The 144,179-nt window shown below is 34.5% G+C and overlaps 2 protein-coding genes across 2 annotated transcripts; one reads left to right on the top strand and one right to left on the bottom strand.

The window, feature by feature from the left end:
• The first annotated feature begins 59,376 nt into the window (after positions 1–59,376).
• Positions 59,377–90,013, top strand: LOC129222790 (malate dehydrogenase, mitochondrial-like). The gene is made up of 8 exons (XM_054857337.1): positions 59,377–59,536; positions 60,501–60,695; positions 72,338–72,505; positions 79,938–80,063; positions 80,857–81,033; positions 87,410–87,460; positions 87,545–87,646; positions 89,752–90,013. Exons 1-8 carry the CDS (start codon positions 59,465–59,467, stop codon positions 89,875–89,877), a joined length of 1,017 nt encoding a protein of 338 aa, XP_054713312.1. The 5' UTR covers positions 59,377–59,464; the 3' UTR covers positions 89,878–90,013.
• Positions 90,014–90,188: 175 nt separating this feature from the next.
• Positions 90,189–123,376, bottom strand: LOC129222789 (serine/threonine-protein kinase NLK-like). Its single transcript, XM_054857336.1, has 10 exons — positions 122,949–123,376; positions 115,044–115,173; positions 113,326–113,381; positions 108,705–108,811; positions 104,511–104,596; positions 104,219–104,428; positions 102,022–102,210; positions 98,160–98,358; positions 96,242–96,338; positions 90,189–94,172 (listed from the first exon to the last, which is right to left on the bottom strand). Exons 1-10 carry the CDS (start codon positions 123,119–123,121, stop codon positions 94,118–94,120), a joined length of 1,302 nt encoding a protein of 433 aa, XP_054713311.1. The 5' UTR covers positions 123,122–123,376; the 3' UTR covers positions 90,189–94,117.
• Positions 123,377–144,179: the final 20,803 nt, after the last annotated feature.

Below are 144,179 nucleotides of genomic sequence, written 5' to 3'. Positions count from 1 at the left end.
CTGACACCGACTCTGACTCCTGTTCCCGACAATTAATCGGACTCCGACTCCCCGACTTCGACTCTAACTTCGTAGCTTTGGCAAACATTTATACACGGAGGACAAATTACTGACTCCGATTCTCGGATATTCGACTCCGACTCTTTTATCCCAAAATGAGATTGACTCCGACTCCGACTCCGCTGCTGTGGTTTTAACTGTGAAATAATTATTGTTGATATGATTTGTTTTTATTTTCACGCTAAAGTTTTAATTTAGGTATTTAGTTTTCGGTGAATAAACTCGAAAAATATGCGCAGACGATTTTTTTTTTTTTTTGACAATGAAAATTATTTCTTTAAGTTGACATTTTATTGTTTTTTTTTTTATTTCGGTAAGTGCATTAATTCGTTTAAAAAATTATTTTTGGCAACAGGGGAAAAAGAAACGATTTTTTTTATATGATGTATTTATTTTAATGAACTTATTATTATTTAAAAAAAATATGTTTGAAAAAATTTGCGATTTTAGCTATTTTTGAGAATATTGATCAGGTACTAGAAAGTAGTATGGGTATACGGGAAAGTAGGCTCGTCTAGTTCTAGACGGAACTTCTTGTTATTTCCCTCAATATGAAGCGTAGAAGGACTTTCAAACCACTCTTGACATTACTGTCTGCGGCCTAAGAAGATTTTGTACGTGGAGTCTTTTGGGCTTCAGGAACATCGGGTGCGGAGACGTTTGGAACCTAGGAAATCCATATTCGATTGGAACATGCGGTTAAATCCGAGACCACCGTTGACAAACCAAGTGCATTCTGATAGAGTTACTAGTTAGCCGATCGTATATGAAAACATTCTATGAACGCTCACCACTCTTACATAATCAAACATCATGAAATAAACCGCCCGGATTCACTAGAGTCCCTAATTACCGCGTCCTCTATTCAAACACGAAATGGGAAGATTGGGCGCCGGGAACTTTTGGCGCCGAGCATTTTGGGCGCTGGGAACTTTAAGCGGCGAGCATTTTGGGCGCCGGGAACGTTGGGCGCCGAGCATTTTGGGCGCCGGGAACTTTGGGCGCCGAGCACTTTGGGCGCCGGGAACTTTGGGCGCCGAGCATATTGTGCCCAGTATTCCCGGGGCCTAAAATGCTCGGCGCCCAATGTTCCCGGCGGCGAATTTTGAAACGCTCTCAATGCTTACGTTACGGTAGCTACCGGTTAGTTAACCACGTGACAGCTAATGATCACGTGCTCCAATCAACTGCTTAGAACGGTAACCGGTTGATCATAGAAAGCTGGGGTTAGTAACCGGTCAACCGGTAAGGTTCGTCGAACGCAAGGAATGCTTGCATTCGCCGAGCTCAACTGGTAGCTACCGGTTAATCGATCATGTGACATCTAATGATCACGCAGCGGTTAGCAACTGGTTACTTAGTAGTTGACCGGTTAGGATCGCCGAACAAAACCAATTACAGTACATTAGCGAAATGAGAAATAAAAATGAGCGCGTTCAATTAAACAGCATGGTGACCTGGATACATTAAAGCAACCCCGAGTAAAATGTAAACAGAGCCGCCCCTTTAAATTGTGAGTTAGAAATTGCAATGCGAAATATTGCTGTTTAAAGTTTTAGTTTGTTTTAATTTCACGATTTACTGTTTTTTGTGTTGTGAAATATTTCCGTTTTCGTAGGGTTTCTTCTGAATTTTAATTTACGTCTGTATTGTTGTTATGTTTGGAACCCTTTCCCCCGACTACCAATCACTTCTGAACTGCTCCAAATTCAGAGTTAATTACAATACAATATGAATAGCAACCCCTTCTGCTAGTTTTCCGGATTTTTCGCATGCCATCCCAGCTAGCACACGAACATTCGGCCAACGTTAGCTTATTACGTTAGACTTATGTCGGCCTCTTACGTTAGAACATACGTTAAAGTGCACCGTCGGAAAACGGTTATCCAACGATTGGTTTCCAACGTTATCTCAACATTTTTCCAGCGCTGTTCCTACGTAAAATGCAACGGTGAACCAACCAATTCCAAACGTTATTCCAATGTAAATTACAACAGTTAAACAACACTTCTTAACATATTATCCCAATATAAATTTCGACGCTTATCCAACAATTTTCCAACGTTAGCTGCAACGTTAGACTGATTATTTTCCGACGCTATTTTGATGAAAAATCAACATTTAAGTAACTATTTCCCAATGTTATTGAAATTTAATATGCGCAACCTTAATAGTGTACTACCTCAGATTGCTTTCCAGCCTATTTCATTTGAATTTTTTATTATTTTCCCTCATCAAATCAATATACTTTACCAAATATATATCAAATCATTATTATTTTACAAGCGTAGAAATAGAAATACTAAAAATTAAAAAAATATGCTGAAGCATGGAAATTCTTATATGCTAAAATAAATTAAAATATAGTAGAGAAATAGTTGCATCATGTATAGTATCTATAATTTATGTGACTTTTTGCCCTTTGTGACATCATAACCTTTATTGCTACCTCTGATTGCTCTCAAACCTGTTTCATTTAAAGTTTTTACTATTTTCACTCATTACATCAATATATTGTTTCAAAGAGTAAAAATGCTAAAAAAAAAAAATGCATTTTATCATTTCCCTATCATTTACAAACGTTTCAATAAAATATGAACAAAAATTAAGATATTTATAATTCTTACCTTTTATTTTTCTGAATAATTACTCGAAAATTATCTTCATAAGCATACATTAGTTTCTTTTTTCTTTTTCAGGAAATATTAATTACCAGCAAGGTTATTCTTAAGACAGAATAAAATCTTTGACTTTAAAATTCTGCCATGAAAAATAACCTAGCTTGTTTGAAGGTTCAATTTTGCTTTGACCTGAAATAAGAATTAAAAAAAATAAATAAATAAAAATAAAAAATAAAAAAAACATACGCATACACATTCAGTTAGAATCTTCATAACAATTAAAATGACGTGGGTTAAACTTGAATATCATGAAAACTACTTATTTTATTGTTTTGTCGAACTATTATACTCTCCCATTTCATTAAAAAATTCATGTTCATTGACTTTTTTTTCTTTTTTCATTTTAGTATTAGGGGAGGAATTTTAATGTATTTTATCCATCAACGAGAAAAGTTCATGCAAAGACACAATTTTATTTCTATGGTAAATTGCACATGTATTGTGCGTTTAAAATTACCAAAGCTAAACAAAGGAACAACATGAAATTCTAAAACGAATTCAAAGCATTCACAAAATTCTCTTAAAAAAAACTAGTTAAAGCATCTATCAAAAAAAGAAAATCAGTTCGAATGAGCAAAAATTTCAAGAATTTCGATTCATCGGAGACCCCTCCCTCCCCCCCCCCAAAAAAAAGATAAAATTCCCCTTGAAACAACCTCTTCCTAAAACCTCCTGCCAAAATGAATTTATAGGAAAAATTCTAGCAGTTTGAAACAAGAAAAATCTGGGCCTGCACAGCCACAATCATTTGTCGTGTTTGGAAAACAAATAAAAGTAGAATGCATTTAATAATCAAACACACACATACCAAAAAAAAAAACAATGTTTTATCTTAGTTTTAAATTTATTGAAAGAAAGAAAAATAGTTGGAAAAATGAATTGAATTACTTTGGAAGACTTTAGTACTTGTGAGATTGAACGACACTCGCCGTGAGCAAGTACGACACGTGTGAATGTGTATGTGACCCTGGAATGAAAAAGAAAATGGCTATGCCCCTGGCGCACTCACTCTCCTCCCTCACCCCTTTTTCAAGTCATGGGTCTCAACAAGACTGCAGAGGCGGGGGGGGGGGGGGGGCTTATGGGACGCATTACGCACGCTTCGCAGAACGCGCAAATCAGCAACCAGCCTACAATAAACCCTACTAGCAAAATTTCTTGCATCAACCTTGACAGATCTTGATATTATACTGACGGCGTCAATATTGACGTGTTTCATACTGCATAAAGCTTGCATAAAGATTAAAAAGCAATATTACAATAACAACACGTATGCAACATTGCATTCATCTTAAAATATCAATATTGATATTACCTTAAGATAACAACATTGCATACATGTTGACGCCGTCAAGATAATATTGATTTTATGCTGTCGCCGTCAAGGTAATTAGTACACAATAGAACAGGTGGACCTTCGTTGATACTTGCGCATGCGCACAGCTCTTTCTACCAAGCGTCCCTCGCACTGCTAGCACATTGATTCAGTCGGTTCAGAGGAGTTGCACGTGGCGTTGCATTTTTTAGGCTTCGTTAAGTTGGTTGTTTAGTTATTAGTGTGGAATAGTATTGTTTTAGGAATAACTTATGAATAACTGATATTTGCATTTGTTTATTAATATAGTACTAAACAAGTCATATCGCAGACGATGTGCGATCAATGTTAGAAATGGTCGAAAATAACAAAGGACATGAAGCCCAGAATTTCGTATTATCACTTCAATCTCACGAGTAAGATTAATTTTATTCAATGGTTATTTATGTTATTCTTTGAGATAAATTCATATGTTTTGTCCATGGGATATTTTCAATGCTGACATTCATTTGAAAATGTACTTTATTGCATTTATTTATTTATTTATTATTTTGCTACCTTTACTCTTAAATGTGCTATAAAAACTTCCGCAATTATTCCTAAATAGGCATTTTATGTCTTTATAATACAATTAGAAGCATGAATTTAAAAAATAAGTCAAGTATTACGCAAAACGAAGAAACTTTCATTTTTTTAATTAAATTGCGAGTACTATTTATATCTTTATATGAATTCCGATCAGATGTCAGCTTTAAGAAAATATTCTTAGACTAGAAAACTATCTTGAAGAATAACAGAAATAATTAAAGAATGAAATTTAATTCTCGAGTTTGAAGTGAAAATAATACAAATAAATAAATGGCTAAAACACCTTGCAAACGTGCTGATTTTATACTGTCATGTCAATGTATCCTGACATTTTCCTGTCATATCAATACGTATGCAATATTACAAAAGCAAGATCATCTTGCCTAGACCTTGATCTCATGCTGTCATGACAACATCTTGATATTATCCTGTCATATCAATACGTATGCAAGATTACAAAAGCAAGATCATCTTGCCTAGACCTTGATTTCATGCTGTCATGACAACATCTTGATATTATCCTGTCATATCAATACGTATGCAATGTTACAAAAGCAGCCTACCTTGATATTTTCCTGATATTATGCTACATACACCTTGTCCGTCAATATTGTGGCAGCCTGCTGACAACATAAAGGGAGTAACATAACAACATTGAGGCAGTATTAATGCAAGATGATTTTTCTTGCATGTCAACCTTTATGCAATACTGAGGCAAGATATTTTGCTTACTGGGAATGGGCGTAAATGTGAAACAGGTTTGAAGGTTAGAAATAAGTTGGGAATACGTTTAGTCGGATATAGGTTGGTTTTAAACCATCCTCCGATGCTTCAAATGATCGGATGAGCGTATGAAAAAACCAATATCTAACCAAAACATATTTCCAACCATTACGATGCATTTTCAACCTTTCACCAACGTAAATCCGATGGTTTGTGCTACCTGGGATGAATGTATGGAAAAAAACGGAAACGAACAAGTTCAAAGGGTGCAAGAATGCACTAGCCAAGGGCACTCACTTTGGCTCCCCTCCCCCCCCTCTAACTTAACTATCACAGGTGCTATGAATTCAAAATCAATTATACAGTATTTGCTGTAAACTTCTTTGATAGGGAACATTTTAATATAATTAAGGTTTTGGTGCAATCTGCAAATTGTTATCAATTATTCAATTCATTCAGGCAAAATTAACAAGGCCAAAAAAAAAAAAAAAAAATTTTTTTTAGAGCTCTGAATATATTATTATCATTAGCATACAAATGAACTCACACCTATTAGATTATAATGATTTAGTGCAGTTAAGGAGTGACACAAGCTCGGAGCATAAAACAATCGAAATGGAAAAGCTTACAGTTCCTGGGGACAATGACTACTGATTGCGAGTAGTTGGTGGTAGCCAAATGTGTCATTTTAATTTTTTCTAAGAAATGGGGGGGGGGGGAGTGTGCAAAGGCTAACACTGGTCGCTCAAATTCTCACGAGCCCCACAGAGCATAGGAGCAGTGACTCAACATCTTCCCACCCATCCTTTCCCCTTTTTATTTTCTTTTTATAAAACTAAAAACTGAGACAGATGAAGGTGAAATTAAATTAAATGAAAAGGATTATATTCTTCCCTGTGATAAAATGTATTTCTTAGATCATTAAATGGTAGTATTTTTTACAGATTTTCTCATGACATTTTTATTGTTAAAAAACTTTATGAAATATCCAAAATCTTCAACATATTGTTCAGAGAAAACCAATAAATTAAAACATCAACAACATAAGAGGAGCGCACTCAGATTGTATTTCAGTTACTATTCTCAAGAATATAAAAAAAAAATCAACAGTCAAAGAAACTCATTTTGAAACAACATGTATTATCTACCATGTTAAAATATGTTCTGCGTCTCTTTCAATGTGAGTTTATTGCGAATGTTTACAGCAAGCAGAATTTTCCAAACATAACAACAATACAGACGTAAATTAAGATTCAGAAGAAACCCTACGAAAACGGAAATATTTCACAACACAAAAAACAGTAAATCGTGAAATTAAAACGAACTAAAACTTTAAACAGCAATATTTCGCATTGCAATTTCTACCTCACAATTTAAAGGGGCGGCTCTGTTTACATTTTACTCGGGGTTGCGGTAATGTATCCAGGTCACCATGCTGTTTAATAGAACGCGCTCGTTTTTATTTCTCATTTCGCCAGTGTACTGTAATTGGTTTTGTTCGGCGATCCTAACCGGTCGACCACTGAGTAACCGGTTGCTAACCACTGCGTTCTATCATCAACCGGTTACCGTATTAATATGAAGCACGTGATCATTAGATGTCACGTGATCGATTAACCGGTAGCTACCAGTTGAGCTCGGCGAACGCAAGCATTCCTTGCGTTCGACGAACCTCACCGGTCTACCGGTTACTAACCCCAGCGTTCTATGATCAACCGGTTACCATTCTAAGCAGTTGATTGGAGCATGTGATCATTAGCTGTCACGTGGTTAACTAACCGGTAGCTACCGTAACGTAAGCATTGAGAGCGTTTCAAAATTCGCCGCCGGGAACATTGGGCGCCGAGCATTTTGGACGCTGGAAACATTGGGCGCCGAGCATTTTAGGCCCCAGGAATACTGGGCACAATATGCTCGGCGCCCAAAATGCTCGGCACCCAAAGTTAACGGCGCCCAAAATGCTCGGCGCCCAAAGTTCCCGGCGCCCAATAGTCGGCGCCCAATCTTCCTAGACCGATTCAAACATACCCACAGTAAAAAAAAGGGCCTCCACCAACCACGGGCTATGTTTTTTTTTTTTTCCAACCACGGTCAAACGTCTTCGCTTCCCTGCTGTGTATGCTTTTTAACAGGAGGAAGCTTTGAAGACATGTTTTTTAGGTTCGAAATCTTGAGCCATGCTCTGAGGATACTGAAAAGGGGCGAACGGGCCCACCGGACCACCCGTCTGTGCGCCCTCTGCTCGTCTTTTTATTTATTTACGAGGCGTATCCGGAAAGTAAGTACCGTTTTGAAAAAAAAGCTATAAAAATTTTTTTTTAAAGATTATTTACTGTTTACATGAAAGATCATACCTTAAATTATTTTTCAACATAGTTTCCACCATTGTTGAGGCACTTGTCGTATCGGCTCACCAGCTTATTTATACCTGCCTCAAAGAAACTTGCCGCCAATGAAAAGAGCCATAAATTTACAGCGTTTTTTGCGTCGTCATCACAAGCAAAGCGCCTCCCTCCAAGTTCTCGTTTCATGTGCAGGAACAAGTGGAAATCAGACGGTGCCGAGTCTGGGCTGTACGGCGGGTGATTAAACTACTCCCAACCGAACTGTTCAATTAGTCTTTGAGTGTCACGAGCAGTATGGGGCCGAGCATTGTCATGCAGCAACACAATTCCGTCACTGAGCATTCCTCTACGTTTGCATTCAAAAACCGGATCACAGAACGAATTTCACAGTCGGCGGGATCATCGATTTTTTTTTAAACATTATATACGGCCATAATTAACGCAAAACACAAAACAAATCAACCGTAATGGCGCCGATGTTTGTAGCCGATGAACAGAGGAAACAAGTACGCATGCACTGAGCGCCGACAGCAGCGCTGCAGCGGCATTAGAACGAAACGGTACTTACTTTCCGGATACGCCTCGTACTTATTTATTTCATTAATTTATTTATTTACTATTTTTATTTATTTTTTTTTTTGCTTCCTCCAACCTGTGTGACTTTGTGTTTTTCTTCCTTTCATTCTGTTTGCGCCCTCCTTTTTTTTGAGCAATCACGATTGCTAATTGTTTTCATTTGACCGTCCTTGATGTTTGGTTCCTTTTTCAACCTCACCGTCCTCTGCAGGCGCGACTCCTCCCGGTAACCGCTGCTCCTGGTCGATGGCGTTCTTGTCCTACACACACGCACGCTCATACACACTCACACACATCCACACACGCGCCTTTACACACACACACACATGCCAACGTGTGCATACACACAGGTCTACGCACACACACTAGCCTACACATACACAACTATGCACACGTAACCGCCCAAGAGGAGTGACAGGAACCGTTTCTAGAAGAAACAAGCGAGTGGTCTAGTAACCAATGTGTAGGGTCCTGACGCAACTCGTGATTGCGAAAAACATAATTTGAATTCAAAATTTCAGAATTCAAACTAATTTTGAAAATTCGAAAGGTTTTTTGAGGAATCACGTTTGCTTATTGCTTTCGTTTGACTGTTTTCATGTGCAATCATTTTATTTTCCCGCCAGCACCTTCTGCAGCATCACCGTCGATCGGCTCCTCACGATGCTGCTCCTATAGCGAAAGCCATCTCCAGGTTGCGTCAATATCTTATACTTACACGCATACATACACGCACGTTCAAACAAACACATACACACATACAACACCTCCACACATACACAAACACATACACACACGCAAAAATACCCCCGCATTCATGCCTGTACACAGACACAAACACATATGCCTACGCACACATACACATACCTCGCCCCCACGCACACAAACACTCATACACACAACTACCAACACTCATGCCTGCACACAGACACAAACACACATGCCAACACACAAACATACCCCCTACACACAAACACACATACCCCCCACACGCACAAACACACACGCCTACATATACACACATACTCGTGATCTCGAGAAACATAATTTGAATTCAAGATGACAAAATTCAAATTATTATTATTATTATTATTTTTTTTTTTTTGAGCAATCACGATTGCTAATTGTTTTCACTTGATCGTTCTTGATGTTTGGTTCCTTTTTCAACCCTACCGTCCTCTGCAGGCGCGACTCCTCCCGCATGCCGCTTCTCCTGGTCGGTGGCGCCCATGTCCTACACACACGCATGCTCATACACATACGCACTCACACACATACACACACACACGCCTTTACACAAATACACACACGCCAACGTACATACACACAAGCCTACACATACACAACTGTACACACGTAACTAACCACGAGGAGGGACAGGAGTCATTTCTAGAAACAAGTGAGTAGAGTAGTAACCAATAAGTAAAGTTCTGTTGCAACTCGTGATTGCGAAAAACATAATTTGAATTCAAAATTTCAGAATTCAAATTAATTATAAACATAAAAAGTTGTTTTTTTTTTTTTTTTTTTTTTTTTGCGCCTTTGATCCTAAGCGCTCGAAATTTTTTGTTTTCATTAGCTTTATTTGTGCCATCGAATGTATGCGCAAGGCTTCACTCGATGCGCGTCTTATCAGGCTCAGTCATTTCTCAAAAGATCAAAGGCGCCGACTTGCCCGCAAGAGTGCGCTGTAGTATAACCGGGCGATCCTTTGTTTACATTAGTTAACGTATTATTTCTGCTGTTAAAAGGGATGTTTTTTCTATCTTTAACGTAAAATTTCATTGATATGGTTAACCGATGAGTAGTACAGGGCGAATTAATGTCGGAACGGCTTATAAGTTCTGTTTTTCAGGGGAATTTTCTTTTTCTTTTCAGGTAAAGCTGATCCCAGCTCACACACACAATATTCAACTATTTCTCATTGGCTTTCGCTTCTGGCAAAATATACGGATTCATCCCTGAAGCTTATTTCTTATTTTAAATTAAATAAAGACTATTTGCATTTTTTGAGATTATGCAGGGCCTGATTACTGCACAGGCATCCTAGGCCTGGGGCACCCTCTTCCTTAAGGGCCCAAATGTTTTTAAAAACTTGTGCACCGCAATGAAAAATTATGTATTTTTGTGAAAATAATCAAATTCCTCTTTTAGATAAATGTTAAACATTATTTTAACATTACTTCGCTTTAACTGAAAGTGATGAATACAAGGGCGCCTTCGAAGCATTGTGAGATGTGGGCCTCACGTTTAGTTAATCGAGTCCTGGGATTACATCTAACATTTTTGAGACATTTAATGTGACTTAATAACAAGAACGGTTTAAACATTACTCTTCTAGGAAGGAATCCTTGCTGTTCATAAATTATATTGTATTTTACTGCATATTTAAAAGAGGTATTTAATAGCCCAATCGCCAAGATTTTGACAATAATCATTTTATTTCACAATATCGGTATGAGTGCAATGCATATTTTCTCTTTGGATATTATTTCGTTATAGGCACGTCACTTGACTTGGTGAGTTTTCTCTCTACCTTGGCGAAAACTGAAAAAAATTACACTTACATCATCGTCGGCGAAAATTAAAAAGTAAAGCTTGCATCGTCATTCCCATGTTATGATTGCTCCTTTTTCTAATTTTAAAAATTTACACACTTTCAATTTCTATTTATGACTCGGTTAACTTATTCAGCTGATTATGTCACATAATGATGGAGAACTTAAATTGATTTGGCGAAATATTTTAACGTGATTTCTTATGCTATTTTAAAAGCTCGTTTTTTTTTTGTTTTTTTTTTTTTCCTTGGCGAATTATTTTACTTTGTTTTGATTAAAAATCAAGAAAAAGACAAAATAGCATATTGTTTCGACAAATAAATAAATTAAATCATCGAAAAGCATTCAAAGTTTTATTACATAATCCTCTCATTAAATGAAACGAGACACGAAACGACATTAAAAGTAACGACATTTCAGTACAATCTTACTACTATTATATATGCGAAAGTTTGTCTGTATGGATGTATGGATGTTTGTTACTCTTTCACGTAAAAACTATTGAATGGATTTTGATGAAACTTTACAATAATATAGCTTATGCATCAGAATAACACATAGGGTAGTTTTCGTCCCATTATGGGGGGCAAAACCCCCTTAGGGGGCAATAAAACACAATTTTCGTATAAATTCTCTAATATGGGGATGAAAAAATTCTTGCACATATTAACATTATATGTCCATCGAAAGTTCTGATTTTTCTGCTGAAGATGGCAACTGTTTGAAATTTCTAAGTAGAATAAAAAACGAGTTATGAGCTTTTTAGTTCCATGTTCGAAGGCTTTCCTTAACTCAATACAATATTTAGTGTATCATCTCAACTCCCTGACGATAACGACTATTGTTGTATTGTTGACTATCTTTGCTTTTCGTGACTGTTCAAGGCTTTTCTCAAGTCAAATCTTAAAGTAAGATTTTTGCACAAGATTGGCAAATAATACATGGATATGGCTGATTTTTTTCCATTTTAATGCAACTTTGAGGCAATTAATGTTTGTTTTTTATTTATTTGTATCGACTGAGTATTTAATCGATCAGCTGGAATCTAGCCAAACTTTTTTTGTGGGATCATTTCAATAGCTAAGGCATTTGGCATTTTTTTTAACTGTCGCTGTTTTTGAAGCTAAAGACTACACAATACTGTTTCTCGGTTTTCACCATGTAACCAAATATCGCCATTTCTTTAATATTTCTTTCTTTAAATTTGTTAACACGTAAAATAATTCGCCAACTAATTCGCAAATTCATAAACAGCGCAAAAACTTCTATTACTTTGTCTTTGCACACAATTTCAAACAATTGCCAAATTTTTACTGTTTATTGGAAACATTTCGGGTAGCATCATTGTTGACCCTATTTTGGGACTATTTCTACGGTAAGAAGTTACACATTATACAATAATTTAGATTGCCGGTGTAGCGCTGGATATTATGTATTTGATGGAGATCGGGATTATAAGGGAACTGTTTAACTTTATTTAAGAATAGTTGACCTCACTCGAATTGGATTTTTTGGGAATTACCCAAACTGACTTCTTTACAACTCCTGAACGTTTTCGTGATTTATTTTTTGTGATTTTTGGGTTTCTTCTCAGTTTTACCAACATTTCATTTACTCCCTTTCCCCCTAATTTTCAGTTTTAATCATACCTTTTGATACATTTAAGGGGGCAGGCAATTTGAAATATCGGCGAAACTAGAGACAAACGATGTTTTGGTAACTATTTGACCTCTGCTTGTAATGACCATTAACTTGAATCAATTGAAAAAAAAAAAAAAAAAAAAAAACTACATCAACGTAAGCGAAGCCGCGGGCAAAGGCTAGTGTAGAATAATCCGCTAAACAAACTATGTTTGACAATAAAAAAAGCTTCATTTTATTGAAACCAAAAAACCAAATACGGGGGCAACAAATAAAATGAAAAATAATCGCCAAGATTTGAAATGCATCGTGACGCACATATACGTATGTAATCCTGTGGCGTCACAAAATTTGACAGCATTATATTTCTTGCCATTTAATATTCACATTAAAATCATGGGGGAATTATCTCCTCACGGAACATGTGAAATAGGGAAGTTGCAACCTATTAAATGTTCATATTTTGGCTATTGGATATTGTTAATTGACCCTCAAAACTAAAAAATTCACCATCGCCGAATTTTAAAACACCGTGGTTGATTTTTAATGAATTTTTAAAAATCCACGCGCTAAAGTGCGCGCTTCTGAAGCGTCACTAGCCTACGTCACAGGGCGCGAACGGCAGCCTTCCGCCGAAGATCCCTTGTTTTCGCTAGGAATATTTTGAGCGCGCTGATATTTATATTTTTTAGAAATTCAATAATCCTTTTGAACACACTATGGAGACCGGATTCGTTAAAGCACAATCTAAATAATCTTCCTCATGTAACATCAATGAGGATATTCGAATATTTCCGAGAGGATGAGAGGTTTAATGTTCCAGAAACGCGAGGAGTCGAATGCGTGACCTTCGGCTTCTGCCCTACCGGAAGGCGCATAACGTCACTTCCTATGCCATCTGACGTCACAGGCGCTTGAACTTTAAAAATTAATTAAAAAAAAAAACTACTTATCGTATCGCAAAAATTTTTTCACCTATGATGTTCATACATGTTACTCTATCACATAAAAATAAAATTGAAAAATCGAATACTTCCCTATTGGCGAAAACTTTTTCTATTGCTAAAATTGCTGCCGCCAATGTTTGTTCTTCTGATACTATGATGGAACTTTTACTGTTTTTTAATTAATTGATACATTTATGTATTTGGCGAATCATTTTGCACTTTAATTGATCTTTGTCTGGATTACAGAAACGTTGTTGCTTCCTAATAATGTTTAGTTTTGATTTGCGAATTACTAAATATCTTAATTTAATTTTCCAATAAATATTTTTTTTCCATTCTAATATCATTTTTTATGCTACTTAATGGCTTTTTTATTTTTAAATTTGATCTTTAACAAATAATTTAAAAGTTTGTGGAACTTTTCATGATTTTTTGGGGTATAATTAATTTTTGTGGCGAAGTTTCTCCCCTTTATATTTCCTCACAATGCGTAAAAATTTGAATACTGTTTACCTTTTTAACAGGTTTGTTTTTATTTTTTAACTGTTATTATTATTTTTATTTATTTATTTTTTCAACAAGCAAAAGTTTTGTTCTAAAAAAAAACTAGAATAAATTTTTATTATTATTTTTTAAAGTATGGAATGTAGGTTTACAAAAATCTTTGAATGAAAAGCTGCCATTTTTTCCTTTTTTGAAATTTTTATTGGCATGTTTTCCTGGTGAACTAATTCATTATTGTTTCAATGTACTTTTGAATGATTTAAATTTTTTGTTCTTTAACATACAACGTACTCTTTAGTGATATAAATTGTAATGTATAATGATCGATACTAACGATCAGTTTCATGGCAAAATTTTTATTTGATATTGTTTACTACATACTTTTCTTTAAAATAATTGTATCTCTATGCATTTTTTGTGCATTTTATTAGTTCTTATTGTGAAAAACAATAAAGATATCAAATTTAGCTATTCACCATTTTTAGAATATGTTTGAAAAATAACTAATTTTGAATTACTTTAAAGTAAGAAAAAAAATTACTAAAAGCTTTTTGAATGTTTCCATGAATATATTTATCAACCAAATAAAATATCTGGCGTTTGCCTGGTTCAGTAATAATTATGAGAAAAAAACGCTACTTTCATTTGTTTTCTGTTTTAACTGATAAATATATTTATCAGTTGTGCTTGATGAAGCATATGTAATTAACTTTTGCATGATAAAACTAATAAAATATTTTTTTCTTGATACAAATTATTGAGCACAGTTCATTTTTTTTAATAGACAGTATGGTTTCGTCCATAAGATGCAATGTTTAATTTTATAATACAACACATAATTTCATTCAGAACCAAATTTCCAATATTTGTTTTTTATTAATTAGAAGCAGAAATCACGCCCCCCCCCCCACAAAAAAAAAGTTTTTCCAAAACATTTTATCCACATACGTTTTCAAATAGAAAACTTCTTTTTAAGCTCGTTTGAAATTGTTATTTAATGTAGAAATGGCAATAAATGCCAACTCCTATTTATATTTATTGAAGGTTTGCAGTTACATTACTCAAATAATTTTGAAAATGCTTCATTTCGAAAAGTTGGAATAATTTATCACAAAATTTTTTCATACACGGAATTTATATTGATTTAACTAGATGAACGTCCTCCTCAGCTTCTATTCACGTGATTTTGTTTCATAAATTAATTTTTCTTGAAAACAAAGTTTCATATTTTTTCACTTTTAACCTAAAATATCCTTCCAATCACTTTTCTTCGGGAAGAAAAAATCCGCTTCTAATTAACTCAAATCTTTTGAACTCAAATTTTGAATACCTATTTTGTTTAAAAAATAAACTTATCTGATGTTTAAACGTTAAAAGTTGCCACAAAATCTAACAGATGTCGCTGGAGTCTGACCGGGTTTTTTGTTTGATTGATTGATTATTATACTACAACTATTATTGAAATGACTGAGCATGATAAGACGCGTATCAAGTGAAGCCTTGGTATGCGACTTCGTTATTTTATTTTATTTTATTTTGCGCCCTGGAACCTGGGCGCCTTTGTTTATTTTTGCGTCCTGAAACCTGCGAGCTTTAGTTTTTTTCCGCCCTCTAGCAACTTTTTTCGACCCTTGACTTTCTTTCCCTTGCTCTAGAGCCTCTTTTTTTAAATTCTATTTTATTTTACATTATAAGCGTCTTCGAACGTGTGTGTTTCCTGAACTTGGGAACGCCACTGACACAATTTCTTTGAAGTTACTTTTTTCTCTGTGTTTCTGCAGTGACGTCATCTACTGTTGCGTTCGAATAGTAGAATCGGTGGATTCTTGATTTGGTTATTGCGCTGTTGTCATTTTTGTTGAATTCATTGTGCGAATGTTAATTGATTTTCTTTTTAATTTGAAAGTCGCTTGGCGAATTTGGCGACAAACAATGGAGTTGTGGATAATTTGTTTGTTTCGCATATGCTAATGCATTTGAACAAAATTCCTCTACAGAACAGGGAAATTTACTTTATTTATTGCATAAAATACAATTGAAATTTCACAAGCAATAGTTTTTTTTAAAAGAATTACAAGGTGCCTTCCTTCAGTCTCTTTCGTACTAGAGCTCCACGCCAATAGGCCTGAATGATGACAGTAGCGGCTTTTTCTTTTATTCTCTGTTCCTTTTCTCGTACTTCCTTCACTATTGAGTCATGGACATCATTTATTTTCGCATAATGCCGACACAACTGCCTTGCTTCCTCCATTTCATGTGAAAATTTAGCCCAGAGATCGGCGAAAGTTTCCTTGGAAAAATTAGGAACGTTTATTATAATAGCTTATTATTTATAAAACGAAACACAATGGGGTCGTTTCCAAAATTTTTAAAGTATTTTTTTCTGAAAGAACATGCTTAAAAACATAGGATCTAACCATTGTTTAAATAATTTATTTAAGTTTAATATTTTTGAAAAATTACTTAAATCGTTGCGCTTTCAATGTTTACATTTCTTGCAGATGACATCACAAATGATGAAATACCATTCTGTGTTGCCATTCACAGAGCAAAATATTTAACTCGCATCTTTACTCACGTGTATTGGCAACGATATGGTTGATAGCAAGCGTAGAGCGCAATTTGAATTCGCTTCTTGATTGTCATAACGTGGAAACGCGGTACAAAATGCGCCAAAGAGCATCATTTGTGACGTCATCAAGACCACGCCTTATTTCTAAAATCGGACATTTAAAAAAATTAATTAAAAAATAACTGTTGAGAAAATGAAAGAATTTTCTGGGTCCATGTTATTTCTTTTGCTTATTCTATCAATTTCAGTGACTAAAACTACTACTTTTGACTGAAGTATGAAGATTGTGTACAGATACAGACATTAGGATTTTGCTGAGTAGGTTGTTGTGACTGGAGCTACTTCCCAATAAATGTGTTCTGAAGGGGGAAATTTCAGTTCGCTTTTTCTATTAATTTTACCCGACTTTTGGTGGGGGAGGGGGGGGGGGGCAATTGCCTCCATTGAATCTCTAGTATCCAGAGCCAGTGCCAGCTCTAGCAGTTTCGTCATCCTGGGGGAAAAAAAACACAAAAATATCGCCCCCACCCCCTCAAATAAGAATTGTCATATATTTTTTGACCTAACAGGGATGTTTACAAGGATCATTCTGCTGTTTAACCAATCTAATAATATTTCTCGAAAACAGAAAGTGCGTCGGAAATTCACTGTATTACTGGTAACAACAAAAAGTTCTGTCCTGAACTAAACGATCCTACTTTCCCGTATACCCTCATTGACTTCCTAGTATCTAACCAATGTTTTCTTAATTAGACGGCAAATTATGTCAAACATACCTTTTTAACATTTTAAATTCGTTTCTAGGTACTAAATATGCCTTACTCATCAGATGACATACTAGATACGTAAAAAATAAATAAACAAACAAATAAGAAAGTAGCAGCTTTTAATGAATGCACCGAATATAATTTTTTACATAAAAAAATAAAAATTAAAAAAAAAAAACATAAATTGCATTTAGAAGGAAAATAAGAATAAAAAATAAGAAACCCATCATAATAAGTACAATTAGTCAAAGAAAAAAAATCGTTTGATAAGCTCTTTCATCCGTGGTAAAAATTAAGTACCTCGAGTTTAATTTTTCCCGTTGACAAAAATTAAAACAAATAAACATAAAAATAAATATACTTCAGAAAATACATTAAAAAAATAATGACATATCCATTTCATCATCATCAAAAAAAAAAAAAATCGTCTGCACAACTCTCTCTGTTACAAAAACACATAAAGGACTACAATTTCTTTTTATTTCCCCTTGCCAAAATTAGAATAAATAAATTAAAACTTTAGAGTGAGAATAAATGCAAATCATATCAAGAATATTTTTTTCCCAGGAAAAACCAGAGCTACGGAGTCGGAGTCGGAAGCAGAAAGTCTAAAATTCCAAGAGTTAGAGTCAAAGTCGGTCATTTTTCCTCACAGCCCGCAACTCTGCCACTGCTTGCGGAGTAGGAGTTAGGAATCTGGTTTCGAAGTAAAACAGTCGGAGTCGGGAGTAGAAGGCTTTAAAATTCCAATGTCGTTTTCCCTCCTAGTCTTAGACCAGTAGTTGGGAAGTGAAAAAAGGTCGAATACGAAAGTAATTGGTGGAAAACTGGAAATTGCTTTAATCTATGCCGTATGAGTCTGGGATGACCATACTAAGTTTTTCCCCTTCTACTAAGTGAGCTTTAGCCGTTATGGGCAAATTAGTGACAAAAAACACCTGTTTTTTTCATTAATATAACAATAGGATCAATAACTCATTTTAGTTCTTAAATGAAGCGCAAAAATACTGATATGTTGATTTCAAGTAGAACTGTCCAGAGAAAATGACTGGTTTGAGTGACATAATTTGAATTAGAAAATCAGTACTATGTTCAGGGTAAAAAAAAGTTTTCCAGTTCACTTTTCTTGAAGTAAATCATTTTTTTTTGACTTTAAACAATTTAAATATTTCATCTATAATAATAATTTTGCTGTGAAGCATGGTATTATATGATATGCGGTTTAGGAAATCAACATAAAATATTACAAATTTAAAGTTTTAAAGAAATGCGCATTTAAAACAATAGATTAGTATTTTTAAAAATGTATTATTACAACAAGAATTTAAAGTACAAATAGCAATCATCTGGACTTCAAAAAAGTTGGTATTTTCCTAGTAACGGAGTAAAACACCATATATTAAAACTAAAAGCAAAAAGTTAATATATGCAGCAACTTTAAGTAGTGTTCGAGACATATCAGAACAGCTTTAAAAATTTAGACACATACACTCTTAATTCAAAAGAACGAAAAAATAACTCTTAAAAAGAGTGAAATCTGTTGCGGGTGCATTCATTCTTTCTGAGTGCTAGCTTTATCGAAAAAAGACGCTTTACGAAAAAACCAAGACTAAAACTTTTCTTAATTGGCGTGAAATTCGGAAACACTCCTTTTGATGAGCGAAAAATAAAAACATTCTTTAAAAGAAGGACTCAAAAACATTTTCATTCGTTCGATTCTGTCACGTGATTTTGTTTAGGGAGAGTGAATGTCACTAGCTAAATGTCTTCCTTTAATGCATTAAAACAATATTTGTTTCCCAATGAGGTTTCTGAAGGAAATGCACAAAAACTGCATGGTAAGTGCGAAGAATTTTCTTTTTTATTAAAACTTGTAACTGTTAATGTTTCTTGAACTGCTCGTATATCGTTACAAATCACCCACGTGCAATGTTACGGCGAACTTTTTGTAACTTTTTCTTCCAAATTAATGAAACTTTCATCAAGAATTTTGTTTCGGTCATCGAATCAGAAATATGACATTTGAAACAGTCGTTACCATCTTTGGTGTGTGTGTGTACTATATATATATATTTTAGGCAGGTGTTACAGACCCGACCATGCGCAAATCTATAGGTCGGATACCAAATCCGCTCCAGATGGTCGGAGCTCCAACCACTGCGTATATTTTAAATTAATCAAATATTGTTTTTGTGTATAATAAACTTTAAAGAGTATCATAAACTTTGTATCATACACTCATTCATATGTGTAACGGGCCCTTCATTAATTAAGTAAGGGTCCTGAGGGGGAGGGGGTGGAAAATTTTGTATTAGAAATCCGTGGTCAAGTGGTTTGGCAAATATATATTTCATTTGCTTCAGGAAGGTAAATGTATGCATTATAGGATGAGCTGTGTTTTACTTGTGTTTCGAAGAATGAAACGTGTAAAATATAATAAAAGAATCGCATTGTGTTTTGCATGTCTTATTTTTAATTATTATCGCATCATATACAAAAATTATTTGTCGAAAAAACATTCGGTCTAGATTCCTTGCAGTAAACATTTCTTTACTCAAAAATGTTTAAAAAAAATAAAAAAATAATAATGATAGTTAATTTAAGAACAATCCCTGTGATGTAATATTTGTTATTTTTATTATTGTAAAGAAAAAAAAAGAATCTTACGTAAGATGGGGTGGGTTGGGGGGGGGGGGAGTCTTACATACCCTTACATAGGGGGAAGGGAATGTCAAAAATTGCTAAAATTCTCCTTACTTAATTAATGAATGGCCCCGAAGAAACAAAATTGAATTCAAACGTATCTTGTCACAATTTATAAGTGACTTTTCAAATTAATTTGGACTGATGTAACTTTTAAAACATTGTTAATGTTAAAAGGCACACCGAGAATATCAATATAGAGTTTCAAAATTTTAAATCTATTTATTTGGAACAGTTTGGGTTTTTTAATTTTATTTCAATCTTTAGATTCGGAAACGTACGTAATATTGCACGTGGGTGATTTGTAACGATATACGTGTAGTTCAAGAAATATTACCAGTTAAAGTTTTAATAAAAAAGAAAATTCTTCGTACTTACCATAGTTTTTGTGCATCCTCTTCGGAAACACTAAAAACAGTTTTTTTTTTCATTTTTTTACCTTAAAAACTTTTTTTTTTCAAATGAAATAACAGTTTAAAAAACAGTTTTAAATTCAAATACACAGCATAAACACATGAAAACACGTTTAAAAAACAATTTCATCAAATGAGAGTGAAATGATTTTAGCTATTTTATTCTAAAAAAGAGTGAAATAGCGGCTTTCCAAAACGGAAAGCAGCCACTCATTTAGGATATTAATTTAGTCTTAAAGAAGAGTGAAAAACACTTATCAAAAGGGAGTGAAATTAGCTTATCCAAAAGGAGTGAAAATAACCGCTCCGCAAAAGGAATGAAATTCACTCCTATAAGGAAAGTGCGTTTTCAATACTGGAAAGGACTGAAAATTTACTCAGTCTGAGTTAAAATCGCTGGAAATTTTTAAGAGAGTATAAACCGTAAACGAAAGAATTTGCAAAAATTACTATAAAAAATTAATTTAGAAATGTTCAAAAAACGTTTTTAATAGCATGTATAGTGAAATTACATTCGATTCCTATTTAAGGTATTGTTTGCTGGATCAACAGCAATTCATTAAAAAATATTCATCTTTTTAACAAACGACAGACGATAAATAAAAATTCACACCTATTTTCTCAACTTTTGCATTTCATCAGTGCGTAATTTCTTCAACACATACAGTTAAGAGTACATAATTAGAAAAGTATTAGGCATGTGATTATAGAGAAAATGTTTTATTACTATAACTTGAAGCACAAATTGCATAATAGAGAAAGACATCAGGCATAAAAAGGTACAAACACTATATTATATACACGTGGAGACGTGGATCACCTAAAATAATACGCTAAGCATGGCTAAAACATTTGAAAACATGCGAAAGTTTAACAGCTCGTGGGATGGTGATAGATAACAATATAAATTTCCTCGCTTAATTTGACATGATAGTATTTTATGGCTGCTTTCAGCAAAGTTTTGAATTCCACGTTCTTTGACTTCAATCAAGTCACCTTCCTTATATAATTTACCCCAAATCACACACAAGTCAGTCATGTGTTTTCCAAATAGTTCACTCATGTAATCACTGATTGAGCTATATAGTGTTATTTCTCTCACAGCAAAACATTTGATATTATTAATTAAGTTTTCTTCAAGCTGTGGTAAATTTAAAAAAATGATTTTCTTCAGGAAAAGTGAACTGCAATACTTTTTTAACCTGAACATTGTAGTACTGATTTTCTAATTTAAATTATGTCACTCAAATCAGTCATTTTCTCTGGATTACTCAATTTGAAATTAACCTATCAGTATTTTTGCGCTTCCTTTTAAGAACTAAAATGAGTTCTGTGTGAAGATAGGATCCTTTTTTATTTCTTTGTTACATTGTAATGAAATGAATTGTTTTCAGCAACATCAAAGTCAACTTGATGAATACTACCTATGTAGCTGCTTTCGAAGGTAGAAAAGCACCGTCGCCTGTTTGTTTTGGTGTTTTCCGCGTTCTATTCCAGGGGGTCTCGGGGAGGGCGGTGGGAGTGGGAAAGGTACGTTCTGGCTTGAAGCGCTTGATTATTGATTTTAGCCAAACTTTGAAATTAAGTTGTGCGCAGGGCCGGATCAAGGAGTCGGAGGCCCTTAGGCATTAGAAGTGATGGGGCCCCCTAGAGCCATCGCGAGGTCAGAAACAGGGGCAGGGGTCTGTAACGTCTAAATTTTTCACACCCAACTCGCAACACATATATTTTTATTGAATACAAACAAGGAAGGAGCACCCCCTCCCCTTTTTTTGAAGAAAATATAACTTTTTTTTTGTATTTGCAGCTTTGATATTTCTTCGGGGCCCCTAGGCTCCTGCCTACATTGCCTATTTGGTAATCCGGCCCTAGTTGTGCGCTTAGTATTTAAAAAAGATATACATTGTAGATACTCATTTTGTTTAGAATTTTAATCTTTACAAGTAATCTGCATATATGTATGGCCATTGGAAGCGTAATTTTTGAGCTATTGTGGTATTAATGAAAAAAAGGTGCTTTTTGTCACTAATTTACCCTTAACAGCTAAAGCGCACTTAGTAGAAGGGGGGTATGGTCATCCCAGATCCATACGGCATAGATTAAAGCAATTTCCAGCTTTCCACCAATTACTTCCGTATTCAACTACCCAACCACTGGGCTATCTGCATTTCTGCCAATGCTGCGAGAAAACAGTTAGGAGTCTGGGATTGGTCATTTCTTCCCCGACTCCGCTGCCCTAGTAAAATATGTGAGCTTTGAATTAATTTCACCTTGATTTAGAATTAAAAAGATCTTTTCTATTCAGGTTCATCATTGTGAGATTTTTCCAAAAAAATTTAATTGAAGCAAATTTGCATTTTAGTTCGGGATTGCTATCTGCTTAAATGTTCCCCGTACGTAGGTGCGAGTGTTAAGTTCTTTTTTTTTTGAGATGCTCACCGAAAATAATTTTTGTTCGAATTGGACTATTCACTCAAAAGTTATTAGGATGGGGAGGGCGGGGGGGGGGGGGGGCAGACCAACAGACACATTTTCCTCATCTCAAAACCCTACTTTCCAGTTTTTAGTTTTCAAATACTTATTTACTTACTCGTCAAGGTATGACGGATGAAAATTGCTTCTACATTTGAACGAAGACGTTGCCTGTTTGGTGATAGTCTGATAGTTAAAATTGTAACCCTGTCTTACCGAATCGAGTTCAATCTAGTCACAATAAAGTCTTTCCCTGCATGTCAAACATTACCAAAACATATCATCAAATTATCATGCCGTGGCGCGAGTTTTATTGTTGAAGCACGCGGGTTACTCGATCATCTGCTATTATGTAGTTATGGATGTAGGCAAAAAATGAAGTTATGAAAAGACATTTTATAAAAGATTGTTGTTGCTTGTCGCGGAACGTCCTAACAAGAAACATGAGAATTGAACTCTTTTTAGCGTTGAATTTCATCTGGTATTGAGCAGAACTATGTTAACTACATCATTACATCGTTAAAGAACACTTTTTTTTTAAAAAGGCAGATGTACATACCTTCAATTTTTCAACCTTGTAATGGTTTTCCTTCATTAACCACTCTATAAATTCCATGGTTTTTAATGTTTCCTGCAAAATTGACAGAGTAAAATACGTTAGAGTGGAATTTCATTCAGTAATAGTATTGCTCCGATTCAGAAGTGTGCGCTGAAATTTTGGGGCCCGCGACAATGACTTTTACGGGTTTCCCTTCATATTGCTTACCTCTTGGTCCCTGCATATATTTCAGACCTCACTTGAAAATTTCGGGCTCCCTTCAGGCTCGGATCCGGGCCAACAAGTGTCCCTTCACTCCCCCCCCCCCCCGCGTATGCTCCTGCTCCGACAATGTAAAGCGCGATCTTTATCTTATCGTAGATCACAGTATCAGAATAGGTTGACGTGGCCTCTGGTCGACCCTATTTTTGGCCTGGATTAAAAAAAAAAGAACATTTGTAGGTGATCCTCTGGTGTTTTTCATGTGGGCTACGAACGAACAGCCAAGTGAAATTTAATCTATATCATTTTTATAGTTGTAATGAAACTTATTAAGGGAAACTTTTCGATTCACCCTGTTTCTACTAATATAATTGTTACAGTCTGACCACTGATAATACGCTAAGGCAAACATCCGATTTATAGGCGGAAATAGGCGCATTTACTTGTTTACAAGAGGGGTGGTAGTTTGTTCGTTGCAGAAGTGCGCTTTTGCCTCTATTATTTAGACGCAGTTTTGTAAAATGACAATTTGTTCACGGTAATAATTTTTCAAATCTAAAGTATATTCGATCTATATTCTCACTCAAATTTTAATTGATATATTGTTTGCAACATAATTTTGAGCTTACCATTTTGCTTTTACATTTCCGGACGAAATGAAAATATTTTATTATATTTTTGTTGTTTAAATAGAAACTATGTTTGTTTCCCCTTATTTTCAACTTAGAGAATGCAATAAATTAATAAGGCACTTAGTGACATTATAAAACGCGTGCATCAATATCCCATCGCTATTTTCTCTTCTCCCCCACTAGATTCATTCAGATTGAATCGTCTCAACTTGGCCAATTGCCAATTCCATATATTTTGTGGTCAGACATTTAAAATATTTTTTCTATCGTATATGGTCCGTTTAGGATTCGAAAGGGTACCAAAAGTGGTCCTCAGTGTTGAAGTGGTTAAGAACCCCTGTTCCTATCGTCAAGAAAGTAGTTTTTTTACTTAACTCTTACCAAAAATAGTGACAAAAAAAAGGAAAAATATGCTTAAAGATAATATTTAAAGTCGAGCTCCGAGGTGCACATAGTCGGCAAAAATTGCGTCTGTATACCTTAAGTTCATATTTCTAGATCTTACTCTTAGTCCCGGGAAGCGCGACACACACACACACAATCAAACAAACATCTTACTTTATTACATGTATAGATTAATCTACCGCGGAGATTTAGTTTTAAAAAAAATCTATGTAGTTTATTTCCTATTTTAACACTACGTACTATTATCTATTATGTTTTAATTTATGCGGCACTTCCGTGGAATGTAACCCTCGCGTAAAACGCGGGGGTCTGCTGTATGTCTTTTTAAATAAAGTGAAGCACATTTTCTGAAAGTTACATTTTGAAAATTTGCCCTTGTTCCGACCTTCCAACCCTCCATTTGTCCTCTGTGTTTGAGAAACCCGATTGATTTTCAAAACCCTGCGCCATTGCGTGTATGAGTTCTGTAAATGTTATTTCTCTGTCAATGCAGTGTCAATACAAGGGAAACAACTTGCGCTTGCTACAATGGGGAGCATGTAGAGTTCCGCCGCATTTATTTAATTTTTCGAAGTCTCGATGTTAATATAGCATTTAATGAGCATGCACAATTGTGGGAGGAAACCCAAAAGCTCTCTCGTCATATATCAAGGGCGTATATAAGAGAGGGGCTGAGGGGGCCCGGGCCCCCTCCAAAATCTGGATGGATTTTTTTTTTTTTTTTTTGCTAAGGGTAATTAGTTATTTTTGGTTTTAGTTGCTCACAAAGAATTTCCAAACTTTTAGCTACAAAATAAATAAATAAATAAATAAATGAAATAAATAAATAACTGATAGTGATAGTAAAAATTATAAAAAGTTAGATCAGAGATTTCCAAACTGGGTGCTGCAGGAGGAGGTGAGTTGTGCCGCGAAGAGACTATAGGATGCTGTGAGAAAAAGGGTGCCGTGCGAATCATTAAAGTTTGGGAACCTTGCGTTAGCTGGGCTGGTAGTAAGCAATGGTGTTCAAAAGGGGTCAGGGGATCTGTACCCCTTACTCAAGAAAAGAAAGTGTCTTGGGAAAGCGAGGTTATTTCAACAAAAAGAAAAGCAAATTATGTTGAGAAAAAGATCTCAATTCTTCCAAAAATATATCTTTGAATTAAATTTTTTTAAACAGATGCAGCTTATTGCTTAGCAAATTAAGTTCCCCTCTCCCCCCCACCTCTTTATTTCCCTTCCTTGTCTGTCTGAAAAGAAGGGTCTTCAAAATGTTTCTCTCTTTAACTCGCGTCTCCTGCAAGACATTTAAAATAATTTTCAGTTGCTCGGTTGGAGTAATGATAGAAATTGACGTCGTAAAGACGCATTTATTTGGGCGTTTTTCAGACATCAATTTCAAAACATTTCCGGTGGAGGGTCCCCGAACAAACACCCCTTCACTAAGGTTACTTGCAAAAAATAATTTGAAATTGTGCCTTTAAGATTTCAATTTTGAAAAGCTTCGGAGGAAGATCCCTGAAACCTCTTCTTTCGTCTAAACGTCTAAAAAGATGACCTGAAATTTCGTTTTACCTTTCAGAGGAGGATTCTTGAATTCTTCCTTTCCAAAAATGCCTAATGTTAGGGAAAAAGTTTGAATTGCTTTTGAAAAGAACCTTAAAATAAAAATAATTAAAAGTTACTGAATATTTATCAGTTTATTTCGTCCAAAACCTGATATTTCTTCACCCCCCCCCCCCCTCGCCCCATTTTTATTTATTTTTTCTTTTTCCTAATCGGTCTAAAAAAGGAAAGTCTTCAAAATGTTACATTTTGCAAGACCCCTCCATCCACTAAAACCATTAAAGAGCTTCTCAAACCTCGTTTTCAGGACTTCAGTGTCAAAAGTTTTTCATGTGACAATACCGAACTCTTTGCCTTCTGAAAGCATCGAAAGTCATTAAAGATTGCTTTAATAGAGCTTCAGTTTCGAAAAATGGCCGAACCTCTATAACGTTACCAAATATGGTCCACAAGTGCGGTTTTAAGACTTCAATTACGAAAAAAAGGGTCCGACTGCTCCCGTATGATATCTGAAAGCGAAAGAAACTAGTTTCGAAAAATTTAAGGTGAAGAGCGTTTAAATCCCTCCATCCAGTATCATTGACTATCTCTTTAATACCACGTTTTTTAAAACTTAAATTTCAAAATAGTTTTTGGGGAAAGCCCCAGAACCGTCCTGCCCGTAACATCAATGAAGATATTCCGAAACTGCGTTTTTAGAACTTCAATTTCGAAAAGTTGAGCGGAAGGGTGGTGGATTTCGCTCTAGTTTAAAAAGAAATCAATTGAGGGCAACTTCAAAAAGCCCCATTCCTTTCATTACACTAACGTCAAAAAATATAGCCTATAATGGTGTTTTAAAGATTTCAATTTCTAAACGTTTTCGCAGAAGGCCGCCCCCCCCCCGACTTTTTCCTCCCGGTACCATTTTCAAAAACCGTCTAAAACTGCGTTCTTAGGACTATAATTCCAAAACAATTTTCGGGGGAGAACACCCGGACTTCCCTCCACTCCCTCCCATGAAAGCGAGAATTTTTTAAGAGTGCCCTCTAACACTATTTTATGGTTGCATCAATAGGTGACAGTATGAAGTCCTTGCTCACCTCGATAAAAAGATCAAGGCAATTTTGCTCCCCCCCCCCTCTTCAAAAAAATGATATTACAAAAAAAGTGGGGGGGGGGGGGAGCTAATCTTGGTTATATGGGTCCCCTCCAAAATAAAAATATATATACGCCACTGTCATATATGAGGTACTAGCTGCGTCGCCCGGCTTTGCATGGTTCACCTCGAAAGTAAAAGTTATGTCAAGTGACGCAAGTTCAACACTCAGACTTGAACCAAAAAAAAAAAAAAAAAAACTCAGTGAAATTTTGCGGCAGATTGCGTAAAACCCCCCAAAAGTAAACATTTTAAATCCCCTGATTACAGGAAAAGCCTCAAAACAAAAACAAGAATTTTACCTGTTTATATTTGAGGAAAAAAATGGCAACATCATCATCTTTCATCTCAATGATTTTCTTCACCCGCTGTACATTTTAATAAAAGCAATGTTGCAGAAAGTTGAGATGAAGCACTGAATAATAGTTTCAATGGGGGAAAGCCTTTGAAAAATAGGGATTTTATGTCGAAATTTAAGTGCCATAATTAATAGTTTTTAATTGATATCTCCGCTAATTATTATCGGAGGATTATGTTAAATAGCCAAACATGAAGACGAGAAGATTACGAATCCATCGATACCTGGTTCGATGGTCAGTTCACTGTCGTTCGAGAGAAGAAGCTTGGACATACATAGATACATAGGTACATACGCTCAGTTTTTAATTATATAAGATAGATTGCTTTTTCTTCGAAAATCGTTTTGTTGTATTTCAAATATTTCGGTTGCAGAAAGTTTATGCAGAATTAGTATTAAATTGAAAAAAAAAAAGAAAAAGAACGTGAGGGCACAGATCACACCTCATATTAGCACGAACATCTTGAGCATACGTAATTTTAAATGAATTATTTTTAAAAAAATCAACCAGCATTGGAAAGTACGGAAAAAGAAAGATGGCCGCAAAAACTTAGTTTTGCTAGTTGCAAAATCGGAATCAAGAAAGAAAATTGGAAATTGTTTTAAAAACTTTGCTTACGTTCTAAAATAAAAAGTATTTTAGTTGCTAACTAATAGAAAAAAAGCAACCTATAAAAATTGAACATATTACCAATTGCCAGCCCGTAATGAAGTTGTTGCTAGGTCACTGAGGTTACTGTGACCTTCCAAAAATGTGCTTATTCGGTAAATTGTGTCTGAAGATTCGGCAAACTTTTAGCTAGTATTGCAGTATTGTATTAAAAAAATAATAATAAATCTTAAAATCTTAATAATACCTATAAAATAAAGATGCCTAATGTCTCTTCTTATTCAACGTAGATATTGAGCATGCTCGTGTTTCGTCATTCGGTTAAATTCGGAGTTTCACTCGGTAGATTGAGAATTTCCCTCCTCTCCAAAATTAATATTTTATGCCTTGATTGTATGTTAAACGAGAGAGTCTTGGAATTTTATTAAACACTAGCAGTACAGTAAAACCTGTGAAGTTGACCATCCTTGTAAGTTGACCACCTGTCTAAGTTGACCGCTTTTTTCAGGCACGGAATTAGCCCTTATCATATAAATCAATCTCTCTAAGTTGACCACCTGTTTAAGTTGACCACTAAAGTAGTGCACCGCGAGTGGTCAACTTACACAGGTTTCACTGTACCCGCATAGCGATGCCCGTGCTAAAAATTTAATGGAAGTCCGTTGAATTAAAAAAAAATTGACGCCCTCTCCCTCTCTGATGTGAAATGATCTTTTTTTTTTTTTTTTTTTGATATAAAATGCGTACACATTTTTTCAAAAAAAAAAAAAAAAACTATTAAAGTTTTTTTGGAATTTAAAACTTTTCGTCAAATCATTAAATTAGATTCTACACTTGCTTTAAAACTCCATTTAGCGAGTGAAGCGGTTTTTACTGCAATTTAAAATATTTCGCCAAATAAACAACAAAAAAAAAAAGACATCAAATAATATCCTTTAAATGTAAAAATAGTTCCGCAACTCTATTGTTTATCGGCAAACTCGCCAAGCAACCACGCTCATAACACATCCATCTAACGAAAAAAAAAAAAAACATCCTGTGGAACATTCAAAAATTATCGTCAGAAATAAAGAAGAAAATCGTACATTTCTCTCGGATAAAAAGTAATCAAAAGTTTCTTTTCTTTCAAAACAAATTGCCAAAACAATGAATTACATTTACGGTTGCCTTAAAACAATAATCCTAGACTGAACCTGCTCAGCGCCTAATGCGCCAAGCGACCACGCTACCAGAACCCAGCCCTTTTGCGAGTGAAGTGGATGTTTTTTCTTCGGAAATAATAAATGTCTCGCCAAACAAACAAAAAAATATAAAACCACATTAACAGTAGCTTTCAAATCTTTAAATATTAAGAGCTGCCCCGGCTTTTCCCGGTCTACACTAAGAATAAAAATTGTGTCAAGTGACATACATTCAACAATCAGGCTTAAATAAAAGAAAAAAAACCACCATGCAAAATTACCCTTCCGAACAATGACGACAGATATTAAAATACTTTTAAGGAATTGAAATGCGAAAGATGAATTTTAAAAGCGTAACCATGGAAACACGAAATAAAATAAGTTTAAGAAACTAGATGTAAAATAAGGAAAGAAAAACAATGGATTCAAAAAGCGTAACCGTGGAAACGCGAAAATAAAATGGTTGACAACCTGAATCAAAATGACATTTTTGGAATTTGATTTAAAAACGCTTGTAACTTTTTTTTTCCTTTGAAGATAGAAGCTAAGTTTTTCGACCATAGGTCAAGAGCAATCTGGAGTAAAAAATGTCGTTTTTTTCAATGGTGTTAAAAAGAAAACTGTTCGACAATGGGGTCGTTTCCAAAAATTTAAAAGTTTTTTTTTTCTGAAAAAGCATGCTCAAAAACATAGGATCTGACTATTTTTTAAATAATTTGACTAAGTTTAATATTTTTAAAAAATTACTTATATCGGTGCGCTTTTATTGTTTACGCTTCTGCCGATGACATCACAAATGATGAAACGCCATTCACTGACGCCAAAGCGTAAAGCAAAATATTTAATTCACATCTTTACTCACGTGTACTGGCAACGATATGGTTGACAGCAAGCGTAGACGGCAATATTTTATTCGCTTCTTGATTATCATAACGTGGAATGGCAGCAGACAGATGCCGAAGTACATCATTTGTGACGTCATAAAGACCACGCCTTGGATTAAAAACCGGCCATTTTAAAAAATTAATTTAAAAAAACCTGTTGGGGGAAAATAAAAGTGTTTTCTGGGTCCATGTTATTATTATTATTATTATTTTTTTTTTTTGCTTATTCTATCAATTTCAGTGACTAAAAGTAGTACCTTTGATTAAAGGAAACAACCCCATTTCTTCACTTTTCATTGATAGATTTGATGAAGAAAGTAGTGCCTAAATTTCAGCTAAGCCCAAACAAGTTCGAGCTAAAATCTAAAAACGCAAATTACTCCCGCCGTAATTAAGTTTGAGCATTGAAACAAATTGTTTAGAACGCGGAAAATTCTACCCTTTTCAACGATATATAATATCAATATGTGGAAGTAATTTTTCATTCCCATATTCGGCAATTTATGTGAAATTTCAGCTTAAATTGGAATAAAAAAAGAACTATTTAATGGATTTTTTGGAATTATAGCCTATGCCACTCAGTAAGAAAGCACCTTTCATATTAGTGAAGGAATTTTTCAAATAGGTGCATTGGTTCCGGAGATTACCTCGAACATATAAACACACAAAAATTCGTTCTCTCTCTTTTATTAGTATAGATTTTCTACGGAAAGTTGACACTCTAGTACTGTATAACTTGGAAGTTCCAAATAAATTTCATCATACACAGAAAATTTCTTTTTTTTTTTTTTTTCGATCGGTACCAATATTTTAACTGTGCCAGTTTTCCAGACCAAAATTGCAAAAGAATATTCGATTTTTAATCTTCAGTAATTAAATTTCCACAAAGATGAGATCGGGCTTAAAGTAAAAAATAATTGGAAAACCTCCAATTTTTTAATGCTTTGTTTGGTACCTGTGGGCCGTAGGTTGGGCACCAGCGACTAAGAACATTCTCTATCATGTCACCTTCAAAACAATTATAATGGATACACGGTTTATTTTCGTTAGCTCCACATAACATGTAGGCCATTGGTTTGGCAAACCTAGCCAAAAGAACGCTCTCGATCAAGTTACCTTTGAAAAAATCAAAATCAGTTCATCTGTTTAAAAGTAACGGTGACTAACATATAGATGCACAGATACTACCCGCAGGGCCGTCAAGAGCTAAGGCGGGTCACTTGTCAGTTTGGTCGCTCAACCCCTCTCTTCCATAAAACTTGTAAAACTTATATTACTCCGATCAGGCCCGGACTGGCCATAGACTTGACCGGGACATTTCCCGGTGCGCCCTCTCGAAAGGCGCCCTTCTGTTGTTTTCTTATTTTCCAAAACAATGTTTTAGCATTATGGAAATAAATTATGTAGAATCAAGAAGTGATTTTGCATGTGAATATTTTCAGATGCAAAAGCAATGTTCTTCTTCTTTATATAAACGTTCCCTTTTATTACCCTCATAAAGGCAATTAGTCCCCCCTCGTTTCCTAAACGGTCTGCTCCCGTTTGTGGCTTATCTTTTGCTCCAAGGTTCAGTTCTGGGGACAAAAGCGGACCCATGGTGTTTCCTCAATAAAAAAGGGATGTGAGGGTGAAAGTGACAGCACACATATCACACATATCTATGGTCAAGAATGGTTTGATTTATTGACCGTACTTAAGTTGCTGTCAGAGCGGATAGCTGGCTGATAACGATCATGAGTGCAATAGAAGCAAGTAAGATTACAAATAATGTTAATTTTTGAAATCGGCGCATTAAAAATAGTGTTACGTCGAAATAAGTCGCATAAAATCAATATTTTAATGGACGGATGAACACAATGACAGATGTCGCATTTTAAGTCGCTTCAAAAAAAAAAAAAAAAGAGGGTACTGTACGGTGATTCCTAGACTTTTTGAGTCAAGGCGCCCTTTTCGGAACTTGGATTTTTGCATGGCGCCCTTCCCAAAATAAAAGTGTGACTCGTAACTGACAGACAAAAATAAATATGAGTCTTTTATCTGCATTGAATAGCCCTTATTTATCCTGCAGAGGATCTGCAAAAAATGGAAAAAAGTTTCATAAATAATAAAGTCTAAATTAGTTGAGAAAAAAATAGTAAAATTTCGAAGTGGTCCTAGGAGGATTGCAGGGCTTCCCGGAGCACATTTGGGGAATTTCTGGACTAAACACAATAAAGATGCTGAAAAGTTTTAAAGATAAAACATTTTTCGATTTTAAACTAAGTTTTGTCAATTAAAATCATAACAAAAGTTAAAGTTCTTTGCCGTCGGCAAGCTTTGTGTTCAAAACGTATTCCAGTTTTTGTAACTAAATTTAATCCCTTCACTGTATTAGTCTTTTTAGCCAGAGGTGTGCACAAAAAAGGGGGGTCATGGCATAACCTTTGGCATTGAAATTTTTAGGGGATCACATAGGATTTTTTAAATATCATGTTAAAGGTTACATTTTCGGGGGAGGGGGGCGCGCTGCGTAGCATTTGGAGGGAGTTCTATATTTGAATTTCTGCATAAAATCGTTATATTATTGCATTTTATGCTGCCTTCCTTTAGCTATATCATTTTGGGAAGTTTTTTAATCTGTGTTATGGAATTAATACTATTATACTCAGAATTAGGTTCATATTGTCAATACTAAGGCATAATAGTGACCTCTTATACCACCAAACTGAAAACCCATTATCTTTCCCTGTGTATGCGATACGTTTAAAGTAATTACGGGGCCAACAATTTCATATAGAAACCCTTACTTTTTAGACCACTCGACGCCCACACGCGTCTGGGGCAAGTTACATAAAAAGCAGTTATAGTTTTCTTTTTCTTTTTTTTCTGTATATTATCCCACTAAAAACACTTTGTTTTTCACAAATGCAGTTGTTTCTGAAGATTTTCATATTTACATAGAATCTAAACTTTTTTTTTTCCTTTTAAAGGGGGGGGGGGGGTGATATGACAAATTACCGCTACGAGTGTCACCCATGCTAGGTACGCTACTGGTATTACAAATATTAATAAGGGTCACTAAAAACTATATTAGAAATCTAATGCGAGAAATATCGAAAACTTTATTCGTTTTCTATCTGCACAGTTAGTTATACACATATTAGGAGAGTATATTGCCTCCCCCTCCCTCCTTAGAAATGAAAACTTCCTTGCTTTTAGTGCTTTTTTCTTTGCAAAAATGTATAAAAATTTCTTTTCCAGCCATTAGTGAATTCGTTATTAAAAATGTCAAATTTTAATATCTCTAATCTAAACTGAAATCGGTTTCCGTGGGGAAAAATATTCTGCTAAACCATGGGGAAGAGCCCCCCCCCCCTCCCTTAAAATTTTGCATATGGGCGCCTTTGATTGCTTAAAAAATAAAGACAATTTTCACGGAAAAAAAGCTTAAGATTCTAACCATTAAAGCGTTTTATGAGGGTCTTTCGCATCATTCTTGTACAAGAGCTTTTAACAAACTATCTTAATGATAAGTAGAAAAAAGGGAGCATACATGTAGACCACACATGTTGACTTTAATGGTTTTATGGCTTTAAATGACGCCTTTTAAGATGCGTTTTATGGATAAGGATTTGCGATGCTTGGGGATTTGTGGCAACGGATTTCTGCTGGACAAGGAAGGACAACTATCATAAATTTTATCCAGTTAGACGACAGAGGTCCGATTGCTGTTATGAATCGACGAGTCATTTGGATCAGATTTTAGCGTTAGTAAACATGTGATTTTGAAGCTGCAACAAAATTGGCCTCTCGTTGACATGGCCTCTCGTTGACGCAAGATACTTGGATAAAACTTATAACCCCCTTCATTTTTGCAAGAGTTAAATAGAAAAGAGCTTTTAGTTAGTATACCATGGATCAAATATCAAATCATGCTATGGCGAAAAGAAGTTGATCAACATTTCTTTTAATCACGCTTGTGTTATATAGCACGATTATCATTCATAAAGGACTTTGGAAATTTTTAATTTTTCATCGAGTTTCACTGCAAGAATAGTATTAGAACTTAATTTCCCCCTCCCCCTCCTGCTCCAATCGCTACTGACGATTATTAATGGTAATTGGTGATAAGGAGAATATACTGAACAATTCATAGAAGAATCTTACTAACATCAATGATTTTTGCTTTCTCTACGCGAAGGGTTTTCTCAACAGTTTCGAGGTCTCTTTTTGTCTTTTCTTCCTTTTGGTGCAACAAATCCAAACTTTTATCTTTAAATTTTGCCATTCTCATCAAATGTTCATTGGTATTTGCTCTAAGTAAATAAAAATATAAACTTTCATTAGATAATACAGCCGTATACATTTACTGATTCATTAAGAATCCTTATTAATGGCAATTTTATATTTTTGTCAATGATTGGGGAAAACTTATGGGAATGTTAGGATGCAGGATTATTATATATATATTTTTTTCATTCTAAAGATTATTTATATAAGCTTGGTTTGCACTAAAAAGTGAATTAAAACTAAAGATTTGTTGATTACAACACTTAAAAATTGCAGCTAATCTTAATATCTTTATATTTAGGTTAATTCTAGAATTTGAATTAAAAATTGAGAGAAAAAATTTGCTGTTTTCAGCTTTGTACGAATATAGCGTTTCTTCCTCCCTCAATTATTAATTCAAATTTTATTGGTACCTTTAGAATTGACCTAAACGTTTCTATATTAAAACTAGAAAGTCGCCCGTCAAGGTATGACGGGTAAAAATTGCTTCTACTCTTCTACATTTGAACGAAGCAATTGCCTGTGTGGTGACATTTTGATATTTGAAATTTTAACCCTAACTGCAGTGGATTAACCCTAAACTCCAGTAGGTAGCGTTCATTATTGACTATTTTTTTCGTTTCTTCATTCCCCTGAAATGAAATAGTCTTAACCAGTAAAGCAGTTAAGTTACCGGATCGAGTTCAGCCTTGTCACAATAAAGCCTTTCCCTGCATATTAAACATTGCCGTAACATATTATCAAATTATCACACTGTGGCGCGAGTTTCATTGTTGAAACACGCGGGTTACTCGATCAGCGGCTATTATTTATTTGAGGATTATTTATATAAGCATTAACTGTAGTTTTTGAGTGTTGTAATCAAGAAATCATTCTTATTTTAGCATTTCGTACTCTTTAGTGCTAACAAAGCTTATAGAAATAGTCTTATAAACAGTTCATTTTAAAGTTTTTTAGCTTCCTAATTAATTTGAGTTAAAAAATTTTAATTTTAAAACATAGTTTACCTGTTACCTCTTTGGTCGTGCGAAGCGCAAAAGTCGTATCTACAGCCGAGTCCAAAATGAGAAACTATCGTTTAAAGTTTTGCGTCTTCATACATTTGATTCAAATGCAGACTTTTTTCAGAATTTTTTAAAAAGTATTTCCATTGGCAAATGAAAATAAAACATTGTATTTAGGTGACATATGGGGCAAGACAAAGAACCACCTGGTGACCATAACTCAATTTTGACAAAAACTGCAGATACGACTTTTGTGCTTAGCACGGCAGTATATTGCCCTGCGGAAAGAAACTTTCTTCAAATATACCTTCACTAGCAAAAATACCCGGCGTTGCCTGGGTCAGTAATAATTATGAGAAAAAATCGTTATTTGCTTTTTTTTTCTGGTTTAAGTGAAAGAATTTAAAACACATCTTTTTGACATGATTAAAAGTAGAGTTTCTTCCTTACCCATAAAAGTAAAATAGATTTGACTTGAGAAAAGCCTTGAATAGTCACGAAAAGCAAAGATAGTCAACAATACAACAATAGTCGCTGTCGACAGGAAGTTGAGATGATACACTAAATACTGTATTGAGTTTAGGAAAGCCTTCGAACATGGAACTAAAAAGCTCATAACTCGTTTTTTATTCTACTTAGAAATTTCGAATAAGTGCCATCTTCAGCAGAAAAATCAGAGCTTTCGATGGACATATAATGTAAATATGTGCAAGTATTTTTTCATCCCTATATTAGAGAATTTATACGAAAATTGTATTTTATTGCTCCCCATAACGGGACGAAAACTACCCTATGTGTTATTCTGATGCATAAGCTATATTATTGTAAAGTTTTATCAAAATCCGTTCAGTAGTTTTTGCGTGAAAGAGTAACAAACATCCATACATCCATACATCCAAACATCCATACATCCATACAGACAAACTTTCGCATATATAATAGTAGTAAGATTTATTGTGTGTCAATAATACAGTAAATGATACAAATAAGCTTTTTTAAGGCACAAAACTGAAATATTATTACATAAAATCATAACATATAATTTTCCCACTTTATTGAACTTTAAAAAAAAAAAAAAAAAAACTTCTGGTTATATTATTTTTATCTTTCGTACGAAATTAAACATTTTTTTTTTTTTTGAAAATTGCTTAGATGGACTTCAAAAATTACGTCATTTCTGAAGAATATTATTATAAAAAATGATGGAAATATGTGTTAAAGAGTTAATAATTTTATTTCTTAAAATGGAGAATTGAATTAACCCTTTCAAGGGCAGCGTCCCCGCCTTGAGAACGCATATTTGACAATTTTTTTCCAAATATATATAGCTCTCTGCAAAAAAACTATCGATTTGTTAAAGAACCCTTATAGTTGCTTTTTCACTCAATAGATGTCAGCACCATTGAAGTCTTTTTTCCTTCTCTGAGAGAGGTTTGAAATGTGCGGATTTTTAGGGTCAGAGGATTTTTTTTTTTTTCAGTAGTAAGACCCAGAGTTAAAAAATATTAGTCATAAATTTTATTTTTATAGGCTCCTAAGACTTCACAAATGTCTTTACCAAATTTTAATAGTGCAAAAACATTGAGAAATATACATTTATTTTATACGTCCTCACTGTGAAGACTTTGCCCCGGTTCAGTATGTCATTTCTCATCAGTCAATAGATGGCAGCACTAGTTCCCTTAGATTTCTCTTTAGCTTTATAATTATAAATATTGCATATAGATACATGCATATTATTCTGCTTTTAACTTTATCTTCACTGATTGCGTGCAATTTTATTTATATATGCGATCTATTACAACCGTATTATATTCAAGTATCTGTTTATAATATTATATATATATATATATATATATATATATATATGTATGTATGTATGTATGTATATATATATATATATATATATATATATATATATATATAGTACATTTATATTTATATATAAATATATTTATATGTATATATTTATTTATACATTTATACTACTTAAAATGGAACCAAATTATAAGAATACAATTGTTTTCGAAAATGCTAAATTATTTTTGCGTTTGTATTTATGTATATATCAATTATTTCCATCGTATTGCATTAGAATATGTGTTTATCATAAGATTAAAAGTCAATAAATCAGTAAAAATGTAAATATCATAGTTGAATTAGTGCCTGTAAGAGCGCTTTTCCTATGCACAGCGTTTTGTGCTTTCTCTGTTCCAGACGGGCAGCGTCCTCGTCTTGAGAACGTATGGTTCCAATATTAAAAAAAAATTCTAATTTTTTTTTCCAATGAAAATCAGTTCAATGATGCTAAAACATTATGAAAAGTGAGTTTTTTTGTAGATTTTAATTTTTTTTCAAGTACTGCCCCTCAAAGGGTTAAAGTTGTTTTAGTAAGTTATCAAACTACGTATTTCTTTTTGAAGAAGAAATTTCAAATGCATGCTTTTTTATTTACTAACTAGAAAGTCGCCCGTCAAGGTATGACGGGTGAAAATTGCTTCTACATTTGAACGAAACCATTGCCTGTTTGGTGATACATGGTTGAAATTGTAACCCTAACTCCAGTGGATTAACCCTTAACTCCGGTAGATAGCGTTCATTGTTGACTATTTTTTCGCTTCTTCATTCCCCTGATGTTGTTAAATATCTCGTACTATGACGCTTCTTGAGCTAGCTCTAAAATTCACATAGAATATTACTGCGCCTATCTTTTTAAAAACTATTCTGTATTAAAATAATTTCGTTGCCAACTCAAAATTTTTACCATCCAGAAAAAACGGAAAAAACCAAGTATTTAACAACAAACAAAAACGGTTTTTACCTGCAAAAGTTTTTGTTCAATTTAATATTTTCGCGGAGTATTTACCTTCAACAATCAAATATAATTATTTTCAAATGTTATTTATCGTCTGTTATCAAAAGAAAAAGAAAAAATCTTTAAAAGGTTTTAATTGTCCGCAATTGAAAATATCCCACCATATGATGCATTCTTCCACCCGCGACAGTGACAACATTTCGCAGCCTTCCTAGATGTTGGAACCGCAGAAGCAGCCTGTTTTTGATGTATTAGGCATGCTTTGATTAACAATATCCGGTAATGTCAGCTTTCTTATAATACAGAGATATCAGCTTTGCAAAAAAAATCTTTTTTTTTTTTTTGAGCAATCACGATTGCTTATTGTTCTGACTTGACTGTTTTTGGCGTCATATGATTTTATTTTCCTCCCGCCTCCCTCTGCAGCGCCACCGTTGACCGGCCTCACGATGCTGCCCCTCTAGCGAAAACCTTCTCCAGATTGCGTCCATATCCTACACACACATACACACACATACACACATATATACACACATACACACGTACCCACACACACACACACACATACACGCACACAGACACAAACCCACACCCCTACACACATACACAAATACCCCCACACACACATACACACACATGCCCACATACACACACATGCCTGCACACAGACACAAACACACATACCCACACACAAGCACACATGCCTACACACAGACATAAGCACACATACCCACACACACACACATGCCTGCACATACGCAAAAAAACACGTGATTGCGAAAAACATAATTTTAATTCTAGATGTCTAAATTCAAACTAACTTTTTTCTTTTTTTAAGGTCTTGACAACTTGACAATTTATCGGTCGTCTTTAATGATTTAGATACCGATATGAACGTCTGCCAGTGTTATTTTTCAATGACTACTTCAACGAATCAAAAAACAACTTTGCTAAAATACCGTAAAAATTGTCATCCATTTTTTTTTTTTTTTTTTTGCTAAATTACCACAAGATACCGATCTTCGGTTCTTAGACCACATAATGAATCACAATGTCAACAAGAGAAATTATTAAAATTTTGAATATCTGAACTCACATTAAAAGGAATGGGTGCTGCATTTTGAAGTCGTCAGATGGCTTTTCCTTTTTCTTCAATTTCTGAAAATCTCGCTCTGGCATCTTTAAAAAGAAAGGAGGTTCATTTGGCAGGACACACCATTAGAAGAAGAGGAAGAGATTTTTTTTTCTAAAATGGTTAATTTCTCTTTTCAAATGAAGTTAGCTCATACAGTCAAACATTAAAAAATACACTGGTGTGCAAAAATTAAGGACGAAGTCGAAAAATTAGCATATCAGCTGAACGAAGAGGCAGAGCGGACAGAAAGACCAATCAGCAGATTAAGTAAGGTGATGTACGGTAGCACATGCGCAGATATGCAGGCAGACGTGTCGGGGGAGTGTCTGAGTAGTATAAAGCATGTTGTCGGTGTAAGATCAGTATTTCTGGCAAAGAGATTGCACGCCGTATAGCAGTTGAAATCACACCGAGTTACTGCCAGCGAGAAATGGCGAATAATCAATCTGTTGGACGACATCTGGATGCTTTTACGCGAGGTCGAATCATTGGGAAGTTAGAGGAAGGCCGCAGTGTGACAAGTGTGGCTGCAGAGTTCGGAGTTGCTCACAGCCTCGTTTCACGACTTTGGAGACAATTTCAAACTACATGAACAGCTATCCGGGGGTTCAGTTGTGGTCGTCCACGAGGAACCACACCGCAGATGACCGGTATATTGTCTTACAGGCCAGAAGAAACAGGCGGCAGACAGCGGGAGAAATCGCTAGACACACGACATTAGGCGACTGGACGACCGATATCGCGTTTTACCGTGGCCAGAAGACTGCACGGTGGTGGTTGGTCTGTTTGCACGACGCCCTATACTGTGTGTACCTCTAACGCCTGCCCATCGGAGAAGGCGTTCTCTGTGGTGCCGGGAACACCGGAATTGGAGAGACAATGAATGGGGACGCGTACTCTTTATAGATGAGAGCAGATTCAGTCTGAGTAGCGATTCTCATCGCATACTCATCTGGAGAGAGCGGGGAAGCCGCAATCATCCCTCGAACACCATTGATAGGGACAGGTATGGAGGTCGCGGTGTTCTCGTTTGGGGAGGCATCATGCTTGGTAGTCGTACAAACCTTCACATCTTCGACGCAGGTTCAGTCAACGGGACCCGTTATTGTAACGAGATTCTTCTTCCATATGTGCGTCTTTTTAGAGGCGCTATGGGTCCGCAGTTCCTTTTCATGGACGACAATGCACCATGTCATCGCACAGTAGCTGCCGAACAGCTCTTAGAGAGTGAGGATATTGAATGTATATATGCTCGTACCTTACCACCAGTAACGATTCGGGAGCTTCGATTGGCGCTGCAAGACGAATGGGCAGCAATGCCTCAACAACTCATTGACACCCTCATTCTGAGCATGGACAGACGTTGTGAAACCTGCCCAGCAGTCGGGGGAGATCATATCCCCTACTGAAGACCGGATGTTTCTTGCTGGACACCCATCACAGGGATGTTTCGGCCTTCAGTCGCATTGCGCTCCATGCTACTTTTTCAATAAAGCTTCTTTTTATCCCTCTGATTTCTCTTTTAGTAAGTGTTGCTTACATTACACATGTCCTTACGTATTGGGGATCTTACGGTATTAAATGTATTGATTTGGAAAGCTTTTGTACAAAGTTATATTGAAAAAACCGTCTCGTCCTTAATTTTTGCACACCAGTTTATCTTAGGGACATTTGTCCTCATGGCTTGATTCAGCTATTTACAAAATTGATTTTTAATTTTTATACTTGAATGCAGTAAGTAGTCATTATGCATCTTAATATAAAGCAGGGATGCCCACCAAGAGGGCGGGGGGAGTCATTGCGCAAATTGCGCCATTGAAAATTTTGAGGGGGAGAGGGTGGTTTAAAGGTACGTTTTCATTTGAGGGGCTAGGATTTTGATAGGGGGTGCACCATCGTTCTCGGAGAAATGGTCCGTGGGCATGTATAAAGCATCAACTTTTCAAAAAAAAAAAAAAAAAAAAAGAAAGAAAAAGAAAAGAAAAATGTGGTTAAAAAAAATTATAATCTGTGCATGTTACGGGTATGATGAGAAAGTAAATATACATAAACATAAGCATTTTGAAATGACTCTTTGGGAATTCTTTTGCGCTGCGAAGTTTACTTATTAATTACACTTGAAACAGAGCATTCAGTTTTCAACCGAATGGTCCCGGGTAGAGCCTCTGTTCGAGAGGTCTGCCGTTATAGCATTTTTATAAAATACATTTTTGCCTATAAGATCTTAAGCCTTAAAATTAATGCAGCAGAAAGTCATCATTGCAAAGTTAGTGTGTAAATAATTGTTACTTACAGCGGGGCTATATATTTTGAGCACGAATGCTTCGCACTGGTCAATTAGTAAAGATAAAAATGTCTAACATTGAAATGGTTACGATTAAGATCGCAGTAACGCAATTGCAAACTATGTAGGACAAAGTTGTTAAATAGGTGCATTCCAAGCTACTAGCTAAAATAACTGACTTGGTTTATATGATGAAATATCGCAACTTTTTACAGTGGAAGCGAGGTTTGCATTTTTTTGCAGTTTATGTTTTGGATGGAATGTCATTTCTTTTTGCTGGCATTGCTTCCTAATGCAGTGGATATCAGTTGGAAATGAAACAGATAAGAGGATAATCCAACCATTGGGATTATGTCGCGATCGCTAAATTTTAGACAATTATCGTTTTAATCTCAATAAAACCGATAAATACTCTGGCGTCAAAAAAAAAAAAAAAAGAAGAAGAAGAAGAAGCAGGGTTGCGCGCAGTCGGAGGGGAAAGGACGGACTATTGCTCCGGCTCCTTTAATTTTAGTCTTCGATTCTCGACTCTTTTCCCCAAAATCAGTCCGACTCCGACTCTGACTCTGTAGCTCTGGCAGAGTAGAAGACTTGGAGATGAAATAGACGTCCCCGACTCTTTAAATACAAAAGCTTTCGACTCCGGCCGGTTCCTTTATCCCAACATCAGTCCGACTTTACAACTCCGACTTCGCAAAATTAAATTTATAAATATAACAATATATTTTTTGTACAACCTTCACTTCTATCGTATGTCGTAATGACACACAATTTTTTTATAGTAATTTACGACTATAATAACTCAAATACATTTCCATTTTCTATTCAAAAAATTATTTTCATTCGCACATGGCTTGGTCCCCCTGGATCCTGCGCAAAGATTATTAGTGATGCCACTCCCTTTTACGGATGAAATACAAATTCACAATTGAAGTGTTTATATTTTTCAAAAGCTCATAAACCCAATTTAAGTGCCACCCCCCCTCCCCAAGGGTGTCCTCCTGGGGCGCTACCCCCTCCAACCCTCATTGTGATGCTACTGCGTTTTAAACATAAATTAAAGCACTAAGGAAATTTTTCAGAATTGAAGTTCTTATATTTTTCATAAATTCGCAAATTTATTTTGGGTGTCATACCCCAGATGCTGACATCCAGGATGGACTTCAACCTCCCTCCCCCCCTCACTCCCCGTAGTGACTCTACTGTTCACACTACATAGCATCATTTTATTTACATTTATTCCGATCGCTATGTGGCAACAAACTTAAAAATTCGTCTTACATTCCAAATACCAATTCCAGATATTTTGCTCCAATGCCAATTAATTTTTTTCGATCCATTTGCGCACTAGATGACAAAAGGATTTTGATAACGAGAATAATTTAAGAATAGATTAAAAATTAATTTTGTCAAAAATTTATGTCAAAACGACAAAAAAAAAAAAAAAAAAAAAGATATTGCTTTCCTTTTAATCCCAATACTTTCTGAACTTTTAAAATGTTAACTTGTTAAAATCAAAACAAATAATTGGACTGGTAAGTACCCATCATTACCTCTTTCTTGAACTTGGCTTTCTCTATAGAATCTTCTAGTCTTTCACACTCTGCATCTAATTTAGAGCATTCGTTCTCGAAGATTTGTTCATCCTTTTCAATTTTCTTCCATTTATGAAGTGGTATCGATAAATTTTTCTCGAAGAGTTTCTTTAGCTCTTGGAAATTGCGATAAAATTCTGAGAAGAGCATAGCAATTATAAAAATGCAGAAGTCAGAAATTGTAACGTTGAAGAGAATGTGTATGACACTTGCTTTTAAGCTATAACACGAATATGTAAGTGACTAGTTCAGTGTAGGAAAAATATTAAAATGACTTCTTATCAATAAACAGAAAGAAAAGGTAATTTATTGGAAAGGGGTGAAATAACTGCATTATCATCTGTTGGGAAATTGTCACATTTTTTAATGGCATAGTTTATTTAGTCTTGTTCACCGACTTATTTTATTTTAAAATTTTGCATGGAATTACATCATTCAGCAATATTGATTTTGTTACCGTTTGTTAAATAAATAAGCGCTTAATTTTGACTAGATTAGAGAAAACATTTTTAAAGGCGTCAATTGTCCGACATTGGGACAACTGTCCCCAGATTCAACTAAGTTTTGGCGTTAAAGTTTCAATATTAAATATCTAAAGTGGGGTTACACCTGTATAGAAATCCAAGAACTGTACGCCCTGTTTGTTCAGGCTTCTTTTTTCATTAAAGAATGAACATGGCAGTTGCGATGTTTCTCACTTTCTCAGTTACCTACCTGCCAAAGTATTAGATGCAGACAAATGCCAAAATACCAAAAACCTTTATAACCAAAAGCTTTTGTTGTTTAGAATCAAATCAGCAACGGTTACATGAGCGTTCTCGTGATTTTCCCAATTGTCGCCAATTTTTTTAACGCTAAAGACACTAATTGAATTTCGTTCTTGATAGTATTTTCAAAATAAAAGCAATTTTTACCCAAACAATAGGTGATCGAGCCAAACTTCCAACAACTGAAGTATCCTCATCAACCACTTGCCAATTTTAAAATAGCATCAGAAATTTTGGGGATATTTCGATAATTGGGAATCTGGCGATTTTTCTTCCTTGGCATCAATTTTTGGCTCCAGTGCCTGCGCGAGAGATCATTTTCGCTGCGAATCCAAACAAAGAGAACCGAAACATCTATTCACATAGGGTTACTCTAAATCAGCAGGGTTACCAAAATAAAGTTATTTACGCCAAAAATGAAACGATCGCGCCAGATTCCCAATTATCGAAATGTCCCCAAAATTTTTATTACTGATGGAGCCCCGATGGTTAGTATAAAAGTAGATTTACCTGAGATTGGAGTTTTCATGTTCAACATATGTTCTTCAACAGTCACTTCTCGAATGCATTCAAAAAATATTAGGATATTTTCCTCAGTAGCACATTCGTTCAGAGCTGAATATTTCTCTATCGCATTTTTCAAATTCGGTGGAAGATCCTTAGCGTTGTATTCATCTTTTGCAACTGAAATATATAATAGTTTTTGCATTTCCTGTAATGCTGCATCAAGTGCAATGTTCAAACCCTTTTCTATAAATGATTTGTATGAGTTTTGAGTTTCTCTATTATTCATAATCCAAAGGTTTTTTTTTTTTTTTTTTTTGAGGTGATAAAATTACTCCTGTTTGCAATGAAGCAAAATACATCTAACAAAATGTATGGACAGTATTCACCTGACGTCACTGCGGGTAAAAACCCCTCACTGCAGTGCATTGTGGGAACTGTAGCAGACGAAAATCCGGCACTAGAGCGGATAATAACACTTGCTTTTGTGTGGCTTATAAACTCTTCTTTCTATTTAAAAATGGCAGGTTTTTTACGTTTTTAACTAAGAAACGTTGTAAAAGAATGATGAACGATTCATTTGATACGAAATACTCTCTTTATTATCGTATTTTCATGGGTTTAAGCCTCTTTGGTTCCCCTACTAGCAAAATTTCTTGCATCAACCTTGACAGATCTTGATATTATACTGACGGCGTCAATATTGACGTGTTTCATACTGCATAAAGCTTGCATAAAGATTAAAAAGCAATATTACAATAACAACACGTATGCAACATTGCATTCATCTTAAAATATCAATATTGATATTACCTTACAATAACAGCATTGCATCATGTTGACGCCATCAAGATGTATTGATTTCATGCTGTCGCCGTCAAGGTAATTAGTACACAATAGAACAGGTGGAGCTTCGTTGATACTTGCGCATGCGCACAGTTCTTTCTACCCAGCGTCCCTCGCATTGCTGGTACATCTTCCTGCTTCGACCTTTGATTCAGTCGGTTCAGAGGAGTTGCACGTGGCGTTGCATTCTTTTAGGCTTCGTTAAGTTGGTTGCTTAGTTATTAGTGTAGAATCGTATTGTTTAGGAATAACTTATGAATGATAACTGCATTTGTTTATTAATATAGTACTAAACAAGTCATATCGCAGACGATGTGCGATCAATGTTAAAAATGGCCGAAAATAACTTTTTTCACCCCTAGACTTTGAAACAAAGGACATGAAGCCCAGAATTTCGTATTATCACTTCAATCTCATGAGTAAGATTAATTTTATTCAATGGTTATTTATGTTATTCTTTAAGATAAATTCATGTGTTTTGTCAATGGGATATTTTCAATGCTGACATCCATTTGGAAATGTATTTTATTGTATTTATTTACTTATTTATTATTTTGCTTTCTTTACTCCTAAATGTGTTATAAAAACTTCCGCAATTATTCCTAACTAGGCATTTTATGTCTTTATAATACAATTAGAAGCATGAGTTTAAAAAATAAGTCAAGTAATACGCAAAACGAAGAAACTTTCATTTTTTTAATTGAATTGCGAGTACTATTAATACCTTTATATGAATTTCCGATCAGATGTCAGCTTTAAGAAAATATTCTTAGGCTAGAAAACAATCTTGAAGAATAACAGAAATAATTAAAGGATGAAATTTAATTCTCGAGTTTAAAGTGAAAATAATACAAATAAATAAATAGATAAAACACCTTGCAAACGTGCTGATTTCATACTGTCATGTCAATGTATCCTGACATTTTCCTGTCATATCAATACGTATGCAATATTACAAAAGCAAGATCATCTTACCTAGACCTTGATTTCATGCTGTCATCAAAGACCATATAGCTTCGCATAAGACTGGACACTCCGGTAGAAATCAATGCTTTCGCGTTTTCTCCCACTTCAATGAAAGTCGTTGAGCACATAAAAAAAACTTCACAGGCGTGTTGGCGATTGAATTTTGGAGGAAAAAATGTTTTATACTGTGTGCAGCGATTAATCGCCAAGTTCAGCCACTGTGCGTCGTGCGCCGTGTGCCGTGTTTGAATCAGTTCTTCTCCCCTCCCTCTGGCGAAGGGTGGTAATTATATGGGCATTTAAGCCTCAGAGAGGGTCATTAAGAAAAAATGAAAGCAAATAAATAAGCAAAAGGAACACAGAAGTGTGTTGTATCAATAACAGACTGTTTACGAAGATGCAAAGATCTTTCTCATTTCTTTTTTTGCTGTTTTATTTACTTTTATTTTCCTTTTTTACTGCCTATTTATTTTTATTTAATTCATTGACTTTGTATTTATTTACTTTGTGAAGCGAATGCAGAGATGTATTTTCATTTTTGTCACAATTTTTTAACTTATAAATTTTATAATTTCTCTATTCACATTATAATTTTTATTTTTTTCATGTCAACAAATCTTGTATTACATTACAATTAAGTTCAAGATGTCAAACTAGCAGAAAGAAAAAGATGAAAATATAATGTATTTAAGTTAAGGAAAAAGTGTTTGAACACAACGTGGGCTTATAATCTGCGGACGGTTAGAAAAGGGTTATGATCCCCATGACTCTCCCCTCGTATCCCCCTGTTTAATACCGAATATTGATCGCGTCAGGGCCGGATTTAGAAGAGGGAAGGCGGGGCAACTGCCCCGGGGCCTCCACAGCAAAGGGGCCCCCACAATAAAATTTTTACAAAATATCCTCTTTTTTTTGGTATTTCTACAAAGAATGATTGCACAAGATAATATTATTATGGATATATCAGAAAGGGGGGGGGGGGGCTCCACTCCTTCGTTGTCCCGGGGCCTCCACACTTCCAAATCCGGCCCTGGATCGCGTGAATAACAAATAATTTAAAAATAGAATGGCTAAGTATTTTGTATTCAGTTCAGATAAAATTATCGACGAAACTAAAGTATTATTAATGGATATTTTTTATTTTTTCGCTAATATTTTAGGTATTTTTGATGCATATTTGTTAGAATATGTTAATGATTTTTTTAATGCATATAACACGACTTACTTCGTAAGATTCTTCTGCTTACTATTAAGAAATCGTGTTCTATTGCGTGCTTTATCTTTCCAACAGGTTTCTAAGTACAACTGGAAAAAACAATGTTTTATATAATAATTATTTTTGAAATCCGCAGTTACATATGGTTCTTTATTTTCCTTCTATTTATGTTTAATTTCTTACATTCAGTCGAATCGGATCTTTAATCGACAACCAATTGATTTTTTTTCTTATTCCTCCTTTCATGGCATAGAATTCAAGGATACCTTCATTATAAAGTTAAGTAACTTAATTTCGTTTTTTCATGTTATGTCCTATGACTTGACGAAGGTTTTTCAAAAAATAAATAAAAAGTGAAACAAAATACTAATAATAATCATTAAAATTATCAAACTGCTGTTGTTATAAATCTCATTAAATTAGGATACATAAAGCAATAGAAATAGATTTTTTTCTCATTCTCCATCCATCCCAGCGCCCAAGCGTTGGTATCTGAGCCGTAGAAATGTTGCATTCTACTGTAACAGTAAACGTAGATATAATTCCTCCCTTTATTTAGCATACCTTTCATGAGTTATTTTTATTTGCAACTGTACAGTTAAGAAACTTTGTTCATCGGCTCTTTGGGACAAATGCAACACTTATACTGCTGAAAAGTATGAAACGAATCTCACAGGAATGCGTTTTTAACGAACTAATCTTGTTACAACAGGTATTTCAGCATTTTAATATTTGAATTAATTTCGAAGGAAAAAATTTCATTTTGAGGATAAAATGATAAAAAACAAAATAATAAATAAATAAAGCATATGTTATAGGAATAAATGATTCAAAAAGAACGTGAGCGAGTACTTAAATGTTTCAATTTTTTATATTATACAAAGATAAATTATTTAAAACGGTGACTACTGCTTATTCAAGGGGACTATAAATTCTATATTTACCGGATTATCAGTATTCAAATGTGTTATTCCGAACTTTATGTATTTCGCTCACTCCTAAAAGAATTTGACCATCAACCCCCCCCCCCCCCTCTAGAAATCCGGAACGTTTTGTAGCGTAAAACAGAAGAAAGTTTTTCTTTTTTATTAATTTCTCATGTCAGTAAAGGAAAAGAAACAATTTTTTTTAATTCTGAATTTTGAAACTATGAAACGAGTGAAAATTTGAAGAAACACAGAAAAAGCAATTCTAGTTCTCATTAACTACAAAGCATATTTGAAATTTAGACCCTTAAATAGGACTTTCTGCTATCTTTCCAAATTCAATTTTGGGTCGTCCAGGGTCAAGGCAGGTAGGTCCCTTATCAGTTTGGTAGACTTTCCCTCCTCCAGGAGCGTGCACAGAAATTTTGGGGCCCGTCACAAATGACTTTTTCGGGCCCCTCTCCATATTGTTTACCCGTATTTTCACCCCTAGTCATAAAAATATTGGGCCCTCTTCAGGCTCGGACCAACAGGTGTTCCTTCTCCCCCCTGTGAACGCCCCTGCCTCCCCCCCCCAAACTCTTATAAAACTTACACTGCACCGATTTCGAGCCGGGGCCTCTCCAAGGACCGGGCCCCAAGTTTCTGATTAGGCTATTATCTGGTTACCAAGATGTGCCAAATTCAGCTCCTTGATACATTCTGAGTAAAAAATGTAAAAAACATGATTCTCGCGTTTTTGCAGCACATTTTTCCAAGATGATTTTTTGTGACTGATGTGTTGCTATTTTTTAATATCGGATTCAGTAGTTTGGAAGTTCCTCTGCTATTCCACCACATGGGATTTCAATTCGACACAGGCTCTTAACTTGACAATGTTCTTATGAGATGAGAACACCTAAGAAGTTTTTTTGTGAAGGAAGTAAATTAGTGCGGTCGACGATAAGAGTTTATAGATTCTTTTGTGTGAAGCCCAGGGTAGGAAAAACTCTTCTGCCCCTGCTTCTGCGCTGTCTTCGGCTGCGAAGGAGAAAGAACAATAATAGGAGATAACAAAGAAAAATTGGTGACAATGAGGCAGATAAGCAAAGCTGTGGACAAACGCGGGAAGATTTCACGCAAACGGCTACTGCACTTTGAAATACTGATTTACACCCTGAAGATGAACTCAATCCTTTGAAATTTGAATGCAAGGCAGTTCGGTATGGAGTTAATGTTAGCAAGCGTAAGTATAGAATTATGAAAATAGTTTTGAAAGTCTTGTGATTAAAAAGAAAAAAAAAAAAAGTAGGTTTCATCCACAATTACGGGGTTGCGTGACATGAAATTTTTCAAAATGTTAACTGAAATTTTAAACTTAAAAATATGTTTTTCCAAATTAGATTTATCAACAAATTAATTAACATTTACGCAATTCATGTACATACGTGTGCGTGTGTTTTCCTTTCAAATTTCACGAAATCGTAATTCTAAGCGAAGGAAATTTTTCAAATTGAAGTCGTAAAGTGCGAAAAATGCCAAAGCAAGCCATCTTTTGTAACAAAGTATAGAAATTCGAAACACTCTTCCTGGCATTCATTTGAATTTTGAGGTCTTGAATTCAAATTACGGCCGCGATAAAAACCATTAGTAGAAACAAGAAATCCAATGAGCAGGGTCTCAAACTAACCCCCACACTCCCTTAGTTCTATTTTTACTATTTTTTCTAAAAAAAAGTCTATGAAATAGTTTTAAAAAATCAAAATTTTTTTGGGAATAACGTTTTGAAATTTCCATCCCGTTCGCTGTTGCGCCCCTGGAGAGAGTTACTCCGGCCAATCCCTATTTACGCCACTGTTTACAAAGATTACTTTCACAAATTTCTCAAATGTAAACTATATTATTATACACAGGTATACCATTATTATATCAGGAAACCCATAATTTATGGAGCCGTCTCATATTTTGGCGCCCGGGATGATCCCCCCGCTTGCTCTCTTCGCTGCACTATTTTGCAGAAGTTGATAAGGTTTAAAAAACTTCTCAGTCATCGACTACATTACTTAAAATTTTTTATCTCGCAAGATTTCCCTTCAATTTTCACTGTGAAGTGGGCGACAAATTCGTTAGATTGAATGAATTTACAATTATTTTTTAAATTCTTACTCCTGTTAATTTTGTACTAGGGGGCTCCACTCCCTGCTCGTTTTGTTCGCCAACCTCCGCTCGCCACTTGTGGCGCGTAACGATTGGTAATTTTAATGCTTACTCCTTGGTGTCCTCGGGACATACAGGGTTCATGATATTCTCAAGACTGGATGTTGAAAGCCCAAAGCGGAATGGCTTTCTCTGGATGTTCGATATCCAACGAGACCAGTTTCGACCTGAGACATTCCTAATCCAGAGGAGATTGGGTTAAAAGACACACAGACAAATGCGTGTTTACCTAAAAATTTATTTCTCGTTAAAAAAAAAATGTCTACAAAACTGATTCATTTTAAATCTTAATGTAACTTTCTTGAATTTTTAGATCTCTTCTATTTCAATTTATTTTTCTTTTACTTTGTATATTAATTGGGTTAAAAAAAACGAACTATAAGTCAAATAAATACTTATGTGCAAAAAGTAAAATGAGAAATAACAACGCCAAATAGCACACTTTGCAGATTACTGCAGATACGTGTTTCGGCGTTACAAATGAATGTCCTTTTCAATGCAAAAGAAATGAGCTTATGTTTGAAAAAACATCGGAGAAATGGTTAGGTTTCTTTTGTCGGGTGTCTTTTCAACCAAAAGCTCATTTCTTTTGCATTGAGAAAGCCGTCCATTGTAACGCCGAAACACGAGTCTGCAGTAATCTGCAATTCAGTCTGTTTGACGTGGTTATTTAATTTTCACAAACAAATGGGGTGGTTTCCTTCAGTCAAAAGTAGTACTTGTAGTCACTGAAATCGATAGAATAAGCAAAAACTATAACTTGGACCCAGAAAATACTTTCATTTTCCCAACACTTATTTTTTAATTATTTTTTTTAAATGTCCGATTTTTCAAACAAGGCGTGGTTTTAATGGCGTCACAAATGATGCAGTTTGCCGCATCTTTCACAACGTTTCCACGTTGTGATAATCAAGAAGCAAATTAAAATTGCGCTCTATGCTTGCCATCAACCATATCGTTGCCAATACACGTGAGTAAAGATTTTTGTTTAAAATATATTTTGATATTTGATCTATTACTGCATCTTTTTTTTTGGCACAGTTTGATTTGATCAAGAAGAAAAAATTTGAACTTAAAATTAAAAAATTCTTAGTAGTTCACAACATCATTTTTTTTTCTTTTTTTTTTGTTTGTTCGCAAAAACTTAAAGCATTAATAAGAAAAAGCGTTGGAATTAAAGGGGCGTGTAGAAAAATTATTTTGTTTAGTTTTAGTTTTTGACAGCCCACTCCAAACGTATTTGTACTTTAGACTTTCTATGGCATTATGAAGAACACATCGCCGCTTAATCAGCGTCCCGTTAAATTGATTTTCAAAAGAATGGGAAGAGGATGTAAATTGAGTTTCAAGATTCCGTAGGAAATCTGGAATCAATTAGGTTTTGTTATCATTGTCGCGGGAACTGAAACCGGTGGTTAGTATCGCCGTCCTTTCTCCCCACTTTTTCTAAGAATTCTTAGTGTTGTAACCTTTGCGCCAATTCCAAGAATCTCCAGTTCAACTTGGCGGCTATAGCTCTGAATGTCAGTTTTTTTCAAGCACCAGTTTTCATTCTACTTACGCTTGTTTTCCTTGCCATGCGTAAAAACCGGTCGTCGAGTGTCCAATCTTCACTAGTTCTATTATCTTTGCTGTCATGACAACATCTTGATATTATCCTGTCATATCAATACGTATGCAAGATTACAAAAGTAAGATCATCTTGCCTAGACCTTGATTTCATGCTGTCATGACAACATCTTGATATTATCCTGTCATATCAATACGTATGCAATATTACAAAAGCAGCCTACCTTGATGTTTTCCTGATATTATGCTGCATACACCTTGTCAGTCAATATTGTGGCAACCTGCTGACAGCTTAAATGGAGTAACATAACAACATTGAGGCAGCATTAATGCAAGATGATTTTTCTTACATGTCAACCTTTATGCAATACTGAGGCAAGATATTTTGCTTACTGGGTCCTTATCAGAAACATGGTGAAAATTCGAATTCTATTTTTATTTTCCCCGTTTCTCGCCATTTTTCATGCATTCGTAAGTCTTTTTAAGCCCTAAACATGTTCATTATGCGCATGAAGTTCAGTAATCCTTAAATAAAACGAGTTTCTTTAGCACTACTGACACTACGCAATTGGTCAAAATACCCGCAGACGGACAGCTGATGGGAGCGTTGCCAAACCGTGAATAAGGTCCATTGGCACCGTCCATAACTAGAAAACATTTTTCTCCTAATAAGGCTGCGTAAAAAGGCTCTGCCCTTTACACACCTGGTACTATTTACCGAAAGGACCTGCAGTCTTACGCTATAGTGCCTAAAAAGAGTAGTGTGCCGACCGGCGCTTTTTTCCCTGCGATTCTTGAAGACGAATTGTATGAAAACCGCTAGATGGCAGTGCAGTCGAGGTGTACGTTCAATTTCGCGGTGTTTACATTAGTAGACGCGGGATTTTGTTACAATTTAGTTCCGCGTTTCTCTTTTTTACCTTTATTTCGTGAATATTTCATGAAACAGCGTTTAAGGCTTTTAATGGAGGCATCAAAGTTGAAAGTGGGTACAAAACATGTAAGGAAAAAGTTACGCTTTTTAAAGCTCCAGCAGATGAAGAAAAACTTAAGTGGAACTCGTTAATTCCCAGGTTAGATAAAGTTTTTGATAAATATTGCTCAATTTGTGCTCTGTATTTCGAAAAACATTTTATTGAAATGCATTTTAAGCATATTATAAATGGTGAGGAAGTTTTGATTCCTCGGGGAAAAACTTTTTTGAAAGATGAGGGAATTCCGACAATTTTGCCAAATCTGCCAACATACTTTACTAAAAAATTACCAAAGAAAAGGTCCATCAGGAATTATGCAGTTAAAAAAGACGTTAGTTCCCTGTTTGAAAAAAATAAAACTTGATCTTTCCGCAGATGAAACTGAAATAACCACGTATAAATCTATAATAAATGAAATTGTTCATATTAATTTGCCTAACGAATATTGGGTTTGTATGAAATTTTAAAAATCTCCAAATATTGTAGTTTTGTATATAATGTAAATTATGTGGAAAATAATATTAACGATAAAAAGATCACTATTGAAGCAGACACAAAAACAAAGATGTTTTCAAAACAAAATTTTGCACAATTGACTGAAAATTTGATACTTATATTTTAAGGCAAATGTATTATCAGTCGAGATGGCTAAGGGCGCAGTTTGTTGTTGTTTTTAACGCCACTTGGGAGTCTCAAGCCCCATTCATGTAGCCAGCATGAGTTTAAAGCAGAAAGGAGCGACTCCTGAGTCAATGAGGCCCCTAAATGAGAAAGTACTCGACTTGGGCACGGTATATGGTAGCACCACCTCTACAGTTTATACGTCTGAAGAATAGGTTGGAAATCTCCAGCAACGCTACGCCTGGTAACTGTTAGCGACCGACCATAAGATTTTCGGACAAACGGAATCAACGAGCACGTAAGTTATATTTAAAATTTTTTTTTTTTTTTTTTTTGAATTTCAGTCTTTTAAAATCCGAATTTCTCGCCAATTGGCTATGTTCATTCGCTCCTCCCATGTTACGGTTCCATGTCATGATAATTTTGTAATTAACTCGTCCATCTTATGATAATTTTGCTCCGGAAACTGTCCTTAAAATTGAAATAAAAAAAAACAAAATTGAATTTTCGAAAAATCGCTTCGAGGTGCACACCCCCGAGCTACAAACTAACTTTATCAAATTTCATGAAAATCGGCCGAACGGTCTAGGTGCTGTCCGCGTCGCAGTTATTGAATACTTAGGGGGCATTCATTAATTACGTAAGGATGATTTCGGCAATTTTTGATCCCCCTCCCCCCATGCAAGGGTACGTAAGATTTTTCACCCCCCCCCCCCTCCTATTCTTACGTAAGATTCCATTTTGTTTTTCAAAATGATAAACTAACAAATCTTGGAATCGTTACATCACTGTAATCGTTATTAAATTCACATTATTAAATTAAACCTTTTGCGTAAAGAAATAGTTACTGAAAAGTTAGAATCTAAACTAAATGTTTTTTCAACATTTTGTTTTTGTTTTGATGCAATATTAATTAAAAATAAAACATGCCATACACAAAGCGACTCTTTTATTATATTTTACACTATTCATTCTTTGTAAAACAAATAAAAAATATCTTATCCTAACACGTTTCTTACCTTCCAGACGCAAATGGAATATAATCTCTGCCAAATCACTTGTTGACCACGCAATTTCTATTGTGAAATACCGACTTGGAAAATATTACGTAAGAATGAGTTTGATCCCCCACCCCCCTAGGTACGTAAAGGCTTTCCCAACCCTCCTCCCCCTCGGGACCCTAATGTATTTAATGAATGGCCCCTTATATTCTACTATTTTCATTGAAGATAAATTAGCATAAGGTAATTTTATATTCTTCAAAAAATAAATGAACACCCATGTAACAAATAGCACTTATTACAGAATTTGTCCTTTGCAGAGAAATTTGTTCAATCCGAAAAACGGGGCTTTTAAACTGCTAAATCAGCATGCAATCGCTGATTTAAAACGAGTCTGATTGCGGAGCATAACGTACTCCTCGAGCGCAGCGCCACCTGGTTTTTCATCAGATCTGACCTCACTTTTTCCCCGTCAATCGGCACACTACTCTTTCTAGGCACTGTACTTACGCATACTACCATCTCATTTAGACGTTGATGTCAACGTCACATAGAAGTTTGATGTCTAGTTTCTCTCCAGATGATGAGCACCTGGGCTCTCGCAATGCGAAAATTTTCTAGGAATTTAATTTGACTGAGAATGAATGCCTGAGAAAATGTTTCAACCTTTAAAAATCATCTTGGAATCGTTGCCTCTGCTTACTAATTTATTTTCCACAATATTTAACTATAAAGAAAAGTTAACGTTCATACCACATCTTTATGCGACGTGTGAAAGATTCCTTGGATGTTTATTGGCACGCTGAGACACTTGAAAATAAATTCGTACAGCAGTTTCACTACGTAGAAGTTCATATGCCTCCATCTAGGAGTGTGAGAGCAAAATTTATCTAGAAATCAATTATCTTTAAAAATAAAATAACAGCAGCTAATTCACAAATAGTGCTCTAGAACTTATGTTTGGATTTATTTTATAGCTCTTTCTCAGGGATTTATTATAAGAAGTTTGTAGATGTTGTTTACATTGATTTTCAAAAAGCTTTCTATAAGGTACCGCATGTTGCTCTACTTAGCAAATTAGCTGATATAGGAATAGGAGGGAAAACTTTCATTTGGGTAAAAAACTGGCTGACCGGAAGGAAACAAAGGGTTGTTGTAAGGGGAAATTACTCTAATTGGAGTGAGGTTTTAAGCGGGGTTCCTCAAGGATCAGTGTTAGGGCCTGTTTTGTTCATTGTTTTTATGAACGATATTCACAAAAATATTTCTGGGAACATGAATTGTTTTGCTGATGATGTCAAAGTTATGGGGACTGTAGATGATGAAGAACAAGCAAAACAGCTGCAAGAGGATCTAGATCATATTACGGAGTGGGCTGATAAATGGGGTATGGCTGTTAATGTTGGGAAATGTCAAGTGCTACATTTAGGGCATGGAAATAAGTGTACAAATTATTATTTGCAAGGTTCAGTCATTAGTCAGGCAGAACTGATCTGGGGGTCTTAATAAGTCAGGATTTAAAGTTTAGCCAACAGTGCAGCATTGCTAGTAACAAGGCCAATAAGATGCTTGGGTTTATCAATAGATCTATTTCAAACAAATTTAAAGAAGTTCTTCTGCCCTTATATAGAAGTTTGGTAAGACCTCATTTGGAGTATGCTGTTCAGTTTTTGTCTCCTTATCTTAACAAAGACATTAATGTATTGGAAAGGGTTCAAAGGCGAGCTACAAGGCTAATAAATGGACTTTCTCACATAGACTATGATTCCAGGCTTAGAAGGCTAAAAATGTACAGTCTTGAGCAAAGAAGAGACCGAGGGGACATGATTCAGTTGTTTAAATTTATTAAAATGAAAGATGTTACGGGGCTGAAGTTTAGCACTGAAAACAGGACAAGGGGTCATTGTTTTAAGCTATTTAAATCTCAGGCTAACATGGATGTTAGGAAAAATTATTATTTTAGCAGGGTAGTGAAACCTTGGAACAGTTTACCTGGAGAGGTGGTAATGAGCAAGGGAGTAGATAGTTTTAAGAGGGCCATTGATCTTCACTGGGGATTGTAAATTGACTAGGACCAGTCTAGCTGGGCCCAGAGCCTGTTGCTGGTCGTCGCTTTTGTATTTGTATTTGTATTACTGAATAGACCTACTAGGCCATGGCATGGTTTTCTAGGGCTCCTGCTTTTTAGGGGCACCCAAATGGCTAAAATTACTTTAGTCAATGACTAAAATTGCAAGATTTGACTACACGTGACTTCTCGAAAAGATAAAATAAAGCCTTGATATAAAATAAAGCACCAATAAATTTATTAAAACGATAGTAATGAAACATAGAGGTTGGAAATTAACATATACGCGTTTTTTGCTTGCATTATTCAGTACAGGAGACGTGAACTGGGTGAAAGAATATCGGTAATGAAAATATTTTGTTGGATATTGATCCAACAAAAAATGTGCTCTGGTGTTGCAAGCAGGCTCGTCATTTAAAATTTTTACGTGGGGAAAGAGGGTAGACATACTTCATATGCTCCATGCCTATTATATCAAAAACAGAAAAATCGTTCACACATGGGAATAAATACACTAATTTCTTGCTGAGAGGGGAAGGGGGGATTGCCCCCCCCCCCCAATTCTCCAAAATGTCGAGGCTAGTTTCGTTGCAGCCAGGTGGCTGAACCACAGTGCCGGATCTAGGAGGTAGCAAGACGAGGCCCTTAATCCCTGCAAAAACTTCTAGAGTCAGCAAATCCACAAAGCTCCTGGGATTTTTTAAAAACCTGCAGCAGTATTATTTTGAAAGTCATGATATTTAAAACACTTTGTAAAGAAATCGTTACCAAATTTATTATCCTACCTGCGTTTGATAGAACCATAGACTAATAATAAGAGTAGACCGAGCTTTCTCATTCTTGCTGATGAAGAAAATTGGTTCATAGATGTATCATGTGACTGGTGGAAGGGCTTGGCGAAGACTTTGGCAGCATGGTTGCTAGATGTAAACATTATCTATAGTTTGGCACTCGACATGTATTTTAAGACGTAATGTGTTTTCATTATAATTTTTTTCCAGGTGCTGAAATTGAACTGTTTTTCTTTTAGTTATGCATTATTTTGACATTAGTAATTAGTTTTTGATCACAGTTTTCAGTAACTTTTATTTCATTCGGAACTGCTACGTCAGCGTTGGCGTAAACGTAATGGCGTAAACGTTTTGCGTCAAGGCAAAAATGTACTAATCGGTATCTTAAATTGAAATTGTAGGTAAAAATCTTACCGTTTGCCGATTCTTTTTGGGCGCTTGCATCTTTAATTGCTTAGAGAGTTATTGAAATTGAATAAAGAAAATGCACAGTACTATATCTAAACGAAAAACTCACTACATTGACAAAATTTTTACAGCTTAAATAGAATAACAAATTTACAAATCGGACTCCATAAAAGATCATTCTTCCGTGTTCCATCAAGTAAATTTATTTTATTTATTGTTGATCGTCTGCTATGATCAACGCCCGCTGTTGCTAGGATATCCACCAGTCACATGGTTTGGTTTATGAGCAGCAAAAGGGTTGCCATAGCTCGGTCTATTCTTATTATTAGTCTATGGATAGAACTGTAAGATCGTGCCCGCTTTGCATCCTTTAATGTTTATAAGTATTAGAAGATCAATCTTAAAAGTATTAAGTTTATTGTTGTTGTGGTAAAACTGGCGATAAGACAACTTTACCACAAACACCGAGACTACACGTTTTCAGAAAAAAGGGAAAATAGTATAAATGTTAAGCATAAATTTATTGTAAAACAATTTTCCACGTTTATTACAATTACAATTTCATCTTTGCGAAGGAAGGTTTTCCAGTGTTCGCCTGTAGAAATTTCTGAAATTGAAATTGTAAGCCACTTTGGTGGTGTTAGATGGCTCTTCCTTCCTCAGTTTCTTTTTTTGTAATTGAAGTTTAAAAACCTCAATTTTAGGCTCCCTTTAAAATAAGTGTGGAAGGATCTAGGGATTTCTCTCTGAATCTTTCCGAAATTTAAATCTTTAAGACGTGATTTCATCTAAAAATATAGCGTTTTACTTTTCTTTAAAATAAAAACCGCATTGGAAAATGTATTCCTTCTAAACATTTGTTTCTGTTATATACAGATATTTGTAAGAAGAACGATGATCTCACGAGAAATTAATTGTTCATTCTCTGTTAATTATATCCGAACCCTGTTTCATAGTCCTGTAGTGACGTCATATGAGTGAAGTCATTTGATACGAGCCACAACTCTTATAAGAGTTTAGTACTTCATGTGAAGTGGCAACATACATTTGTCCTCTTCTCTCCTTGTGCAGTTCGGTTGTCTGCAGTTGGTATTTAAATCTAAGAAATTGTTGATTAACTTGATCAAAATGTTTTCCACGATGTCGAAAACCCTCTCCACTGGAGGCTTAATATGTAGAAACTTCTCATCGTCTACGAAAGTAAGTAGCTTGATAACGATTTTAGTGTATTTAAATATTTTGGGCTTTCGCCGGCATCACACGATAGTGTAAATGCTTGAGTTTAATTGTTAATTAAAATGTGATTTTTTTTCCATTCAAAGTGTGTGGTAATTTTTTTTTTTTTTTTTTTTTTGCAACATTGACGTTTTTAATTATGTATTTTGTTGAAATATGTTTTCATGCTCAATATCCTAAGTGAAAACATTAACTTTGATCATCCAAGCTGTAAGATAATTTAATTTTAAGTAAAGTAATTTAAGTATTTTACTACTTTCTGTAGAATTATATCAGCAATATTAAGTTTGCTACATTTCCACAGAATTACATCAGCAAATTATTTTGTATGTTTAAATTAAAATTTTAGTAAATTTGATTTTAATCTGTGAATGTACTTCGTAATTGCACGTTTCTAAATTTTTATACCTAAAGAAAGTAAAATAACTTGTTTAAAGTCTCACGCAAGAAACTAATTTCTTCCAAAAAGAAAAAAAGGATTTTAGCAGTTTAGAAATCACACCCTACTCAAAATTACAGAAGGATAATTAGTTATACTTATTTGGATACTTTTTGGTGTTTTGAACTTGGAAATCTACTGGCATTTGGAAAACATTTTGTTTTTTTTAGTAGTAAAAGTTTTGTTTACATTTATAAAAAGGAAAAATAATATAGACTATTTATTTAAATATTTAGTACTTTTTAAACTTTATGAGAAAATATGAATATTAAACTGCACATTTAAATTGGTAAAAAATCATTTTTTCCTTTTTTTTTCTTATTTTTCCAGGAAGAAAACTAGTTTTATTCAATAGCTTCAAAATTTCTGAAAATTTTAAATCTCTATAATTTATGTGAAATATTGCATAGAATATTCATTAAAACCCATTGTATGTTATTTATCAATATTTTATGATATTTATGTTATTCATTTCATATTTGTTTTCAGCGACAAGCAAAAGTTGCTGTTTTGGGGGCCAGCGGAGGAATTGGACAACCTATGTCTTTACTAATCAAACAAAATCCTCTTGTATCCCATCTATCTTTGTACGATATAGCTCATACTCCTGGAGTAGCGGCTGATTTAAGCCATATCAATTCTGCTGCAAAAGTAACTGGTCATATGGGTCCAGACCAATTAAGTGTATGTATCTATTTTCTTTCTTGATTCAATTGATTATTTTTGAAGCAGTAGGAGCATTGCAAGCTATTTGTGACATAGGGGTGTCCTCAATAAGTTACCACCCTTTAGTCAGGGCTAAGGCAGAAATACATGAAATACACTGCCAGCTCAGTTAATTCTAGCCGAGGACTGCAGTTTCGTGCTTATTAGAACTTGTGATATCGTGATGAAAGATTATTTTAGCTGTGACTAAGACCACATCACACTTTATACATTTTTTACACTACAAAATATGGATTTTTTCTGTGAGCTGTGTAGCACAGCTTGCTACCCTACCGTCACTCACAGTTCTCCGCTCTGCCCCCCCCCAAAAAAAAAAAAAAAAAACAAGAAAACTCTTTCTTTCACCAAAGACAAAGATCTCATCAATCTCTGTCTTGGTGAGACGAACCTCAAATCATCATTAATTTACACACCACTGACAGTTAATCTGCCATAAACTAAATCAGTTTCTGTTTCCCATACTGAAGAGTCAAGGTCAAGAGGGGGAAAATAGGATACATTACAGCTTCCTTCCCCCTAAAAAATTTTCATTGGGATCCATTTGAAAATTTAGATGTGGGACGGATGCAAAGTCCCTCCCTCATATCGCATCCAAAATGAGAGGTTCGGCAACTTACGCGCTGTGCATGCATATAACCCAAAATCAAACCAAACGCTACTGTCAACTTGGGTCGTCAAGTTTCATGACAGCATACGTACCCAGTTCTGAACCAGCATCTGTATCAGTTTTCACTTCAATGAATTTAAACCCAAAGAATTTTTTTTTTTTGAAAACTTCAAAATGGAAAATACATTTCCTTTTTCTCTACTAAATATTTAAACTATTTCATAACAAACACACAAAAACACGATACTAATACATCTAGAAATAAAACTATTCATAATAATATTTGACATTTATGAGTTTTTTTTTTTTTTTTCTAGACGAACGAGGCAGAAAATCCTATTCAGCTCTACTCAGTCCATCTACGTTTCCATGCAATTTTCCCGGTCTATGTTCAACAGTAAAATTATATTGCATCAAGCATAAAGCCCACCTAGTCAGTCTCGTGTTCGTTCCCATCATTTTCTTTAAGAATGTTAATGGATTGTGATCTGTTTGAATTATGAACCTCTGTCCATCCAAATAATGATTCAACTTCTTAAGTCCATATACGATTGCTGCTAATTCCCGTTCTATGGCACTATAATTTTGTTCCGCTCGCGAAAATTTCTTACTGAGGAACAAAATGGGATGCTAAGATAAATAAATACCTTTGTGCTGAACAGTAAAGTAAGACAAAACAACGTTAGAAGAAGCACAGATTTGTAAATTACAGCAGACATGTGTTTCGGCGTTACAGGGAACGCCTTTTTCCAATGCAAAAAATAATGAGCTTATGGATGAAAAGACATCTGACAAAAGCCAAGAGCAGATAAGCATGCAGCTTAAAGGATAAAAACAGCGGATTAGCCAAACACCAATGACAAAGTTATAAACCGATCACGAATCAATAGGAATGCAAGCAAAGGCCAAGAGCTTTCTCTTAGGTACGAACCCAGAAAGAATGAATTCAATTGGACAAAGATTAAGCCGAAGCTTAAACAAAAAAAAAAGAAATTTTCGGTAACCGTGAACCGCAAGAAAAGAAAAGCTGAGTGGAAAACCATGAAATAAAATAAACAGAAACAAAAAATATTCGAAAAAAAGGAAAAATAAAGATAAATAAAAGAAAATTGGGGGGGGGGGGGGGCAGTGTCAATCAAGACAAAAAGGTAAATAGAAGAAAATTGGGGGGGGGGGGGCAGTGTCAATCAAGACAAAAAGGTAAATAGAAGAAAATTGGGGGGGGGGGGGCGGTGTCAATCAAGACAAAAAGGTAAAAATGCCCCAATTCATCAGATCTTGACTTTTGGGAATCCTTTCATATTTTGAGGAACAGTTCTAACTTAGTTAACGATCTTAGTGCAGTTCCATATTTTTCTAACATTTGGCTCCCATAATTTTAATACTGTCCTTTCCCCATCCCCCCCCCTTTTTTTTCCATTCATTTTTATCGATCTTCCTTTGTTTATTTTTACCTTTTTGTCTTGATTGACACCGCTCCCTCCCCCCTCCAATTTTCTTCTATTTATCTTTATTTTTCCTTTTTTCGAATATTTTTTGTTTCTGCTTATTTTATTTCATGGTTTTCCATTCAGCTTTTCCTTTCTTGCGGTTCACGGTTACTGACAATTTCTTTTCTTTTTGTTTAAGCTTCGGCTTAATCTTTGTCCAATTGAATTCTTTCTTTCTGGGTTCGTACCTAAGAGAAAGCTCTTGGCCTTTGCTTGCATTCCTATTGGTTCGTGTTGGTTTATAACTTTGTCATTGGTGTTTGGCTAATCCGCTGTTTTTATCTTTTAAGCTGCATGCTTATCTGCTCTTGGCTTTTGTCGGATGTCTTTTAATCCATAAGCTCATTATTTTTTGCATTGGAAAAAGGCGTTCCCTGTAACGCCGGAACACGTGTCTGCTGTAATTTACAAATTTATGCTTCTTCTAACGTTGTTTTGTCTTACTTTACCTTTAAAATGGGATGCTCCCCATCTTCCCACATCTGCGAAAGAACAATGCCCGCCCCATGCAGACTAGCATCCGTTTGCACAATGAACTCTTTAGTGAAATCTGGAGCATTCAAGACTGGACTGTGACTAAGCTGACGTTTTAATTCCTTGAAAGCTTTATCGCAACTCTCATTCCACTCGATTTTTTCCTTCTTAACTTTGCCTTTCAGCGTATTTGTTAATGGGACAGCTATAACTGCATAATCCTTTATATTTCCTTGAATAATATCCCGTCATACCCAAAAACGACCGTACTTGTTTTAGTGTTTGGTATCTGAAATTCCTGTATTGCCTTTACTTTTACCTCACTAGGGGACCTTTTCCCCCGAACCAACTTCATGCCCAAGGAATTTGACATTGTCTTGTACAAATTTGCATTTAAATGATTTTACAGTTAGGGCCCGCCTTTCCTAGGCGTTTTAACACCTCAGTTAAATCCTTCATATGGGTCTCCCATGATTGCGAAAACACTGCGATATCGTCTATGTATGGTAGAGCATATTTTTCTAGGCCTCCCAAAACAATTGCTATCAATTTACAGAAATAAAAGGGTGTGTTGACAAGTCCAAACATCATAACCTTTGGTAGAAATACCCCAAACGGCGTCACAATAGCAGCATACATTTGAGCCCCTCTTGTCAGAGGTATTTGGAAATAACCCTTAGTTAAGTCTATTACTGTTATATAAGTCGCTGAACTCACTTTTTCCACGATTTCCTCAATGTTGGGGAGGGGAAAAAACTCGGTACGTGTCTTAACATTGAGTTTACGGTAGTCCATACAAGGTCTAGGATCTTTCCCAGGGCTTTCCACCAAAATCATGGGGGACGTAAAATCTGACTGTCCGACCTCAATGACAGATAAGTCTAACAGTCTCCTAATTTCTTCCCTCAAAATTTCTGTTTGCCTTGGCGACATCCTATATGACTTGGACCTGATCGGAGTCTCATCCATCAACTCAATGTCCATCTCAAGTAAATGTGTTCTTGCTGGATCCGAAGAAAACACTTCAGCATTTTCCACTATGACATATCTGAACCCACACAGTTGACTCGTTGTCGCACTTTTTTGTAAATCATTACTGTTTACAATATCTACAAAGTCGAACTGAGTTGGATTTGACAAGGGGTATGGAATTTCTGCATCCTCTTCTACCTCTTCAGCGTCAATTTCAACTACCAAATTTACAAATTCAGGGCGTTTCTGATAAGCTTTCATGAGATTAACATGATGTATAGTTGCTTTATTTCGCTTTTCTGGCAGATCAATGGTGTAGTTTGTATCCGAAATTACTCCAGTAACAGTTCCTGGTCCTATTCAATTTACTGCCATTTTATGGGTTTTGGCCGTAGCCAGAACTAAGACCTGGTCCCCTACTTTAAACTTTCTCGAGACTGCATTACGATCATACCACACTTTCCTTTTCTCCTGACACTCTGCCACACGCTTAACCGCTAAATCCTGACATCTTTTAAGCCTGTTAATTAAATTCAATACATAGTCAACCACATTCTGATCTACACTTTCTTGTTCCAACCAATTCTCGTACACCAATGTATGAGGCATGCGCAAATACTTTCCATGTACTAATTCTGATGGACTAAACCCAGTACTATCGCGAGTTATGGTCCTAAAGGCAAACAAGGCCATTGGCAAGACTTCTTCCCAGTCACGACCTGACTCCAAACAAAGAGTTTTAATCACCCTCTTTAAAGTAGAGTGCAGCCTTTCACACTATTGAGCTTCAACACTATTGGACTCTGGATGGGATACCGAACTATGAGTCACCTTAATTGCAAATTTATTGAAAAACTCTGACGTCAATTCACTCGTAAATGACCTTCCTAGATCACTTTGTTCTTCTCTTGGATACCCTGCCCTAGAAAATATCTGAAGCAATGCATCAATAACTGAAGTAGAAGTAATGTCTTCCACAGGTATATATAGTATCGGGATACTTTGATGCAAGACAGATTGACGTAATTAAGTACTTGTTGTTTTTATGACTAACCTTTAATGGGCTAACCGCATCTAAATTAATTTTAGTAAAAAATTCTGAAATTATGGGAACCAACTTTAGAGGGGCCTTATGCTTGTCTTTGTTACTCCCAACGTTTTGACACAGATCACAAATCCTGACAAAATTTTCAATTTCCTTATAATAGTTCGGCCAAAAGTAACAACGTAATACCCTTTCTTTGGTTTTTGTTGAACCCTGGTGCCTGGACACCTGCTCATGGCATAATGCCAAAATCCTCGAAGGATAACGTTCCGGCACACACAGCTGCAACTTTTCATCTCCTCTCTTTGATTGCGACACTCTCACAAGCTTTCCTTCTCGTATATTGAATTCCTTTTCATTTGGTAAACTTGCCCGTTCCCATAACTGTTTCAACGATGAACATCTTCTTTGTTCTTCTAAAAACTCCTTCGCTGTTACCTTATGTAACCCTTCTTCTTCCTGGGATCTTTTCGGAATTTCTATTCCTACCTCTTCTTCACTTTTACTCAACTGACTTTTTTTTTCTCCGTTCTCTAACAAAGACGCATTCACCACTAATTCTAGGGATTTATCTACCACCTCAAGGTTGTCTTTTTTGGCTGCGAGTGACTTTCATATTAATGAGCTCAGGCTTACATTTACCTTTTTCAATTAATTCTGCTGTTTTTATTACCAAGCAAGTAGTACCCGAGAGAATTTAAACGTAATGAGTCTGTTTTTGAAGAGGATTATATTTGCACTAAATGTGCTGAACTCTCAGACTTAAGACTTAAGATGCTAGTTTTGGAAGCCCAGTTAGCATTAGGGTGTAAGCCAGTTGTAGAGGGTATAAATGTTCCAGAGATTCAGGGGGAAGTTTCAAATGAGGAGTTAGATTGGGAAACTAAGGGTGTAATTTTGGGGGACTCTATGGTAAGGGAGGTGGGTAACACAGTTGGGAGAGTAAAGCGTAAGGTGGCTAGGTGTTGTTTACCAGGGGCTCGGGTAAAAGACGTTAATATGGTTGCTGAAAAGAAGGGAGTATTGAATAAGGAGGACATGGTTACTTTGTGGGTGGGAACAAATGATGTAGGCCACAGTAAAAATGAGGAGTTTTCTAGGGAATGGGAATCCCTGTTGGATAAAGCAACCAGCTTTTCGACGAATGTCCAAGTGGTTGGTTTGCTTCCCAGGTATGGAGTGCATAGGAGCTGGCTAAATCAACGTGCGAGGTGTATGAACTTGCTACTGAAGTCAATTTGCGAAAAGCGCAGTATCAGGTTCATTGATGTATGGAGTCACTGTAAACGGGATTGGATTGCTAGGGATGGCCTGCATCTGAGCTCTACAGGGGTCAAAATGGTTAGTGGATTGATTTTAAGGGCTTTGGAGTCAAAAAACTAAGTTGGAATGGGGGGCATGGTTCAAGCACCAGGTATCGAGAGAATGTAATGTTTTTGGGTATTGCTAGAAATGGAAATAAGGTGACAAACAAGAGTAGTAATGTTAACAATTGTAATTTAGGAAATTTCAGGGTGTTAAATAAAAGCAACTTAGGCATGCTTAAAGTTTTCTATACCAATGCTCGCAGTATTAGGAACAAGATGGATGAATTGAAAAGCATAGTTATGGATGAGAAGTTGGATGTTATCGGAATTACAGAGACATGGGCTACCGAATCTGATGCAGAGTTATTACATATTGCTGGGTATAATTTGTTCAGACAGGATAGAGTAGGTAAAAGAGGTGGTGGGGTTTTATTTTATGTTAGAGACAATTTTATTTGCAATGAATTGGTCATAAATGATAAGCCTACTGATATTGATATGGTTTGGCTGGAGTTGATGAGCAGTAAGGGCATAAAGCTACGCTTTGGAAACATTTATAGGCCACCTAATTCAAACCAGGGACAAGATGAACAGATGTACCGTATTATTAGTGACATGTCTAGTAAGGGATCCGTTATCATAATGGGGGATTTCAATTTTCCGGGTATTGATTGGAATAATTTTTATCCTGGTAATGGCAAAGAAGAGGAATTTTTAAAAGTAATTGGTGACTGTTTCTTAGATCAAGTTGTAACTCAGGGAACTCGAGAGGAGGCCATTTTGGATCTAGTTTTTTGTGACATAGGTAGTTTTGTTCAGGGGTTGAGTGTAGGGGAGCATATTGGAGATAGTGATCATAACAGCATTAGGTTCCGGGTTAAATTTGAAGTGTGCAAAGATGATAATTTTAGGTTTGTGCCCAATTTCAGAAACACCGATTTTGTTGCACTTAGGCAGAGCTTGAAAGAGGTTTTTTCGTCAGGGTTGGAAAATAGCGACGTAGATCAGCAGTGGACGGAATTTAAGGATAAACTTGCTAAAACCGTTGGGGACTATGTTCCATTTAGGAGAAAAGGTGTTAGTACCAAAATTTGGCCCATGTGGTTCTCCAGGGAGACTAAAGAAGCTCTTAATTATAAGCAAGCCACTTTTCGTAAGTTTAAAGAAACTGGTCAGAGTGCGGAGAGGCTCCAGTATGGTAAGGCAAGGCGAAATTTTAAGTATTTGGTACGGATTCAGAAAAGGGAATTGGAGCAAAGGCTGGCAGATGACATTGATGGGAACCCTAAGAGGTTTTTTGCTTACGCTAATTCCGGGAAAGCTCGAAACAGTCAAATTGGGCCTTTGGTTGATGAGCATGGAAATTTAATCCAAAACGATAGGGATATTGCAAATGTTCTAAATAACTTTTTTTCCAGTGTGTTTAACGATAACTGTATCTCAACAGTTGACACTAACAAGACACAAGCTATTATACAGCTTGAGGATTTTGTATTTTCCAGGGAGGAGGTTTTATTTCATTTGAAAAAGATTAAAGCAACTAAAGCTCCGGGACCAGATAATATTTATCCAAAAATTTTAGTTGAATGTGCAGAGGAATTAGTGGATGTTATTTTGAATATTTTCAATGCTTCTTATAACTCGGGGACGGTGCCAGAGGACTGGAAGCTGGCTAACATAACGCCACTCTTCAAGAAGGGGTCTAAAGGTATTGCTGGGAATTATAGACCTGTAAGTTTGACTTCGGTGATTTGTAAGATTTTCGAAACTTTGATCAAAATTAAGATCATGATGTTCTTAGAGACTAATAGTCTGTTGACTAGTTTGCAGTATGGTTTCAGGAAAGGTAAATCCTGTACTACTAATTTATTGCATTTCTACGACAAGGTTACCTCAGCTTTAGATAACAAAAAATGTGTGGATGTTGTTTATATTGATTTTCAAAAAGCTTTTGACAAGGTACCGCATGTTGCTCTTCTCAGCAAGTTAGCTGACATTGGAATAGGAGGAAAAACTTTACTTTGGGTTAGAAATTGGCTTACTGGTAGGAAGCAAAGAGTAGTTGTGAGAGGAAATCATTCTAATTGGAGTGATGTTTTAAGTGGGGTTCCTCAGGGACCAGTTTTAGGGCCTCTCTTGTTTATTATATTTATGAATGACATCAATGAAAATATTTCTGGAAGCATGAATTGTTTTGCTGATGATGTAAAAGTTATGGGGATTGTCGAAAATGAAGAACAAGTAAAACAGCTGCAAGAGGATTTAGATCATATTACTAAGTGGGCAGATAAATGGGGTATGGCAGTTAATGTAGGGAAATGTCAAGTGCTACACTTAGGTCTTGGAAATAAGCGTATGAGATATCGTTTACAGGGTTCAGTCATAAATCAGGCAGATAATGTTATGGATCTGGGTGTCTTTATAAATCAGGACTTCAAGTTTAGTCAACAGTGCAGTATTGCTAGTAACAAAGCCAACAAAATGCTTGGGTTCATCAATAGATCTATTTCAAACAAATCTAAGAAAGTTCTTCTGCCTTTATATAGGAGTTTAGTAAGACCTCATTTGGAGTATGCTGTTCAGTTTTGGTCGCCTTATCTGAAGAAAGATATTTTTGTATTGGAAAGGGTTCAAAGAAGGGTAACTAAATTAGTAAGGGGACTCTCAGATTTAGATTATGATACCAGACTTAATAGGCTTAACATGTATAGCCTGGAGCAAAGGAGAGTCAGAGGGGACATGATTCAGTTATTTAAATTTATCAAAATGAAAGATGTAAACGGATTAAATTTTTGCGGGGAAAGCAGGACAAGGGGTCATTGTTTTAAGCTATTTAAATCTCAGGCTAACTTGGAAATCAGGAAAAACTACTACTTTAGCAGGGTCGTGGGCACTTGGAATAGCTTACCGGAAGAGGCGGTAATGAGCAAGGGAGTGGATAGCTTTAAGAGGGCCATTGATCTTCATTGGGGACTAATTAATTGACTAGGACCAGCCTAGCTGGGCCCAGTGCCTGTTGCTGGTCGTCACATTTGTATTTGTATTTGTATTTGTTTTGAACAGGACAGAGCCTATTAGGGGAGTGTCCTTTATAGGATGGACCCCCCCCCTCTCCAAAAGTGTCCAAAGCTATTTTTTGAGGTGCTACATTTTGTGAGCATTTCAAAAACAGAACAAAATGTGTTAAAGTTGTGATTTTTTTGACAAATTAGTGTATTTATTCAACGTGAACATTCGAGTATAAACATATATGAGAAGCAAAGAGGCAGTGAGAAGCAAAGGGATGTAAGTGGACATTTTCAAGCTTTGAGTAAAACTCGTTTAAAGACAACATCCTAGGTATGCTTTCATTGATGTTTTTTCCCAAAGCATGCTGTATAGTAACTAATAACAACTGCCAGGGCTACTAGTACCATCTCGTGCCCCAAGACAGAGTACTGGTTATCTGCAAATTTTTAATTATGCCACTTACATCCCTTTGCTTCTCACTGCCTCATATGTTATGTTAACTTATTTATAAAGCTGATTTTAATCTAGTTTCCTAGAAATTAAATTCTTCATTTAAAATTTCAATTTGTATGCATGAGTTTTTTTTTCTTCTTCCAAAAAGCAAATTTTTCAATGAGAAGCCTGTTGATGTTTACATTGATTTTCAAAAAGCTTTTGATAAGGTACCACATGTTGCTCTACTTAGCAAATTAGCTGATATAGGAATAGGAGGGAAAATTTTCATTTGAGTAAAAAAACTGGCTGACCGGAAGGAAATAAAGGGTAGTTGTAAGGGGAAATTATCAAAAAACCTAAATGGAGTGAGATTTTAAGAGGGGTTCCTCAGGGATCTGTGTTAGGGCCTGTTTTATTCATTATTTTTATGAACGATATTCATAAAAATATTTCTGGGAACATGAATTGTTTTGCTGATGTCAAAGTTATGGGGATGGTAGGGTGTTAATGTTGAGAAATGTCAAGTGCTACTTTTAGGGCATGGAAATAAGTGTACCAGTTAATATTTGCAAGGTTCAGTCATTAGTCGGGCAGAAAAAGTTACTGATCTGGGCGTCTTAATAAGTCGGGATTTAAAGTTTAGTCTACCGTGCAGCATAGCTAGTAACAAAGCCAATAAGATGCTTGGATTTATCAATAGATCTATTTCAAACAAATCTAAAGAAGTTCTTCTGCCCTTATATAGAAGTTTGGTTAGACCTCATTTGGAGTATGCTGTTCAGTTTTGGTCTCCTTATCTTAAGATATTAATGTATTGGAAAGGGTTCGAAGGTGGGCTACAAGGCTAATAAATGGGCTTTCTCAGTTAGACTACGATTCCAGGCTTAGAATGCTAAAAATGTACAGTCTTGAGCAAAAAAGAAGCCGAGGGGACATGATTCAGTTGTTTAAATTTATTAAAATGAAAGATGATCTGGGGCTAAAGTTTAGCACTGAAAGCAGGACAAGGGGTCATTGTTTTAAGCTATTTAAATCTCAGTCTAATATGAATATTAGGAAAAATTATTATTTTAGCAGGGTAGTGGAACCTTGGAACAGCTTACCGGAAGAGGTGGTAATGAGTAAGGGAGTAGATAGTTTTAAGAGGGCCATTGATCTTCACTGGGGATTCTGGCTAGGACCAGCCCAGCTGGGCCCAGAGCCTGTTGCTGGTCGTCACATTTGTATTGTATAAATTTTAATTGTTCTAGAGGCCTCAAAAATAATTAGACAAGTCTTTGAATCTCCTTATCAAAGTGTGATTCAATTTTTATTTGTTATCAAGTGTATCAATTATGTATTGTCGAAATGGGAAGTATGTTATTCTCTCGTTACTTTTTTTCTAAATCTGTACTACATTTCTTTTAAAGCATTTTTACTATTGATAATTTTATATCTAATTTATTGGTGTATTTGTTGTTGTGTTGGAGAGGTAGGGGAAAGAGACAACCCAGGTAAAAGTTCATCTGAAACGTTTAAATTCTCGCAAAATTGAAAAGAAGTGCTGGAGCTCAGTTCCCATGCAGGTTTAAGCCCTGATTGAAATATATAATTTAAAATCTGTTTCATAAAAAGGTTAACGTGACACAAAACTGAATATGATATAAAATGAAAATATAAATTCTTAAGTCACCAGTGACAAGTGTAAAAGTTTCATTTGTTGCCTTTTTTTTTTTTTTTTTTGTAACGGTGGTAAATATTTTGAATTTTTTTTTTTTTTTTTTTTTTGAAATTTCATCCTATATGCATTGTTTCTCACTCATTTTGAAGAAATTAGCTCATAAAACCCGACTCTAAGATTAAGTGGAAAAGATTTCATCAATTACTTAACACTTTTTGTACCTCAAGGTCTTTAACTCATTTTTTGATTTTTAAAAGGAAGATTGAGTTTTGTGTATGTGATTCTGCAATCATTTTTATTTAGTGGCTGATGTCAATCACTAATTTGGCCCTTTAAAAGGATAACTTCCTTTCTGTGCTTCAAAAGGCTGTATATTGTTATGCATTACTATTTGTATGAACAAAATGAAAGTACCTTCTATGTGTTGAGTTATATGCTTCCTTACTGATTATATGTGTAAAAATTATCGGGGGATAGGAGGCACAAGTTGATCGTCTGCAATATACATTAAAAACATTTTGTTTGAAAATTCAATTTTGAATGATTTCTTTTCTCATATGAATGAATATTTGTTTTCTAATTTTACACATGATTCTTATAGGCTTGTTTGGACAAATGTGACATTGTTGTCATCCCTGCTGGTGTCCCACGTAAACCTGGTATGACTAGAGATGATTTATTCAACACAAATGCATCAATTGTACGAGACTTAACTGATGCTTGTGCAAGAGTCTGTCCTCAAGCTATGATTTGCATTATAGCTAACCCTGTAAGATATCTTTTCTTTTTTTTTTGAGCTTAAACGTATTTTCTTCAACTTTTACCCGAATTCTAAAGCTCTGAACAAGCTTATAAATAATAAACCTTGATCAGGGGTCTGTCCAGGATTTTTCACAGGGTCCGTTTTTTGAGAAAAATCAAATAATTTTGTGAAAAATGAATTAATTTTGTGAAAAATCAAAAAATTTTGCAAAAAAAAAACAAATTTTTTTTTTGTTAAAACGAAATTTTAGAATTTAGAGATGGCACAAACTGCATCAATTAAACTTAAAGTTGAGTGTTTTCCTCTTCTATGTCGAGAAAATCATTCTGGATTTTTTTCTGATATTTGGCGGGGGGGGGGGGACATCGCTCTTTCAAGTATCAATATTTATTTACCATTCTACATTATGTTAAATTATACTAGATATATTTCTGTACAGTACTTAAAATAATTGTAACAAAAATATAAATAAATAAAATAAAATTCAGAATAGGGTTCAGCATTCAACTTTTTGACCCAAGACAGTCTTAAAAAGCACAGAATTTCGTTTAAAACTTATAAATTCTGTGATTTTAACAAAAATAAAAAAATATTTCAATTGTTTACCTCTTAACAAAGCGTAATAATTATTAAAAATTCAAAAAATCGGATTCCCATAGCGGATGCAAAGAGATCGCAATTCTCAAAGTGAAGGCATCAAAAGTATAAAAATGGCTTGTAAAAGAAATATTTTTGATAAAATTATTTTAAAATTGCATTTTAGAGTCCTATGATAAACATATCATTAATATCTGTGGACACAGTTGACCCAAAAAATAAAATAAAATAAACCATCTATTTAGCATTTTAATTTTTGACTCATAGCAGAAAATGGAATTTTGCTTTAAAAACTTGAAATGAGAGTTCTAACAGAAATAAAGAGACTTTTCATTTATTTGAATCCTAATAAAGCGAAGTTAGCTTGAAAAAAGAACAAAATATGATTCTCGTATCGGATGTTAAAAGATTGCATTTTTCAAAATGTAGACATCTAAAGAAAAAAAAATGGTAATTAAAAGAGTTTATTTAAAGTTAATCATCCTTGTTAGCATCGAAAAATCAAAACCCATATAATTTTCTCCCAAAATAACAATTAAACATCGCACCCGCACCCGCACAGTAAAAACGCAAATATTGACAAGCTAGCAAAATGATGAGAATATTTTCTAATCAAGTCATTATAAAGGTTCAGCACCAGACGCTAAGTGGTGATAATTTTGAAGTTGGTAACACTATCTGAAGCGATCATATTTTTCCACACCCTTACTATCCCTTTGCAGTTCTTAGTTCATTTCGCAGATATATATTATTATTGTTTATTAAATCATGAGTGGAGAAAAGTGCTTACCAATGCCTTTTCAGAAAAGTTTACAAAAACACTGCTGCTAATTAGCTGTGATATAACAAACAACCATTATATTTATTTGGCAGTAGCAATTATTTATCGCTTGCAGGAGCATCCCGAGAGTGCCGATTTTTTTTTCTCTCCAAAATTAGCCGATTTTGTATAAGCTGATCCCTCCCTCTAATTTGACTTTAAAAAAGGTTCCAAAAATTATCGGTTTATACACAGAAATATGCGTTATTTTGCTTTCCGATTTGCTCTTTCAATAAACAGTTTGACAGATCCGATCTTGTTTAACAGAATTTTGTGAAGGGTCCGTTTTGTTTGATCGGGATTTTGTGAAAGGTCCGTTTTGGTTGATCGGATTTTTGTGAAGGGTCCGTTAACGGACCCAAATTTCCTCTGGCCAGACCCCTGTTGATTTATTTTTACTTAATTTGTTAAATATTTATTATATATGCAGTTTATTCTTTATTTGTATGGAAAACTGGATAACAAGAAAAAGTGATAAAATATTTAAACATGGGCAAAAACTTTTCCAGTATGGTCATTGCCAGATCTTGTTCCCCCCCTCCCAAACTCACAGCCTAAATCCGCATATGCTTTAAATTACATGAATTGTTGCATTTGAAGAGGGAGGGACGTAACTTATGTAATTTATTGCATGCATGTTTATGAGAAGTGGTCGATATTTTGTGTGGAGGTTAAAATCAGTAGCCACCATGAATGTTATTGTAAAAAAGTTTGTTTTAGGTAAGCAAGAAAACAAAAGCAATAATGATGTAAATCTTGCAGCATTTTCCGTTTTCTCTGTATCAAAAGCAGTTGAGTTTTTAAATTTTTCTACGTAACAGCCAGGGGGCATATCCATTTAGGAGGGTGGAGGGATTTTTGGGAATATATCCTCCCCCCCCCCCCCCAATTCCTTTGAAACTTGGAAATTTTCCTTTTCTTTCGTGACTAAAGGAAAGGGGTAAACTAAGGGTATCTCCTTCCATTATTATCTTTTTTTTTTGCTGTGCTACTGGTTATCAATTAGGACATAAGACTTGTAAATCTTCAGGGTTGTCGCAACACACAGAAAATACAAGGAATTTAAAAATAACCTAAAAAGTAGGGCATAGGCAGCTGGTGAACAAAAAAGTGGGAGGTTAAAAAAAGAATTTTTATGGGTTGTGGCCCCCCTGAAGCTGTTTTTTTTTTTTTTTTTTTTTTTGTAGAATTGGGTTGTATTTAAAGGCTTTTAATGTTTATGATTCTATCAAAAATATGGAATAAGGCCTCAAAAATTGGAATATATGGCCACTGCAGACTCTATCCTGCAGACTCCCAGTTCAAAGTTCCATTTTTATGCATGGATGTAGGAATAGCAGGATGGAGCACAGGGGGAATTTCTAGAAGCGATAACCGTAACCGGCCGCCATGTTGCGTGTATCGAGAAACTGTGTCTGCAATGTTTAAGATACGGAAATGGTCGTACTTTTTTTTATCGAATTTCAAACGGATTTCAACTTATGGCGTCTTATGTAGCCTTCAATTGCACTAATAATGCGCGTAGGAAGGAGATTCCTTGCTAATTCTGCATAAATGGATAATTAATTTCTTACATGATTCAATAACAGATAATGATGTTAACATTGTGTCATAAATAATTCTGCATTTATTTTATACTTACAAATACAAATCCGAGTTGCTTAAAATATGATTACAAATTAAAATTATTGATGTAATTTTCTGCTACACTCTTCGGTTACTTATAAAAAATTCTATCAATAAAGCTGAAATGAAATCCGAAACATTGTCAGATGCTTTCATTTTTGTTATTAAGTGCAAATTAAACTTTGATTACAAAAATTAGTTTTAAATGTTTTTTTTTAAAAATCAATATTCATTATTTCATCTGGAGTAAAAATTAGAAATTAAAATGCTACAAAATTTAAAATCCAAACGCTTTTCTTTAAAAAAAATTTTAGCTGGATATTTTATGCATGGAGGTTACTATATCTGTGATTCTATGTAAAAAAAATTAGCACTTAATGTTAACAAGTAATAAATTAATGTTTCATATTTATTACTAATTAACATTATGGATTTTTTCTGGTTATTGTGTCATATTTGTTTATAATTGTAAAGGTAATAATGTAATGTGTCAGAAGATTTAATAAACATTGAAAAGCAAGAAAATTTAAATTTAAGGTCTGAGCGTTTTTTCAAACATTAAAATTAATTTAGATGTGATAAAATTAATAAGTAAAGAATTTTACTTAATATTGTGGCATGGTTCAATTATACTGATATACTTTCATTCATTGCATAAAAAAATGTTTCTTTGGGAATTTTTGAAGTTTTAAATTTGTTTACTATTCGGTTGCCGAATATTGAATTACTCTGCCAAACCAAATATTCGGTTTGTCTGCCGATATGCAGTATGCCGAATACCAATCAAGTATTCCGTGCATCTCTAAAAGAATAAATAAAGAAAGGAAGAATCATCAAAATTCAAAGAACTGGATATGTAGGTTTTCAAGAAGTTGTTTAGACTTTTATGTTATTTAACATTTATTTATATGGGACTCCTTTCTAAAAAACTATCTAAATTTTGTTAGTTTTATTTTAGCTTTATCCTCATTCTGGCAACTTTATCAAAATTAGTTTTTTATTTATGTTATTCCTTTATTTATGTTTGTGGATTTCTAGGCGCTTTTTTTCATTGTGCCGTATACAAATTTTATAATCTGGACATAGGCTGCAAAGTTTTGATAATTCTGTAGGTAAAGTCAGTGTGTTTTATTATTAAAAATAGTATTTTAAAACCAGTTGATCATTCATTTGTCACTAAACTAATTTTAATTAACTGAAGACAACAGTGGCGTACCAAGACAGATGGGGGCCTGGGGCGCTACTCGAAATGGGGGCATACCTGGTATTAAAACTGAAGTTTCTCAAACTATGTGTACGTACCATATATTACAATAATTATTTTAAGTGGTACATTTTTACATATTTCTGTAGTGTTGGTTTGATTTCGGACACTGTTGTAAATACCACGGCAAAACACATGGTTTTAAGTAAAATTAAGTAAATACTATATTTTTAATAAAATTGTGCTTAGTCAGAAAATATCAAAAACAGAAAAAAGTCCTAAAATTATATTGTATTTTAAAAATTTATTGCATCTGAACATCCAAGTACAGTGAACAGAAACGTTTAGGCATTCCAGATTTAATTAATTTTAGGATAAAAATTTTCTTTTACAGAAAAAAACCCCTTTACTATTCCTTTGAGTAAGACACACCAGTTAACTATTTACCTGATAACATCACCTAATCTCAGAGAAAAATATTTTTAAAACATGCTTACCTAAATAAGGATGAAATTCACACGTTCACAGTCTAAATAAAATTTTTCTGCTAGGTCTCACTCACAAAAAAAAAAAAAAACGCTCTTTATGTTCTTCAGACAAAAAAACTCTGGTGTGACCCTGTACTTGCCTGGTGCGTTTGATTGAAGTGGAGAAAACGCTCCGCGCGGCTTTGCTGGTAGAATTAAAAATATTTAATGTTCGACAGAAATTAAGACAAAAAAAATTTGCGTATGCGTGGGTTTAACTAACTAATCCGATTTCTAAAGCGAAGAGCGTAATTTCCCCCGATTAGTAGTGTATGAATTAAGACTAGACCATCGTAGTCTTAATACACAAAACAAAACATAAAACAGATATTTTAGCTGTATACTGTAATTATCAAAAATTATATAAACGTGCATCTGTTATGCATTAGTTTTTTTTTTTTTTTATAAATTGTTTGAAAAAAAAAATGCATAAAACTTTGCTGAAAGCACTTAACAAAATAAAAGCAAATGATTTTTATAGGTTTAGTTAATTTAAAAATAAATTTGGGGCCCCCATTAAATTCGTGGCCCAAGCGCTCATGTACCTTTGTACACTAGGACGAGTCACTGAAAAAAAGTCATATTTAACAAAATTTATGATATATACTCGCATATATAGGTAACTGATTAATATTTCTAATCATGATGTATATGACAGATCTACTGGAAAAAATAAGATACAATTTCAGGGCTTATGTCAAAGCGGGGCCAGTGGGACATAATTTGCCCTCTCTTTGTTTAGGCAAGAGTCACTGAGAAAATATTCATTCTACATAAAAAGTCAACTTTTTATTTATCTAAACCATGACATAAGGCACGTCTGGCGAAAAAGAAAACGAATTAAAATTTTGGGGCCTATGTCAAAGCGGAGCCTGGGTATCATAAACCCTCCATTGATCCCGAAGAGGTATTGATTGTATCCCTGAACAAATATTTGGTCTTTAAAAAAATTATGATTTATTAAGCCAACTTGTTTAAGCATTCAAACCAAGATATGCGACAATATTGGTGAAAACCAAAAATTGAAATTTGGGGGCCTATGTCAAAGCGGGGCCTGGGGCGGACCGCCCCCTCCGCCCCCCCTTTGGTACGCCACTGGAAGACAATAATTATGCAATTAGTTGATTCTTTGAAAATTTAAAGCTTTAAATATAATTATGTTTTGCATTATTTTTTTATTTCTTAGGTAGGCAAAAAATACTTTCATTATAAATTTGAGCGAGAAAAGTAAAACCCGCAAAATTTTCGCCTAGGTAATATACGAGTCTTTTTCCCCTTTCTCACCACCCAACATGGCCGTTACTCTCTCACAGTTACTTCAAACGCGACTATGGGAGTAGATACGGCATGTTCCCTCCTGTACTCCTACCTCCATGTTTTTATGAAATAAGATGAAAAAAGTTCATTTATTTGGAATTTTTAGTTGTTACTTTGTAAAAAATCATTTTTCAATTGATTATTAGTTCTTAACCCTGAAAAGTGAGGGGACAAGACCTCCTTACTTTCGAAAGTGAGGGAGCGGTTGCCCTCCTGTACAAGCTACCTATGAAGTAGGGTAAAGCTGAAGGAATTTTTTTTCTTTTCCTTAAAAACCTGTAAAGCGCTGGGAACTTTGTCTTTATTTGATTTTTCATTCAAAACTGCCATTCTCAGAGATCACCGCTCTGATAAAAGACAAAACTCCAAAAGCAAGACAACGTCGCTCACAGCTGTTAAATAATGGATGCTTATTTATTTTTTACTCAGACATGTAAAATTTTAGTTACAGATGCTTTCGAAAATTTCATAGAAAGAACAGCTTCATTCCTTTCAAAGAAATTAATTTTAATGATATTTGTTATGATGTTTGAAAGTCCTAAAAATGTCCAGGTCTTAGGAAGCTGTCAGAATGGTATACTTAATCCTCACAACCGGAATGCAGCTGTGAACATTTGATTTAGCCTAAATAGGTACAATCTCAAAGATGCTTTTTTGATTAGCCTGAAAATAGATAGGATACTATGCACTTTAGGGAGGAATCCTAAATGGTCCAATTCCAAAAGATTTACTTCAATTAACTAAACAAGCACATGTGTGGCTTCACAAAGCTTTAGAATGTTAGAAGCAGAAAATGTGTTAGAAAGAAAAGACAGTCAAAAAATATCAATGCAACATTGCTAATTAACTAATTGCAAGAGAAAAATTTATACTTATGACTGAGAAGTCAGCATTAGTTGCAGGTATTGATGCTCAAGTGCTTGAATGAGAAAAATATTGTTAATTTTACCTTAAGTTACCATTGTTTTCTTTTTTTTTGGGGGGGGGGGGTGCGGAATGGATGATTAAACTGGTATTCATAAAAATCAAATATTACCTTATGTGTTATTTGAACAGTAATCAAGTTCAATGCAAATTTAATATTGTTTATTCTCCTTAATTTTTTTCTGTGAGATCTTGGCTTGTCTTTTCTGCATCTTGTTACAGGAGAAACCCCCAACATTTTTTTTCCCCAGAGATATGAGTGGCAACTCTGATAATGTTGTGTAAAATTTTGTGAATATATCATGTATACAGGATATTTTATTTTATAACATTGAATATTTACTTTCATTTGTTACTGAACCAATTTACCAGAAAAGAAATTAATAAAAATAATAAAATGTTTTGACTTCGTATTTCTTGTAGGTTAATTCTACAGTACCAATTACTGCTGAAGTTTTTAAAAAGCATAATGCTTTTGATCCTAAGCGAATATTTGGTGTTACTACGCTTGATGTTGTCAGAGCAAATGCATTTATTGCTGAAGCAAAGGTAATGAATGTTAGATTATGTAACTATGTAACATCTTTTCTCTTCCCTAAACCAGCACCTATGCTGAGTAAAAATAATTATATGTATTCATTTTAGTTCATTTGCTTTAAAATATTGCTTTTTACAGACAAAATCCAGTTACATTGGTTATTCAATTGATGCAGAAACATAAATAAAATAATAGGTTTTTCGAAAAAACACTCAAAAACGGGAGCATTTTTCATATTTTAGTCGAATCCTTTTAAGCAAATGCAAAACAAGTAAATAGTCACACACTCTGTTTTAATTTTACATGATCTGACTGTGAAATAAAGACTAAATAATTACAATAAAAGACAGACTATATGCGAGAATTGCCGTATTCACGAATTTTCTTGATAGTTGATCAAGTAAAAATGTCATTTAAAAATAATGAATGTAAAATGGCTACAGAGCAAAACTTTTTTTATTAATTCGAAATAAAAGCACAAATTAACAAAAATTGTAACCATTAAAACAAACCCTTTACAAAAATCCCAATTGTAGAAGTTAGCCCCTTTTTGTTCCAAAAATATGAAAATCATAAATCTTCCATCATAAGAATGTTCAGTCATTTCATTTTCTTTCTCTTGCAAATCTTTTTTCTCAAAGTAGAGGCTCGACTTATAAGCAGGTTTTAAGTCTCCCCCCCCCCCGATTTTCCACCTAGAATGGGGAAAGGGGGGTTGACTCATATGCAAGTATATACAGTATTTCTGTAATTAAATACAGAGATTTTTTTTTGCATACATAACTTTTGTTGATCCATTTTTAGGGATTAGATGCCGCTGAAGTGAGTTGCCCTGTTGTGGGAGGCCATGCTGGCATAACTATTGTGCCTTTAATTTCTCAGTGTAAGCCTGCAGTTTCATTTGATGCTGATAAGTTAGATGCAATGACGAAGCGAATTCAAGATGCAGGGACCGAAGTTGTGAAAGCTAAAGCTGGTGCTGTGAGTATTTTTTCATGAAATAATTTGGCTGACATACTTATTACATGCTTTCTCGAAAGTTATTAAAGAAATTTTCAATAATTAAAAGTTTTTACAGCTGCATTGATTACAGTGGACAGCGGTTAACTGAATCAATCACTTTAGTGAATCAAATCAACAAAAACAGAACAAAACCCAGCTTTTATTGAATTTGCCACTCTGTGATTCCATAATTTTATAATGATTGATGTGATAATCTCTCTTAGTAAGAAGTGATTTTTTTTTCTGAATTTTATTCTTTTTTATCTGTTTGTCCCACATGAAGACAAATATAGTCTAGCTTGTTTAAATGATTATTCTTTAGCAGATTAAGACCAACAATCCCTTATTTCGGACACTACCTGCTATGCTTATCTTTTTAAATTTAAAGTTTGTGATATGTTGTTTAAATATTTACATTCTTTAATATTTTTTTATGGGATTGGTTGTTGGAAAAAATATTCATTTAAAAATTTCTCCCTTGTTCATATTATATAAACTAATGTATAGAATCTTGCCAAGATTATCATTTGAGGGGCAGGATGCCGTCGTGCTGAACTATAACAGGTTTTGGACACGAAAAGTTTCGAAACTGCTTGGGTGTCGGTAAAAAGCACCAAATTGTAATGGAAGAAGTTGCCTCATAAGACATAGAGATTACTAATTAATTTCATAGGAATGAAATGAAGCAGTATTTCAAATATTTACCCTTAAAAAAATTACTACATTGAAAAGATATTTCAGTCGCCTATATTTTATTCATGCACTATTGGAGTGCAATGTGAATGGATAAAATTTTTGACTGTTTGGGGGGGGGGGGGCATGACTGCCTTGCATCCACCAATGAGTCTTGCAACAGGTTTCATAGTTTCCATAAAAGTACTCTTCTCCAATAACTCCCTGTGTTTTAGTATGAAGTCTTGGTATTATCATCAGCATTTTTTGCATGAGATTATCCCAAACTCCCTAATCTGGAATTTTCATCAAAGCATTGGGATTTCCTAAAAAGGGATTTTTTAGTTATTAGAATTTTGAAGAAAATACAAATACAAAACCTTTTCTTACACTAATATGAAAAAGTATGTGTTGGATTATTTTTGAACGGTGTTAACTCCAATAGCCTTCTTTCTTTTTTTTAATTCCTACTTCTGGACTATTCTCCAAACAATGTCCTGTGCGTAACGCTAAGTTTTTTATTTTTTCCGGCTAACCAATGCCTTAAAAAATAATGCTGTTGGAATATTACATGCTGTAATGTATTGTGAGAGAATAACAGTTAATCCAATATTTAATTAATAGTTACGTGAATAAAATAAAAAACTTAGCGTCGGGATATTTTTCCGAGAATCGCCCTTCTCATAAAATGAGGTAAAACATTCCTGATTTTTCTCTGAACTTCCTATATTTTTACCTCCTGCAAGGAATGTTTATGATCACTCATAGGAGAAACAAAATAATGCCTATTAAATAAAAAGAATAATTCCAAACCTAAAAGTTGTGATTTTTTTTAATTAAAAAAAAAGCAATCTCAATTTCGGAATTTTGGGTCCTATGCAGACCTAATACTAGAAATGCATTCTTGTATATTAATGATCCCTGTTACACTCGAATTTTTGTCCTTAAATTTATTCATGCAAAGCATCACTTATTTTATTTAAAAGTTTCCTAGTTTTAAACTTACAACATTATAAGCTATGAGAGGAATTTTTAAGGATGGAAGTTTCATAAAGAAAAAGCAGTGAAATGTTAATTTCTGCATAACTGAGAAATACTTACGAAAAGTAGTTGCTTTAATACCCTCTAATATGAAAAATAGTTGCAAGATGCAAAAAATAATTTCTAAAATGAGCGCCAACAGAGTTTGAAAGCAGTTTTTTCTTCTGGATTGGACAATAGCGATGTGAATCTTCAGTGGGCAGAGGTTAAGGAAAAGCTAGCGAAAACGGTTGGGGATCATGTTTCTTTTAGGAGAAAGGGTGTCAACACTAAAATTTGGCCAATGTGGTTCTCCAGGGAAACTAAAGTCGCTCTAAATTACAAGCAAGCTGCTTTTCATAGGTTTAGAGAAACTGGTCACAGTGCAGATAGGCTCCAATATTGTAAGGCAAGGCGTAAATTTAAGTATTTGGTACGGATTCAGAAAAGAGAGTTGGAGCAAAGACTAGCAGATAACACAAACAGGAATCCCAAGAGGTTTTTTGCATACGCTAATTCGGGGAAAGTTCGAAATAGTCATATTGGGTCACTGGTTGATGAGCACGGAATTTTAATTCAGGACGATAGTGATATTGCTAATGTTCTTAATAACTTTTTTCGAGTGTTTTTAATGATAACTGTATCTCAACAGTTGACACCAACAAGACACAAGCTATAGTACAGCTCGAGGACTTTGTATTTTCCAGGGGTGACGTTTTACTTCAATTGAAAACAGGGTTGGCTTTCTGCCGGCAGAAACTAGTTTTTGCCGTGCCAGTGGCGGAAACTGGTTATAACCGGTTAAAACCGGCAGAAACTGGCAAAAACTTAAAATCATCTTAAAAAACTAAAGTAATTACTAAATGATATTTGTTTAGATAAACAAAAAAATTTAACTTCATTTAAAAAATAAAATGTTATGCTAATGCCCTTGATTTAGTTCAGAAAGCGAACTTTTCAACTGCTGATGCTCGTAATATTTGGATTAATCCAACAAAGGACGAAAATCCTAGGGTTCTTAGGATAGAGGAGTGATATAAAAAATGAAACTGGCATTACTGTTTGTAATTTGCTCGACTGTTTGTAATTTGCTCACAAATAAGCTTCTTCTAAATTGCTTGTGATTGAAATTATCATGTGCTTCCAGAAGAAAGTGTCAAATTTTACTTGCGAAATATTATTCTAGATTTTGTACCTAATGTCACAGCTTTGCAAAACAAATTGGCCCCACTTCTCGCAACTCATTTTTCCAGTCGAATTTTTACCACTACCCTAGTTACTACATGATGGACCAGTTTAAAAAATTTATACAATTTGAATGTTTTATGAATATTGCTTGTTCCTTGATACAATAGATACTTGATAATTTAGAATATTCTTGCAACAAAAGAGCCTGCTAGCTCTTTTGTTGCAAGAATATTCTAAAGTTTCTCATTCGTGCATATTAAATTGAGAAACTATTTAGATTTTTGGAACCACCTTTTCCATGAAGCAACTGAAGAGTCCAAACAATGTACCATTTGATTCTGAATTGTGATAATATTGTGAATTAAACTGTGCTTGGTTAACAATTAATTATTTTTTCTATGCATTTTCTACTGTCTGTCAATAGTTTTTTTTTTGTCATTTTGAGAGTTTTTGCCGAAAATGTGGCAGAAAGTGGTTTTTGCCATGCCGGTTTTAACCGGTTTGTACCAGTGGTTTTAACCACACCGGCAGAAACTTGCCAGCCCTGATTGAAAAAAATTAAAGAGACTAAGTCTCTGGAACCTGATAATATTTATTCAAAAATTTTAGTTGAATGTGCAGAGGAATTAGCAAATGTAATCGTAAATATTTTCAATGCTGCTTATAACTCGGGGACAGTGCCAGAGGACTGGAAGCTGGCTAACATTACACCGCTCTTCAAGAAAGGGTCTAAAGGGAGAAATTATAGACCTGTGAGTCGAACTTCGGTGGTTTGCAACATTTTTGAAACATTGATAAAAATTAAGATAGTAAATTTTCTAGAGACTAATAACTTATTGACTAGTTTTCAGTACGGTTTCAGGAAAGGTAAATCTTGTGCAACTAATTTATTACATTTCTATGACAAAGTTACCATGGCTTTGGACAATAAGAAGCCTGTAGATGTTGTTTACATTGATTTTCAAAAAGCTTTTGATAAGGTACCGCATGTTGCTCTACTTAGCAAATTAGCTGATATAGGAATAGGAGGGAAAACTTTCATTTGTGTAAAAAAATGATTGACCAGAAGGAAACAAAGAGTAGTTGTAAGGGGAAATTATTCTAATTGGAGTGAGGTTTTAAGCGGGGTTCCTCAAGGATCAGTGTTAGGGCCTGTTTTGTTCATTGTTTTTATGAACGATATTCACAAAAATATTTCTGGGAACATGAATTGTTTTGCTGATGATGTCAAAGTTATGGGGACTGTAGAAAATGAAGATTAAGCAAAACAGCTGCAAGAGGATCTAGATCATATTACGGAGTGGGCTGATAAATGGGGTATGGCTGTTAATGTTGGGAAATGTCAAGTGCTACATTTAGGGCATGGAAATAAGTGTACAAGTTATTATTTGCAAGGTTCAGTCATTAGTCAGGCAGACAAAGTTACTGATCTGGGGGTCTTAATAAGTCAGGATTTAAAGTTTAGCCAACAGTGCAGCATTGCTAGTAACAAGGCCAATAAGATGCTTGGGTTTATCAATAGATCTATTTCAAACAAATCTAAAGAAGTTCTTTTGCCCTTATATAGAAGTTTGGTAAGACCTCACTTGGAGTATGCTGTTCAGTTTTGGTCTCCTTATCTTAAGAAAGACATTAATGTATTGGGAAGGGTTCAAAAGCGGGCTACAAGGCTAATAAGTGGACTTTCCCACTTAGATTATGATTCCAGGCTTAGAAGGCTAAAAATGTACAGTCTTGAGCGAAGAAGAGACCGAGGGGACATGATTCAGCTGTTTAAATTTATTAAAACGAAAGATGTTACGGGGCTAAAGTTTAGTACTGAAAACAGGACAAGGGGTCATTGTTTTAAGCTATTTAAATCTCAGGCTAACATGGATATTAGGAAAAATTATTATTTTAGCAGGGTAGTGGAACCTTGGAACAGTTTACCGGAAGAGGTGGTAAGGAGCAAGGGAGTAGGATAGTTTTAAGAGGGCCATTGATCTTCACTGGGGATTGTAAATTGACTAGGACTAGTCTAGCTGGGCCCAGAGCCTGTTGCTGGTCGACACTTTTGTATTTATAATTAAATTCTACTTCAATGAAAAGACACATTACACTGCAAGCCCATTCAAAACAGGGGCTAGATGAATATACCGAGAAAATTTTCTTTAAACTACTCTCAAAAAAAAAAATAAATAAATAAATAAATAAATAAAATAAAATAAAATAAAAAGAAAAAACATTTTTCATACTTGAGCCAAACTGAATGAAATGAACGCAAAAACAAGTAGTGACATATTCTTGTATAATATCATTGTCTGACCATTTAAGGAAACAGTATAAGACTGCATAAAAAGGGCTAGAAACACCTTTGCGATATTCCCAAAACCATGGAATAAAAGCAACAGATAAGAAAAATCATAGTAGTGATAGTTAATTCTTCACAAAAATTGGTATTGCAAAAACTAACTCGTTACAGAACTATTGCAAAAACAAAACTTTCCGTACAAAAATATAAACATCATACATTTCTGAACCATGAATATGTTCATTACAATTCCTTTTCCTACTTTAAAAAAGTTTATCTTTACTAATTATAAAGATGAAATTCTCTCCGTCTGGATCTCTATGATGCACATAGTGCCTAGATCATTTGGCCAATTTTCATGAAATTAGACATAAAATTAGTTTGTAGCATGTGGGTGTGCACCTTGAAGCGTTTTTCAAAAATTCAATTTTCATAACGATTTGATGACACGGACAAGCAAATTAACATAGCATATTTGTGAGAAATTCATCATCCATTATATGTAAATATACAGGCAAACCAAATGACTTTTTAATTTTTTACTATGGGCAAAGCCATGCGGGTACCACTAGTTTAAAATAAGAGAAAGGGAGAGAGGGGGAAAAAACTGGGTAAAACTTCCCCTTTTTTGGAAAGTTGTTAGGTTAACTTGTAAGCAAATTTTATATTTTTTTACTCTTTTTCCACTTAAGGAAAAATTAAAAAGAAAAAATTCAAGTTTTTGTTTATTTTAGTCCTTTTGTTACTAAAAAAGTTAACAATTAGTTAATGAAAGATAAGTCATTTGGCTGAGATAGTCATTACAGTCATTGGCTTCAAAATAGTCACTTAGGTCGCTTTTTTAGTCATCAACGGCAGCCTGCGAGAGATGCTTTGAAGAAGTGACACATGTGGGAGAGATTGCTGTCTGTTTTAAATTTTAATATGTGTTGGGAAGTTATATAGTGTTTTTATACAAAAACGAAACTTTTTCGTCACAGAAACAGTAACAAATATTTCAGGCCACAAAATTGAAACGAAACCCTCTCCTCAAGATTTAACAAACATTAAGCTTAAGTACCTATTGAAATGAAGCTGTTAAGTGAAAGAAACTTGTTTCTAAAAATGAAATTTGAAATATTTATCAAGTTCCATTAACATTTGATAAGTTATCAGAATATTAATAGATTTTTTTCCTCTCAACAGGGATCAGCTACATTATCAATGGCTTTTGCTGGTGCACGCTTTACATTCTCTGTAAGTTTTTTTTTCTTCTCCTGAATTTTCCTTATATATATATCTAGTATTTTTAAATCAACATTTTAAAATATGTTTATACAGCTGTTGAATGCAATGAAAGGAAAAACAGGAGTCATTGAATGTGCCTATGTGAAGTCTAATGAAACAGATGCATCATACTTTGCAACACCCATTCACCTAGGGGTAAGTATTAAATTTCCTTTTCAGTATTTTTCAAGAAATGTTAACAAGCTTATTTGTGCGGCAATGTTGACTTATTATTGAAAGGGCAATGCAGAGAAAAAAAGAAGTCCCAAACTTATGGCTTACAATCTTAATGTTGAGTAAGGATTGAAATCTCAATCTGGGAAAAAAAATTGGCTCTAAAGAACGTATTTATTGTTGACTTTGGCATGTTTCAAAAAAGTAAATTACAGTCAAAACTTGATATCTCGAAAAACGTTTTCCCAACTCTCGAGTGTTTTCTATAGTTATCTCGAAACTTATTTTTCGGAACCCTCGCTATGTCGAAATTTTTGCCACAGAAGCACGGTTTAATTGATGCTTTTTCATTGGAAAATTTTATAGCAGAACCAGTTATAGAGACATCTGCTTGTAGTCACTGACCCTTTTTTCCTGGAAAGTATGACAATAAAGGATTGGGGTAGGAGAATAGGGGAGCGTTAATATGAGGGTGTGCTGACGTCTTTTGTCTGTTTTTTCTAAAGGTTAGATTCTCTTTTCTCACGCTCACTTTGACAACAGGGGTCAAGTTTTTGTAGTTGACCAGTTTTCCAGCGAAAATCCTGCAAAATGGCTGGTGAAAGGAGTGTGTTTTCAATTGAGGTTAAAATTAAATTTTGAAGTTTATTGATGAAAACATGCCGTGAAATTGCTGTTAATTTATAATCCCTACCAGTACACTTTCAACAATAATAAAAAACCGTCTAGCTATTGAAAAAAACTATGATCAGAGAAATTTACAAAAAGGAAAATCTGCTTATCCTGAAGCAGAGGAATGTGTGTGTTTAAAACTTAGTAAATTGATAAAAGGAATTATTAGTTTCTGTTGTTTATGCAGTGTGATATATCTACATGTCGTTGTGAGAGTTAGAATGACTTTTTTTTTTCATCTCGTTTATCTCTTATCTTTTTCTTATTTTTTTTTAAAACCATAATAACTGAAAACTTCTATATCTCGAATTTTTTTTCCTTCCTGAGAGATTCAACTTATCAAGGTTGTAGTGTATTTCATTAATTATTAAAATGAAGAATAAAATATAATAATCTTCTGTAGTATGCATGAGAAGTTAATAACTGTAAATTTCCAAACTATAAAAATGTCTTGTAAATATAGTGGAACCTTGACACCCCAAGGGAACATGAAAACGTGTTAACTTAAGTAGATGTCAACTTACTGAGGTTCAATTAATTTCCTTCTCTAAGATTTTCTGTATCACCTACCTACTAATATTAACATTCATATTATGAAAATTAATTCCAGAAAATAAATTTTTTCGTTTTCTATTTTTTTGAAAAGTACATAAGTCACGAATATTATTTGAATACCTCATTAGAGATTTAATCCATAATTTTTGAAAAGGGGTGAAAAAGCATCTTGTCAACCACTGTTGAAGATCAAGTGGTGCTGACAACATGTCATGGTGCCTTTCTTTTGAGGACTTCCATGAGTATATTTATCCTAACCTTTTAGAATTGCGCTGGGTCTGATGGCTGATCCCTCTGGATAAAGGATGGAATTCTCTAAAAGGGATTTAAATCTCCAACACGGGAAGCAATTTCCTGGGACAAACTTATGCCATCTTTTGAAAAAAAATCATTTATATATAACAATAAATTAAGCTTTCCTTCAGGTAACAAGGGTTAAATTGACTTCAAACTGCACCTAAAACTAAAATATTTGTAGATGCTAAAGGATTGAAATCACAGGGAGCCATTTCCCGCAATGTAGGAATACATTATTTTTACTTCAAGGGGGGGGGGGTAAGCTGAATAAATGCATTGTAGTTGGCAGCGCTGTGAGCGTTTTGTAGCAAAACTCCAGTTTACACAATACTTTGAGCTGCTCATACAGCAATGAATTTGTTTGTTTTTTTTGTTTTTTAGCAAATATTTTCAGTAAAATCACGAAAAAATACTGGAAAAGTTTATTCTGGGAATTGCCAACATGGAAATTACTGAAAAATTATGGTTTCAAGCCCTGATAAAAGCATTGGTTATTTTTAATTCGGAAATCGAAAGTTCTATGCAAAATAGTTTTGATAGTTTTAATATGTTAATATTTTTAGCCTAATGGAATGGAGAAGAACCTTGGCCTTGGAAAACTATCAGCATACGAAAAGGATTTAGTGGAGAAAGCTATTCCTGAACTGAAAGCCAGCATTAAAAAGGGAGAAGACTTTGTACACAAATAATTTAATTGAAGAAGCTTATTCCATTTAGTTAGCCACATGGAAGTGCAGAAAATCATGATGATTGATACTTAGTGTTAAAAACTTTGTATATAATTCTCGAAATCCACGAAAATATGTAAATGTTTCAAAATAAAGATTTCACTAAAATTTCAAATTTTGAAAATTAGTTTATTAAATGAGGTACACCACATTCACATTACTGTCAAAAATATTTAAAAACACAAATCTAGAATGACAATGCATTGACACATCCCTGAAGTAGTTTTGAGCTATTCTACTTTAATATCAAAAACATACAATCATCTTTTATAATGTGCCACAAAATTCATAACCAGTGGCAAGCATACCAAGGAAAACTACAACAAAATGAAATCATTTAAATAAGAGACTAACAAGACAGCACACAATAGATTAAATAAATAAAAAAAGGAACAATTAGCGACCAAGTGTTTTCATTAAAATATTGAAGAATGTAGTTTTCCTTAGCAATATACTCAAACACACTTTACATTAAAATAGACTGAGCATAAAGAATTCCTATTATGTAAAGCTGTGTTCAAGTTTACTTTTACGTGTTTGCAAGAATGGTATTTATCACATATATTATTAGGCATAAATAATATAGCAAGTTTTGTACCTCAGTACATTTTTATCCCTGCATATTGGAATATAAACATATTTACATTTCATCTTTTTAACAGTATATACAAAGGGTTCCTTGGCTCTGTGGCAGTGAACATTTAAACAACTTTATAAAATGTATTAACTTATTGTGCATCTGTTAACCCAAGTAACTTGCCTGTAATGACTTAGTATTTCATTTACTTACTGTTTTAACGTAAATGTCTTCAGGAATCAGGGCTGCCAACTGCTCCGCATCTTGCGGAGGTGCTCTGCAAAAATAGCAATACTCCCCAGCTCCGCAAAAAAAAAGTTATCCCCCCCCCCCCGGGGCCGGGTGTTTGCAGCTGTTTATACATCGCTTAATGTAGATTTAGATGCTGTTTTCATGCTAGTGCTTAAAATGATTATCAAAGTTCAAGAACTATTTTTGATAGTTGGTTTCAGTTTTTTTTAATTAAATTTTATGCTAAATACCGAGCTACTTCGCAAAATACTCCTCAAAGTCACCACAAACGCTCCTCAAATTGTTTCACCAAGGTTGGCAACCCTGAGGAATTTATATTTTTACAATAACATGCCACTCATAAATTTACTTATCGTTCGTGGCTCATGCATATTTTAAACTTGTAATTTGGATTAATTTTTTCACAGGGTAAGTATACAAACAAAATTCACTTTTAATAATTTTTTTTTAATACTGCTCATTGGTTATGAAATCAACTATGAAATTTATGCATAACTTTATACCTCTACAGAAATATTGATAAGTATTCTTCAGTTTACAATTCAATGTTTTCTTACAAGAAGTATGGTAATACATATATTCTAAGTCAATTCATGTTGTTATCCCATGAGGTTAACTGAATTTCTGAAATCAAACAAACTTGCTTTCAAAAGTTATTTCAGAATTAAGAGTTCACATGAATGCATGATATGTACAATATACATGACAGGATTCAGTCCTAGATGCTTAATTTTGTAATAGCAACTGATTTTATGCAACATGAATTTAGTTCTAAATGATTGTCAATTTAATCTTACAGTAAAGGCTTTATCTTTCTGAATGTAAAGGCCGAGGATAATGGGGGTGAGGGATTAAAATATTTACAGAGAGTAGCAAATAGTTACCTTATTCTTTTTCAAGAAAGTTTTCTAGATCAAAACATTCTAAAGTACAGTGCAATCAAACGCTTCAAAAGGTGTGTTATGATTAAGGCAAATAATTTCATCTCAAATGAATGCTTGAGTGAAAATTATATAATGGAAGGAATTTTGTTCACAACAGCCGATATACTGGCCTTTTATTTGTAAAATTAAAAGAAAAGAATCATTAGATATCTTTTTTTTTTTTTTGCACTCATAAGTGTTAATTATTGTAGAAAAGCAACATTTATTAATGCCCAGAACTAATTAAATAACCAACTTGATTTCTAAGAAAATTTAAATAATGTTTTAAAAAGTAACATTTATGCAGAGTTGAACAAGGCACAAACAATTCAACAAAATAAGGATTATCACATTTAGTAACATGCAATACATGCACTTGATATAAAATAATGCTAATGTATTAGCATACAAAAATCTAATAGTTACCAGTATTCACTGGATAAAACAACTTTTAAAGCCTCAAATGTTCCTTTTTATAAACAAAATACAAATTTCAACACCCAACATAAAAAGGCACGATAGACAATGTACGTAATTCCAATATTGTATTATTTATTTTCCATACAAATCATGAGTTCTTTCAGCTATAATCTAAAAATACATAGTAAAATTAATTATATAAATTTGAACAGCTGTATAGTTTTGAAGACAAATATTAACGATCATTTTTCTGTTTATCCAAAACATGCTAAAGAGTAAGTTCCAGTTGAATGATTAATTTTATAAAGGTTTTGGATTCTTTATTCATTTTTTAAAATTAATGTATACAATGAATATAACTACATAATCAAGTTTTATAAACATAAACTACAAGATTGATAATTGTTTTGCGGCTAGACAGAGCCACAAAGTCTATCGTAAAATTTGGGGGAAGCAAAATCAAAAGCAGTAAGTTTATATCTACACATCTTATAATTTTTTTTTACAATTTAGTAATTTACAAGAAATGTATAAAAATATTATTATTATTTTTTTTTTTGATCATTTAAAATTCTGACACGTCATGTACAATTAAAAACAATTTGATGTATCTCAAAGATTATTACATTAACATGTTAATGAAATTACTAAGTTTTCACTAACCAAATACAGTGTACTAACATGAATAAGGCTCATTTTAAAACAATTCTAAAACTTTCAGAGAAAATTTCCTTAGACATTTATTTTCACTATCGTCAAAAAATCAACATAAATGTAGAAGGAAAAAGTCAGCTCAAAAATCATTTTTTAAAAAATCTAATGTAAAAAATTAGATAACAAGTGCCAAAACATAAGTAATAAATATTTTATATTTTTAGCTAAGATGCAATTACATTAAAAGGTTCATTTTGAATTATAATGTCAAATAAATTTCAGCCATGATGATGACTGAACATTTTGACAGTATGTGAGAGCTATAGTTATTAAAAATAGTTTCAAAAAACCACAGTACTGCAAAAAGAAACTAATACCGTTGTGGGCAAGTGAAGGGTAGTAGTGCAAACTTATCATTTTTTTTTTGCGATTTTGGGATTTTGTCACCCCTTGTAAATTTTACACCCCATATTCTGTGCTCTACAGCATAACGGAATACTTAACATGAATTCGGCAACAAATTCACTAAAATTACTCATAAAGATGTCTCTTAACAGAGATGATAATCAAGTTCAAAGACTTGAATCTTCTTTATAAAGTCTGCTTCAAGTCAAATGAATTTTGGATAGTGAATATCAGACTAAATAAAAATTTCCATTAATCTTTGAAAGAAACTTGTATGCAGTGCTCAAAACATAGGTTGGGTAAGGTTTACAACAAAATAATCTTCACGTTGAATAGCAAAATATAGCTTTCATCTTAAAAAACAAACAAAAGAAACTACTTTTTTTTTTTTTAAAGCTGATTTTTAAGCTAGCCTCATTTCAACCTGCTGAAAAATCTAAGAAATTTCACCAATAACTACAACAATACTAGTAATGTGAATGAAACATGGAAAATATAATTCTAATGATGCTTAATTGTGGAAATATTCTAATAAATCCAGGTTGGGAAAGGGGGGGGGGTGAATTAAAAAATGGCAATTAACTTAATGTTATAACAATCATAAAATACATAAATTTCACTAGCAAAATAACAAATAATGATGTAATGTATTTTATGTTTCATTCTCATTACTCTTGATACTTTTAAAATATAACGGAAAGACGTATCATGCATGCTCATCTTCCTATGTAGCATGAGTTACAAAATAAAATGATTGTACTTTATAAAAAAGTTACAATAATCTGTTAGCTCAGATTTATTGATTACTATTTACTTGTTTCACAAACATTGTATGGAATAAATTAACATTCAAAATTAAAAAAAATATATGGAAAATAACTAATGAACACAATATGCTTGCGAGTAACCAGGAGGGAAGTACTGGGTACTCTGCATCACAGAATGAAATCTTATTTGGCTAGTCCATGCATTATTCCCACTGATGAGGAGATGGCGGTAATTCTGATGGATGAGCAACAGTTGAGCTAAGGGGGAAATAATCATGCATATGTATTAATAGAATTGAGATAAAACAAATAATATATTTTTTTATTTACAGATAACAGTTTGTAAACGATCAGGACTAGTGCCACATCTTTACCAATCCTAATATGATAGTTTAAAAACATGCAAGATTGGTAATGACCCCCCCCCCCAAGGTCAACTTTGGATGCAGTAATGATCAGGACACAATAAGAGTCTGAGATTTCTTTGATGTTAATTTAAATCATGCATAATGTACAAAAACACAACATATTTTTAAGAAGTATTGTTGTCCAAACACTTGATAGGCATAATTCATTTTTTAAAAAATGTTTGTGAGCTACATACCAATATAGAATCAGTCGACTCTATTAATTAGTTATAATTATTTTTAGTATGAAATTAAAAGTTTAAAAACGATTTTAAAGTTCCTAATTTATGCATTTAAAAGTATCACTTTCTTCTCAAGTAAAAGAATAGGAATAAAAGGGTCACTGAAGTGGTTCACAATGACATGATTCACAATGTAACGCTCGTCATATCGCTTTTAAGAAGGAGTTAAGGCATTAGAGAGAGAAACTGCATGTGGCATCAGCTTCCTCTATTAATGTGATGTTTCTTTTAAAAACTGCTGAAACTTGACATCAAGATGTCAAACTTCTATTCTTCAGCAGAGAAAAATGTAATGAGTGAATTCTTTAAACACTCCTCCTGATGGTAAATATATAGCTTTTAACTATTTTCATTCACTTTTAATGAAAATCATTTCACAGTACAGTCAAATGCTCTCTAATGCTGATAACTCAAACATTCTTTTATCTAGAAGTTTTTGTCCCAAAACTTGAGAAGGCAGTGGAAACTCCCTATAACTTGAATTATCAAAAACTCTTAAGGTTTTAGCCGATCCCTTCGGACTTCAAGTTATTAGAAGTTGACTGCATTAGGTTTTTATGTGTGTGTGTGTGTGTTGGGGGGGGGGGGGGCATAAAAGAATTATGCTAAGAATGGTAAATTAGGATTCGTACTTTTTTTTACCATATACTGCTCAAAACAGAGGATGAATCTTCAGCACTTTTGCTTTTGATCAGTGGAAACAGTTAAATGGGCACTAGGGTGGTTCTTAAACGAGGTTAAAAAATAAAATTGTAAATTTTCAACGGCCACCCCCTAGTTTTGATCTAGTATATAAAAAAGAATTACTGCATTTTTAAAAGATTTTTAAGACAAATTTTAGAGGTTGCTACCGCAGCTGAAACTTCTGAATTTTCAGCTTCTAAAAAAGATACGAGCAACAACCAGAGCAAAACAACCCTGCATTATTTTAAACTTGCTAAGTCTTACAAATGTAACATAAAATTTATAGATTCAAGTACATTTTTTTCAGTCATCCCCCCCCCCCCCGATGTTCTTCTCTCAAGTAGATTTCAAAAAAAGTCAATGTCTCTCATATATGCACAAAAACTCACTGTCGCTGACAGTAAGTTAGCTGAATATTTTGTCCCCTCCCCCACCTTTTTTAATTCTTTACCTTCTATGTACAGGAATACCTGTAAAATTTAATACCCTTGCAAGTTGACCACTTGTGTTTCGTACACATACAGTAAACTCCTAATTATCCGCGGAGTTGCGTGGCCCAATTTCCGCGAATAATAAAAATTGCGGATAAACCACAAAAAGGCTAAAATGATAGACAAATAAGGTAAAAATTGTCCTTCTTCAAAAACTTGGCTGTATTAATGCATAATACTTTCTTCAAACAGTGAAAATAGACAGCTCAGTCAAAATGTTCTGTATCTTTGCACAACAGAACTTAACATCAATAAAGAACAAGTGCATGTACGATGAAGAAAGCACAATAAATAAATTAATAAAAAAAACAACTGATTTTAAATTTACGCTTTTTCGACACAAAAAAGTCATTGGTATTTGCTTTTTACAACGAAAATCCATCTTCCCAGTTGTTGATTGACTCGCGGATAATTGGGAGTTTACTGTAGATGAAATCATTACTTAGAGCAAAAAAAATATTGATAATAACATTACATTCTTAATTAACTGAAACAGCCAATACCTAGTAAAGCTTGTAAATGCTGCAGATTGTGGATTAATGCACAGAGGAACACGTGATGCTCTTTGACAGTGTTCTGATATAAAAGAATGAAGTTTTTCTGAAACAAATTTTATACATAAAAATTAAAATCACAATCTATAACTTGTCTTTTAAAGAAAATGAAATTAATTTTTAAAACTTCATCATAATTGACATTTTTTTCTACTTTTTTGTTTAAATTTGAACATAAAACATTTAAAAATAATAAGACATTAAATTCAAAACTACTTAATATTTGTATAGAAATAGAACTGTTCCTCTTTGGAAGAACAGAAATAAATCAAGTTTTGTCAAATATCAACAGCCCAGTCATTAGTCTAGAATAGTCAATAGTCAAACAGCATGCAGATGTTCTTTCATTGAAGCATACAGACTATCTCCTGCATGCTAAATTAATGTTAGCTACCAATTTGTTTGTTATCCTCAGCTTCAATAAGAGAACGTCTACATCCAACGCAGTTATTGACTATTCCAGACCAATTAGTCCATAACAAGGAAGAAACTGCTGTTTCTGGATGTTGTTACCTGACTGTATTTTGCATGTAATTATGCTTTAAAGGCAGTAACTTACTACTTAAATAAAATTTCACTTACAAGTTAGCACACAAAATTAAACTTTTTTTTTTTTTGAAAAATTATGGCCATTTATTGATATGGTCATTATGTTGAGCATTGGGGTGATTGAGAGTAACTTTTTAAGACAGAGTATTTCTTGTTTCAAACACCTCAAGTCAACTAGGGATGCCGGTTGGTAATTACTGATTCAGTAGACAAACCGAATAATCGGTTCAGTCAAATTCTTGGCGGCCAAATAGTAAACAAATTTCAGTGTTTAACAATTTTTCATGAAAGTTATAGTACATAGTACAGTAAAAACTGTGAAGTTGACCACCCTTGTAAGTCGACTGCTTTTTTCAGGCACGGAATTAGCCCTTATCACATAAATCAACATTTGTAAGTTGACCACTAAAGTGGTGCACAGCAAATGGTCAACTTACGCAAATTTCGCTGCACGAAATGAAACTAAATTAAACAGGGAGAAAAAAATTTCGTGGGCATTCGAGGAACATCAAGCTTCACCAAACACATTCTTGGGTGTATGGGGCTCACAAGAATGGAACACTTTTGGCAACCTTTTTTAATCTCTTGACTTAAATCTTTTCAATGTTATTCATATTATTTGATTTTATTTTTTAGAAAACTTTTGAATAGTGTTTGTGCAACTTTAGATACTGTCTTTGTTTCGCTATTTCACTGTTCTGTGTCCATGGATTTGTGTATCTACACGGGGAATAATAATAAAAAATAAATTAAATAATTAAAACTAACTTTGCCCAATAGTAATTTAGTAGTACTATTAAATTATTATTGACCCAAAGCAGTTTAGTAGTAACTTGGATTTGTGTCTGCATGTAGGGCAAATGCAAGATTTCTTATTCATAACATAACAAGTTACCACTGTCAGTGATCAAATCATACAACAGGAATCAATATCAATTTATACAGAACTGCAAATGAACATTAACCAAATTAAAATTTAGCCAGTTTCTATTTTATTTAAAATTAATAATTATACTTAACACAGAGAAATTTAGCATAGTCAATGGAAATACATCTAAGTTACATCAAAGATACACAAAATATTTTATTTTAAACTGGCAATAAAAATAAATAAACATTACAGTTTAAAAAATTTAACCAAGTATTCACAGTATTTGGCTGAACATTTGGTATGAATTTTATAGAATCTTTGCCAGTTCAGCAAAATATGGCATTCAATGCATCCATATTCAAAATTAATCATGACAGATAAAAAAAAAGCAGCTAGTCAGAAGATAATACTGATCAGAACTTTGAAACAAATTCAAAAAGAAAATACCTTTAACATGATAAACTGACTGCAAATTTTTTTCAAATGAGTCATCAAAAGGCTCATTGGCAACAGGCTCAAAATCATCAGTATAATGACGACCTGCTTGCGTGGTGTAGCAACATGTGCACATACAGGAATGATATCGCAACCTTCCTTCATCAAGATATGGATGAGCCAATGCCTTTTCACAAGAGATCCTTAAGTCCTAAGGGAAATAATAAAACATTTAAATACTCAAATTGAATTCTGAAGACTGCATGCATCTTAGGTTTGTCATAAATCATGGCATGAAATTTTCATAAAAGGACTTAACATTGGATTCTTTTTTTTAGTTTACAGAGATATGGTCAGAGAGCAGGGGTGGCTCGTGTATCAGCACTGTGGAACTGCAGCACCCCCTGCCTTTGTTCTTATATAATGTGATGTTTTCAATTTATTAATACTATTAAGAATTTTATACATATTCTCCAATTTTATATAAAAGATTTTGAGCAAGCATTACTTGATGGCTCCACGATGCCTAAGCTAAGATTGAACTGTGCTTGTCGCAGTGTCATATTTTACGTTACATGGATGTGTATGCAACATTTTTCAGTTGCTGTGAGATTCACACAGTGGTATTGTATTTGAAGCAGTTCCTTTTGTGGGTATTCCGCCCCAATAACCCTGCTTTCAAAAACGTTGCATACAGAAAGATTTTTGCTTCATGTGAAGCAGCTCTGTGACAGAAACACAATGAATCAGGACATATATAATGCACTGGCAATGATATTAGCGGAAAAAAAATTACTGAATAGTTGTACAGACATTAAAGAAAAAGTTATAAACCTTTTTGCTAAAAATAAAGCAAGAAGAATAGTAATTAAGGTATAAACAGTACTTTCAATTATTTTTTAACATTTTATTACGCCCATATTTAAAGATATTTTCATAAAAAATAATTTTATTAAAAACCATACATATTCCGCTTAATTTAGTAAAGCATATTTTCAAGCTTTGCATTTTAAAAGAAAAATTAGCATCCTGGAAAATGGGATTGGAATTTCAAAAGTATAGCGTGGAATTTCGAAAGTATCGCATTTGAATAGTTCTTTTATTTTATTACTAATGGTACCCGCACAGCTTTGCCCTTAGTAGAAAATTAAAAGGTTATTTGGTTTGCTGATATATTTACAAATAATGGATGGTGAATTTCTCACCAATTTACTCACCCATGTTACGATTCCACGTTATGATAATTTGCTCAGTAAAATGTTCTTAAAACTGGAAGAGAAAAAGAACAAAATCGAATTTTCAAAAAATTGCTTTGATGTGCACACCCCCGTGCTACAAACTAATTCTGTGCCAAATTTCATGAAAATCGGCCAAACTGTCTAGGCGTTATTCGCATCACAGAGATCCTGACAGACAGGTATCTAGACAGAGACTTTCAGCTTTATTATTAGTAAAAATTTCCCCATAGAGTTGATTACCGCAATGATCTTTGTTAATTTCGTACATTTCACTTCTCTAAAAATGTCAAGGAGTATTTTTATGAGATGGAATATCCTATCTGATAGAATAGATATGTAAAAAAATAAATAAAGGAACAAATAAAGTAGTAGCACCTTTTAAACAATTCAGCTAACATATTTACAGACCCTCCCCCAGGATTGGGCGGGAGGGCGCCACGCCCAACTTGCCCTTTGATTCTTAGAACGCGCCCAACTTGCCGTTTTATCGGTAAAACAGCGCCCGCCGTTTTATCGGTAAAACGGCGCCCTAATTGCCTTTTTGTTCATAAACTGTCATCCTTTGGATTTAAGATTTTTACTAGAAAAAGGAAGGAGCCAGTGTCCCTTTCCATTGTTTTCATACAATGACTTTCTTCTAATAAGTGAAAACAGCGGACATCCGCCCCTCCCTTTCGCCTCCCAACTAGGATTGCCATTGAGCTGACTATTAGAAAAGCATGCCTTCCATTATCAGTTACCACAAGGGATAAAAAGTGGCCTACTGGGCATTCTAGAGACTTCACAATGTTCTTCAAAGGACCTTTCAATTTTGGAAACACTACTGATAAGCCACTGCTGAATTCCCAGAATCACTTCCTTGCTCCTTGCTTCAGGCTTCCCATCGCCCTTTATTTAATAATGGATGGCTGTAGCGAAGAATACTTGCTGTCATCCTTCCTCCTTATCGCTTCATGACAAGGGAAGTGTTTCTTTGTCCGATTGACATGTATGTTAAGAAAACTCTACTTCTCTTCCAGCCAGATAAACGTTAAGTTAGCCTTGCATTTTATAATCTTTCAATCAAATTCATATTTTTAATAGTGCTTTTCCATTTTGAATTAGAATTAAGTAGATGCAGTGGAGCGCCACAAATCCACCAACCTGAAATCCGCCAACGTCCAAAATCTGCGCCATTTTTTTTCCGTTTTTTTTTCCTGCGCTGCGAATTTAATCTTTTTTTTCTTACATTTTATTTCAGTTTAAAATAATCAAACTCACGATCATTTGCTGAAACAGCTGTTTTAGCGGATAATATGCTGTTTTATTACTATGCTTTATACGCACGCCGATAATTTTTTAATTAGAAAAATACGTTTGTATTTTTGCTCAGTTTTCTTCATATTGTGTACTACTCAAAAAATAAGAAATATCGAAAACTGAAAGCAGATGCTAAAAGATTGCTGCAGATTAACAGCAAAAAGCTGATATTTCGCGTGACACGTGGCATCAAAGAAACGCAAAAATATGACAAAAATAAAAAGAATTCAGCATGTAAAAGTCAAATGTGGATGGTTTTGGACATTTCAAATGAAAACAAATGACTTTTAACTATTGAAAATAAATACTAAGTGCTTTCAAACTGGTGCTGTTTATTGGTTTTTGTTTCCTTATGGTGGTGGTTTATGGTGTTATGGTTTATGGTGGATCCAAGAGCAATTATTACTTTTGAATTTAAAAGTCTTAAGTTACAGCTAGTAACAGCTGAAAGAATTAGTTTTCCTCCCCCTCCCCCTTTTATAGTTCATTCTTTGTTTTCAAATTTAGAAATCAAAACTAGAAATTATTTTAAAAAAAAGAAAAGCAGAATGTCCAAATTTTCTGATCATAATAATTTGTTTTATTTATGTATCTGCTTACAAAACATTATTTAGCCACATTACTTTATATATTCATTGTTTAGATATTAGTAAATCAATTGTTTTACATAAACAAGTCATTCTTGCTTAATGAAATAGTTACCAAATGTTTGTGACATCTCAAAGTACTTTGTGGTAACTAATGTAAGTCTAATTCATGTTAAAGTGTGTCGTTAAGGAACGTTATTATGTACATAATTCATCAAAATCTTAAGAGAAACGTGAGTTAAGCTGTTAGATTTGCATCAATTACCACTCACATGCTCTCAAAACCAGCTTTAGCAAAATTTTGTACTGTTTTCTCTCCTTTTTTTTCTTTCCTTTTTCTTGCAGATGCTAAAAATCCTATGGCTATTTGTTGCTTTCTTTTTTTAACCCCCCTTTTTACCCCCCCCCCTTCCCCAATTTTTAGTCCCAATCGCCTCCTTTGAAAATGATTATAAACTATTTAAATGTCCTACAAAGTAATTCATAAATGTTTCAAAGTTTTTTTTTTGTTGCGACAGTAAGACATTTGAACCCAGGAATAACAGTAATATCCTACAACTATATCCACTGATGCTTTGAAGCTATAATTAACATGCCTTTTAGTTTCGAAAAAGTGCCCTTTTTTTGAAAAACAGCACCCTGCCCTTTTTTAATCCTGGGGGAAGCTCTGATATTTATTTCCTTAAAAAATTTCTTTAATCTATTTTCAAGGGAAAAAAAAGAATGCATGTGAAATATTTTACTACTTACTGCATTGAACATTAACATTTGACTAAGAAGATGCACAGCTTCAGAATTCGAGTGGGATGACAAGACATAAAGTTTGGAAAGTGTTGGCAGTTTGTGAGCCTTTTTAAGGATGTGAGTTTTAGCACCTTTGCACGCATACTTCATGTCATCTATAGATGGTGTTCCCAAGAGATCCGTTATAAGCTCCAGCTAGATCAGGGAAGTAAATGCATATTAAATTAATTCCTTCAACAAAAATATAGAATTGATTTTAAAACAAAATGCAAATAAATACTCAATAAGATTCGAAAGAAAAACTGAAATTCTTATTTACATTTTTTAAGCAGCAAACTATATTTCAAGGTTATTCATTTTGATATAATATTCCTTTATAAGTTACATTTTAGAGGTATGTGTTAAGTTAAATACTAAACAATTACTTTAAAAAAAAAAAAAAAAAAAGCCTATCTCCCATCACTTATTTAAAGCTTTCACTTTAAATAACAGGACAAAACTTAAACTAGACAAATTCAGAACAAGAAAATAAAATTGTTAATAGACCCATGCCGATTTTTGTCAAGATGAGAAAGTTTGCTCATTTTTTCTAATATAAAAATAATGTATAGAAAGCTTTCTATCCTCAAATTCTTGGGAAAGGAAAAAAAAAAAGAAAGGAAGTAAAAAAAAAAAACAGAATATTTTAAGACAAAGGGCTCAGAAAAAATGAAAATATCTAATTAAAACTAAAATTTAAAAATAGTTTCATATTAATATTGTGTATCAGCTGTTTGAAATTTTAAATACTTCATTTTAATAAACACTGTACACACACATTTAGTCTGCAAATCCATATTATTTTACCAATGTTTTTACATCATCATAAATAACAACATGGTCTTTCACAGCCAAAAAATTTTTTTAAAAAAACTTTATTACCTTGCAGCATGTTGCACAAAATTGTTTGTCAATCCCCTCTCTTTTTTAACATTGTTTATCAATGCTCAATATTGTCTATCAATTGCCCCTTCTTTTTTAAAGAGTCCTTTCTTTCCTTCCTTAGAAACAAGAGAAGACTGTCGCAAAAAATAAATGTTTTTCTCCCCTCCTTGTTGCTTTTGTCTGAAACGTCTACTATTGATCAAGATGACAGAGCTTCAATTTAGAAAGTGACAGTATCACCAGAATTAGACATAATACAGTTGGGTCTCTGCTTAACGATGGTCTATTTAACGATTTTCTCTTTTTAAGGACGGCTTTTCACAGCCCTGTTGCTCCACTGTAGTTTCAAAAGCATTCTATTTAAGGGTGCATTCTACTTAAGGACTATTTTTTGTGGCCCCTTGAAAGTCGTTAAACAAAGAGTCAACTGTATTTCTTTGGCATCTTTCTCTAGATACAGTTAAAATGATTGATGAGTTATGATTATAAATACAAAAAAAAGTAAAAATTTTGAAATAGCAATTTTCAAGACAAGCAGGTTTGAGATATTTATTTTACTGTAGTGTTTATGCAAGATTTGATACTCCACCACATATTACAAAATGTATCAAACAAGTGCAAAATTATTATAATTTTGATGAGACTAACCATTAACAACTTATCAGAAGATTGCCACTCAATAACTCAAATTTTAATCCATACAATATTTGGGTCTAAAACAATTTCAGAGACTCAGTATACAAAAATTAAAAACATTTCAGCATATTTTAAAAGACAGTTTGTCGATTGACGGATATATTTTCTTTCAGGGTCGCCCATGTTATTGGAGCCCTTCTCAATTGCACCATGGTAAACCCACCACTAAGTTTAGCGAGTCATAAGCGTCATTTATCCCACATTGCAATTCACAATAGAATAATTAGTGTAAATCTATAGTTGGGGCAAAGCAAAACTGGCAGCATTATGTAGGCTTCACAGTCTCATCATACTATTATGCAAACTGCCAAGTTAGACTTGCCCTAACTATACATAGTAGAACATATTTTAAATAAAATTGAATGCCTAGCACTTCCTGTTTAATACAAAAATATTAAATATTAACTCCGGAAGATTTTTGTTTTTGGGCCAAAGAATAAATTTTATATAGCACTCTTGGAACTTCCATTCTTTAATTTAGGACATCTCATAAGTTATCATTTAGGAATAACTAATCAATGTTAAGCACATATGAGTGAATAAAGATCTTAGAAGCGGATTTGGTTCAATAAAAGATACAAACCTGCTGAATAGGTGATTGAGCTTGAAATAATATTCGACGTCCAAGTAATTCAGCAAATATACATCCTACTGACCACATGTCTACTGCAGAACTGTAATGCCGAGCTCCCATTAAAAGCTCTGGAGCTCGATAATACTGGGTCACAACTTCTAACGTCATGCTCCTATTGCGATTCTCTTCAGCAACTCGCGCAAGACCAAAGTCACAAATCTGAAAATATAAATTATTAGAAAATTTGGAATAGATTATTTTAACTAAATGTTTGTGAAATACAATTTTGATGGCACCTCACCTTTAATACACAATTACTATTTACTAGGAGGTTTCCAGGTTTGATATCTCTATGCAGTATGTTTGATGAATGAAGATACTTTAAACCTATGTTAAAAAAAAATATGAAAAATATTAATTATGGAGGTGAAGTAAAGTTCACTCTGGTAAAACTCTACATATTTCTTTAAAAAAAAAAAAAAAACAATATTTTGCAAACAGACTTCATTTTGATTCGTAAAATATTATCTAATACAGTGTGGTTAAAATTAAATTAAAAGTTCCCAGACTCTCATAATTCTAGTTCTACTAGATGCATTCTAATGAAACTTCAAATATATGTAATGTAGATCATGCAGACGAGATTTTACAAAAAAAAAAAAAAAAAAATGCCACCAAGTAGTTGTTAATGATGCAAAAAGAGAAAATAGCTAAAAAATCAAAAGTTAACGTAATATTTTTTTTTTACACATGTGCAACATCAACAACAATTAGCCGGTCAACAAAAAGCTGAAGCACAGTATTGTCAACGGCCTTACATAATGTGTTGTTCTCTATGAAGGAACTTCTCTATCTCTCAAAGACATAATTCACCCACACTTCCACAGTGAAAAAGTTTCTGAATAAGAGGGTACGCGCATCAATTGAAAAACTTGTTTTCAAGAGTAACTCCAATGCTTTGGCAACATTCTGTTAAGATAAGAAATTGATTAGTGGACATGTGCTAGAGCAGCAGCTCACACCAGGTTGTCCCAAAAGTTCTGCACCATCAATGGTATGCAGATTTCGACGTGGATCGGACAACACAGTAAGATGCGCATGCGCTCAAAACTGCCACCAGGGGAACAAGTAGAGGTCATAGAATAGTGTGGATGTTTATTGAGGAGAATAGCGTCCGTAGTAGTAGTGTGACATCGCGAAAGATGTGTGATTCAAAAACTGCGACACGTGCCGTGCTTCGTTTTTTCTGGAAAAAAGGGCTAAGTGCGAAAGCTGCTAGCGAGGAAATCTGTGCAGTTGAAGGACCTGATACGATCAATCGATCCACAGCATCCCGGTGGTTCAAACGTTTTTCGTCTGCCGATTTGAGCCTGGAAGAGCAGCCTCGAAGTGGACGGCCAAAATTGGATATTGGGACCGCTGTGGCAGCTGCTGTCCTGGCCGAACCTCAAACCAGCACACGTTCGATAGCACACAGGATAGGAGTATCCAAAAATACAGTGCACCGGTGGCTCCTTGAACAGGACTTCAGGAATAAGCGACCGAGACAAAGTCCACATGAGCTGACCCAATGGCAGGCCGATAACAGAGTGAAACTCTGTCAAGAACTTTTGAAAAACCCAAGGGATGATCAATTCTGGAAACGAATCGTTACTGGGGATGAGAAGTGGGTGTTTCTCCGATTTCCAGACACGCGCAAACAGTGGGTACCACGAGGTCAAGATACCCAGGCCCACGCGAAACAGGACAGATTCACCAAAAAGGTCATGCTGTGTGTTTGGTGGAATATCCATGGCATTATTCACTTCGAATTGGTTCCTGCGGGCCGTGCCGTCACAGGGGACCTCTATGACGAACAACTGGAGCGTGTCCACGCTGTACTTGTACAGAAATACCCCGCTCTGACAAACAGAAAGAGAGTATTGCTGCAACATGACAACGTACCAGCTCATCGCTCTAGAACAGTGCAAGCGAAACTCGAGGAACTCGATTGCATGGAGGTTCTTCCGCATCCTGCTTATAGCCCTGATATTGCCCCTTCCGACTACGGTTTGTTTCGTTCCATGACGCACTTCCTGTATGGTAAACAATTCAATGACTATGACGAGGTGATACACACTTGTCAACAATTCTTCGATTCGAAACCTGCCTCATGGTATCATCACCAAATTGAAATTTTGGCACAACGATGGCTAGCTGTCCTGAATCACAATGGCCTGTATTTTGCTGAATAAAATACTTTGCGTTTCTGATACCATTGCTTTTTATTTCGATGCTTGTATGGTGCAGAACTTTTGGACTTTTGGTGGAACTTTTTGCAGAAGGACAACCTGGTATTGCAGAATCAGTAAAGGCTGTAATTCAAGCCAATTTTCTACATGAATGTTTCATCACGTGTACTTTTCAGATTATCTGTCCAGCAAGGTCACAAGCTATAACCCTTGCGATTTCTGGTTGTTGGGGTTCTCTCAAGGAGTTCATTATGTTCATCAAGGAGATGGAGCAATGAAGCAGACTCTAATGCTAACATCATAAAGCATGTTTTTCACAACCCCACTGATATGACACTATTTGATTTTTGAAGTTTTTCTTTTTTACGTTATTAAAGTGCAACCTGGAGGTGAAATTTCAAATTATCTTTTTTGCAAAAATCTCATCTGTATAACATTGAAGTTTCATTCAAATCTGCTCAGTAGAAACAGAACTGTAAGCCTCTGAGTACTGTCAGTTTAATTTTAACCACCCTGTGCATTTTTCACTGCATATTTACACATAAAAAAGAAGTATTTTAGGATAATTTTAATTAAAATAATTGTTTTTAGTTAGAAAAAATTATACATCCCTTCCTAGCACTAATTTTTTGCTTAAAATAGTCTGCAAATTTATTTATAGAATTGTTAGATATTTGTTAAAACATATATACAATTTTAAAATATCTTACAGATGGTGAAAAAGTTAGATATAACAATATTATAGCTTTTATTTAAAAGGTATAAAAGATGAAACACATCCATAAAATGTAGAAAAATATTTTGGATAATTTTATTTAATGATAACTAGAGACGTACCGAGTGCTCGGTAACTACTCGGTACTCGGCCAATTTGCCGAGTACTCGGTACTCGGCCAAATTTTTATCAGATACTCGACCAATATCGACTAGTTCCAAAAAAATTGAATGTTGTCCAAGACGGATATTAAAATTTATAAAAAAGCGCAAGCATATATAATATTCTGCAATCATTTACAATTCAAATTTACAAGTCAAATTTAAATTTTGAGAATAATAAAGTTTGTAATGCTTCAATGGAATAAATCTTTATTTTAATGTCCCCAAAGATAATAAAACCGATTTATTAAATATTGTGCAAAGAAGGTAAGTATAGAAAATATGGATTTTTTATATTAAAAATGGATTTTTGCTACAAACAAAAATTAGTTATAAGAAATATAAAAATACTTCTGCTTAAAAAATAAAAGGAAATAAAACAACTTTAAAAACACAGTGCAGACACGTGTTTTGGCATTACAAGGAATTCCTTTTTCAATGCACAAAATTTCGAGCTCGTAGATTTAAAGGCATCCGACAAAAGTGAGATTTTTTTGTTGAATGCCTTTACATTCTTTAGCTCACGTTTTATACACTGAAAAAGACGTTCCTTGTAACGCAGAAACACGTGTCTGCAGTATTCCTGCATATTTGTTTTATTTGCTTTTGAAAAATTTAATAAATTATTTATGTTTGTCGGACTAGAACTTTTATAAATTGGTATAATTTGTTTTAATTCCAACTTGATTAATCATAATTTTATTTATTCATTTTTAATTTTAAAAATAATTTTTTTGTAAAAATTTTTGACAAAAACAAAATTTTTTAAATGCATAGTTAAATTTCAGCAGGAATTTAGTTTTAAAAACTATTTATATGGACAAGGAGGTCTATACTACTATTCCAATAAGTTCAAAATTCATCACATGTGTGTTGGTGGTTCTTCTTAAAACATAATTGGCACTTGGTAACTCGGCCGAGTAGTGAAGGGCCGAGTACTCGATAACTCGGTACTCGGCCAAGTAATGAAAGACCGAGTACTCTGTACTCGGCCAAAGTGCTACTCGGTACGTCTCTAATGATAACAATAGTAAATCGATGCTAAAACTTTTGGCAACAAGTTGACATTTAATTTATTTTTAGAAATATATTTCAGGAAAATAGCAGAAAAGAAATATATGCTATACTGAATTATACCAAGACCACATTAAGAAAAAGAAGGCCTGTATGTTTTCCCTACTTTCTTCGCAATCAGATAAAGGCATAAACTTTAGGATTTCTAGTTTCAAGGTGTAAAAATTACAATTTTTACTCTACATTATTTACAGTGAAATTCATTTTGAAGGAATGAAAATATAAAAACTTTCTAAGGAAAAAATGCAGCCTTTGTTGCCTATCTGTATAACCAAAAGTACTGTTGGTAAAGCATGTTAATACATTACACTTACCTCTTAAAATCTGATATAAAAAAACTTTGATATGGTCTGCACTTAGTGGCTGAGGAGAAACAATGATTTTATGCAAATCACTCTGCATCAGTTCAGTGATCACATAGCTAGGAAAATGTTAAAGCAGATAAAAATCAATAGAAAGAAAAACGAGACAGGATCACTGAGCACAAGGTGTTACAAGTTTGGAGACTTGTCTTTTTTTATATAATAATCATTATTTTTACGAGTAACTTCTCCCACTTGAGATACATAATTTTCTAACTTAGCTATACATACACATATAATATATATACAGTCGAACCTCCATATATCAAACTTCCACATATTGAAATTTTCTATATATCGAAATCCCAGCAAATTTCTATGTTCATTACGTAGAAAAATTGTTTCTATATATCGAAAAAATCTCAATATATCGATTTTTTTTTTCGACATTCGTTGATTTTTTTTCCTCTTTAGACTGTTTGTCTCATGAAAAATAAAGGTTAGGGGAAAAAATTATGTTCACTAAAAGTTGCTATGAAACTCATAAGGAATCTGGGGTTGAGGGGTGTGTAGATAGGTCGTTGTTTCGTTCTAGAATTCTTTAATTCCCTCAAGTTTATTTCAAATACCTTAGTTGTAACCAGTAACATTGTAAAATCAGTTTCAAGTCATCCTTTTTGTCTTATTGTTCCTAGTCATTTTAGCTGCAGTAAAAATCATCCAAGTTGGGTAGATTAAACCGGTCCCTAAGTTCACAAGGCCCTTTCTGTTTAGGAAGAGGGAAGGTCCCAATAACTTGCTATCCTCCCTGAGAGCCTTGGAGGAAAATAGAATATGAAAACATACCTGAAAATTAAAGAACAAAAGAGTCTTCAGGCGAACCTTCAAAAGGAAGTAGCAATCAAAATGTAGACACTGAAAAAGAAATGACTTGCACGTGCCAGGCAAAAATGCAGTTAAGACACGGCAGCAGCAGAACATGGAATTGAAAAACATGGAGTTGAAAAACCATGGAAAGGAAATAAAAATAGTGAAACCCCTCCTAACGGACACCCCTCAAAGGCGGACAAAAAAATTTGTCCCATTAGTGTCCACACTAGAGGGATTTTACTGTACTGGATCTGAAATTACATCAGAAATTTTCAGGATAGATCCCAAGAGACCTTCACAGCTTAGGTGGTGTTTGTGCAATAATACTATTGCGCAATACTTCACTCTGCTGGGCAATTCCATACTTTTCTAATGTACCTTAAATAAAAAGATTGGGAAACTTTATTATAGTTTAAAGTAGTTTTCAATAAATTAAGATTTTTAGAGACAAAATCATTTCTGTTGCAGATAGTTTTAATTCTATTGATTTCATTAATCAAGGTGTTACGAAAAACTTTAATAGAAATATTTGAATTCCATGAAATCAAACAATTAACATGGAATTAAAAGGAAAGTCGTTTATCAAAAAGATCAATGTGAACTGAATTGTCTGAAAGAGAAATATTAAGATCAAGAAAATCAGATTGTTTGATATTATCATTGGTGTGAATAAGTTCTAATTCAGGAGGATAGATATTTATGGAATCATTAAAAAAGTTGTGATAATTGAAAATAATGAGGTCATCAACGTATCTGAAAGCCCTAGGAATGGAAAAGGTGAAATTTTTTCAAAGTGATGTAAGTAAAGGTTGGCCAATACGGAAGAGAACTTGGATCCCTGCAGAATACCGATGACTTGTAAAAAGCAATGTTCACCATTGTAAATGTAGTTGTTAAACAGAAGTTGATTAAAACAGACCAGCCATTTTCATTAATATCCAGAGTGTTACCAAAGTTGTAAAAGTATGACATGAGACCTTCTTTAAGGCTAGAAATGGAAATACTTGTAAAGAGGTCTTTGAAATCAAAAGAATAGATACATTCAATTGTATTATTTTTCAGAAATTCTAAAACAGGTTTATTATTTTTAATAATACAAATGTGGCCACCATCCAGAATTTTATTAAAAATTGACAGGTTAACAAAAATTTTCCCAGGGGAATTCATATAAGATTTTGAACCACAGGTCATATTAAAGTCAGACAAAACAACGTAAGTAGAAGCACAAATTTGTAAATTACAGCAGACACGTGTTTCGGCGTTACAGGGAACGCCTTTTTCAATTTTACTATTCAGCACAAAGGTATTTATTTATCTCACAGGTAATATATTGGAACTAATATAAACATTTTTGAATGCGTGTGGCAGTCTTCATAAAAAAAAAAAATAAATAAAGTATAAGAACCGTTGAAAATATTAGTCTACAAAAAGGTATTAATGTCTAAGCAGTAGAATGGCATAGCAAATAAAAATGAGAGAGTGTTACAGAAGCGGATGCAATCAGATTTCAAAAGCTACATCTACCGATTGCACCCACCCACCCACCGTCAATCTCCAGCATTTCCTCCTCCACTCCTATTTTACCTTCTTCACCAACAGCAAAAAGTTCCCAAGAAGGGTTGAAAATAATAGTCTACAAAAAGTTACAAAGGTTTATGTGATAGGAAGGCATAGTAGACAAAAAGGAGAGAGTGTTATGGAAGCAGAAGCAAGCGATTGCTTGAAAATGAAAAATACAAAAAAACGGAAAATTGCGGATCCGCGACAGATTTTCATCTCTGTATATATAGTGTGTGATAGAGAGACAATAAAAGTGCAAAAAACAAATTAATAACAGCAACACAAATGTAAATTGGAAACTAAATTTAAATTGATGGAGTCTGTACTCATTAGCAGTAGAAACTCCATCTTATGGTTGTAAAAACAAAGAACCAAAACTAGACTCAAAGCAGTGAGCACTCACTCCTTTAAACAAAGTACTATCTCACAAAACATGATTTTTCTGAAGAGTGATTTAAAAAATTAAATAAAATGTATCATGTAGTAAAACTGTTTTTCAAGCCACTGAATGAACTTGTTCGTAAGCATAATATCTTTCTCAAAAAATTTGGTGTTTTTTCTGTTCTATGAAGAAGAAATGCAAAAACTGTAAATTTTAAAAAGTTGTGTTTTATTTATGACGTTCTTGCACAAAATTTCAAAGATATTATTAAAGTATCCCATAATATAGCACTATTGCTACTAATTGTTCTCCTTACAATAACGAAAATACTGACAAAAATGCAAATAGTGTGTTTTTGATTAAAAATAAGAATGAAAAATGCTTTTTATTGTGTGCAATACTGTCTTCGGAACAAATTATCCCATCTTTCACTAAACGACGCAGATGTTTCATGCTGTATGGATCCAAGCACAACCCAAGATGCAACCTTCTTCAAAAAAACATTCCGAAAATACTTGAAAATGCAAATACGAAACTTTTGCTCTCTAACAGCAAAATATTAAGTTATAGAAATGCAGATCTTGGAGAGATATGCTACTCATTCATGGCAGTTCAAAAAAAGACATAACTCAAAATCGCTAATTTTTTTAATATGACTTAAGAAAGGAATGAGCAAAATGCGTAAGTCTTAAAAGATCCATCTAATCAAAATTGCATTGGTCTAAATGTCCCAACTGCTAAGCTATAAGCAAATAAACCGGTGTTAATTTCATGACATTTGTTGGGCTCTAATTTTTTATATTTGAAGTTCTTGCTATACTGCAATTGGATTTGGACTGGAACATGTTCACATTGGTTATGTTTAGTTACATTCGGAATTTAAGGTAAGATATTGCATGTGCTGCCAAGTACAATGGAGTGTTATTATTGATAGCCATTTGGCCTCTAACAACAAGAGACGAAGCCATTAGCTATAGTTTTAGGTAAAAGCTCCAATTTATTTGCTTACAACTTGGCAGTTGGCACATTTAGCCCAATACGACTCTGATAGGCAGATACTGGGGATACATGTATCTTTTAGTCTGTAGTTTTAATTTTTTGGTTTTTCAACCATATGATGGAGTTTCCACTGCTGATGAGTACTGACTCCATCAATTTAATTTTAGTCTTCAATTTACATTAATTAGCATTGCTGTTATTAATTTGTTTTCTGCACATCTATTGTTTCTTTATCACATTATTTATTTGGCTTATTAGTTTTGCTGAATTGGCAATTAGAAGCTCTTGGTTTATTATTTGTGTAACTTTCAATACATATGTATAATATATATATAAAAACATAAAGTTGGACCTTTCAAAATAAGGTGAACCCTTGGAACATTGCCAAACTGACATAAGCGGCGGTGTATTCCATGTATTTCTGCTTTAGCACTGGCTAATGGGTGATAATTTACTGAACATAACAATGTAGTTCAATCGAGAAATTCAACATTATGTTTTCATATAATAATACGGTTAAGACAAATAACAAGAGCAGAGGGAACAAAAAGAGCAAAATCATTAATAGCTAAAATGACTGAGTAACACTAAGATGGATTTCTAACAATGTGAACTCCATGTATAGGAACAGCTGTTTTTAGAACTTCTCTTTTAGAACTAGTTTTAAAAGGTTTGGCAATATTTTCATCCGACGGGCAATTCATAAAAAAAAAAATATTTTCAGCAGATATTTACTGCTGAGAACATAAAATAACTTTCATGTAATTTTCCAAGCAAAGAAATCTAAAAAAAGCAACCATTTGAAAATTTAAAAAAGGATACATTTCTTGAAAAAAGTCAATACTAGGTGGCTGTAGAAGATCAAGAGCTGACAAAACCTGTAGAGGGGTGGAAAAAGCATTATGTTGAGTTAGGAAAGATATGCATCAAACATAAAATGTTTTTGAAATACTGTGAATGCGAGATACTTTGGCCCACATTTTGGAACTTTTCTCATCATTTCTCAATAACTTTGTAAGTATTCATATTTCTGAGAAGTGGAAACCTTTTTTACACGTCTAGAGTTCTCTTAATTCAATATTTGAATACTTTGTTTCAAAGTATTACTACCCTTTTTAATTGTTTTTTATTTGGGCCAAATTTACCCTTATGTTTGGGTAATTTTGGTCCAAAGTGGCTTTCCCATTTTAATATTTATGGTAGAACTACCTACAGTCAAAGAAAGAAGTGTGTTCATTTGCAAGAAAAATACATTTTACAAGAAGTTAGAGTTACACATATTGGTTTTCAGGAAAACTAAATTTTTTTTAAACTAGTGCACACCTAGTTCACTACCAATTAAATATTGTGCATACCTAGTTATTGTCTCAGAAATTACTGATGGAGAACAGTCATTTTTTTTTATCAGTTTTGGAGGTTGAATACTTTTATTAAGATAACATTTTCAAAACAAAAAAAATCCTAAATCCTTCTCTTACTCTATTTCTGAGAATTCCTGGTATTTTCTTGGTTTTCCTGTTTTGAGTTTTACTTTATCTTTTCTTTTCCAAATCACTCTGACAGATTTTTTCAAGTTTTTATACTGGGTCAAAGTAGGTTGTAGTTTTTAAGTTAGGAGAAATGTTATTGTGAAATTTTAAAATAAAAACCTTCGCAGGAATGAAAAGTACAACTATGCTACTATATAAAGTACTGAATAATGATCATAAATAGATACTTAACAGCTCTTAGCTGATATAGAACTGCTTCTACATGTAAAAGTCTAAGAGGTTACAAAGACACTAGTACAAGGAGAGCAAAACCAGTAATGTTGCTCCTTGTGGAGAACTATCAAACTGCTTTTTACACATTGCTGAGCCCTGCAGGCTGCTCTCTAACGGATTCTGCCAAAAATTGCTTCCTGAAAGTTTACAGAGAACGTTATACGTATCTTTTTCTCAATCTGGGTCAAAAAAGGACCCTAGGGCCAAAGTAACCCGCTTTTACGCCAATGTTAAAGAATTTACTGAACATACACAGGGAGGGACGTTTATTTAATCTAGGAATTGAATTAATGCACACATAATGAAAAGTGAGCCACGTTAAAATATGAAAACAACCTAAGATAAAGAATAATAAGTGGTTTCAATTAACCTTTAAACTTTGGATGAAGTTTGCATTCTGCAGCTTTTTAAAGGATTTAACATGCAGCAAAAATTGAAATTTTTTTTGCGAAACTTTATGTTTTTTTTTTAAAATGAGAATTAAAATCTTAGAGTACATTTTTCTTGTATGAAAGGTACCCTAGATTCTACTTTGCACTCCTGAAAATGTGTATAAAAAATTTCAGGACAATCCGTTGAGTAGTTAAGGAGTGAAAAAATTATTAAACAAACAAATAAACTCACTTTTCTATTTGTAATATTAGTAGGGATTCGGCAATCTTTAAAATGCCGAAAATATATTAATATTCATAAAATTATTTAAATATATACAAGCTAAATTTTTTATATGTTCAAAAAGGAACGTGTAGATCATGCTAGGTATCAAAAGAAGATTACATTTTCATGCTTGAAGAAACATAGCATCTTTATCTCCCGGTAGACTCTTTTGCTTGAGACCAAATTTTGGAAGACATTGGGCATTTTCTTCAAAGCAACCAACTTGCCATCACGAGGATCCGTAACCGACCTGAGAAAACAAAAATTTTAGTATTAAACACAGAAACTGCAAGCTTATAATACCAAGATGAAATAGTGGAATCAAAACACAGGATTAAATTGAGTAGAAGTCATTATTTACAGGGAACATTCGATAGTTTCTAGTTTTGTAGAACTAACAAGAATCTGAGACTAAAAGTAATATTTTATTCAAAACTTAAGAGTTTTCACTTTGTTTCTTAATTATAAACATTCAAAATTTGAAATAAATAAATAAATAAATAAAATTGCCACTTTTGAGTGCTTGTAATTTAAAAGGGAGAAAACAGCATTCATATAAAATTTGCCAAGGTTCCCAGAGGCGACATTTTGTTTTGCGGGGCCCTGGGTACAGGCTTTTTTGCAGGGCCCCAATTAAAAAATATTAATGATTGTATTCACTTCAGGGATGTCTATCGCAAGAATGATGTAACACCCCCCCCCCCCTCAGACAAGACCCATTAAAAAAGTGGAAAAACATCACTAGAAACAGCTCCTTAGATTTCAATCCTCAGTTTTAGCCACTAATCCTGCTTTGTGGCCTGTTAATTTATAAATAAAACAAATCCATGTTACTATAATTTAACCTGAATTATATCTAATTATAATTAACAAAGCATTGTTTTCAATCCAGGGGTCTATCCAAGATTTTTCACATGATCCTATTTTTGTGAATTAAACCTTTTTTTCTTTGTAAAAAAAAACCTTTTTGTGAAATTTCAAAACGTAAACCAAAAGTCATCGATCAATATAGATTAGATTTCTGGTCTGCATACTCATTTATATTAAAAAATGAGAGGTGAAAGGTCTGATTTTGTCAATCGAAATTTTGGGAAGGGTCCATTTCAACTAGTTAAGATTTTTGTGAAGGATCCTTAAAAGGACCTTCATTTCCTCTGGTCAGACCCTTGGATATAATCCACATACATCTTAGATGGAGAGGAGTATACAGAAATTGATTCAAGGACCACCTTAATTGCGACATAGAATATCCTCAGTTTGAGGGGGATCGATAGTTTCTCCCCCGTGGAATTTTTTAAAAATAAATTTAAAATACTGGATCTTGAGGCCTTATAAAGCATAATTCGAACTAGACAAATACAGGAAAAAATAGGCAAACTAAAACTTTAAATTTAACCTTTTGCAAATTAATAAAAAAGGAAATTTTTTTTACCATCCCCCCTTAGAAATGAGAACTTTCTTGCTTTTAGTACCTTTTTCAAAAATGTAAAAACATTTCTTCTCTCTCTTTCAAATTCTAATGATTCTAATCTGTCCTGAAATCGGCTTCCACGGGGAAATAGCCTGCTAAACCATGATTAAAATATCTGAGCCCCCCCCCCCCCCTTACAATTTTGCAAATGGATGCCCATGATCACGTGTCAGAAAAAAAAAGCAGAATTTAAAGAGCAAAAAGCGACAAAAAGTGCAACATGTACTTTGGTGTTATAAGAAGTGGAGTTCCAAGCACAGATGTCACACAGGTTAGTAACTTGTACTGATGGGCATATTCGAGATCTAATGATAATCGAGATATCAGGAATCCAGTACTTCTGATAATCAAGTGATTGATAAATGAGATCTTTTTAAGTCGATGACTCGAGTAATTGACTTCTCGAGATCTTTGGAATTGAGTAATCGAGTGATTGACTTCTCGAGATCTTTGGAATCGAGTACTTGAGCGATTGACTTTCTCGAGATCTTTTGAATCGAGTACTCGAGCAATTGACTGCTTGAGATTTTTTAATCGAGATCTCAAGATGTTTCAAATCAAGATCTCGAGACATTTCAAATTGAGATCTCGAGGCGTTTCAAATCGAGAGCTCGAGACGTTTCAAATCGAGTACTCAAGTAGTTCATTTTCTGAGCTTTTCCAGAATTGAGTTGACTGCTACATGGGTGCCCTTTAAAAAGGGGAAAGGGGCATAGTGCAGCTTGTGCCACTAAAATTTTTAGGGTCGTTTTTTTTTTAAACCTCATATTTGGGAGTGGGGAGGGGCTCCATGGCGCAGCCTGCGAAACCGAAATCTTTAGAAGTGGTCGTCTAAGAGAATTTTTTTAAATCTCATTTCAGGAGGGGGGGGGGGAGAGCCTTTTCTAGACGGATGCTCCATAACATTTTAGAGGGTGCGCCATCGTCCTGCGAAAGGGGGGGGGGACACCCTTGACTTTTGGAAGAGTTGAATTCCCGAGTTGTTTTGGCAGGGGTGCATTCGAGATAGGAATGTGCCATTAAGCCTATCATTTAGGGGTATAATAAGGAGTGAACCTTCCTGGCCTTTAGAAGTTATTGTACTCATATAAATGAAGTTTTTACCGTTATTCGGCATAATATGGAACTCGTAGGATACTTTCTAAACCCCTCCTCCTCTCTTGTAAAGTCCAAAATAACGAGCCTGAATGTCATGACGCATATGTAGCCATCAAAATCTCAATTTATGGTTGTCATGGGGGGGGGGGTATTGACCCCCCCCCCAATTCCTTGAAAAATTCTTGTTTTTTTACTCAAGTGGGTCTAGTTTTCTGTTGTTTCCTGATAAAATGAGCAAATACACCCTTTGCCCCCTGCCCTCCAGAAATGTTCGAAATGCAAGTCTGTTTTACGGGGTCGCAATCCTTGGGGATGCAGGTTCAACGAGATTCCCCGTTAGCTTGTCAGAGACTATGAGCCCGGCATTTGGGCGATTTAGCTCGGAGTAGTATAAACTTTTATAGGTTAATAGGTAGCGACTAGAAAACTGGCAATGGGCTTGCCTTGATTCTTGGTGGCCCTCTGAGGATGCTCTGTAGCGATTGAAGTGGTGCACTATCACCCCCCCCCCCCTTCCATATCAATTTGAGAAACGGGTTGATTTCTCTCCTCTCGATTTTTTTACATGCATTTTGAGTGATTTATTTGAACAATTTTGCATTTAAACTAATGATTCAGTTATCACATGATTATTTGCAATGGTTTCAAGTTCTCAAACCAGAAGTTAATAATGTAAAAGAGTAGGGGAATCCTTGCTCTGAGCAAAAGGACTCACTTAATCTTGTTTATTGCTTTGCTTTTTTTTTTTTTTTTTTGGTTTTCTTATTGAAAGTAGTGGAATAATATTTATCTGACTAATACATGAGGAGGAAGGGTAAACTATTTCTGGTGGTGTTTTCCAGAGAATTGGGATTCCCGGCCAGAGAATTGAATTGGGATTCCAGGCTCATTGAAAGTGAACAAGTGTGGCTTGAAGTGCATTGAAGTTCATGATCATTTTTTTTTTCTTTCTTGATTCACTCTTTTTTATTTTTATTTTTCATTTGCTGACTTAGGGAATATGTAATAACAGTAAAAGTGTAGGGAGTGAGGTTGAAATGTTTCTGAGTGCATTAAAAAAATATATTGAAGTTTGTCGTGTGGGATTAATTTTAGCTTCCACTCTTTGGCCCAATTTTTTAATAAAAATTACATTTTATAGATTATTTATTTATGAATTTTTTTCAAACTCAATACGCAAGATTTTTGTGACTTCTTGAGTGCATAACATTTATTTTAGCGTGCGTAGTGAAATTTAAGTGTTTTGCTTGTTTTACTAGCTTCTGTTTATGTCATATTCCTTACATTTTCAATGTCATACTCCTTATATCTCCATAAATGTTGATTAGTATATTATTAACTCAACTTAAAAATTTGGAGTCAATTGACGTGCTGATTTTATGAGTTTTTTTTTTTTTTTTTTGTAAAGTTGAGGCAAAACTGCTGAAAATGCTTAGGCTCGCGACGGACCATTTTGGATTTTAAGGTTCCCTAGCTACGCTTCATTTTCCGTGCTCTGGTCTTCAAAAAGGTTTAAATTGATTACCAAGTCTCTCTTGAAAGCAGATTACGAATTCGTTTTTCAAATCATCCGAGACGCTCTACAACCGAACATTCGACACCAAGCAATATATTATACAAGGGTCCTCATGAGAGAAGGGGAGGGGGATCCATGGCACAGACCGCGACATTGAAGTTTTGAAGAGGAAAGAGTAACTTAAGAGGGCTTTTAGTTTTATTTAGGGGGCTCTCGTTTTGGGGGTTCTCCCTCACATTTGAGGGATGAGTGTCATCGTCCCTGAGGGGGGGAGGACCACTGCATTACAAACGCATTGCATTTAAATGTTTCATAAACATTTTAACATGGTTGTCACAGGGTTAACAATCGTTTTAAAACGTTTACTAAACGAAGTGTGCTTTCTGAGTAACCCAATTCGGAAAAAAAGTACTCAAGAAGCAATTATTTGATTCTAAAACCTTATAGATTGACAGGGGTGTCCGTCCATCCCTGTGAGCAATGGATCGTCTCTTATGACACCCCCCTCCCCTAAGAAACGATAATACAAAAAAGAGCTAAGACTACCGTAAATTTTCAATTACACAGTTTGTACCATACAGGTTCAATATATTTTTAAGTTTAACAACTGTTAAGTTTAAACCTGCTAGTGTCGCCCAAAGACCTGCCCCCATATTATCACTATCTCTCACTTTTTAATAAAAATTGTACATATTTAATCTTAATAATTGTCAAGTTCAAAACAGTATAGAAAGCTTTTCTCTACCCTTTGTTTCAAGATTTCATCACCGGATTACACCAGGGGCGGTTATAGAAAACAACTTTAGGGGGTGGGGGTCATACTGATGAAAGCCCTCCTCCATGAAGGAGATTCCCGTTTTAGGCACAAAAAATGTCTAAAACTGTTTGGGGAGGGGGTCAATAAAAAACATCAAATCGTTCAGGAGTAAGACACCTAAATGGGGATAAACGTTGCAAATTAATTTCATAAGCAGTGAAATGAAGAGTAAAAATAATGAATTGGAAAGATACTGTCATCGTTTACATTTTACGCATAAATTATTTGAACAATGTGTATGGATACTGTTGCTGACGATTTGGGGAGGGGTCATGTCCCCCCCATTGTATTTGCCAATCACACAACACATGCCCCTCCATAAATCCACTCAAATGATAATTAACAATTTTCGTTCGATTATTAAGGAATCTCTCAATTATTGAAAATTAGAAGCCAAACAATCAACTATAACCCCATTCGAATAAAGCAAGCGAAAAGTTTATCATTCAATTTTAAAATCATTCCAAATCTATATATCCCAAGAGTGAAGCCGCACCATCTATGAAGCTCATCCCCAAAAGCAATACCCCCCAAAAGAGACAAAATCCCTTAAAAATTACAATCCTGCAGTTTGAGTCAATCCCCCCCCCCCCCCCCCTCTCTTATTTGCAACTACACGAATGAATTACACAAGAATTAAACCACTTGTTTTATTAAGAAATAAATATCCTCGTGCCGAGAAGTAACATGAAATAACAAACATTTTGTATCTCAAATATACAGAGTACTGCAGAAACGTGTTTTGGAATTTTAAGGTACCCTTTTTATACAAAATAGTAAGCTTTTGCATGTTAGGGGCCATTCATTAGTTACATAAGGATGATTTTGGCAATTTTCGACCTCCCTCCTCCCCCATAAGGGTATGTAAGATTTTTCAAACCCCTCTAACATCACTGGAATTGAAATTATATTCACCATTATTAAATTAAACCTTTTTGTGCAATGAAATATTTACTAAAAAGTTGGAATCTAGACTAATGTTTTTTCAACATTTTTTTGTATATGATGCGATACTAATTAAAAATAAAACATGCCATACATAGTGTGATTCTTTTATTATATTTTACACTTTCTTTTATTATTCATTCTTTGTAAAACAAATAAAAAATACTTCAATACGGTTTTTTATTTTCCAGACGCGAATGATATCTATAATCCCTGTCAAACCACTTGAACGCACGATTTCAAATGTAAAACATAGACTTGGAAAATATTGCGTAAGAATGAGTTTATCCCCCCTCTCAAGTATGTACATTTTTCCAACCGCTCCTCCTCGGGACCCTTACATAATTAATGCAGGGTCCCTAAAGATATCCAGTAATGTCCTTACATCCACAATCTCACATTTTGCGTTGAAAAAGCGGTTCCTTGAAATCCCGAAAAACATGTCTGCAGTAATCTATATTTGGGTTCTAAAATGTTTGTACTTGCCTGTTACACTTGTATCTTTACCCAATGTTATAGTCAAAGGTGGACGTAAGGGGGGAGACGTCCCCTCGGATTTTCAACTTAAATATCCCCCCTTTTTTTACCTGAAATATAATTTTAATTTTAATGCCTCTCAAGTGACAGCTTTATTAGTGCCCTCAACCTTTACTTCCACCACCGGGACATACAACACATTTCTTCCACAGACCCGTCCATGTGTTCATTCATTAACATCTTTTGCTCAATACATATCATTAGACTACCAAAGCATCCCAAACAATCATTTGATAATCAAGCATCCGTCAGCATACATTCAATTATAACACTATTCGAATGAAATATTCAAGAGGCAATTATTTAATCATAAAACCATTTGGATCGCAAGGGTATTTATTCCTTCAGTATGCTGGCACACCTTCTAAAATTAGGGACCCTCCTGTTAAACATGTTAAGTCAAAAAAAAAAAAAAAAACTTAGATTGTGATGCATCGCTACATTGCGATGTAAGGTTGGCGATACATCACAATGTAGAAATTTCTACATCGCCCAGCCCTAGCTCCCACAAACAAATTTCCTTGCTTGAATGGTAAAAATTCACTCCAGCATGGCTTTGATACGTAATTCTCTCACCCTTTGTTTACTAGATAGGTTGTGGGAAGATTTTTTACCACATGTACATTTTTACTACAAAATGTTTTTCAGAAAGTACCCTCTCCTTTTAACGATCTAAGGAAAACACAGCATATATTACATGAAATACACCGGCAGCTCCGTCATTTCCAGCCAAGGACTGCAGTTTCGTTACTGAATGCAGCATATATTAGTTTGAATATAGTGGCGAGTAGGCGCGGATCTATAAATTTTGGGTCCCCTCTGCAACGAAATCTGTAGGGTCCCTCCATAGAGGCCAGCAGTGTCATAAGTCTCGTTGTTAGTTTTCTCAATTAATTTCTTAGGGTGCATGGCTCCTTAAGGACGTTTGCTCCCCCGAACTGCGGGTACGCAGATCCAGGCCAGGTGGTGAGACTAAACCAATCTCTGATTGGAAACATTTACATTCATATACATTTGGAGAATAACAGACATAAATGAACCTCATTCACCCAAAACATGAAATCTTCTGAGGCGACAATGCAAATTCAACATGTAAAATCAACCAAAACCATAATCTGTCAAAGGGCCAAGTACACCATGTAATGACAATGCCCCATCCCCAATAGATGGTATATAGCACAGGAATTTTTTTTTATTTAATTGACTTCTCTACACTTGCTTCCATTAAATGCACAAAACGCTATGACGCACCTATGCACTAAAATGTGTTTAGTCCCGTAATTTGATGGCAATTTCATTGGTTAATGGACTTTGGAATGAAATGTCACCAGAGTATAAGTTTATTTAATAAATTACCTAAAGAAACTTTTTCTTGTCACAGCAGATCATGATAATTAAAAGAACGTTATTCTGGTAAATACAACTTTTAAGTTAATGTTTGGTCAGTCCAATGAAAAAGTTACGAACAATTGTTGTGACACTTGCTTTTAATGACAGTAAAAGTTGGAGAAAGACTGACAAAACCCTTAAACCATGATAATTTTATCTAAACAGTTTCAACATAGAGAAAGCAGGTGCAGTGAGCGAGCAACATGCTTTGTCTGATACGGAGGAAACAAACAAAGGAAACTGAGTACTTACCAAACCACTCCGAATGCTCCATAGCCTATAGGCCTGTCGGGTTTCGCATCTTGGGAATTTACTGTTGGATGATAATATGGTTGAGCAGCTGCTAAAATAGCATGCTGAGATGTCGAATTGACTGTTTGAAAAGCTCTCATTTGCTGAGAAGCCCGAGATCCCACAAGCGCCATTTAACATTCCAAAGCTGAGACCGTAAGAAACATAAATCCCAAGCAGTCGATATATCCAGGTCCGCTCGATCATTCATAATATCATTCCTGAAGTATCCGGCATTTATTTAATGTCATGACTGCCCCGAAAACTGTGCACTAGTGAGGTAAACAAATGCAGACACAATGACGCTCACCACACAAAGCATCAAGCCAGCTTCTATCAGGCGAAGCACAACGCCCCGCATTCAGTCAACGCTCTTCTGAACATCTGTGATCTCTGGCGAAGTCTTTGGCCTCGGAGTTGAGTTGAGATGTTTCCAGGAGGTCTTTCTGAAACTCTGGGAAACAAAAGAAATCAATATTTATTTATTTTTGTGGAAAAAAAAAAAAAACTTTTAAGATTCACACCACTTGATTGGTTTGGAGGTACAAGGAATTGAAATGAACTGTTAAATCAGCGGTAAAACTTTGTACTTCTTTGCAGCAAGAGCGAAGCAAACATTTTAACAAACATGGCTACGGACAAAAGTCAATAAATAACAAAAATTAAAAAAAAAAAAAAAAAAAATTCGAATTCTGAAATTTTGAATTCAAATTATGTTTTTCGCAATCGCGAACTGAGACAGGACCCTACTCATTGGAGTTATTGTTTCTAGAAACAGCTCCTGTCCCCCCCCCCCCGCCCCCAAGCCTGCCTCTCCTCCTGGGCGGTTACCTGTGCATAGTTGTGTAGGCTTGTGTGTGTGCGTAGACCTGTGTGTATGCACGTAGGTATGTTTGTGCGTGTGTGAGTGTGTTAGCATGCGTGTGTGTAAGATATGGACGCCTCCGACTAGGAGAAGCGGATCGAGCAGCCGCGCCGCGTCACCTGCAGAGGACGGTGGGCGGTGGTGCTGCACAGGCTTCTGGTCCAAGCTGAAAAAGGCACCGAACATCAAAAACAGTCAAATGAGAACAATAAGCAATCGTGATTGCTCAAAAAAGAAAGAAAGAAAATTCATTTGAGTTCTGAAATTTTGAATTCAAATTATGTTTTTCGCAATATCGAGTTGCGACAGGACCCTACTCATTGGTTACTACCCTACTCACTTGTTTCTAGAAACAGCTCCTGTCCCTTAAAGCCTGCCCCTCCTCTTGGGCGGTTACGTGTGTATAGTTGTGTGTGTGTAGGGGCTTGCGTGTGTGCGTAAACCTGTTTGTATGCACGCTGGCGTGTGTGTAGTTTTTTTTGTGTAAAGGCGTGTGTGTGTGTAGGACATGGACGTCACCGCCCAGGAAAAAAGGATTGCTCAGCATAGGCGGATTTACGGGGGCGCCAGGGGGTGCGCCGCACCCCCAACATTTTTGGTTGGGTTTTGAAAAGAAAAATAGTTTAGTTTATTTTTTTCACTCTTACTTTAGTTTATTTTTTAATTACTTTATTTTTTCACTCAGAAACGCAGTTGGGGGAAAAGAATCCATAGCTGCTATACTTGTAAATATACTTGAACCCAGTGTATCACCACACGTCGCTAGTGCAAGAAAAACATAACTTTGCTCATATTAAGAATTAAAGTAATTTTATCCATTTGGAAAAAAAAAAAAAACCTAATGAATAATTTCATGCAAATAAAGAAATTTTTCAAGCAATTTATTGTTCAGTGCTGTGTTATTGTATAGAATAATTGCATGTTCTGTAATTCGGTATTCATTCATATATTAATACAAATTCTTCTATTTTAAAACAACAAAGGCTAATAAAGAGCAAAAAAAAAAAAAAAAAGGCTTTTGCAAGAAATTTGATCAATAAAATCTACACCGAAATCAACCGAAAACCAACAATTTTAAGGTAAATAATCAAAAATTTTTGAAGGAGGACTTCCGGGCATTTTGCTACAGTTTGTTGCATCCAGGGGGGAAGGGGCACAAGACTGGTGACCTCCCCACAAAATGCTGAGTAGATGTTTTTTAAAAAAATATTCTTTATTATTGAAGAGAAGAAAAGATCTCATTTTGGGAAAACGCAGTTATTTCACGAAAAAAATAATGTTGGGAAAAAATCTTAATATCTCTTTCAAAAAGAAATATTGACATATAAATTTTTCAACAGCTTCAGATTATTGGTGACGAATTATGTGCCTTCTCGCACAATCCTCTTTCTTTCATATTTCCCCCCCCCCCTCTTTTTTATTTTTGATTTTTTTTCTATTTCCTTTTCATTTTTTCTATTAGTCCTCAAAATGTTTCTTCTCCAAAGCCCTTCCTCCAGTTAAAGTTATTACAGGGTACCTCAAATTTCGTTTCTTGGGCTTCACTTTCGCAAATTTTCCAAGGAGGATCTTCTAATCACCTAAATACATCGAAAATCGTTTAAAATTGCGTTTTTGGAGCTTCAGTTTTGAAAAAGTACAGTGTCCCTAACGTTAACAAATATGGTCTTGCACTCAAGTGTTTAAGACTTTAATTTTGAAAAATATTGAACAAGGGCCTCTGACCCCCCTCTCTCTCTATTATCATCAAAGAGTGTTAATATTTTGGTTTTGAAAACTACTATTTCGAAATATTTAAGTGGGACAATCCCTTTTTTTTAATACCATGGATTATTGCAGAAGAACTTCATTTTTAGGATTTCAATTTCGAAAATGTTCCAGGGGAGAGTTCCAGAACACCCCGTGCGGTTGCAGCATCAAAAATTGTCCTCCGTAGTATTTTTGAAACTTCAATTATGAAAAGTTAAAGAGGTAGCGTGGGGGAGGGGAGGGGGTTACGTATTTCTATCTGCTTTTCAAAAAATCGATTGGAGGCAGTCTGAGTCTCATTCATAACCCAAACTATAAATATGGACTATAATCACATTTATAAGACTGAAATTTCTAAAAATAGTCTTGGAGCCACATAAACCTTTCTTGCCTCTAAAATATCACCAAGAACTGTAAAACTGCGTTTTCAAAACTACTATTTCAAATTTTTTCTGAAGCGTGAATCCCATTCCAAACTAGTATCTAGATTCATCCATTGTTTCTAATATCAACTTTCGTTTAAGACTTTTTCTGCAGTTTGAAATGTTAAGAATTGCCCATCCCCTAATCTTACTAAATATGGTTTACATCGCGTTTTTTAGACTTAAAAGTGTGTCCCACCCTAAACTTATTTTCTGATTTCGCCACTGCCTTGTTATTCCGGGAATACCCCCCCCCCCCTCCTCAGATCCCTGTTATTGTTGCACCCCCCAAATATTTCGGCCTAAATCCGCCTATGTTGCTCAGGACCGGGGGAGCTGCGCCTGCAGAGGATGGTGGGGGTTGAAAAATGAACCAAAGATCAAGGACGGTCAAATGAAAACAATTAGCAATCGTGATTACTCAAAAAAAAAAAAAAAAAAGAATATATAATTTGAATTCTGACATTTCGAATTCAAATTATGTGTTTCGCAATCACGAATTGCGACATGATCCATTTAGGGTCCCGTTTCCAGAGACGGCTTCCTGTCCCCCCAAGCCTGCCCTTCCTTCTGGGCAGTTACGTGTGTATAATAGCTGTGTCTGTAGGCATGTGTGTGTAGGCTTGTGTGTGTGCATATTGACCTGTGTGTGTGCACGTAGACGTGAGTGTATGTGTGTAAAGGCACGTGTGTGTGTGTGTGTGTGTAGGACATGGAAACCCCCGCCCAGTAGAAGCTGACTCCAGGAGAGCCACAACTGCAGATGCCCTTGGTCCAAGCTGGAAAAGGAATCACAACGCCACGGACGGTCAAATGAAAACAATTAGCAATCGTGATTGCTCAATAAGTGATTTTTTAATGTATCAGAAGTTAATTAATTTCACATACATAGGGGACCTCAAAGAAATCACTTTTGACATAGAGGCACCTCTCAAAATACTTGAGCGGCGGATTAACAAGTTTAGGGGCTCGTTGTTGATGCATTTTTGGAGTCCCTTTGCCCACATAAAACATTAATCATGTACATTTTTTGAATCTCCTATGAGGTCCAGGGACGGATTCTGGCCCACCGTACCGATGTACCCTCGAACATCCTCTACGCGCCTTCGTTTTTTTTTTTCCCTTCGCCTTCGTTTTTTTTTCTTTCTTTTTGCCCTCAAACTTGTGCGACTTCGTTTTTTTTCTTTCCTTTTTTGTTTGTGCCTTTGAACCTAAATGCAGTCGTTTTTCTTTGTCAGCCCTCGAACCTGTGTACCTTTGTTTTTTTTTTTATTATTATTATTCTTCTTCTTCCCGCCCTCAAACCCGTGCGCCTTTTGGATTTTTTTTTTCACTCTCAAGCCAATGCGACCTAGGGTATTTTTTTTTTTTTCGCCCTTGAACCTAAACGCCCTTGAACGCTTTAGTTTTTTTTTTTCTTTTTTTGCGTCTTCAAGCCTGGGTGCGACTTCATTTTTGTCTTGTGCTCTTAAGTTTATGTTCCTTCGGTTTTTTTGTGCCCTCGAACCTGTGAACCTTTTTTTTTGCTCCTTCAAAACTGCGATTTCGTTTTTTTCTTTTTCTTTTTTGTACCTTACACACCTGTACGATCTTTTTCTCTTTAAACCTACGTTCCTTCAGTTTCTCTTTTGCACACTCAAGTGTGTGCGGTTTGATGTCCCCCTCCCCCACTCACGGGTCATTTTTTTTTGGAATCTATTTTGTTTTACTTTATTTGCGTCCTCAAACGCATACGCCTCCGTTTTTTTCCCTTTCTTTTTCCTTCCTTCTTTCTTTTTTTTTTTTTTTTTGCGACTTTAAACCTGCGCGACTTCGTTTATTTTATTTTATTTTGTTTACTTATTTATTTATGTTTATTTATTGTTTTTTTTTTCTGCGCCTTTTGGAGTAAAGGTTGGCGCTCTCTTGAGGGAACCAGTTGGCCCGTCACTGGAGTGGTGGAAAAAGACAGCTCTCTGCGTACAGTATAAAGACAAATACAGCAAATGCAGTATATAAACGCAAATGAAACTGAAAACGAAAAAAGGAATTCAACAGGAAACAATTGTTTGAATGGCCTCACTACAGTGTACAACTAGAGGGGGGGAGGGTGCACAGAGCCCTTGCCCTTTCCTCAGAATGCTGAGGTGAATGTTTCTCAAAAATATTCCTTATCATTGAATAGAAGAAAAGAGCGCATCTTTGGGAAGCAAAGTTTTTTTTTTGGAAAAAGATGATAAATCTTTTTTTTACCCCCCCCCCCTCCCTCCACGAATGGGAAAACGGATTGGCTAAAAAATTATCGTTACCGTGATGTGGTGGTGGTGGTGGTGAGTTCTGAAAACTGTGGAAATCAATGCACACCATTCCAAATGTTCCATTAAAATGGAAAAATTATGTCAAATAAATAAATTTAGAAACGAAAAACTTTTAAAAGTTGCATTAAAATGTAAAATAGTCAGCGAGCAGCGGATTCTACCCCCCCCCCCCCCCCAAGCTATTAAAAAAAAGTAATTACAAATTTTAAGTTTCAGTTAGCTCAGTTTTTTAATTAAAAAAATATATATATTACGATAAACGTAATACGTGATAAATTGAGCATATTTCAATATTGCCCACCTTTAAAAATAAAATAAAGGAATGTAGACATTATAGCATTTGCAAAGTTATAGCATGAACGTAAAAAATATCGTACAAAATTTTCTCATTGTTGTTTTTTTAAACTAAAATGCTTTTAAAACTCGGACAGGCAAAATCTGAAAAGGGGAGTCAAAATTTTCTGCGGCCGGTCCGCCGGACCAGCAGTTGAGAATACGTGATTTAGATTATTGATACAAAAACTAGAAATCGTATTAATGTTGTGAAGGATCATCAAAAGTGTACATTCACGGACACGGATAAGATTACGGATCATCAGGTCCGTCATTTCAAAATTTTCCAGCGGGGGGGGGGGGGGGGGAGTTACACACTCAATGCATTTTTTGCCGAAAATTAACAAAATCCACACACACACACACAGGGGCATACACAGAAATTTTGAGGTCCGTATTACAAATGACTTAAACGGGACCCCCTCCGTATTGTTTACCCTTTCGTCCAGGGGCGGATCTAGAGAGAGGCCATTGGGTCTACACGGCCTCTCCCAAAACCTTGTAAACGTAGGAATTTTTTTATATGAGAAAAAAAAAAGAAAGAAAATATTATGAGAACATTAAATCTAACAAATGTGTTTTACTTGAAATTTAGGTCTTAATTGGAGGAGAAATTATATCTCTGTCCTCGAAACAGAACTATTGTTTCCAAAATTTTGCTCCATCGTTTCTTGTTTTCAACTTTAGACACTTGGACGATCTCTAAATGCCGTTGTTCTCAGAGTACACCTACTGCTCACGAGACCAAACACAGACTAAATTTGTGTGTTAATGGCTTAAACTTGAAAACTTTTCTGAGGGAGAGCCCCCTTTTCCCATGCTCCTCCCCAAATGTCTTGAAAGGTAACTAAAAATTGTATTTCAGGACTTCGAACTAAAACTTTTTCAATGGAGATTAGTTTACCCAACCCTTATCCCTTAACATGCCTAAAAGTGGCTTAAATGACCTCTTTTGGGGCTTCAATCGCAAGCGATTTTGGAGAGGGACTCCACCGATTAATTTCATGATAATACAGTAAAACCTGTAAAGTTGACCACCTTTGTAAGTTGACCACCTGTCTATGTTGACCGCTTTTGTCAGGAACGGAATTAGTCCTATCTTATATAATGAAGGAAAACCTCGGTAACTTGACCACCTCTCTATCTTGACCACCTGTCTATCTTGACCACTAATGAACACCAAGTTTGGATTGGAGTATTGTAAAAAACCCTTTGTAAGTTGACCACTAGGTTTATTTTTAAAATTTTGTTCAGCAAATTATTATTATTACTTCCTTTTACAAAAAAGGAAGTATTGTATTCGCGAAAAAATTTTCACTCAAAAATCGCCCTTAATTTCCATTTTGCTCACCCCCAAATGAATGTTGAGTTTTTTTTTCGATTCGACCACATGCGGAAAAGTGCCTAAGAATGTATAGACACGCGAAATATCCATTTTGACCATCACCGAGGTAATTACAACGACTTTTCTCGTGACGTCTGTATGTATGTGCGTATGTGTGTATGTGCGTATGTGCGTATGTGCGTATGTATCTCGCATAACTCAAAAGTGGTATGTCCTAGAAAGTTGAAATTTGGTACATAGACTCGTAGTGGGGTCTAGTTGTGCACCTCCTATTTCGGTTGCATTCGGGTGTTTCTAAAGGGGTCTTTTGCACCTTTTTGGGGGGAAATCATTGTTAATTTCGATGCAAACTCAAGTGGTGTTATAATTTGGCGGTCACTTGGCGATATATCGCCAGTCTTTTGGTTGCCAAGTTTTGTCGCCAACTTGGCGAAAAATTTGGCAATTTTTTTTTTTTTAAATCTGCTTTCAATGTGGCCATTGCTAGTGATATTTAAAGAGTTAGAGAGAGAATCCCATTAAAATTGCAATAATAGGGAAATAGCATTAAATTGGTGTAAAAAGAAGTCATGTGATGCACACATCAGCTCGTTTTTTTAATTATTATTATTTTAAGCTTTCCAAGAACATTTCTGATGCCAGACCAGCATTTTACCAACTAAATGAAACAGCATTCCCCAAACTTGTTTTTCTTCTGTTGTTAAGCGAAAAATTTGTAATTTTTGATTAGCTATAAATTTTTAGGAACTATTAATATAAAATGAGTAACTTTTCATAAACAATAAGGCTTTTTTTTGATCAATCTACCGAAATTTTAAATTTGCACGACACATTATACGTCATTCTGGGAAAATAATCTCTAAAAATATTTGAATACCATCTTAAATGATTGTTTCAAAGTAATGCTAAACAATGAAAGTGAGTTGAACAGAAAGAGTAGGTGTCAATTGCAAGAATTACAAAAGGTGTCATGGTGCAAGAATTCCAAAAAAAAAAAAAAACATTACCCCCTTTATAAGTTGACCACCTGTCTAAGTTGACCACCAAAGTACTGCACCCCAAGTGGTCAACTTACACAGGTTTCACTGTAGCTTTAAAATGAGGTTTTCGAAGGAAGAGCTCATGAATCTTCAGTTCCTGTCTCTAATACGTCCGAAAATAGCTTAAAATTGGCATTTTAGAGCCTCAATGGTAAAATATTTCCACGAAGGAGAGATTCCAGGCACCCTCACTCTCTCTTTAATGTCAGCTAACATTGCCTAAAGGCGCATTTTTAGGCTCGACAGCAGAAGAGCTAGAAGAGCACCTCTCCTACTTTGTTAACATATAACGGCAGAATATTTCGATTTTTAAGCTTCACTTTCAAAAAATATTTTGAGGTCAGCACCCGATCCCTGACCATTCTTCTTACATCCAGTGATGTTCCCAACAATTTTTCTGAGTTATACCAAGGAAGTTATCGTTGGTTATACTCCCAGTAATCCATTATTCATAATGTGTGTATGCGATCATATACATAATACGTCCTGAAATTCTTGAGAGTATAACCCAAGGGTGATAGAGTTCCGGGTTTTTCAGGCAGCACAAAATGCGCTTTCTTTTTTTACATAACCCTAAGTTCCAGACATTTATTCTTAAATTTAAATATACATTTCATATATATATATATATATATATATATATATATATATATATATATATATATATATATATATATATATATATATATATATATATATATATATATATATATATTATTGCAGAAGCACTTGATTTTACATCATGGGCTTTCATGTATCGTAGGTACATGAGATTGGAGTTAAAAATTTAATAAAAATCAACATTTCATATATGTACTTACTGCTAAGCTTATCTTAACAATGTAAGTTTTCTAACATTACATTGAATGATATTTAAAAAAAAAAGTTTACGAGTTAATTTGTTCTCTCCAATTCTTGGGCCTCGGTCCAACAAGTATTAATTCTCCCCCCCCCCCCCGTGCACGCCACTGCACCCACGCATACTGAACTACATTTATTTCTCAAAAACGGGGGAAGGGGCTACTGCTCTCTCCTGAATCTCCTAACTGAAGGGTCTACGGATTAGAATGTCAAATACAGATAAGGATCTCAATTTTTTTTTTTACTCAGTTCAATTCCGGTTTCCATCAATGCTTTGCCTTTCCTCTTCGCCAATGCCCTAATCATAAGCATGCATTGTGTAACAGTTTTTATATAATACTAGCAAAATTACCCTGCGTTGCCTGGGTTATAGCAATAATTATGAGAAACAATCGTTACTTGTATTTGTTTTCTGTTTTAAGTGAAAGAACTTAAAACACACCTTTTTGACGTGATTTAAAATCTTGCTTCTTCCTTACTCATAAAACTAAAGTAGCAGTAAGTAAAAAGAGCAAAATAGTATTCATTTAGAAACGAAAACACGAAAGCGTATACAAATTTGAAGAATTTCCGGAATATGAAATTAAACTTTACATGTTTTAAAGATTTATCAGTTAATACTTATTTTTTATTTTACATGGAGTCTTACCTTCTCTGTATGTCTATTGCAGAACGAACTGTTTAAAAAAATGTAACCGCGCCCGTGATACCCTTAAACTTGCTTTAGTTATTTTGGAAAATTTCAATTATTGTGGGTTCTTGGTGCGATTTAAAATGTTACCGAATTTGCGGGAATCGTTTTGGGATACCTTGGATAATGCTCCCCCTCCTTACTTTGTAAAACGGTATGTTACTAATTTTTGTTGAAGAGATATTGTCGCCATATGCTAAGATACTTTTGGTCACCATAAAATGGCGCTAAACAATTGCATCCGAAATGTTTCCAAAATAAGTAGTAAAATTTGGCGATGGTTTGAATTTGTGCACAAAGTCACATTAATGGAAGTTTTTGTGCTGTTTATGGATTTGCCTAATTTAGTTGCTCTGGATTATTTTACAGTAAAAAAGTTTTTTAAAGATTCTTTGATTGACGATATTTTGTTTACATGGTGAAAGCTGACAAACATTATTACGTAGTCTTTGACTTCAAAAATCGTGACAGTTGAAAAAACTGCCAAATGCATTCGCTACTGAAATCTTTCTGCATAAATTTTGGCGAGGTTTCTGCTGTTAGATTGGATAATGATTAAAAAATCCAATCATCACAAATAATTTAAAAAACCCATTAATTACACTAAAGTTCCGTTTAAATGGAAAATGATCAACCAAATCCATTTATTATTAGCCAATCTTGTGGGAAAACGTTACTTTAAGATTTGACTTGAGGAAAACCTCGAACAGCCAGACGAAATGCAAAACTGTTCAACATTATGGGGCCGTGGTAGCCCGATCGGTAGAGTGTCGGATTCGGGGCCGGAGGGTCCTGAGTTCGAACCTCGACGGTCGAAGATCCACCGTCGTCATTAAAGGGGACTGGGCGACGTTAAATATGCTCGTGTTCTCAATGTCCTCCAAGAGAAACGATACCTCTGGGGGTGCTAGCACCAGGTAGCTATTAGCTCTTGGACTAGTTCTAAATTCTCAGTAACTGTTCGATCCGGTGATGGTGCTGCCATCTATCGGTATATAAAATAATGGAGGCAAGGCACTTAGTATGCAGTCATCGACATAAATACAGTTGTAGTCAGTTGTGACTCTGAATAGGAATAGGAATAGGAATTCAACATTACAACAATTCTAACTATGAACTGGGAGTTGAGATGATACACTAAAAAATGAATTGGGTTGATGAAAGCGTTCGAACATGGAACTAAAAAGCTCATAATTCGTTTTTTATACAATTTAGAACTTTCTAACAGATGTCATCTTCAGCAGAAAAATTAGCGCTTCCGATAGACACACAATGTTAATATGTGCACGTTTTTTTTCACCCCTATATTGGGGCATTTATGCGAAAATTGGGACTAAAATCGGAATAAAAAAGGAACTATCAATCGGACTTTTTTCGCACTATTCTATAAACCTTCCCAGTACAAAAATGAACAAACGGTGAAAGTTTCAACCAAATCTGCCGGGTAGTTTCTGAGATCTTAGGGAACAAATTTACCAAACTCCATTTTTATATATATAGACTAGAAAATCGCCCGTCATGGTATGACGGGTGAAAATTGCTTCAACGTTTGAACGAAGCCATTGCCTATTTGGTGATATTTTGTAAGTTGAAATTGTAATTCTAACTCCAGTGGATTAACCATAAACTCCAGTAGATAGCTTTCACAGGCGACCGCTTTTTTGTTTTTTCTTTCCCCTGAAATGACAGTCTTACCAGTAAAACAGTTAAGTTATTGGATCGAGGTCAGCCTTGTCACAATAAAGTCTTTCCCTGCAGTTAAACATTACCAAAACATATTATGAAATTATCATGCCGTGGCGCGAGTTTCATTGTTCAAACATGCGGGATACTCGATCCTCGGCTATTATTTATATGAGGATGGCTATGGTAAACTTGACCAAGGAGATATGGCGGATGACCTCGAATTGGAGACATCATTTGTATCATTTGTAATAGGTTGAATCAGCCAGAGAGTGTATTGTAGTAAGAGAGGTGTTTTCGCTGATCCTATCTATTACAAAATAATAACAAACAACCTATTACAAATGATAGAAATGATGTTTTTGCTTAAAGGTCATCCGCCATCTCTCCGCGGTCAAGCTTTAACTTGTTGCTTAACTCTGAGAGACATTGCTTGCCCATATAAGGTAAGCACACCAGCGATGGCCAGTGCTTCAAGTAGTGGCTATTTCGAGGTTTATATTTGAAACAATAGGATTCCAGGTCTCCCAATAGATTCAAAAGTGCATCAAACGTGCAGGGGGCCAATGGGAACCCTGGAACCCTATTTTTTCAAACAGTCGAGTCTGATTCTTAGAATATCGGTTAAAAGAACATCCCACTTAACATCATACATTTTCAATGTACTAAACCAATGTAATTTGTTATTTTGATTCCGGTTAATGCTTATTAGAATATTGTTGCTTATTGTTAATGCTTATTAGAATATTGCACAGAATACAGTTGCATCCCGCTTATTAGAATATTTTTTTCATGGAAAAATGGTCATTCCATTAAGCGGGTTCGACTGTATAAACATTGAAGTGGCCACTACTGCTGTATTAACCTTATTGATTGTCACTTGCAACAAGCGATCCAGCATCCAAGAGAGGGATTTTTTAGTACAGTGGAAATTGTTTAGGATCTTCATAGTAATCGACTTTTGGGGGACAAAGCTGCTAAGCTATTCTTTTTGAAGTACCTACAACTCCCATAATTAATTTTACTTATTACATATATATATGTTTAAGTTCCTGAAAATATGATTGCTTTATCTAATTTTAACACTAAACAGAATGCATTGAATTGGTACAATTGTTCGATTTGGAAGAATATCAAGAAGACTTCGGTTTTGATATCATTATAAAGATAATTTAATTAATACCTCAAAATTTTTATTAAAAAATGAAATTAATTATTAATTTTATGGAATTCAATAGTAATTCACAGATACCTACATTTAAAATTTCAAATACGTAATCGACTTTTATTACGTAAACGATCTGTTTACGATCCACCAAAAGTAACGGATTGGAATATCGATCATTTTTCTCCCTCGAATATCCGGGGATATGAATGCAGGTACCAGGGGTGTCCACCTAGGGGAGGTCATGGCGCAGACTGCACAATTGAAACTTTTAGGAGGGGTTGAGGGGTACTCTTCTCTTTTTTTGGGGGGGGGGAGGGGTCTTCACGATATTTAGAGGGGGATGCGCCCTTGCTCTTAAGGTGGTGGGCACCCCTGCAAACGGATCTTTAGTACATTACTAGGACAAAGTATAAGATTTCATAAAATAAAGTTCATGTCATAGAATTTACGAAAACAAGCATGAAACTATACTGCCACTTTCGTTACTCCTTTGGATAGTCAAATTCACTGTAGTTTCGTAAGATTTATAAAAGAGCAATGCAAAAGGGAAAATGTTTTTACTAAATTATAACTTTTATCCATCTCTTGCACCGGAGAAATGAAAGATATTTTTCTACCCTGCAAAAAAGTAGAGCGAAGGTCTTAAAAAGAGGCCATACTTCGCTCAATGAGGCCGTAATTTCCTTTGAGATATGACAAAGTAAACATGAAATGTGTAGGAAAAAGAAAACTAGCCCAGAACTGTTATATTTTTGCTTTCTCTTTCGCTGAAAATGAGCGATTTCGCTTGATGACTAAGGTGACCATTCCCCCCCCCCCCTCCCACAAAACGGGACAACACACAATTAAGGTAACTGCATGCGTATTTTAAAAATAAATGTCACAGATTTTTTAGTTTGTGGTGCTTATTACAAAAAATAGAAACCCGTATAAATTGATTACTTGCGGAGTAGCCTACTTTTGTGCTCAAAATATAATCTGATATAGAACTAATTGAGTACCCCACAAATGCGGTCAACTGAGAAAATTTTTAAATTTATAAAGGTGGTCAACTTTATAGGTTTTACTGTTTGCTATATTTTTAGTGCACAAATTCGCTTGAGTGTTTTAATGCTAATTTTGAGTAAGAGCGTTATTCTTTGCAGAATCTCACACAATTTACTTTTACAACCAATATTACTTAGAGCTCTTCAATTTGCAACTGTGACTTTTTGCTAGTTCACAAATTTTTCATAGATGAAATTCTCTTTCTACTGGTGCATTAAGGACGGGCAAGTATAAATACATATATTCATTGATATGATAAAGTTTACTTGATGCAAATCAGTTGTATAAAAATGTTTAATTAAAAAATCCTGACCAACAAATTTCGGTCGAAACACTCTCTGTCCCATTCTGGCACTTCAGAAGCGTCCAGGAGACAAACGTGAGGACAATGGGACAGGCTACGTGAAAACGGAATCGTCCTGTTCCCAACGGGACGCATGGTTAGTTTAATTATGGCATTAGTCTTAAGTTTTGAAACAGATAAAGCAGTTGTATTCTGAAAGAACCATTAACGTTCACGTTAGAAAAAGGAAATTTTCAAGTGCTAAATTAAATTTACAAAAGAAAGAAACCTTATCCACATTGATTAACCACATCAATCAAGTGTCCTACATTATTTGCTGTAACTAATGATCTCTGAATGGTCTCAATCTGAAAAGTTTTGGATGTATTCATAAAAGTACAATAAAATTCATTTTTTTCTCCTTCAAAATTTTCAAAAGCCACTATCTTAAACAAGTTTGATTTTTTTAAACTTCAAAATTTTTTGAAAAGCAAGTACTATTCAAGTTACATTTTAAGTTGAATTGCATATAATACTTTTTAAAATGTGCTTTTTCACAACTTTGTATCTCTCATAACACATCTCCAAACTTTTGCAACAATTGAAAAAATTTCAATGAATTTTTTTTCTAACGATTTTGATTTTTAAAACGTTATCTTCATTACCAAAAAGTTCTGCAATTTATACAAAATATAAATTTTGTCCTTATTTGCTAGTTTTACTATCAAAAATAGTCAGGTATGATTTGATCAACTATAATGCGGTCGCTTCCAAAATTTTTAAAGCATTTTTTTCTGAAATAACATGCTTAAAAACATGGGATCTGACCATTTTTTAAATAATTTGTATAAGTTTAATTATTGAAAAAAAAAAAAAAAAAACACTGAAATCGGTGCGTTTTCATTGTTTACGCTTCTGCCCGATGACATCACAAATGATGAAATGGCATTCAGTGTTGCCATTCACAGAGCAAAATATTTAATTCGCATCTTTATTCACGTGTATTAGCAACGATGTGGTTGATAGCAAGCGTAGAGCGCAATATTTGATTCGCTTGTTGATTATCATAACGTGGAAACGCGCCAAAATGCATCATTTGTGACGTCATCAAGACCACGCCTTGTTTGAAAAATCGGACATTAAAAAAAATAAATAAAATAATTAAAAAATAACTGTTAGGAAAATGAAAATATTTTCTGGGTCTATGCATTTTTTTTTGCTCATTCTATCAATTTCAGTGAATAAAAGTAGTACTTTTGACTGAAGGAACTAACCCCATTGGTTGTTGCGATGCACCTAACATCAGCTGGCGACCCACTAGTGAGTCCCGACCTCTGATTTGAGAAACGCTGATTTAAAAGTCATTTCTTAGTGGTTTCCTCTAAAAATGCCTATTGTTTTTTTTATAATACTTTGAACAGGGGTTGAAGTAGGAGTTAGACTGACTTTTGGGTTAATGAGTCAGGAATCGGAGGCTTAATTAAAAGTGTCGGAATCCATCATTTTCCCTCCAAGTAAGCAGCATTGCCAGGGGTACAATGTCGGAGTCCAACTGATTTTGAGTTCACAAAGTCGGAGGCTAGAAGCAGGGAGTTAAAGTGGGAGGTCACTGTGACCTCCTCAAAAATGTCCTTATTCGGCACATTTTGTCTGACGATTCGGCAAAATTATCATTATTTGGCTAAATTTGTAGTTCCATTGGGCAAATTGAAAGTTTTCCCCCGCCCAGAAATTTAAATTCGGGGCGCCACTGGCTGGAGGCTGTAAAATTTCTGGAGTCGGAGCCGATATTTTTTCCCTCCGATTCCGCAGCCCTAGTTTTAAAAGACACGGGTACCAACATTTTTTAACACAGAAATATGTATATATTTTGATAACATCTCATGTATTCGCTGCCTTTGACATTCAGTCAGTACACAACATATATCCTTTCCTCTTTCGTTTTCCCCTTACACAGAACAATGAAAAAAAAAAAAAAAATCCTCCCTCACTCTGCATCCCAGTTTGTTCGTGCGTGTTAACGCGACAGACGTTTTTGAGGCAAGTTGCTAGGAAATGCAGAAAAAAATCTAGTGTGACCCCGATAGTAAACTGGAATATAGTTTCCTCAGCTACTTTCTTGTTAGGAGGTGAATGGCAGTGGTTGCAAAGCTTAAGTTGAAGTGCAGCCTTCTTTCGTGTTTTCCTTCTTATTTCTTTTTATTTGCTTCTTTATGGTGAGTTGGAAAAGGACCCTGATAAGAACAGATGTACCTCATCGAATCCGGATTCTGAGCCTCTGAGGTTATGTGACTTACAAAGGCGGCCGGACAAGCCATGTTTGGTCGCGAAAATTTTTCTATTTTTGAAATCAATCTCCATTAATAAAAAAATGAAACAATGGATTAAAAAAATATTCTTCATGAAATTTGTGTACTCAGAATGACGGTTAATAATTTTAAACGCTTTTGCTGCAACGCAAACAGAGTTTCGCAGTTGATTCCGTAAAATCCCGGCTATCCGGCGCCCGATTATCCGACGTCCTTATTATTCGATCTAGTAAGAAAATGAGGAAGTGGCAATGTGCGCTAAGTGCTTCATATCAAGTTAGCACATGACAACATAAGCATTTACTGAACTGAGAATTTCTGGCCTGAAATATGTGTGTTTTCACTGATGCAGAATCCGAGTGCTAAAAAACAGTAGTACACACGGTAAAAAGAGTAATTTGTGTAATAATAAACAGTAAAATAAGATTCGCTCATCTTTTTATGAGATAGGCTCAGGTTTTCTGTTAATACTCTACTTATCTTGCAGTTGCGTTCTTCTATATATATTTAATTTATCCTTAAATCTGTAGCGTGTGTTTTTTATGGTGGGGATGGAAAGAGTAAACACTCCAACCCGTCCGGCTTTCCTTTTATCCGGTCTACCTTTCTGTCCTGATAGACCGAATAGTCGAGTTCACAGTAAAGTGTAAATGAATAAGCAAGGAAAAACAAATAAATTGATATTGAAGTCATAAATTGATGAGTATGTACATTTAAAATTAAAAAATAAAACCATAGAAAAATGCTTAGGTGGAAGAGCAAAAATGTGTATCAATCGTTTACTTTACCCGCAGGCGGTTTATATCAGCATGTAAACGAAACTTCAACCATTTTTCGAAAAAGTAAAGGAATTATTTTCTTTATTTGGAAACAAATTTCTCTGACATTCGATTAATTGATGTGCTGAAAAATGGGGCTATATGAGGCAACAATGAGAAGCAAAGGGATGGAAGCGCCAAATAAAAATTTTGGCTATAAACCAGTACAAATGATAGGAGAATCTCTCCTCGATAATATGGTAAGAGATAGTACTAGTAGTTCTGGTAGGTGCTGGCTATACAACCTGATTTAGAAAATAAATAAATAAATAAATGGAAGACTGCTTAGGATCTGAACCTTAAATGCGTTTCACTCAAAACTTTAAACCATTCACTTACATCCATTTTCTTCTCGCTGCCTCATATATCAATCTTAGTTTGAAACCTAAGATCATATTCCGGTGGAAAAAAGCGCGGAATAAAGTATTTCAAATGAACTTAATATTTTGTATCACTAGTGTAGCAAGAATTTCCCCGGGTGGGATAAGGAGTATTCTTAAATGTGTGTTGTATATTACCATACAGTGAAAAAGTATTTCTTATACATCTCTGAAATAGATAAATCTCTAAAGTTCTATAGTTGGGGCAAACTTAACCTGACAGCATTGTGAAGGCTGCGCAGATCCTAATCACGCCATACAAATGCTGCCAGGTTACGTTTGCCCCAACTATAGTTTCTTGCAGGGATGCCCCCCCCCCACCCTAAAAGAAAGGGCGCGCCACCCCTCCTAAATATCGCAAAGACCCCCTAAGAGCAAGAAACTTCCCAAAAAAGTGAAAAATAACCCTAAACCCCCCCCTTAAAGTTTCAATTTCGCAGGCTGCCACGACTTCTCTCCACCCCCCCAGGTGGGCACCCCTGGTTACTTGTATTCAAATTCAACCACTGACTGAACATGAACATCCTTTTTTGAATTTTCAAACAGCCATCGTTCAAAATATTAGTAGTAGCTTAATGACACTTAATTCTCATTGAAACACAATGCATGTTTGCATAGCTGGTATTGGATTCGTCTTAATTGCTATATCTTGCAAATGAACTAAAATTTTCATGTTTTTTATATTATTTATTTAATGGTATTTCAAAACAGATGAAAAAAATTCTTGTGTAATAAATCCTCATTTTAAAATGACAGAAGCTCAAAGTTTTCATTTAATGAAAAAGATGTCGCAAAGCGTTTCATTTTCAAAATCGTTTTCATTAATACTGCTCGTCGGTATTAAACTGATGTAATTTTATTTTTTTATTGCTATGTGTTCGTGTACTCTAATGACAAACAACTATCCATTTCACTTAGTGAGAGTAAAAGGGGGAAAAAAACCCTTGAAGTCTCTCAACTCAAGACACGAAACTTAAAAGTAATAAAAAGTACATAATATTATAATATTATAGGATGTCTACTAACTGAAGTTTTTCCTTTTTTTTACAAATGGATTTTACAACTTTTACAAATTATTTAACACATATTCAATTATTATTTTTGTTGTAGTGGTAGTAAATGTTTTTGTCATTGATATCCTTATCATTATTGCTGCTATTTTTGTTCTTGCTTCGGTTGTTATTGTTCTTGTTATTATAATTATTATTAATTGCTATTATTGATGTTATTATTATTGTTATTATTGAAGATGTTGTAGTTATTGTTTTTGGTATTGATATCTTGATTATTATTGTTGTTATTATTATTTTTTGATCATTATTTTTTGTTTTTGATTATTATTATAATTACTATGAAGAAATATTATTATTATTATTACTAATACTACAATTATTGTTGTTATTATTGTTATTACTATTATTATTGTTGTAGTTGTTATTATTACTATTATTATTATTGTTATTTTTACTGTTTTCGCAGTAGTAGTAGTCTTAATTATGGTTATTGACATCTTTATTATTGTTCTTGTTATTGTTCTCCTTCTTCTTATTATTATTGTTATAATTGTTCTAGTCTTTAATCAACATTGTTGTTTTCCCTAAATCATTCTTCTTAAGAAGACCCAGAACACAGTTTAAATGACGACACTGCAAAAATGTACATCAATCTTACTGAAATTCCTGCACGAAACCTTTTACAAAAAGAGTCGAGCGCTCTGAGACTCAAAATGGCTCCCACTCGCGAACGGATGGCTCCACTCCTTCAATCTGCCCCCTATTCTTTTGTCGCCCCTAACAGGTGTTGAATGAGATGAGTTACCTGTAAAATGCCCAAGCTTTTTTGCTGCAATAAGGTCTGGTTTGGATTATTTTTTGGTTGTCAGGATGGCTCCAGTCAGGGACGACAGCTCTGATTAAAAAAGTAATTGATATGCGTTTTGGTTGCTTTTTTCATTGATGACCTAGTTTTTCAAACTTTAAAAAATCTTTTTATAGACTTGTTATTAGATATTGAGTACATGTTTAGGTCAGTTTAGACGTGATTTTAAAGGAAACTGTCCAGCGGGGTGGAACCATCTCTATTATTAGTGTTCTAACTACCGCTTCTGCAAATCAATAATAATATAAGATCAAGCTCGTCACTTTTCTGGAAAGGGGGGGGGGTCGAAATTGACTCTCATCCGACATTTAATTAATAGTTACTTGAATAAAACAAAAAACTTGGCGTCACGTATGAGACATTTTTTCGAGAAAATCGCCCTACAGCTTTAATTTTTCTTTTTCCAAAGCATAAAATATTCATTGAAGAAATTGACGTTAAAATTCAAAAGTAACTCAACGCTCTATTACATTAGCAACAAAAATTAATTTAATATGGACATTAAAACACTGCTTCATTTAGCAATACCCATCCATTAATCTTCGAAAATACCTTTTAAAGATTACTGCCAACACATAGAATTGCGTCTCAAGCAAACAAGCTAGAAAAGTATGTGTGCCAATGGTACGGAACCTACTTTCGCTCACTACGCTTGCGTAGGTTTGACCATTGATGTCAACTATCGCTCTCATACATATTCCGCGGGCGGAGCCATAAATCACAGATTAAAACACAATAAAATTGAAAGTGTCAAAGCGTGGTTTTGTATGTTTAAAAGTGATTGGGTGGTGGCAGAAATTATCCAATTGAAGCTGCGTCAATTGAGCTTTAGTTGATAAAGACAAAAAATTATTCCTCGTTTACATGGTAATGAATTTCGTCGCAAGAGTAGGGGAACATGGGGCAAAGTGAAATAGCGGGGCAAAGTGAAATGATGAAATACTTACTCTGCTTTTATCTCCACCTATCTGGTATTATTTTAACCATGCAGTACCATATGTAGTCTATTCTAATCAGGAAAACAACATGTTCTGTCTAGAACTATACGAGCCTACTTTCCCGTATACCCATACTACTTTCTAGTACCTGATCAATATTCTCAAAAATAGCTAAAATCGCAAATTGTTTCAAACATATTTTTTAAATATTTCAAGCTAATTTCTAGAAATAAAATATTCCTCACTCATCTAAAAAAATTAGATGCGTAAAAAATAAAAAACTAAATAAATAAAATAAAACAAAAATACGAACAACTAAAATAGCAGCACCTTTTAAACAAAGCAGCTAATACACTTTTTTCCATTAAAAAATCTTTAACAGCTTTCAAAACGAAAAAAAAAATAATTAAAATTAGTAAGCTCACTAAAATAAATACATCATATCAAAAAAAAAAAAAAAAAAAAAAAATCGTTTCTTTTTTCCCTGTTGCCAAAAATATTTTTTAAAATGAATTAATGCACTTATCAAAATAAATAAAAACAATAAAATGTCAACTTAAAGAAATACTTTTCATTAAAAAAAAAAAAAAAATCGTCTGCGTATATCTTTATGTAGAAACATAAATGACTTCGAGTTTATTCCCCGAAAACTAAATAACTAAATTAAAACTTTAGCGTGCAAATAAAAAAAAGTCATATCAACAATAATTATTTCGCAGTTAAAACCATAGCTGCGGTGTCGAAGTCGGAGTCAATCTCATTTTGAGATAAAGGAGTCAGAGTCGAATATCCGAGAATCGGACTCAGTCATTTGTCCTCCGTGTATAAATTTTTGCCAAAGCTACGAAGTCAAAGTCGAAGTCGGGGAGTCGGAGCCCGATTAATTGTCGGGCATAAGAGTCGGAGTCGGAGTCAAGTGCCCCTAAATTCTCGGAGTCGAAGTCTGTAGTTTGGCGTCAAGAGCTATTTCCAACAAAATTTGTTTGAAAAAAATCCGCCTTCAAGTACGGAATCTACATTGACTTTCAGTTTCCCCGTAGGCGCTAATGTTAAGGGATTTGAACTGTTCAAAATTGAACGGAAAA

The sequence above is a fragment of the Uloborus diversus genome, chromosome 5, assembly GCF_026930045.1.
Source record: "Uloborus diversus isolate 005 chromosome 5, Udiv.v.3.1, whole genome shotgun sequence".
Lineage (NCBI taxonomy): Eukaryota > Metazoa > Arthropoda > Arachnida > Araneae > Uloboridae > Uloborus > Uloborus diversus.
This window is presented reverse-complemented; position numbering and strand designations above follow the sequence as displayed.

Excerpts from the sequence above, each read along its gene's own strand:
- LOC129222789 (XM_054857336.1), bottom strand. The coding sequence starts at position 123,121 with ATGGCGCTTGTGGGATCTCGGGCTTCTCAGCAAATGAGAGCTTTTCAA. Across the intron at positions 104,429-104,510 it reads ATAGTAATTGTGTATTAAAG|ATTTGTGACTTTGGTCTTGC; the intron begins GTGAGGTGCCAT and ends TTATATTTTCAG. Across the intron at positions 94,173-96,241 it reads GCATTTACAAGCTTTACTAG|CTCAACTGTTGCTCATCCAT; the intron begins GTATTGGCTGTT and ends TTTCCCCCTTAG.
- LOC129222790 (XM_054857337.1), top strand. The coding sequence starts at position 59,465 with ATGTTTTCCACGATGTCGAAAACCCTCTCCACTGGAGGCTTAATATGT. Across the intron at positions 60,696-72,337 it reads TGGGTCCAGACCAATTAAGT|GCTTGTTTGGACAAATGTGA; the intron begins GTATGTATCTAT and ends TGATTCTTATAG. Across the intron at positions 72,506-79,937 it reads TTTGCATTATAGCTAACCCT|GTTAATTCTACAGTACCAAT; the intron begins GTAAGATATCTT and ends TATTTCTTGTAG.